The sequence below is a fragment of the Aricia agestis genome, chromosome 2 (genome assembly GCF_905147365.1).
Source record: "Aricia agestis chromosome 2, ilAriAges1.1, whole genome shotgun sequence".
Lineage (NCBI taxonomy): Eukaryota > Metazoa > Arthropoda > Insecta > Lepidoptera > Lycaenidae > Aricia > Aricia agestis.
The window spans coordinates 3,887,917-4,032,095 of NC_056407.1; the positions used below are offsets into that span (position 1 = coordinate 3,887,917).

At 35.0% G+C, this 144,179-nt stretch overlaps 3 protein-coding genes across 8 annotated transcripts; 1 reads left to right on the plus strand and 2 right to left on the minus strand.

The window, feature by feature from the left end:
- Positions 1-16,694: 16,694 nt before the first annotated feature.
- Positions 16,695-100,316, minus strand: LOC121739763 (homeotic protein distal-less). Of its 3 annotated transcripts, none has more exons than XM_042132319.1 (8): positions 99,868-100,316; positions 85,096-85,580; positions 72,301-72,488; positions 22,980-23,109; positions 21,750-21,925; positions 20,805-20,888; positions 19,508-19,638; positions 16,695-18,195 (listed from the first exon to the last, which is right to left on the minus strand). In XM_042132319.1, the coding sequence occupies exons 2-8, from the start codon at positions 85,421-85,423 to the stop codon at positions 18,177-18,179; spliced, it is 1,056 nt and encodes a 351-aa protein (XP_041988253.1). In that variant the 5' UTR covers positions 85,424-85,580; positions 99,868-100,316; the 3' UTR covers positions 16,695-18,176. The 3 variants fall into 3 exon arrangements, with proteins under 3 accessions (XP_041988253.1, XP_041988252.1, XP_041988251.1); XM_042132318.1 differs by lacking the exon at positions 16,695-18,195 and adding an exon at positions 18,497-18,638 and having other exon boundaries at positions 21,759-21,925; XM_042132317.1 differs by lacking the exon at positions 16,695-18,195 and adding an exon at positions 18,497-18,638.
- A 27,220-nt stretch (positions 100,317-127,536) lies between these two features.
- On the plus strand, positions 127,537-131,704 carry LOC121739683 (isochorismatase domain-containing protein 1-like). 3 transcript variants are annotated; one of them, XM_042132214.1, is made up of 5 exons: positions 127,537-127,777; positions 128,206-128,412; positions 128,795-128,911; positions 130,656-130,778; positions 131,372-131,704. In XM_042132214.1, the coding sequence occupies exons 1-5, from the start codon at positions 127,646-127,648 to the stop codon at positions 131,516-131,518; spliced, it is 726 nt and encodes a 241-aa protein (XP_041988148.1). In that variant the 5' UTR covers positions 127,537-127,645; the 3' UTR covers positions 131,519-131,704. The 3 variants fall into 3 exon arrangements, with proteins under 3 accessions (XP_041988148.1, XP_041988147.1, XP_041988146.1); XM_042132213.1 differs by having other exon boundaries at positions 130,656-130,798; positions 131,372-131,458; XM_042132212.1 differs by lacking the exon at positions 130,656-130,778 and having other exon boundaries at positions 131,372-131,698.
- A 200-nt stretch (positions 131,705-131,904) lies between these two features.
- On the minus strand, positions 131,905-136,812 carry LOC121739684 (coatomer subunit zeta-1). 2 transcript variants are annotated; one of them, XM_042132215.1, is made up of 6 exons: positions 136,683-136,812; positions 136,264-136,409; positions 135,996-136,095; positions 135,527-135,660; positions 134,585-134,675; positions 131,905-132,001 (listed from the first exon to the last, which is right to left on the minus strand). In XM_042132215.1, the coding sequence occupies exons 1-6, from the start codon at positions 136,713-136,715 to the stop codon at positions 131,954-131,956; spliced, it is 552 nt and encodes a 183-aa protein (XP_041988149.1). In that variant the 5' UTR covers positions 136,716-136,812; the 3' UTR covers positions 131,905-131,953. The 2 variants fall into 2 exon arrangements, with proteins under 2 accessions (XP_041988149.1, XP_041988150.1); XM_042132216.1 differs by lacking the exon at positions 131,905-132,001 and adding an exon at positions 132,391-132,531.
- Positions 136,813-144,179: the final 7,367 nt, after the last annotated feature.

A 144,179-nucleotide genomic window follows, 5' to 3' on the forward strand; every position in this document is an offset into this window, starting at 1 on the left:
CTGTTGTCTCTTATAGTTGAAAAAATGAAGGCCTATTTTAATCTCTTATAATGTACACTATACAGTCTTAAATTCTATGTCTACAAATTACATACATATATTTTTCCGAGATATATACGTAATATTGTATTTAAAACATATTTATTTCAGGAACACATAAATCCATGGTATTTGCTTCAGAAAACGGTTCTCTGCAAAATACGTTAAGGTATGAAAGCATATTGTAAATAATTATTTTATTTTAGCTAGGAGCCTTTTAATACAAATAAGCACAGAAACAATTTCTTTTTTTCATTCACGTCAATGCTATTAAAATAGCTATTAAGTTTTTGACAGTATCAATCATTGCAACTGTAATTATGTTAATGCTTGGCGCTTTTCTTTCGTCTTCCTACAACAATATCTTTAAAATGGTTTTTTGTTTAGCTTAAACCCAGAGCAAGCAATTACCAAACTCTAATGCTCCTAGTTCCTAACATTAACAACGCTAACCGCTGTCGCTTATGCCCCACACCGCACAGAATGTTCTTTTTGTGGCAACAGCTTTATAATTCGGTGGCACTAATGCCGATGTCCCGCTGTGCTGTATTGACGATAATATATAATCGAATACTCCACACTACACCTACTTACTACAGCTACTTACAAAGGATTATACTACATAACATACACACTGGTTATAATCCTATTGAATGCTACTTAACACTTTTGTGAAACGTTTGACGATGTGCTTATCAAATGATGAAAAATTTGTAGAGATTTATGGAAGTAGAGAAGAGCAGTATCATTATTTTATATCAATTATATTTTTTTGTTTTAAAATATATTTTAGATCTTTGTTGTTATATTATTTACTTAGTTTCTTTAGAATTTTCGTGTAAAATGTAAATGACATCCATAGTAGTTGGGGAGGGGAAGAGGGATTTCAGGAGTAGCTCCAGCATGTCAGATTAAGCTTGTATAGGCTTCCGACATGTGTCTAGTTATCATGGTATAGAAATCAGATTTCTCATGTGGTGGGTTATTATTATTTTTTTTTACATTAAAATGTCATCGGATCTGTCAGATTAAAATACTGGATGTTTAGTATACCCCAAAGAAGCTTCCATATTATAAAGCACTGACGATTCAAGGTTTGGAACCCACCACTAAAATAAAAAACGCTCTTATTATTTTTAATCAGTCTTATCTAATGTACAAAACCTACGTCTCCATGACGCTCGAGTGACTACAAAAATAGCACCCTCCCCTCCTCTACTACAGCATTTTATGCAACATTCTTGTTCATACTCTATGTAGTCGTATTATGTCTAAGTTCTTATTTAAATTTTATTATTTTACCTTCACTTAGCATCACTTTAACATTGAAGCGTAAACGAGCCGAGCACCTGCTTGTAAGTGTCAAAATACCTGTCAAATTGTATTATCAGTTCGGTAATTTAAATTGTTTTATGATACGGAAAAAATGTGCACGGTAATTAAAAATGTTCCGATGTGAGAGCGAGATAGCGCATCGTGTATCCCTGTCAGTCGGTGATTAGTATCGTAATATGTTATTGATTTATTAGTTCGAATTAGCATGTTACATACTTGCTAAAACTAGTAAAAGAAGCCGACTATAATTCTTTCTTCCCTATTGTTTCTGAGTTCACATCAGTAGGGTCTTACCTATAGGATTGACCTTTATTAGGGATGTATTTACGTTAAAAATATACGAATTATTAAGATACATAATATTACATATTATTAACTTTTTCGTATGTCTCATAATTTTCAGATTTTTCAGTACGTATCTTTGTTATAGTACTTAGTCATTTTAATTTTTGCGAACTTTCAAAAAACTGTTCACACTAAACTCAGACCAAAATATTTTTGAAAAGAGGTTACAACAACTAATGAAACAATCTGCTAACGTAAAAATCTTGAATGAAGCAACTAGCAAGTGTCTAAGGGAACATTGTGACTTGTGAGTGTAGCAGCGTGACACATGACACATGATAGCAATACTTTTTTAACCACCACAAAAGGATCTAAGATAAGGAAGAGGCGGGATCTCTCTATAAGGCTTCCTTGGATCATGTTACAGAGATCTACGATCGAAAATACATCGTATTCCATTATGATAAGGTTCAAATTACAAACGAGGGACTATATGCTTTAAATTTAAAAATGATAATCGTTATCATCATTAAGTTGGTTAAAGCAGTAACTAATTAAAAGCATCCATAATGTACGCCAGTAAATTTTTTTATCTGGCACGTTTAAATATGCAGAATGCAGATGCTATTTCAGAAATGATTAAAGTTTGATGTGTGTATAATAAGAAGTAGAATAACTGTAAATTAAAGTAGGTAACACTATTAGATTAATACCTTCGTTTTTAAATAAAAAAAACTTTTACGGCCAATTACCAAATATCAAATAACCTGAACACTTTTATAACGACAAATACAATAGTTTACCGACTTAAGTTACCATTTTATGACCTCAATTAGTGACCTTAATGAGCAAGTACACTAGCTTACGTAACCGAAAAAAGTACGGTCGAAAACATAAACAGTTTAATTTAATACTTTGCGACTCTATCCTTCATAATAAGGCTCAAAAGTAACAAGCCAGATTTACCTTCAACTGTACATAGTCCAAAAACCTTATTAACGGTACACATTTTTCAAAAGACGCAATCAGCCAAGCGCGAATAACGTAACTATAGTTGTAAAATTTAATATTTATGTTGTAATGAATGTAGGAGAATGACATATTACTTAAAGTTCATTAGAAGCTTACAAATCTGAAATAATATACCTTGGTCTATTTAATTATGTTAATTCTTGTGGAAATTAGTTTATGTAATACATAATTGCATGAAAGTAAAAGCTCTACTAAACAACTTTATGTTACAGTCATGGACGTACAAAAAACGTTCTTTTTTGTACGTCTATGGTGACAGTTAAAAAAATTGTTTGTTTTCTCAAAGAGACAAATAGACAAACAAAGAGGCAGCTTTGGCCATGACTTACAATTAGACAATTAAGATTGAACTTTGGTTAATTAACTCTGAACCTTTTGAGATTGAGCTGAAAGTAAAAAATATATCTACAGCCAAATCTAGTACCTATGATTTATGTCTTAACCTAGACACCTAGTAGAACCTCTTCCATTTTTTCTTTCTTTAAGCACAAGTATTTTTAAGCATATTATGTCCTCAAGACATGAGTATGCATTAAGAGTTTTGAAGAACTTCACTCAAAAGTCTATCTATGCGTCGCTTAAAAAATACACCTTGACCATACTATGGGTATTTCAGACCCCATGCGTGCTAAAGCTTTCGCCAGGTTTTGTCCCATGGATAATGGGTCCCTGGGATATTTTTATCCCGCCCCGCCCACCAGGAAGTGGTGTTCTGTTTCTGTATTGTTGCTGTCGGATAATCCCCGAGTTTGTAGCGTGTTGTGTACAATGGCCTTAAGCGTATAATGCAAATAGGAGTAACGTAAGTTTTGGATAACATTCTCATACGTCGATTTGCCTTTTTGTGGATTATTTCGGCAGATTTGTATAAAAATTTACACAAAGATTCAAATGTTTGAATGAAAGTTTTAGATGAATTTCATATTTAGCTCTGGTTTGTCACCTCCTTTAGTGTGAATAATTAAGGATCAGTGATCACATTAGATCCAAAGTTTAAACTTCATGAAATAAAATTAATAATACATAATATTATTATGATTAGTTATCATTACAGTAAATTCAACTTACAATTTTATAATAGTAACAGTATAAACTATGACAGGATATTCAATTGTCGATTTGTTTTAGACTCTACAATTTATTTTAGTTACTACAATAATCATTACTTTATAAATGTACCTGGTATCGTTTTTATAAAGGTGGAGACGAATCAATATGTCATTATATTTTCTCAATGTTGTGAACATTTAGGAGTTGCTACAATATTTTTGAAATAAAATTAACATTATTTAAAGGAGGGATGAACTAAAATTCGCAGTAGGGTATAACAAAGGTAGGCCACCCTACGCTTTGCGCATGTGCCGACACATACCTATATTAGTTGTAACCTTATACGTGGAAATTAAAGTTAACTATAACGGCACGAGCCAAATTCGATACTTAAATTAATGGTTAAAAGGTCCTCTAAATTCCGGTACAGTGTCAGCTGCATAATTTAAGAATTTAAGACGTTAGAATTTTTGGTTGTTACACAAAAATTAGTTAAAAGTGAAATCAAGAACAGACCTAAGAATAATTATTGCAGTGTGATTTGTGAACACACCCATTTTTACGTGGGAGAGCCATGCTTCGGCACGAATGGGCCGGCTCGACCGGAGAAATACCACGTTTTCACAGAAAACCGGCGCGAAACAGCGCTTACGCTGTGCTTCGCCGAGTGAGTGAGTTTACCGGAGACCCAATCCCCTACCCTATTCCCTTCCCTACCCTCCCCTATTTTATTCCCTCTTAAAAGGCCGGCAACGCACCTGCAGCTCTTCTGATGCTGCGAGTGTCCATGGGCGACGGAAGTTGCTTTCCATCAAGTGACCCGTTTGCTCGTTTGCCCCCTTATTTCATTAAAAAAAAAACATAAAAAATTGACATTACAGTAGATCAAATGTGAAGTTTAACGCGAGTCGCAACGTTTATTATGTGTTTATTATGGATGTAGCAAAACAGTAGGAGACGACACTCTCACCTAATGATGCACAGTTCAAAGTGTTTTATTTCAAAAGGTCATAGTATCGTAACCGTGGTTGGCCTTCTGATTTTTTGTCAGGATTTTCCTTGGCTCTTTTCCTGTTAGTTTCCTAGAATTTGGAATATTAATAGCTGTTCTTTATTAACATAATATGCTGCTTGCTCAGCGACTCATGACGGTATTATTTTAAGAATTCTGGACGTCACGTCCATTATCATTTTAAGAAATCAAACGAAATTATTCGATAGTACAGTGTAATTTAGCTTTTACTGTTATACCTACCGTTTTTTTTATTCATTAAGTTAAGAATAAACTTAAAATCTAATTAAATAAAAGTACGCCGACTACTAATAAGTGTTAAGATTAGATTTATTTTTATTGTTTAATACTACTTTAATATCATAATCTCAAGTTTTCCTTTAATACATTCAGTTTTTTTTTTTTTTTAATGAAAGAAGGGGGCAAACGAGCAAACGGGTCACCTGATGGAAAACAACTTCCGTTGCCCATGGACACTCGCAGCATCAGAAGAGGGGAGGGTAGGGATGGGAAGGGAAGGGAATAGGGGAGGATAGGGAAGGGAATTGGGCCTCCGGTAAACTCACTCACTCGGCGAAACACAGCACAAGCGTTGTTTCACGCCGGTTTTCTGTGAGAACGTGGTATTTCTCCGGTCGAGCCGGCCCATTCGTGCCGAAGCATGGCTCTCCCACGTATATCAGTTATAAAATTCATTAAATCCTATATACTTTTAGAAAGTTACTGTATATAAAATTAAAAAGCTAAACGGACCCACAAATAATTGGCAAAGTGAGGTACCGTTTCCACCTTTAAAATATCTGATCGATATTTTTTCTATCACTAACAGCAAGGGTGTAGGGCACGTGCCCGAGATTGTTATTAGTAAATTGACGTAATTCCACCCTACAACCAACCCTTGGGCGCAACACATCGTTTTAAATGATTGCTTCATTTAAAACATTACGTTTCAAACCTAATAAATTAATAAGCCTTGCACGAATCTGGGTTATTACTAATCTATATTAAAGTTAGCTGACCCGGCAAACGTCGTTTTGCCATATAAATTATTAAGGGTGAACAACCCTTATTACTTAGGGGTATGAAAAATAGATGTTGGCCGATTCTCAGACCTACTCAATATGCTCACAAAATTTCATGAGAATCGGTCAAGCCGTTTCGGAGGAGTACGGGAACGAACATTGTGACACGAGAATTTTATATATAAGACATTGATATTTTCCATTATACAGGTTGTTCGGGTGAACACCGTTATCCTTAAAACCATCAAATGAGCCCGTCAAAATGAACAACTTTTTCTATGAGAACAATGCTGGAAACTCAAAAAAATCCATCGTCATACCCGTACGAATTGCCGATCCGGACAATTTGTATGGACATGAGATCAAAACATGATATTTAGTCAAAAGGAAGCATTTTTTCAAGAGAATTTCAACTAGTAAATATAGCTTAAAATTTTTAAGCCCAACACAAGATTGAATATTTACAATTAGATCTCCGATCGAGTCCGGATCCTATCAAACAGAAAATGTTAGGTAGTCTTACATAATATTATAGTACAGGTTCCCTAGATAATTTTTTTTTAATTATTACTTTCAAGCAAATTTTCCGTGAGTAGCTTTATTTTGATAAGACGAACAACAATTTCCTCTCCGAAAATACTCGAAAGTGGTAGCTAACAGCAGTGTCGTAAATAGGGCGGTGCCACCGGTGCACAGGCACAGGGCGCCGACTCTGGGGGGGGGCGCAAGAATGGCCAGACCAGGGAGGCCTGTACATAAAGGTAATGTAGCATTGCTCTGGGCCATCTATATTTAAAAAAATCAAGGGCGCAGTTATAGAAGCTCACACAGGGCGCAAAAAAGGCTATCTACGGCACTGGCTAACAGAGATAGAATATTTCGATTTGATGGTCCTAAAATATGGATTGTTCTATTTGTAGGACAATGTTACTCTTAAAATAAATAACTACTAAGTTATTAGTTAGATTATCAAAATGAAGCTACTCACGAAAAATTAGCTTGATAGTTATAAAAAAAATGTTCTAGGGAACCTGTACTAATACGTTCATCACACGTGAAACCAATCAGAAGAAAATATTCGAATTGGTATAGATTTTCGTAAAACGACCTTTCACCCTTTACTACATTATAGAGTAATGAGCAGATATCAAATGAATGATGATGATGATTAAAAAAATATCCAAGTAGCTATAGTTAGCCAAGTACTTCTTATTTATGAGGGTCCCACAACTTGTCATGATATATTTTATTCACTATTTGGTATGCAGTAAAAAGGCAGATTTTTTGTGGTTGTAAGTCGCGAAACGTAGCATGTCCAGCGGTGGGCCCCTGTGGTGGCGCTTCCTTCATTAATTCCACTTTTTCCACTTCCAGGACCTTGAAATGACGTAAAAAGGCAGTTTTTATGATTAGCGAGAAGAAATCGCTTGACAGATTCTTCGGCCAGTAAGGTGCTACACAAGGACACTAGGAAAGTTTTGAATTTAAAGGCATAATATTATATTCTTATTCACAGAGATAGATAATTCAATAATTTAAAAGTACCTAAATCATAAACTACTGAGTTCACCCTTACATAATATTTGAGTGCAACGCATCATAACTACAAGTCACCTTGTGGTGCCACGTTCAAAGGTGTCCGACTTATCGCCTTTTTCTCTTTAAGCATAATTGTTGTAAAATATCGGTAGTAAACAACAATATAGTTCAGGTGAAATATATCGGTATCGGCGACGGCCTCTAGGAGCGGCAATTTCAGGAGGAGGTACCGTCGCGTAAATATCAGAATAAGTGCAGGGGCGAGCCACGAATTGTGGAGGTGTTTAAAAAAATATATATGGAGTATTGATGCGGTTGCTGCTGCTTCTAGAATGTAGAGACTTGGTAGAGGAATTGTTGAGGTGTGCCGTGTGTATAAAAGCCCGCTAAAATGTACTAAATGTATTTATATGGGGACTGTTACTTTTGTATGTTGAGGTTTGGTAGTGAGATAGACCACCGACTTAACAAGTTGGAATGTCCCTCTACCAAAAGGATTTGTTCCTTCGCGTCTTACTAGTAAATTAGTTATCCAAAAATATGATTTATTTCATCAACAGTGTTGTCAAAACAAGAGACTATTAAACAAAAATCCGTATCTGTCCGTCCGCCTGTTACATCTTACCGCTTGATACTTCATCTATTTTGGAGATTTAACCAAATTCCAGAGCAACAAACTTGCTGGCAAGATCCAGTTCAACTTTTAATATTAGCAGAAACCTGCTCCTCAACGCAAAATTACCTCCTCCATTTAGCGATATTTCGTAGCTCGGCCGTCATTCTGTTGGAAACACGCTTTGTGGTCGCCGCGCAAGTCTTAGTATTTCTCGAGTTTTTTTACACAAAAATAATTCTTTCTTGCGCTGTCGTGTCTCTGGGACAGGCATGCTGCTATTTTGGGGTTCAGCGGACCCGTCGGAAAGGCCACTTTTTGTTTCTAAATTATCTAACGTTCGAACATCGGATGGAAAGTCAGAAGAAGACTTTAGTCTAATGTCTGATGCATGTTTTTCGTCGTTGTCGTTCTTGTGTCTTGACTACTGACTACAACGTCATAGGATCCATATTCTTTGTTTCTTGTTTTTCTTATATAACGTTTTGTTATAGTTTACAAAGCCTTACGTTTCTTGAATTTTATAAGTTCTACTACCATAATCATTGTGTCAAAAATGTAAGTCAATTTTCATACCCTGATACATGGTGCCTAGCTGTCCATTGTCACCAATTACAGATCAGTAGTTGCAGATCTCATTGCAAACAAAATAATATTAATAAAAAAAAATTACCTATACCATCTTTTAAATTCCTATTTAGGTATCATGAGAGAAATTGATTCATAGTCAGATTGTGGGCCTACGTGATTTCGTCGGCTTATTTCAAACCTAGCCGACAGATCACTATTAATTGACACAGCCCGACCAAATAATGTTACTCTACCAGTGTGTATAGCTGTGTGCCTGTGAATAAGCGTCTCTGGTAGTAGTAGGTACTTATTTAAGATATTGCATAGCTTTTATCGCGGGCTTTGATTCAAGAAACTCCGTAACGAAAAAACCTAACACACCCCGCTCCGACTGACTGACAACGCCGTCGTGTCACAACGGCAACGGCACCTGTGCCGGTCGGTGCGGCGTTACCAGACGTATGCGATGCTTTACCACGGCAGTCCTCGAGTGCCTCACGTATTTTTCCTTTACATACGGAACCACGTGTACTCCCCAGCTCGGGGCTACCAGGTGCAGGTCGGGGAATGCCACACGCCATTGTCTCTGACGCGCGACTATGCCGGGAGTTTTGATTGAGAAGCCGCGGCCCTAGGCCCTTTGTGCCCGCCCGATGTACTGAATGCTGATCTTAGATATTGCTGGTATAGTATTATAGCCTTTAGGTGCAAATATATTATATTTTTCATAATCATTTGTAGTATTCGTGACCTACATGAACTTAGGAACAACCTCAATTTTTTCGCTTCCGAGCTTAAAAAAACACATGAACCGCATTATTGTTAAAAATTATAAATGCTTTCTGGCGTTAGATTTTTTGGATTTTCACTTTAAATAACTCCAAAACTAACTCTTATGTCTATAGTGAAGAAAATATAATAACTCAAACAATGTTCTTGAACCATATAATATGTGAACTGGATGTGTCTATTATCGAACCAGCCATTACGGCAAAATATGAAAATGCTTTATATTTTTTATATATTTTAATTTTACTCTGCAAATACTGAAGCACTTGTACCTATCCTTGAGGAGAGTAGTGATTTCAGTTTTATCTTGATTCAAACTTTGGAACCTTATAAAAGGAATTCCAAACATTTCTCTAGTCTCTAGTGCTCAAGATGGCTTCAGACGAACTACAGTAAGTCGGGGTGAGCCAAAATCTTTTCATTTTCGCTTCGTTATAGAATCGCCGATGAAAATGTATGAAATTGACATAAGCGTTCGTTAATATGACGGTGACGTTCGACTCATCTTATGTCAATTCCATACATTTTGATTGGCGATTCTATAACGAAGCGAATACGAAAAAGTTTCGGCTAAATGGCCTGGAATATATCCAGATATTCCAGCCACATCCAGGTGCGTTATATCCGAGCCGAAAACAGATGTCCGGTAAAAAACACCGCTTTTTATTATACCATTGTAAGTAACATTTTATTCTATAAGGGAGTTTATTATTTTTTAAAAGGGTTCCACTGGGCGTACACTTCCGTTGCGCTCAATGGTCGGGGGTTCGAGTCCTGTTTTAGCTTTTTTTAGTAAACGCGACACTTTGGGCGACGGGGGCGTTTTGCGCATATGCTGTTTTTTTGAGCTTGCATATTTGCTGGTCCTTTGTTGCTTCAAGTTCTCCCATGGACGAAGTCTTCCTCATGAGAGTGGTCGGTATCCCTAATTCCATACTAATCTTATCAATGCGAAAAAGTGTCTCCCTTTCTGTCTGCCTGTCTATGTGTCACCTCTTCACGCCCAAACGTAAAACAGTTCAGGATATTACTGAAATTTGGTATAGAGGTATTTTGGGTCATACGATATACGTACATAAGTACATACGATACTTTTTATCCCGGAAAAATGTACAGTTTCCGCGCGATAAATGAATTTTGGCGCAATGTAGATTGGGGGCTAGTAGAGAATATTTTTTGTTTCCTAAATATTCTCATGATTCAAAATATTGCTATAATTATTATTTTCATGTTAGGCTACATTTTGTTTACATTTTCTTGCTATAAGTCGTCCCGCCATACACTTTTTACTAACACGGCTAAGAAACTTATAGATTATTTTGCTGGTATCCAAAAGACACCGAATAAGTATATTATGTAGTTATGTACCGTGTGCAATGTCCATGGATCATTTTAAACGCTTTCCAAATCAGTCATAAATTATGGTAACTCTTAATGTATTAATTATTCCAGTACCGTATCCATCGAGAGCTATCTACAATCTAAACAATCATGTTTTTATCATCCCTAATAGATTGTAAATGAATTCGCATCTCAAGATTAGATCGAGCCATTTGTCTTCTCAACACAACGATATTACGATGAATGTTTGATGATTGTTTTGATGCATTTCATATGCATAATAGTAATTGGTCGGTGTTAGGCATTTGTGTACTAAGTACTAACCCACTTTTTTTTTTAACTCAATACGTATTTTTTTTTGTGGGAAAGTAGACAAACGCGTAACATCGTCCAGTTAAGGCCGCGTTCACATTGAATAGTACCCCGATTCTACTTTAAACAAGTATTCCTGTATTCCTGATTTGTTCGTTAATTTCTGGATAGCTCACTCACTCTTAAGTCTTACTATGATGAAAATCACTTCTTTCGTGGTACCCCCGTACTTAGGCGGGCTTGTCTAATGGAAAAGCTAATAATGATTTTTTATTTTATCTTATTTTTTTTTAATCTTTATCTTTATCTAGCTGACAGGCTCAACACTTGGTTCCTACTCTACATTATGTTGCAATAATTGTAACCATCCTTTATATGCAAAATGAACCATTTTGCAAATGATAATATTATGAAACCGCTTCATAACTTGTTGTATCTTATGAAACAGCTCTGAAATTATGAAACTGTCTCAACGATTGTCGTAAAAGAGATAGTACGTGAGACGGGCAATTAGAACTGTTAATTTTTTCGCACTTTACAAATGTATTGGGGTCTGTTAAATTAATACAAACCAGTTATGAATTGCATCCATAAATATTGTTTGCTTATTGTACACTAAAACTGTGGACTTGAGACTTCCAGTAACAGAATCAAGCTCAGCATTGCAATTTTGCAGAAAGGTATCTTGTTACTTTGTATTGTTATGTAAAGGTAACTTTGTATAAAGGGCTATTTGTGTACTATCAAAGAAGTTAATTCCTAGGCAGATGGCGAAGCTAAGTAATTTGGTCGCGTTAAGTCAAACCCATCCGACCGATCACAGCTAACATTGAATAGGGATGATGACAAGGTCAAAGATTAGCGAATTTTGTTAATAAAATAAAGAAATCACGGTAAAAAATAAGTGTTCCCAAAATTTCAGCTTGATAGCATTAGTATTTTTTTTGTTATGCGCCTTCAAAGTTGGATATTCAAGTCGAATTTTTTTTCAATTAAATTTCATAATATTTGTATACAATTCGATAACTTATGCAATTAAAAGCAACTTTTGTTATGAAACCACTTTCATAAACGCAATATTTAATATACCTGTCGAACAAAGTTGTCTCCCGACGCATACAAACTACGAAAGACTGACGTCAGTCTTTCGTAGCACTTTGTATGGAGCGTTTCGGGCAGGTCTTTTTTATGAGATATCTGAATATCTCATAAAATATCTTGGTGAATTTTTAAGCTATCAGAGTCATTCTTTCAACGATGTTTCTATTTTTTAAAGGTCTTTCAATTACCGATAAGAAAAAAAAAATAGATTCGGCTTATGTCAATGCCTATTGACATAAGCCGAACAAATGACGTAGGTCCGTCAACAGCCCATGAATCAATTTCTTCAATGGTACATTATGTTTTGCATATTAACAATTCATAGTTTGAGTCAGTTTCATAATACAGTCTAGTGCCTATTAAGCGTCATGTATTATTATAATTTAAGTGCTTCAATAATACCTAACCACTTTCAACAATTTCAGCCCATAGCTATTATTTCTATTTAATTAAAGTAGTATTTAGTTAAGTAATAGGTAAAGGATGACTGCATAACCGGTGTGACTGGAAATCTAAGAGCAGGATACGTTTACGGATGTCCTTCAGCTAGTGAAGATTGTCTTTTCGTTTACACTTTTCAGGGTTTGCTCCTTATCAGCAACAATAACGATATACGATTACGTAATAATAATAATTTTTAATAGAAACCAGTTAGGGAAATTGATTTTTTGAATTTAGTAAAATAGATTTTATCAAATTGAACTCCCTTCAACATTTTTAGCTGCTAAAGTTTTAATTTCATCTACCATGCCTTTTTCACGAAGCATCGTATAAAGCTAACCAATAGTTAACAATGATCTAATTATTTTAGTAGCTTGTACTAATGTCTATAAAAGAGTCTTCGAAATTTTGCAACTCGCACACCTCTCTAATGCGTCCGTCGCGTATTTTGCGCAAGTCCGCAGTGTCGGTGATCACAAGTCGCGGGTTCGGCCGGGTACGCCATACTTCTGTGGTACACATAAGGAGATGTTTTACAAAAACAAAAATCCCTTTGCGGTGGTGCCGCGGGGGAAAAAAGGCTTCGCGGGACGATTCAATAAAGCCTCAAATAATTGGCTGCTGCTCGCCATTTTAATTACGCGGCTTTTTCGGAGTCGGGGGTTGGTCGGTTTATTAATTTAACTTCACGCTCTCAAGGTTAATTTTAATTAGTAGATCCGCCATTACGCGTTACTTTGGATGTCATATCTCCACATCCAACGTAACGTCGTCTACTCGCGTCTCACAAGAACTTTGGAAACGTAACTTTTCAGTAACTCAAGCTAAGGTGTGGCAGTGAGATGATTTTGTTGACTGATTAAAATGCATACTATTATCTATAATATTTTAAACGAAAGTGTGTCTGTAGATATAGGTCTTCCTTTGAGTACCAGGAAAGGAGATGAGCCTGAGTTATAAACTTATTTTGGCGCAAGGAAATTGCAGGCGACATCAGCTGATAAATGATAATAATGAACTCCAAAATGTTTTTGTCATGACAATCTCATCCTTCCCAATAAAACTTCCTATATAAATCCATCAACATCATAGTCATCTGGACATAGAACAATCAGCAAAATAACATGGCATACTTACATTGTATCTCAATTTTTTAATCGTTCGCGGGAACCTATGCCTTATGCGTCGCCTTCAGTTCTCGCTACAGCCTCTCGCATTTGCATACCGTGCGATAATTTGTCGAACCCCAGCGCCATCTTGTTAGGGCTAGAGCACACGGGTTAAATGACATTATTTATTAAAATACTAGATGACGCCCGTAACTCCTTTGCGCCAAATTTCGTTTATCGCGTGGGCGGTGGGAACCGTACATTTTATGTCCTTTCCGGGACCAAAAGTATCTCCATACCAAATTTCAGCAAGATTGGTTCAGCGGTTTGGGCATGTAGAGGTAAAGAGGTAGCAGGCAGAAAGACAGACACTTTCTTTCATCTTCTCTATTTTGTAGTTAGTTAAAATGAAGAAAAAAAATAGTGTTTAGGGCAGACGCAGTATTTGGGTTTTTATCTAGACACAATAATATGATTATGAAAAATATGTTTTTATAGATGCTTCAGACAAATTGTAGATTAAATTTTAATGTTATGAAATGTTTTTCAGATTTAGAAAATTAATCTAATGACCGTCTGGCTCAATTTACTAAAAATCATATTTGTTGATATTGTATCCAATATTTTGTAGACATCAAATCTTTTCTGTTTCATATTGCCTATAATATTTTATATTCTACTATAATTCAATATTACAAGCAATATAATAAGGTAATTTTTATCCTCAATAAATAAAAACATGAAAATTATTACGCGTGGAAATCAAAGTGAAGGAACAAATAATTACTTTTTATGGAGTACACAAGTTTTTTACTGTACATCATGTTTTTATCTAATTATACGTCTTGAAATACAAGTCTTATATTTACTTAAGTTTATGAGCTAATAATGATAATATGCCTCTTAAATATAACTTCCATTCAGGCGTAAACTAATAACATGAACCTTGTGCACTCAGCCTTATACTCAAAAGATGTCTTAAGGATTCTTTACCCTTATGGGTTTTTAGATATTTTCCCATAATCTTTCACCATGGACGCCATTTTTCTTGCCCTCCACCATAAATAACACCTTTTTTATCGTATGTAATGAGAATTATGATTGAATTAACCTTTTTCTCTACTTTATGACTCTATAGGCGGCTGCACATGGGTAGAGTTACCTGCAGCTGATAGTATTTGTAGTAGCGTATAGAAGTCTTAGCGCCTGTTTTACCACTTCCTGATAAGTGCCGGATAGGCTTTCCATCACTTTACTTGACAGATTTGGGACCTGTTTCACCACTTCCTGATAAAGTGCCGAATAGGCTATCCACGACTTTTGGACAGATTCTCCGTAGTTCATCTGTCTAGTTAAGTTGTGGATAACCAGGCCAGGCCAGGTTTCACCACTTCCTGATAAGTGCCGAATAGGCTATCCACCACCTAACTTGACAGATGAAGTATGGAGAATCTGTCAAAAAAGTTGTGAATAGCCTATTCGGCACTTTATCAGAAAGTGATGAAACAGGCCCTTAATCTGTCAAGTTAAGTGGTGGATAGCTTATCCGGCCCTTAGTTGACGGCGGCGGTGGACAAACAGCCTTATATTATTACGAACAAAGTACACAGAGTATTATAAGCTACAAGATATCTGCAAATTTGTTGCGATAAAATTCGTTTATCAATTTGTAACTGTACCTTTTCCCGGAAAAAATATGCAATACTAGATGACGCCCCTCCGTTGCGCCAAAATTTGTTTATAGCGTGGACACCGCACATTTTCCGGGCTAAAAGTATCCTATGTCCTTTCCCGGGACTCAAACTATCTCCATACCGAATTTCAGAATAATCAGTTTTGTGGTTTGGGTGTGAAGAGGTAACAGACAAACAGATACACTTTCGCATTTATAATATTAGTCATTAGTATAGATTCTATTCTAGGCTCTAGGCCATTTTATATACCATCACCATAATATACAATGTCATAATAATTTAGTGGCCCCAGACTGACCTACTGTTGCGTTATAACAATACTATGAGGCCTTTTGAAGCCTGGAGAAAACTTATAGTGCTGATTTGTGTGCGCAACACAAGAACTTTTTCAGACATCTCTACCACAAGGTATAGTGGTATAAATGACATTTTTATATGTCCTACAGACGCATGGATCATATTTCTAATGATGATATTATTGTTGCATTGTCCTAAACAACTTGGAAACAACGTTTTCCGAACGCGAGAATCGAACCCACGATTTCAGTCAAAAGCCATGTCTAAGCAATTGGACTACGGAGCTGATGTAAATTTGGATGGACCAAAAAAATTATGGTAGAGACTACTCATAGTTTTTTTCATTAAAGCAAAGTCCCACTTCTAAAACTTACATGTTGTCGTCAAATGGTTGGCCCTGAGTACACTACCATGATAAAAGTAAAAAGAAAAACGTCATCAATTTTATAATTTTTATTTTGACAAAAGAAAATTAATTCACTTTTTTCCGCTTTCCTTATTTTACATTGTAGTTTATAAAGCAATTATACTATCTATACTATATGTATATATTTCATTTATCCTCTCTATATATTACAAAAAATATTTACAAATTCTTCCCGTAAAGACCCATACACACTACAGCTCATCATGATTATGATAATTATGACATTTTGTTTGCGACTAATTCAGAGTATGAATTAGCATTTTGTGAAAAAGATGTTTTACATTAATATGCAAGAATAAGTTAAAGTTTTATTATCTTACCCACGATGTAATAAACTTAAATGTCAGCAATAAAAATTAAATTCAAAGTAAAACTTATTATAGTAGATCTTTGACTTTAGCTAATAGTGAATTTATATTTTTATCAGTAAAATGAGTTAAGCACCACAATAACACGAAAATTATGTTTAATATTAATTGTTTACATTTACAGGCATTGAGGTAGAAGAAAGAAATTATATTTAACACTACAGACTGACTTAATGTGTAATTAAAATATGTTGAGCAAAGCACAATGTAGAGCTAATGCAAAACTCCTTTATATTAGATTCATAATACTACATCATATTTTATTTAATAGTTGCAAGAAAATATGTAGTATTATGAATCTAATTCATAAACTGCATAAACAGGTAGTTATAGTTGTCATAATATTTTCGTATATAAATAAAAATGATGTAACAATGCTGTAATAAAATGGCAAGTATTTAAATTATAATATACCAGTTTGTAATAGTACAAATAATGACAATTGACAACCTGCTAAGTAATTACATTGTTCGATATTAAAAAAATGCACTTTAATGAAGTAAATTAATTAGTATTTACAGTAAGCTTTCGACTTAAAAGTTTATAGCCATAAGACCAGGAGCTGTTATGTTGTGATCGGCGGCCATCTTGGAAAAGCACTTTAGAAGGTGGCCGTAAAGAGCGCACCTGTCAAATGCCACTCATAAAAACAGACATAAAACAAGGTTTACAGTAATTTAATCGATATCTAGATTAGTCGCGTAATATCAAACATCACCTGTCGATAATTGTGCCGCCATTATTTTAACAAAATCTGAGGAAGTTAGATTTTATGTTAGATTAAAATAATAACTTCGCAGGACGTAAATGTTATAAATTATAATCTGTAGAATAATTTGAACTAAACTGTACATAAGTTTTAATTGAATATCGTAAAATGATAAAACATGTGTAGAGCCTATCAGGGATCAAAGAATTGTAATTATACATCACCACAATGAGCTGTAGTTACATTAAATAGTAAGAATGAAATAAAGTAACTTAAATAGACTCACAATCTCTGCATTTACAATCGGCTCAGAACATAAACCTCTGTCACAATACAACTTAAAATTATTTATCACAACAGAACGGATTGTGCCCACTTTGTTTAAAATAAAACTAAATAAATAAAAATATCGTGTTAAAGCTTAAATTTAAATACCTACAGATTTTATTTCAATCTAATTACCTGTCCTCACAATAAATACTTCTGCTTTCGGACAGCCGTTATGCAAATATGTGCAAATATAACAAAATCGTACAATTCCGAGACTTTTGACACTGTTGGCAGTTACATTGAATTACAGAATTCCATTTTCAAAAACAAAATTCTAATTAAAATAATACGAATTGTTCAATTCGAAAATAAAATTCCATTACATTTGAACTAAACATTACAAATGATTGCAATTTTTAATTTGAATAAATTACGATACACATCGAATACAACACAGTCGGTGACCAAACGACAAAAATACATTTTTAAAATAATACAATTATTGCACGTACCTAGTTTATTACAATTCGACGTATATATTATGTACACACTACCGATAGTATACAGACAATTATGTACAGTGTCAGTCGAAATGCAGACATAAGACTGTAATGGCAAACGAGGGTAGATATTATAATATAATAGAGTCGAGGCCACCGAGATGAACACGAATTGTAACGTTATATATGCATTTACAATACAATTACCCTACAATAAATTTACAATTACAGATTAATTTCCTTAGAAATATGTTGGTATGCATTCGCTGTTCCACCATTTAAGCAGAAGTGGCGATTATAATTTTTGTGATACCTCTCTTGTTACACGGCCGGCCAGACCCTGTTGACAAACAATTATTTTTTCATTAATAATTTGTAACAAATTCAATAAAAAGACGTAAAAATCTTTATTAGAACTTAATTTAATGTTTGAAAAAATCAGAGCGTGTGATAACACGTAAGAAAAAAGTAAAAATTAAGTGTTGCTGTTTTTTTATTTATTAATCGTATTTTATTTTGATTTTTATCATGTTGTAACTAACATACTTTCCCAATTTAAGTATACCCTCGCGTATGCCATTATAGTCTTTATTCGATTGGTAAATGACAAATATTACAAAAATAAATGTTGCATAATTATTTTTGTAACATTGTCTGTATTATTTTTATTTAATATTATTACTATGAAACTATTAAAATCTTCAGCTGTCATAGCTCTGTTCATTCGGCCCCAAGAACTGACTTCTTAAACCCATCCGATGGAAAAACGCTAAGCTGTTTTCACTGCAAAAGGAAAGTCTTTGTCAGATATTTTATATCTATGCTAAGAAACTCTTAATAGAGCTGGAATTTAGCTAGTTTTAATGTCTTTAAATATTTAAGGGGCAAAGACAGCCTAAATTATTTGTAGATAGTCTAAAATTAAATACTACAAAATATGTAAAAATATGATATAAATATGTATAGATACGTGATCTCCGTGCTGTGGTTCGGTTCGGTTGACCAAAGTAGAGAAAGAAATATTGTGGTTCCAAGTTCAACTATATGACATACTTACGTAAATACTCAAGTGCCTCACTGCCTTAGTATGTAAGATGGGTGCTGTAAAACGGGTCGGATGCTGAGCTGTGGCTGGATAGGTGCTTCAGCACAATAGACGCTTCCGTTATGCTGCCTTGCATACTCACGTTAGTAGAGCAAATACGACACAGCAACTTGCATGACGCTTCAGATGGGATGCTGCGCTGCAGCAAGAGTTTGAATACTGCTCTACATCAGGCTAGACCCTGCGCAACAGCATACTCTATGCAGCGGCAGCCTTACAATATGACCAGAATGGTATACTTACTTTAGTCTAGATGTTGAGCTAATTCAGGCTAGAATTTGCGCTACTGCGACTGTTTATTCTATGCAGCGGCAGCCTTACGATATAACCAGAATGTTATACTTACTTTAGCTGTCTAATTCAGGCTAGAGTTTGCGCTGCAGCGACTGTTGTACGTACTAAGATAATTCAGGCTATATGATATAATATGATATACTTACTTTAGCAGGCTAGATGCCGATCTAATTCATGCTAAAACTTGCGCTACAGCAGCCTAAATACCTAGGCTAATTCAGGCTATATGCTACTGGTTGATAAGAATACTCACGTCAGCAGCCCCGGGTTGGCGTCGGCCTGGTACCAGGAGTACTGCGGCACGTAGGGCGGGTGCTGCGGCGCTCCCTGGTGCAGAGGGTGCGCGTGCGCGCCCTTCATGTCCCAAGGGCCGGGCGGCGCGCCCTGCAACAATAGGGCGGGTTAGGGGAGGCGGAATATTATAGTGGTATACCTTGGGCTTAGTTGGAATTGAAGGTGATAAATATCATGTTATTTTCGTTATATTTTGTGTTTAGAAAGATAAGGAATAACATATCTTTACAAATGATTGAACAGATGGATGAGACTAACTAAAGTGCAAACTTTGCAAATTCTTAACAAAATACGCTACTTTAGGGAGAGTTAGCTTTGCGTATTATTAAATTATAATAATATATAATATAAAAATAATAATCAAGCGCTTCAGAATATACGCAAATGCGTATATTCTGAAGCGCTTGAGGCTTTAGAAAATAACTCCCTTCACGCATCAAAATATTATGCTTTAGTGGTCATTTCTATAGAATCAAAATAAAGCAATTCATAAAACAATATTTTTAGAAACCATTTTTTATTTCTTTGTCTACAACACATCCTTTTTCAGGTGCGTTGCCCAACTTAATTGAAGTAAAACAATGTAATAAATAAAATTGTCGCCGTTGCGTGACACGGTGTTATTTGGATCTCACGTTAGTATTATATAAGTGTAAAAGGCGCGGCGTCACACCCCACGAGATTAGGGAGGGCAGAAAATGTTTTACGAATGGTTTGAGGAAAGTAAAAAAAAAGTATGTTGATCTGTGGTAAGACATAGAGTTTTAGAAGTAAAGCAATCTCTTGGAATATGTACTTTATAATGTTGTGAACGTTAGCTAGAATTTAAATAAAATTTAAACCTAAGATGGTGATGGATTGCTGATGGTAGAGCGCAAAACTTTACATAGAATTTTGTGGTTATCAAAGACATCAACGAAATTTTTGTCTCAGGAAGACAATATGGACGAAATGATCCTAAGTATCTCAAACTATTCTTGGGATTTCAACCCCTGCAATCTGCAATTCTTTCGGCCTCTTTAGGTCAACATTTACTAAATAAGCGAGTGTTGTACTCAGTATCGCATTTTCACATTTACTTCAAAAATTGAACAAGTAGGTACAGACGAGTTAGACTCTATACATATTCTGTCAGCGAATGTAGTGACAAATAATACGTAGGCCGTTTTTATAAAGGCGACTCCAGAAACTAAGGGAAATTTCTAGTCTAAGCAGTCATATGTCGTGCAAGACCTAATAATAATTTGGTGACTTACATATCCGACCCTCGGGTCCCAGGACTGCTGGTGCGGGGGCTTCACGTCGCACGACGTGCCGTCCGGAGACCGACCCGCTGTTGGCTGGAGACAAACATACAGGTTAGATATGTACTTGTAAAAGAGTAAAACTCTACGTATTTGTGCCATCGAGGAAATTGATTCTTAGGCAGTTGACAGACCCACGTCATTTTTCTTTAATTAAATAAGGGGGCTAACGAGCAAACAGGTCATCTGATGGGAAGCAACTACCATTGCCCATGGACACTCGCAACATCAGAAGAGCTGCAGGTGCGTTGCCGGCCTTTTAAGAGGGAATATGCTCTCTTCTTGAAGATTTCCCTCATTCAGGTCATTTCCCTCATCTGCCTAAGAATCAACTTCTCTGATGGTACAATAAATTGATTAAGTAGGTACCTACCCTCGAGATAATAATAATTAATCATCTCAAGGTTTATAAGAAGAACTTAAATCTAAAGATGCAGACTATACTAATCACGTCCACTTTTAGTATAGCTGCTTGTACTGTTAACTACTCTGTGGTATAGCCAATGAATAGGGTAGTTTCGTAGATTGATGAAAAAAAGTCTGTCTTTATTTCGTCAAAACAAGAGTCCTACCACTTGCGTAGTTAAGCGGTTAAATATTGCGACGACGCAACCGTTTGAACACCTTGGTTATTTATATGTAAAACAACGCAATGGCAGCGCTGCGTCGACGCAACGTTGACGCAACGCGCCGTGTGGACTGGCTCTAAGGTCTATCGTGCAACCCGCTCTCATATGTCGCGATATAGCTGTCATGTGTCACAAATCACAATATAGGTGTCATAATATGTCTATTTGATACAATAAACCCTACGGCTACATAGCTCCATCTAGTAGCATCAGCATCCTTTAAAACATCTAACAATTTAGGAGGTCAATCCCATAAAAGTTCTCTTACATATCCAACCTTTACATCCCAGTTGGGTTGCGGGGGCTGCTTGACGTCCCAGGCGCCCGTCGGTGACAGTCCTGGTGACAGCTCGGAGACGGGGGTAGAACTGGGCGTGGGGGAGTGCTGGGGACCCGCGAACCCGGATGGCGAGTGCTGGGAACCGGAGGAGCTGCCGCCTCCACCTGGGTAACAGAAGATGCATATTTAACACAAGAACTTTAAAAAATAAAAATAAACTAGATGGCGCCTGCAACTCCGTTGCGCCAAAATTCGTTTTTCGCGCGGGAACTATAATTTTTTCCCGGGACTCGGGACCCGGGACCGGGAAAAGTATCTCCATGCCAAACAGCAAAATCGGTACAGTGGTTTGGGCGTGAAGAGGAACAGACAGACAGATACACTTTCGTATTTATAATATTAGTAAGGATTTAAAAAGATACATTTTCCGGCAGTTAGCGAGTTGATTATGATGAATTGTGGAACAAAAAAAAATTAAAACCGTTCCATCCGTTTGGATGGTACGATCCCATGGGCACATACAAACATGTAAACAGACACAACTTGTAACGTCCCACTTTTCCGACGGGATTGAAGAAAATATATTATATCTTCAAACGTCTTTTATAAATATTTTAGCTTTTAAAATATATCTAAGCGTCCATTATGTAGATGAATCAATAATAAATTTTCCGTCCATCAAGCGGATTAATTCAGATATAACGAAAAAAAATGAAAAATTATGATTTGATTCTGATCAAATCATCATTTTTCATTTTTTTTTCGTTAAAATTAACTCAACAGCTAAATTGTGTTCTGACACAATTTAGCTGTTGAGTTAATTTTAACTGACCTCCAAAGAAGCTTCTATGTTCGGCTGTATATATTTTTATTCTTTTCTCTTTTAAAAATTTAATCAAGGGCCTATTTTTCAATCGTCAGATAAGGATCAATACAGACTGAAACACGACACGTAGATGTGTTTCTAAATTTGTATTGAATTGACAGACTTCAATTGCGTGAGACGTCATGCAAATCTGTCAATTAAATAAAAATTTAGAAATGCATCTGCGTTTGTCGCATTGCGGTCTGAATTGACCCTAATTTTGTATTTAAAAGACACTTTGATATTGAGCTCCAGAATTATTGCTCAGGCAAAATTTATCTGAATATACTAAAGTTTAGTATAGAACTAAAATTCTAGTAATAGTCTTTAAATCAAATCAAGTCTTCACTCACCATGCAGCATCTGGTTGTTGTTGGGCGGGCTGCCGGGCGGCATGCCGAGGCTGGGCGGGGGCGCCCCAACCTGCGCCGCCTTCATCATCTTCTTGTATTTACTCCGCCGGTTTTGAAACCAGATTTTCACCTGTCGACAAAAAAAGAAACGTAAGTTTTCGAAAAAAAGAATTGTCGAGTTATGGATAACGCTTCTAAGACGCGCTTGTATTGGCTTTTACCGACGGTTCCTCTCACATTACATTACCAAAGGAACGGTTCACTTTTTCGGTATTAAAGGAGATAATACGGAGGCTAAGAGCTACCAATAAATAATTAAATAACTATATCCAATGTCCATGCATCAATAGATAAACGAGGATGCTCCTACAATGTGCATGTACATAATTTACAGCTAAATAAGAAGGAAATTTATCGGTGATATAATATACACAAAGGGATGAATTTTTTTTTACACTTTACAGTATTACAATAAGTAGCGTTTTAATTGGTTTTGAAGGCCATAAAAAGCGAAAGTGAAACATAAATAATAATGTGTTAAGTTTGTATATTATGATGTTACTATGGCGTAGGCTTTCACATTATCTGTTGTAGTATGTATACTATCTACGTATATAATACAGGGTGGCGCGGGGGCGGCGCCCGAGGGCTGCCGTTACTGCACCGTTATCTATAGGGATGTCCCAGTATCGACAATTCTTATATCGATAAAACTCGATTGACAGTTATTGGATTCCACGTCAAAGAATGGTAATTACTCTGAATTGTTCATAAATTTATTCCATTTTTGAATGTATGTATGACAAATAAATATTTATGAATTTTATTTTACGAGCGTTCGAGTTCATCAGGGGTTGTAAATTGATCGGGATAAGTTTCTTACGAAGCTCAGAAAAATTATTCTATATAAATTATACTAGTAGCCGTACGTAAACTTGATAGCTTAATGTAAAAAAAATTACGACAAAAAAATAAAAAGATAAAAACCGCCGGCGTAACAAACTTGCAAAAAACTTACATATCATACAAACCTAAAACTATAAAATATAGTAATTTAAGATAATAGAGAATAATAAGCGTATTATAAATCAATTTTCACATTCCGTGTTGATTGATTAAAACGATCAATGATCGCATTAACGAGTTTAACAGATAACCTCCATTTCGTTTAACAACCTTTCGCGATAATTCGGTCACTGTCAAGATGGCCATAAATTATCGTTTATGTTGCCTAATAAAGAAAATTGCCAATAATATAATCATTACCGGTCAATTGATACGTTTATAGAGACATAAAAATCATATTTAACCTGTCGCGTGTGTTGAGACCGAGATATATGACATAATCGCTGTTTGTTGACTTCTGTGTTGGGATTGTTTTTTTTTCCTTTTAATCTTGATTTTTGTTTATTTAAGTAGATATTATGTTTCTTCTTTAAATAATATACAGAGTGCAATTAAAATCAAATGCAGAAAACAGAATGTATGTTTTAGGTTAAAATAAAAATAAATAATGTGAAAAATATTTTATATCAATGAGGAAATAAAAATGTGTTTTACATATTTCGATTCAATTTTCGCAACTTACAACACCATTTTCCTGACTTCGTAAGACTTTAATATTTATAGTTTACAATTATTTTATTAAAACAAGAGCTCGAACTAATTTATGTGACAGGAATTTCCTTTAACAAGTACATTACAAATATAATTTATTGCTTTATTCTTTTATATATGCATGGTGAATTTAAGCAATACGTATTAAAAAAAGTGAACTATTTTTGTAACAACTTTATCATCGCGTTGATTACAGAGACACTTCAAACTGTAGAGTAAAACTGTACTTTGCCACTGACGCTATTTACAATTTTACGAGAAAGTATTTTATTAGTCAATTAAATCATATAGTATATCATATAATTTATTTTGTTATTTGTTTAAAAAAACATGATATTTTAACAAACAAGTAACATAAAAGACGTTGTTTAAAAATGTATTTCAAATGTCGATATTTTTTATCGACAATCCGACATCCCCAAGACCCACCTATCCCACCCTACCTCTATTAGCCGGGTTAGAACTGGCTTAACCTCTCTACCTAACTTATTCTATTGGTATTCGGATCAATTGACTCCTTTTAACGGTTAAATCTATTATGACATTTTAACCTTTAATAACTTTAATGTATTTTTATGGTGTAAAGCCTGAGCCACTATTTTATTTTTACGTTCATAAAAAATCATTACCTCAAAATGAAATGTTCTAAATTCAAAAAGCAAGATGGCTGCCGCAGCATATGGCTATTGGCCAACCGCACAATTATTGTCATTGTTATGTATGAATTGTGGTTTGTGTCACACATGGGACAGTAAAAATTGAGAGGCGAACAAAATTGCCTTTTCACACGCCGCAGTATCCGGTGGCGGATGTTTGGTCAGGCAAGAAATCGGACTGAATTTTATTTACAAAAAAAAATCTAGAATATTTCTAGAACCCGTATCGTGAATCAATTTTCAGCAAACAACAATAAAGAAGTAATAAATATTGTAAAAAACATACATTGATAAAAACAATTTTCACTTTAGCAATATGTTTCGGATTTCCCACCGTTTCGTCAGTGGACGGCGGTATGCAAGCATACCTATACGGACGGCATTCATACGGGCGGCGAGTACAAAGAAATATCGGGCATAGACCGCATAGCACCGAGAACTTGGTGCCTCGCGAATACAACTATTCCCCCACTCGCTGGACCGCGTTATGCGAGAGGTGACGTGTGAATAACTATTTATGGCCTTTTATTAAATTAATGTGCTCTTTTTGTTTGTCTCATTAATTGTACGTTTACCTCCTCACTAAAAGAAGTTTACGCAGCGATTTTTAAACTATTAGTGTCTAAACACACTAGGCCGAAAATACGCGGCCGAAGTTCGGCATGATTACGTCTGCAATATATTTTAAATTACCCATGACACACTATGCCAAAATGACGTCGCGTTATATTGTGCCGAACTTCGGCCGCGTATTTTCGGCCTAGGGTGTTTAGACACTTAAAGGTCTTTGTCTCTCGTGTGACATAGCCAATATGACAAAGGCAAGCAGATTTTGTATAGTTATTTGCTGTGTTAATATTTTTATTAGTAAAGATGGAGTATCTTATTATTCATCTGCTTTTGAGGTTTAAAGTAATGCACAGTGTTAATTTTCAAGTTATAATAATTTCATTGCTATTATTTAAAGAAAAAATAACTTTACGCCTATATAATCTAAGTTACCAGAATATTAGCAGCTTTATAATTAAACCTAATCGTATTTTATTATGATGAAAATTAACTTAGTGCTGTAAAATTTTAATTGCTTGTTAGGTAACGAGTCACAGACCACATAAATGATCGTTGGATTAGTTGGATGTGATAAGTTGTATGAAAATGAAAATGTATTGTTTGTGAACTTGAAATGAGATGCAAAAATAAAAAATGAATAAAAATTATATACGGAAATGAAGATTTTTTGTAGCGTTTGTGTATTATCTTAAAGATAAAAAAAAAATGAAAACAGATACAAGTCGAGCATAGAATAATTAGATGCGACACTGCGGTCTACGACATAGTTAAAGTGGTGAATAAGAAAATAAAGAACATTTCAAATGTGAATAACAAGCATATTTTATTAACTAACAAAGGCTAACAATAATATGTAATAAATAACGTCAGGTGGCATTAGATGTTATCATTATCACATTAACTTGATTCTTTCAGTTCACGCAATCCATCCATCTACTTTGTCACACAATTAGTGTATTCGATAACAGAAGATTTGAAGATTTCTGTCGGCCGAGTGACGCGACGCATCAATCACAGTTTTAACGACTTAATTTGTGAATGGCTCACACAGCATATAAATAATTAAAGAGTTATTAATATTAATGCATTGCCCGATCGCGCATGACGCGGTTCCTTGCTTTTTTCACAAAAAAACAGTAGCTACAAAACTGCATACCGACGCCGGACATCGAGCGACGTGGAGACGTTGTGCGTTTATTAAATCTTTTTATGTACTTTTATCATCTTTTTAATTACCCTGATAATGAATATTACGATTTTATAGCCTTTCATTTCCTAACTGCGAAGCAGAAAGGAAATGTGTAGGAAATGCAATATGATATAAAAAGTTTTCTATAGAAAGAATAACAAAAGTGCAGAACAATTAATTAATATATTTATGGGGATCCCAAATAAAAAGCTGAAAAGTTCAACACTTAATGTTTCAATTCATTATAGCAATCAAAAATATGCCTTTAATTATACCTTTGTCTTAATGCTATACATATTTAGTGATGTAAAAATTACAGATATCGATGAAATTGTAATCGCATCTCCACGGATTTCGCTATCTGTTTGGCACAAATACGTCAAGTGGTCATCGCGTCGCGGTCACTACGTTCGCCGCTACCACATGAATTTGTCTTTCGATTACAAAAATAAAAACTAGAGATAAATGATGCTGTTCGAGCTTATATATTTTTACTTCCAAACGCTTTTAAGTTGAGGCGATAATGTCGAGAAGTATGGGCTTAAATTAAATTCTTGAAATATATACTCCTCATATAGCAACTTACCTACCAATATAAATATTGATGTCAAAGACTTTAAGATAATGCGTGCACTATACGATCTTAAAGAGAATTGCAATACCGTTTATAAATTTATGTATTATGTGCTCAATAGGCAATTCATCTTCCACTCACTCGTACGATCAAAAAACATGGTGCTCAGCATTTGCCATTATCATTAAAAACATTTATTCTCCGGGCACCATAAAAACCTATTCCTTAACAATAAAAACCTTGAACACTCTGTCGAGGCCGGCCTTATTTTGAGACAATAAGCGCTGCTTATTCATTGACAAAATTTTCGACACCATTAATATAAATAATGTATCAGCCATTGTAATTGGCGTAAAATAAATTTGTTATAAATTAGTGTCGTCCCGCGTACGGATGCGTGGATGAGACCGCCATTGATTGCTAATCACGTTTATGGAGTATCGATGTCGACAAACGTTTTTTATCGAATTACGACCGTCACTAATGGCTTACGCAATGAGAATTTATAGCTGCACTCGGTAAGTACCTTCGCACAATATTAATAAAAAGTTAAAAACTCTCATTAAGTACGTAAAAATTCGCACAAAATTGAGGGCGGGAAAGGGTCGCTTTGATTCTTCATTACAAATTACTCGAGATATACCTGTTTGATATAAATGTCAACCTTTCACTCGCTTGCTTTAATTTATTGAGCCTTTGACATTTTTTTTTTAAATTACTTCTTGGCGGTAATATAAGTAGATAAACGAGACAGACAGTATCGATATTCAGTGCTACAACTGCACATTGAATACATTCAAAAATAGTTTGTTATTGAAATGGAAGATTAAGTTGAAATGGAAAAGAAAGGCCGTTTAAATTGCATGTTACTCCTTTTGTCACACCGTTCAGTGCAAACTTTTTGCTGTACCTACCAAAGCGGACACCGCATTTCAATCAAAACTCGCAATTTCAAAAGTGAACCGGCGGAATTCGGGTTTTTTAGAATGTACAGTAGCGATAAAAAGCGTGTGTTTTTGTATGTAGGTGAAAGCCCGCTCAGCTCTCGCGAAATGTCTTTATCTTTGCCGACAGTACACGCGGGCACGTCGTTTTAATCGCAAACAGGATTTATCGATATACATGTTGCACATCACTAATTTTTATAATGAGAATAAAAATTTGACAGAACATGGCATGGTACAGACAAAAAGATGTGTTTAATAAAATAAACCTTTAGCATTTTGATCGTCTTTATATTATGTTGGATCTGTTTGCCTTGAAATTGATGTCATTCTTATCATATTTTACTAGGTTTCTAACTGAAAATAATTTCATACTTAAAAATTGACAATATCTTGGGTATAACCAAATATTTTTTTTTCAACAACAGATATTGTGTCGTTTAGTTTCAGTTATGAATTTGGCACGCACCGGTAGAAGAACGTTTAATGTAACTGTTAGGTACAACCAAAGTTAAAACAAACAAACACCGCCTACGTCTAAATATGTAGTAGCCATTTTGACAACAATTATGAGTTATTTTTGTTCGGATATGGCGTAATTGCTTCTAAAAATAGCCGTCGTAAAGTGCAAGGTAAGACAATTTGGCCACTGATTTTTGTTACCACACTTTGGAACTCCGAAGACTTGCTTTCGCCTTTTGGATTTAGGCAGGGTATATCAAATTGGTAAAAGGCATAACTTAATAGTATTTCTATTTACTGTTCTTTTTTGTATATCCGAGTGTATTTTTCCTAGAAGCTTTTGACAAAAGAAAAAAACACGAGTGAAGGTGAGGTACGAGTACATAGAGAAGATCATCAAATTTTTTAATGTGTTGACTTCTGACAGCTCTCATCCCTTGATTCGGAAAAAGCAAATATAATTATATAGCAAGAGAAAGAAATGCTTGTTAGAGCTAATCTAATTTGATTATAAAAATAAACGCTATATATTTTTTACAGCGGAAAGGAAAAATAGGCTATGCATACCGTACATAATTTATGAATAATCTCAACCTTATGTTGAGGAATTTATAGAAAAACCAGTGCAGAATGCAGCATCTAGTATGAAAAAATAGTATAAACTCCATATGCAATATATCTTATTCCTGGCCTTATATGGCAAGGACTCTCAGGTTGCTATGGTAATATGATTTTAAGGCAGGTGCACATTACTTGTAACGTGTGTTAATAAAATATTATTATTGTACTTATTTTTTTTATTATATTTCGGGGAACGCAATACACACCATTTCGTTTAGTTTCTTAAAAATACTTGTACGTAGGTAATGATGTATTGTGCAATTAATTTTTACGCACTTAAAGGGCTTAAAGGGTTGAAATTATGTTAATTAATTTCGAACATTATCTACAATGTTTAATGTATGAGTATGACGGGAAAGCCGAGGCGATCAAAGCCAATATATCTTTTGTGTCACATCTGACAGTTAACTACGGACGATATAATTAATGATTTTATTAAGCCATAAAATGAAGAAGAAATTTGTTTTTGGACAAAACATAGTTTTAATGCTTATTTGTATTTAAACCTGCAAATAATTTCAGTTGTATTATGTATATAATAACTACAACTGAAATTATTTCCAGGTTTAGTTATAAAGAAAGATTTTCGAAAAACTATGAATAATATAATATGCAAAGGGCAACGTCATTAAATTTTTTTTTTAACTAGACGTTAAACACCAACAGTCTCTTGTCTCAATTACTATGATATAATTTTTTAAATTCCAAATTGGTATTGTGCAATGCCCTTTTCATTAAACTTCGAGTCTACAAATTCTACAATGAAGCCTATCACTAATAATTACATTGCTAGATAATGTATACCCTGCTTAACCTATATGAATATGTATGTCGCTAAATCGAATTTAACAGTTCAGTAAGTATAGGACATCTTAATTTTTTCCAACCCATCGCTAGTCGCTACATTACAGAAACGGACACAAATGAATTATTCAAAACCTAGCAACATTCATAGCTTTTACTTGACTGCAATAAAGTGCAACTCTTTAAAATATACAACTACTAGAAAAGTTGTGTCTTTTGTAACTACTACAAAGTACAAGTGATTGTAGTTGTCAATTTTAATCCACGGAGGCGTTCGGCTCTTGACTCGGAGGTCGTGGGTTCGATTCCCGCGTTGGAAACATGTTATTTCCAAGTTTGGTTAGGACAATGCAGGCTGATCACCTGATTGTCTGACAAGTAAGATGATCCATGCGTCGGATGGGCATGTAAAAAGTCGGTCCTGAGCCTGATCTCTCGCCAGTCGTGTCGGTCGTCCGTCCCACTGGGTTATGAGAGTAAAGGAATAGAGAGTGCTCTTGTGTACTGCGCACACACTTGGACACTATAAATTACTCCCTCGTAGCTGGCCTGGTTTCAATGAAACTGGCCACCGTCACCGAAACCGGTGTGGGAGCTATTATTATTAATTTTAATCGATGAGTTAATTCGTTTTTGAGCTGGTTGAGGATATATTTCTCTTCACTGTTTAAAAAAGGTTAAAATGACCTGAGTAAAAGTCTTAAATTATATCCATTTTATTTGGTGTTAATTCTTTAACTAGGTTTTGCATGTTGTTCGCAATTTTATTATTCGAAAATATGTTTATCGCGCGGGAATCGTACTGTATTCCATCATAAGAGCTCTCTTATGTTTCCCGAGATAAAAAATATATCCTCTCTCCATAAAACTTTTAGCGGCTTGAACATGAAGAGATGACAGATAGACACACTTTCGCATTTATTAGTATGGATTAACAAAGCAAAAACATACGCGTGTCGATAAAGATACTTTAAATAACAAATATGATTAAAGGGTCTTTAATTCTAGGGTTGCCGCTAATAGAATACGCCGCTAATTGTAATTGGCATGTTGACTGCAATTTTTGACGGCCCTAAGGGCGTCTCTAGGCGATGGGGGGCAATCCGGTCCCCCAGGGGTCACTAATTGGGCTATAGAATGATGGAATTATGGGCGATTATTTTAATTTAATTCTCTTGAACTTGACTCGATGGTTCATGTTCGAGTTGGTACAATTACAGTTTCTTCTTTAAAGTTGTTTATGAATATAAAATAATTATGATAAAACTTCTTTTCATCATAATTATGTTATATAGTTCACAGTTCAGAGTCTTATAAACTAATATACTGTACTGTAAAATATTTAATTAAAAAATTTGAACGCTCTTTCCGGATGGTGGTGCTGGGACTGCTGGGTGCAGGATTTACCGCTCTCCTTTTATAAAGTGTATCTTCGGTACAAAATTGTACCGACGAAAGAACTGAAAGACGAAAGCCTGTATAAAAAAATGTAAAGTATAGAAAAACGTGAACGGTGTTTTTTTTTTTTTAAGAAAAATAAGTACATCCCTGATCACATTAATTTAATATATTTTATAGCTCTAAGTTTTTTGGTGTTTGGTGTTCTAAGAAGTTGAATGGTGCAAAAAAAGGAATATTGGTCACGACTTACGACCACTCAACTTATTGTCTGTCAAGAAAGTGAAGAAATAAAAAAGTGACAACATCGTAGTGTCATCCCTTTCAAATCAATCTAAGAAAAAGGGACGACACTACGATGTTGCCACTTTTTTATTTCTTCACTTTCTTGACAGACTATACTTCTTCCTCAATATGAGCCGAGAATAAATTAAATCTAAAGTCCAAACCTAATATTTTCCTATCGCATAATGATTTAGACGATAATAAATTGAGAACACAAGAGTCGACTTACACGAGGGCTGCTTCGTTATTTTGTCACCCGAGACCCGCACTAAATAGTCGATATAACTATCTTTATTAAGTTATCCGATAACAAATAACTTCCTAATATTAAGGATTTTGTTTTGTAATATACACGTCAAACGCTAGTGAAGAAAAATTAATACATCGATATCGATAACATGATAAGGATAGTAACTATTTAGTACTTTCTAAGCATAATCGTTTCTAGAAGACGTTTAATATTTGTAGATCAATAAACAAGAATTTTCAACATTAGAATTAAAAAGCTTGACTCACTGCAATTCTTCCAAATAATGAATTTTATCTTTAGAAAAAAACATGACATTCGAAAAAATAAAGATGGCGTGAGAAACGTCACTTTTGTATCGGTTTTACATAACTAAAGCCGCGGTTCTCGGTATTGAAATTTGAACTCTGCATTAGTGGACGAAGGTGTATAATCCCCTATTTAAATTTCAGGCTACTTATATTTTTTTACAGCATTGTTTCTGTGTTGCACGCAACACCGCAATTGTGGTTTTTCTCATAAGACGGAAGCGAGTTCCATAATTATTTTCGAATTAGTCACAATTCTAAGATTTCGGGGTTGTCTGTTTGGGGGGCCGTGAGAAAAAATCGCCGTACCAGAAAATTGTCAAAGGTTCTATTCGTGGCTGTACGCAAGTTATTTGATAATAATTATTATAGGGTAAGATAGATAATAGACAAGGACTTACCCCATCGATCGTGGAATAACGAGACACAATAGCTTTTCCATTGGTATCGCGGCCGGATGCGGCCGCTTAGGTCTTCATGAATTAAATAACTTGTGTTATAAAAATGTTTTGAGGCTTACATTCATTATTATTATTATTATTTAACTCGCATTAATATTTGAATGTTGTAACATCAAAAAAAAGTTTCCATACTATACCTATTTCAAAATTCGAATGCAACATTTTTTATCACGAGCACAAAATAAAACGCAATAGTGTTGTGCTTGTATCCAGGTCATCACGTCAGCCTGTCAACCAACTGTGAGCAGGTGGCCGCGGCTCGAAACTTCGGTGTTGCCATTTTAAATACACTTTTAAAATGGCCTACATTTTTAATTTTTATAGGAAGTGTTACGTTTCATTTCTGTTTTAATAATATTGTTTATAGAAAATAATGCATGTGGTTTTTGTCCTGACGATGATATTTACTGTGAATTTCGACTTTTACACTAATCTTATATACCTAGTAGCTAGATAATGAACACCATTGAGATTCAAGAGGTTTGTCAAAGTTTTAAGAAAATATCCTCCAAAGTACCCTTCTTTTCGAAATCGAATACATAGGAAAATAAATCAGCGTAGAACAATGTTACTGTTTTACCTAGATCTAGTACTTAACGTGAGAAAATCTAGGCAGACCTTGAGCTGTCAGATCAGCTCGTGCAGTCCTTTGCTGCGAGCCGCGAAGCAATGAGACCTTCTCGCACCGTCAGTAAAATCGTGACGGTTGACAAATGATTTAATGTGACCAATCATTTTGTGAGCCATTTATTATCGATGATGGACTGGTACTTTGAGGTTATTCTGATGGAAATAAGGAGTTTTTTGGTGGCATTAAGGACAAAATGTGACGTACGAAATCGGTATTAAAAATAAATCTAAATTTTAAATTACGACAGATTTTTGGGTGACATAGATAATGTGAATCTTCCACACCACTGGGAACATAAAATATAACTTTAACAAAATGGATCCGAGTCTACGAAAATACCGAAGTATTTATAATAAAATATATTAATTGAAATACATGCTTTACAGAATTGTACAACAAGCATAAAGCACTACAATAATTTTTATGTTGTTCGCTACATTGTTCGCATAAAACATAAAATTTTTATCTAGCGCATTATCAATGTGCCAGCGAACATAATTTACATGAGTTTTTATTGTGACCTTCGTGAATCATGCTCGCGTTATGAATCTGCACAATCACGAGAGGAATATTGTACTAGGACTGCAGAAGCGGTGGAGTGAAGTATGTAAGATTCAAGGTGTTTTGTACAACCAAATAATTATACGTGCGACGGTCGTTTTCCTAGTATTTCACGTTTCTACCATTAATAAATAAGCAATATTTTAGTTTGCACCTATGTAACACGAAAATATTATATATTATGTACTTAGTTTATTGTGGAGGTAAAACTAAATTTATTGTTACATAGGTGTATTAGTTATAGAGTTTTTATCGCAACTAATAAATATATAATCATTAAAACAATATAAAGAGCTTCTAGGCGGGATAAAGCCTGCTGAAAATTACTTCAGTTTCACCAATCAAAATTTGAAGAAGGAAAATCAGCCAGAACTTCCAGTGAAATTACTTTAGATGTTGGCCGCAAATTAAAAAAATACAATAAATAATGTTTGTCATCGTGGTGCTCACGTACCGCGGCCTCCGCCGAGATCTGTCATTACCGTGATAACAGCGACGTGCGAGAACCGACGTGCTAGGGATGGACGAATGGCGATACAAAATATCGATATCGATACTTAAGCGATTTAAGATATTGTATGACGTTACGTTAAAAATCGACATTAAAAAAACAATCACTAAAGTTAACAAAATACGAAAAGTTAAAACAAATTTATGTACTTAACAATGTACTTTAACGTTGTTCGTGGCGACCAAAAAGGAAAATCTTCCGACCGAGAGAGATAGCATGCTCGGTCAGGCCGAAGCCCGCTGACGTCATTTCAGACGTTGTATATATCTTGCCGTTCTCCGAAACTTCGATAGCGCGATGCAGGAATGTTAGGCGAATTGTGGGTACCGCCACATCACTCCCCCCCGAAGACCTGTGGTATTCTTCGATGCGCTTGTGTTGTCAGGTGTGGGCCGAAGCTACGCGTGCAATGAACAGGAGAGGGACCCCGTGCTCTGCTTGCTGACCGGTCGTTGTAGCCTATGGCTGCCCCGTTCAAGCCAGACGCGGGTTCGACCGGCGCGGACCTCCAACGCGGCTTATGGTCGAGGCGACCCGGTTATGCTTGATGTCTGCTGACGTGGTGCGGAGGGGCGGGGAGTGTTGATGATGATTGATGTCCAGAAGGATGCGTGTTCTTGTCGGTGGTCACCAATTTAACGTTGTTCGTGGCGACCGAAAAGGAAGATCTTCCGACCGAGAGAGATAGCATGCTCGGTCAGGCCGAAGCCCGCTGACGTCATTTCAGACGTTGTATATATCTTGCCGTTCTCCGAAACTTCGATAGCGCGATGCAGGAATGTTAGGCGAATTGTGGGTACCGCCACAGTACAAAATTTTTTTTTTATTATGTTTGGATAATAAAATGTTATTCTAAAAGTAAATTACGCCGCGTTGTCTTAAGGATAAGTAATAAGAGCAAGATTAAAGTTATTTAATTATTAAAAAGTATTAAATCAGCAGACAAATTATTTAATTGTTATAGGAGATAATTATTTCACTTAATTTTAATTACACACACACACATTATATTAATTACTAAAATATACTCATAACTGTTTTATGTTTATGAAGTTATAGTAATTAATTCACAGTGTTCTAATATTATTGTGGTGTATGAACATTATGATGGTCAGGATAAGAAAAAGCCAGCAGGTGGTATGCAATATTGTATAATATTATATTAATACATTTTTCATTACAATCCGTATTAATTGTTCTGAGGTTATTGAACCGTATGACGTAAGTCCTTAACAAAAAAAAATATAAATTTTGTGATTTAAATACTTTAAACAAAATTTAAAATTTTACAAATTCCTAAGTAAAACATCGATAAATATGCCGACTCTACCTCGACTATACTACACGTAAAGATATACAACGGTGTTTGTAAACATATAATTACCTGGTAGGTCGATGCATATCAGTTTTTTCACTGTGTGCGGAAAACGCGGCTGTGTGCATTCCCGCCTATGTGTGGGTACAAACTAGTTTCTCTGGATATGAGTGATCGTAACGCTTTAATTTTGCGACCACACAACGATTATTAATTAGTTTAATTTTAGAATCGATTCTAACGTGCTATCGATAGAGTACATCTCTATAAAAGTCATTGTAATTCTATTTATGTGGAATATAATATACATCGTGGGCGCAATAGGAAATTAATATAACAAGTTTTTTTGTAAGGTACCTAATACTTATCAATTGTCGACGCCCTGGTATCGTGGCGCCTTTGATATACTTACCAGGAAAAATAAAATCGTCTACTTCAAGCGCAAAGAGTTCAAACTTCACTGTATTGTCTTATATTAGACAATATTGAAAAAAAAAATACAATTATACAAAAAAAAAATCGACAAAAAGTTTACGCTCATTTTAAAACTTTATGTTATTATTTTTCTAGATGGACAACTCGGTTGAGCCAAAATCGGGATAAAAAGTATCCTATGTCCTTTCCTAGGACTCAAAGTATCTCTATACCAAATTTCTGCAAAATTGGTTCAGCAGTTTGGTCAGACACAATTTCGCATTTATCATATAAGTATGGATACATTGAAAGTAAAAGTGTTAGAAATGGGTCAGTCAAATGAATTTACGTTTGCCTGTGTGCTAAATTATCTGGTATTCAAAATGTCTCACGAGTCACAGCTCACAGCTCACGAGTTAACGATGTGCAATTTATCGATATTCGGCACATCACTGACGTTTACGACATCTGCGATGATTTACGATGCGATAAAATAATTATACTGCAATGACATAAAGGAACTATCGAACTAGGGAAAGCTTCGACATATTGTACGTGCTCAAATAAAGAGGGGCTTGAGAGTTCAGACAAATGAAGTGTTTATATTATAAATCGCGGGCTTCAAACCAAAAGAGCGTATAAAAAGGAGTTTTTTTTTAAAGTAAAGTAGATGTAAGTGCCCTATTGTGAGTTTTGGAATAGTTACAAAGATAATTTCACGTAATTAAGAAAGTAAGCACTATCACACACACGTGCAAATTTTCAGCTGTAAAGTTGAAATAAACAAAAACTTATTAAGTTTTTGGTGCTTCCTAAAAAGCAATCGCTTTTACGCCCTTCTGGTTTGAAGCCCACGAAATTAGTATTAGTAGTCGATACTAATATTATTATTATAAACGCGAAAGTGTGTATGTCTGTCTGTTACATCTTCACATCCATACCACTAACGGCCGTTCCCAATATTTGATCTATCTCTGGTTTTGCCCTACTAGAGATAGGAATAGCTCACATTAGACATTAGAGACATATATTTTATGTCAATTGTGAGCTATTCCTATCTCTAGTAGGGCAAAACCAGAGATAGATCAAATATTGGGAATGGCCGTAAAACGATAGCTAAAATTGGTACGGAGATACTTTGAGTCCCCGGGAAAGGATTGGAGGAAAAAAAATCGAAATTCGGTTCACAAACGGCGGAGTAATCGTTGAACATAAAAAAAAAAATAATAAAAAATCTCCACAGCCGAACATATAACCTCCTCCTTTTTGGAAGTCGGTTAAAAATATACAGTTTTCGTGCGATATACTGACGCAACGGAATTGCGGGTGGTTTCTATTAAATTAGCATATTATATGCGAACTTTTATACAAATTATATAAACTTCACTTGTCATAATCCCTAGTTTGTCATTCTTCAATAAGATATTTTAAGATTTTCCACACAGCATCGCTCGCGTTTAAATCTTTTTCTGCGTTTGATTTCTCCTGTATAGGAACATTCTGTTACAATGTTTTTATAGTCTAATCTAGTTTATAAGCTATACCTAAGCCATTTGTTTTTATACTTTCTTACTTAACCTTCATTTTGGTAATGGAACTACATACTTTAGTTTTGAAATTCAATTTTTTTTAAGTGAATTAGTTAAATATTATTATATGACTAGCTGTCCCGGTAAACGTTTTTTTTTGATAATGTAAAGTCAAGCCCAATCCCCCCCAAGCCCCTACCCTTTTCCCTTCCCTACCCTCACCTATTTCCTTCCCTTCTCTCCCCTATTACGCACCTGCAGCTCTTCTGATGTTGCTAGTGTCCATGGGCGACGGAAGTTGCTTTCCATCAGGTGACCCGATTGCTCGTTTGCCCCCTTATTTCATAAAAAAGTACCTACTTCGCCCATATAATTTTATTGAAGTGACTAAATAAGTATGTTACCATAGCAACGTCCATCGCTATCCCGTCGCACAAACAATGGTCGCCGTCAGTCTCGGGTTATAATAATTTACTATTATTTATGCAACAAATGCACTTATCAATATAAAAAGTAACCAGTAGCCGAAGTACTCAGACCCACTGAATATGCATATGAAATTTGGTTAAAATCAGTAAAGCCGTTTCGGAGGAGTACGCGGCCTAACATTGTGACACGAGAATTTTATATTTATGATTAGGTTAAGTAATGAAAGTTTAAAGTTAATAGACATAATATGTATATAGCAAATATGGAATTATAGTAGGTATACTAACTATAATCATCACGTAGCCACAAAAAAAAAAGAAATTTGAATTTAAAATTTAGTGAATCTGTGATATCGTGCCATATTCGGCACAATATTGAGCCACATTCGGCATCATGTGTGATTAGAATCGGGTTTTATTGTGTGTAATTGTCGTAAACTGTCTGTGTTAATGTGTTAAACAATTTTGCATATCTAACGACCCGTGTAATAGATAGGCTTTAATGACATTGTTTGTTTACTTTATTATACACGCCGATTCCCAAACAATGATTTTAGAAAACACAAACACAATTTTTTAAATTTGGAACCTGTTTCTTATTAACATTTCGAGTTAGTAATCTTGTATTGAGAATTTCAACGCAATTCTCAATACAAGATTACTAACAACTTTTTTCATCTTTCTAATGTATATTTTAAGAGCGATGTAGGAACCTAAAAAGTTTTAGGACCTAACTTAAATAAAATAAAACTGTGCCAGTTAAAGAGGCTATACTTTTGTCAATTTTTAGGGTTCCGTACCCAAAGGGTAAAAACGGGACCCTATTACTGACACTTCGATATCTGGTCGTCTGTCTCCAGGCTGTAACTCAAGAACAGTAATAACTAAAGAGTGTGAAATTTTCACAGATTGTATAATTCTATTGCCGCTATAACAACAAATACTAAAAACAACAAACGTGATTTTTTAAACATTTTTTGCTTGTTATTAATGATGACAACAATATGTAGCCACCTGAAATGTTCACAAATTACTCAGTTTTATTTGTACTTTAATTAATATTCATAATAAAATTTAAATAAAATTAATAGCCCGTACACAAACACTCATATTTTACTTATTTTTGCTCTATAGTGGTACGGAACCCTTCGTGCGCGAGTAAAACTCGCACTTAGCCGATTTTTTAACAGTGTAGCAGGGAAGAAAGCTCTCTCTCTCTCTTCAGAGAAGAGCCTAAGCCTTGCACTTAAAGACAGATTCTAGAATGGCGATCTTTGAGATAATATAAGAAGTATGGATAAGAGAAAACTATGGGAATGGAATTACAGGCTACACCACAGCAGTCTAGTGTTTGCGAAATTTTTTGGCGCGAAATCGTGACATTTATTTTGATTTCGCGCCAAATGTTTCTTTTTTTAGCCTCGTTAACCGCCAGCACATGACCTCCGAATACTCGCCCTCGCGTTCCGCGCGCTGCCTTTTAAATTGATGTGCATGCGGCCTTATACAGCGTGTACTTTTAATGCTTTCTTGTCATTCTAATACATCAAAAAGAATAAGCAAAATGGCTTTAGGACTTCAATCACGACGTTTGATTCCTTATACGCAAAACGTTCTAAACGATGGTACATTCCTAAATCATATCGTAATATCAAACACATAAGTAGGAAATAATAAAAAAATAGCTACTTAACATTACATAACAGTTTTTTGTGTGAAAATAGCGGAGTTTTAGTTTCGTTTAGCCGTAACATTACAACATCATCCTGTGCATACTCCGTAGCCAGCGGTGCGTGGATATATTTTGTATGGACAAAACTGTTATTTTAAAATAATAATTGATGTTCAGTCACATTGTCTGTCCGTCCTGTTGTCAATGTTTTTTTTTCTTTTGTGGCGAGCAGACCAACAAACGGATCACTAGGAAATTGTACATTGTGTTATAATGATGGTGACTTCACCATGCTGGATAGATACTAGTTACTGCCTAGAAAATGTCTACATAATAATATAAAAACATACATAAAGAGTACGCACATTATTGAACAAAATTATACAGGTGGTTTAAAACATAGTATATATTAAGTCTATGGTTTAAAATATATATACGTCTTGTTAGTTTCATATGGGGTGTAATAATTTACCACAGAATATAACAACTTTATTAAATTATATTCGTAACAAATTCATGACATTTAATAAGAAAAATGTATTTCGAATTTGGAATGTGCTAGAAACGTTTCTTTACACGCTTCGTGAGTTTGACAAAAGATTTATCTTTTCGAGCTTAAAACATAAATTTTTAAAAACATTAGTATAAAACTTAAACAATTTGTATTTCAAATCATATTTTCCTCGTATTGTAAATAAAATTTCAGTACGCAGTTCCATAATTCATTAAGATTTTCTTATTATTATCAGGCAGTGAAAAACATATTTTTTATAAGACGTATGAAAAAGAGTTCAACGACTTAAAAACGATACATCAATAACTTTACTTTCGTAATGCAACATTAATTTAGCATCTAGCTAGTTTATTTTCTTTCAAGCTATATTTTTCATAATATTATATCAAATCGAAATTAATATTTCGTGAAAATATTGAATAACATAATAATTATGTTATTCAATATTTTCACTTTAATAGGACACAGATTGAACCAAACAAGAAACGAAGCATTAATATTGACTCTATTTAATAACTAGCAAAAAGCCGAGCTTTGTGAGGGCTCGCGGCGTCACACCTTGACTGACTGATGATAACACATCTACATATTAAATAAAAATTAATATGATAAAGCACAAATAAATAGCGTGTGTTTCCGTAAAGTGTATTACAAATCAATGTAAACATTGTGGGATATGCTAGGGCTCGCTTCGCTCGCCCTGACAATTATTATTAAAAAAATTGAAATAGCAATATGAAAAATAGCAAATAGAGTGAAACAAGTAATATAAAGTATTTACCATTAAGCCACTAATGCCATTAATTGTTACTACAAAGTAAGTCGCCAGTTTTAATTGTATTTTTTGTGATTATGTCTTCATAACTTCTGATGAGCTACACCTTGCGCTTAAATAACATTAATAATTGAGATAAAGACTTTAAAACTATTAGACAAGACATAGAACAGTAAGAATTGTATCTGAGGTAACGAGCTACTTTATATTACTAATTTCGACGCGAGAGTGTTTGTTGTAAATGAAAAAATATAAAAAAGTCTGTAGTGCCCAGTCTCTAAAGTTTTTTGACAGGAGTTTATACTTTGTTTATTCAATAGCGCTTTTGATTGGCTTACGTCAAAACATTAACCAATCAAAATACGGTTAAATAACTCTTGTTAATAAAACTCAGAAACTGGGCAAAGACGCAAAAAGTTACATGATTTAATGAGTAAATCGTACTATTATAATGATAGCCACAGGGTGGTCAAATACTGTAAGTACTTTATACTTGATAATTCATCTAAAAATCATCATCTGACAAAAACATAGAAGTTAATTAATTGAAATAGCTCATAATTTACATGAAGTGAATATCTTGGTCAAAAATTTCAGCCATATCTAAAACTGCAGGAGCGTTGTCTAAAACTATTCTACACTCTATGAAGGCCTGTCGATTGCCAGATGTTACCATCTCCCTTTATTTATGCGATTTTAATGACTGACTGACCCTATGACAGCGGACGAAAAAGTGTTGCCAGTTCAAAATCAATATTTGTATAAAATGAGGGTTTTTCAATGCGGGTATCCTTATTAGTCGTTATTGGAAACATATTCAGGTAACTATAAAACTTTATTTGAAGGACTGTTTAAATTTAATTTACAGTTTTATTGGGGTGCTAATGTTCTAGGGATAGCCGCATATTGTTTTTCACATTGCTAATGTAACCTTATTGTTTAATTAATGAATAAGTGTTCGGTAACTTTAGGAGTAAGATAATAAAAAACCGGCCAAGTGCGAGTTGGACCCGCCCATGAAGGGTTCCGCAGCAGCAATAAGGTTTATTTTTATGATATTAAAAAGTTTTTTATTTATTTTTATATTTCAGTTGATTTAATGAAAGTTTATTTAATGTTTACCAATTATGACGTAAAAAAAAATACTTGCTAGATCTCGTTCAAACCAATTTTAGTTGGTAGTTTTTATAGTAATGTACATCACATATTTTTTTTAGATTTATCATACTTTATATGTTACTTTAGTGGTTAGAGGGGGGGCGACACACATTTTACCACTTTGCAAGAGTCTCTCTCGCAAACTATTCAGATTAAAAGAAAATTATATTAGAAACTTCAATATGATTTTTGAAGACCTATCCCTATCTCCACACGCATAGGTTAGATGAAAATTTTTTTTTGTTGGTTTAAGTTTTACTATTTATGACGTATAAAATAGCTACTTGCTAAATCTCGTTCAAACCAATTTTCATTGGTAGTTTATATAATAATATACATCATATATTTTTTTAGACTTATCATGTCCTACTTTAGAAGTTAGAGGGGGTCTCTCTCGCAAACTATTCAGGTTAGAAAAAAATAATATTTGGAACCTCAATATGATTTTCGAAGACCTCTTCATAGATTCACGCATAGGTTAGATGATTTTTTTTTTGTTTCAGTTGTACCTACCACCTCCTAAAAAAATTTATGGGTTTTCAATTTTTACATAAAAATCTTAATGCGGTTCACAGACTATATCTACTTACCAAGTTTCAATAGTATAGCTCTAATAGTTTCGGAGAAAAGTTGCTGTGACATACGGACGGACAGACAGACAGACAGACATGACGAATCTATAAGGGTTCCGTTTTTTGCCATTTGGCTATGGAACCCTAAAAACGGTGTCTTTTGAAAAACAAAGCGAGCTTCCAATAGATATATACATTTTCATACTAAATAGTAACTAGCAAGTTTATTAATGAATGAAAGTGCAGGCATACAAACGAACAGGCTATCATAAATATGTATAAATTAATTGTAACATTGAAATGTCAGTTAAAGTTATGCAATGGCTTCCTTGGCAGTTTTTTTACGGTCAATTTGTTATATAATTAAAAATGTATAATGGTAATAGCTATTTTAGTATTTTCATTTGTATAGTTTGATAAATGAGCTATAAATGTAGAGTCTCAAATGTAAACTAGACGACTCGCGCGGGAACCGTATATTTTTCCGGGACAGAAGTATTCTGTGACTCATAGTATCTCAATACCAAATTTCAGCAAAATTGGTTCAGCGGTTTGGGCGTGAAGAGGTAACAGACAGACAGAGAGAAAGACAGACAAACGCATATAAATCCAGCCTTAGCCGTGTTCTTTTAAAATCAGAATTCCGTAAAATCCACGCCAAGACCCGTAAAATACTCGAGACCCGTAACGCTTCGCTTCCCGTGCAAGTTCAAAAGATCACAGACCTCGTACGCGGATGATATACGATGTACTTCCAAATGTGTGTCATTAGGAAAATAGCTTTGTCCACACTGTGCCTTTTTCTGTTCGTCAAGGGCATGTGTTATAGCGCAGTCAACAGCGAACGTGAGGCATGCCCGCGACGCATGCCCTCTGACTAAAACAAATTGTATCCAAAAGTGCACAATTTAATAAAATATATTATATACCCATTATATAGGTACCTAATACTAGATGACGCCAGATGACGGAGGCGCCAAAATTCGTTTGTCGCGCGGTAACGGTTTTTCCGGGATAAAAAATGTAGACAAAGGCGTGAAGAGATAACAGACAGACAGACAAATATCCCTTTCACATTTACAGTATTAGTATGAAAGTATGTATATGCTAGCACTTAGTTATATGTAGAGAAAAGTGTCGTTATAGCATCGTAGCTCCCAAACTGATTGGCCGATTTTGATACATAGTCTTTACGGTTTACAAGAAGTGTTCTTAGTATCACTGAAACATAATCATTCATATGAAGCTCTTGAACTGAAAATTACATTCGTATGTTCGTAGCTGCGTCGTAGCTCTACGAACGGACGGGCTGATTTTGATTTAGTCTTTAGGTTTTTTACGGAGCGTTTTAGAACGATTCATTATAGCCTAATCACTGTTTGACTATTCGGAGCTTTCGTAAAGAGAGTACTATCTTATAAGTTACTAGCTGTCCCGGCAAACGTTTCTTTGCCATATAAAGTATTTCGCCCGTATTATTTTATTGAAGTGACTAAATAAATGTCACCATGGCAACGTCCATCGCTATCCCGTCGCACAAACAATGGTCGCCGTCAGTCTCGAGTTGTAATAATTTACTATTATTTATTCAACAAATGCACTTATCAATATAATAAGTACCCAAGTATATGCATATAAAATTTGGTTAAAATCAGTAAAGCCGTTTCGGAGGAGTACGCGGCCTAACGTTGTGACACGAGAATTTTATATATAAGGTTATACGAGTATAACTTCTTCGTAGTATGAGCGTAAAATTGTTTTGATAATTATTATAACATGATGCCATATTTTTTACTTCCACACAAATTGAATCGGGTGTAGGCACATTGTGCACGACTCACCAATAACCAGAAACATCGGCGGTGGTCCAATGTTCTTCAGCGAATTCCATTGTACACATTTTTCTTGTACTCAACCATGAACCACGTATGAAGGATAAAAGTATGAAAGCAATATCAGCTACAGATTTAAACCTAGTTCATAAAGCAATAAAGTTGTGATTCCAACGTCGTTAAATTGGACTCCAAGTACAAAACAGCATTTTAGCGTTCGCTCTATGCTTGTCCATACTTTGAGTATTTTTACTAAAACTTACATAATCCCAACTACCAGGCAATCATAGAATCGAAGGAGGTTCAGAATCGAGTCGGGGAAAAACCTTAGCGTGTGGAAACTTAAGGCCAAGTTCGCACACGGATGCACCTAAGGCCGATGCCACACTTAAGATAAAACCGCCATTAGCGTGTGTGTCGCCCGTGACGCCGCCATCTTGTCTATTAACTACGCTGGGAAACGATGGTATAACAGCAAAATTGGTTTCCCATTTTTACATGATTCTATTTTTCCGTTTTCGGCGTGTTTTGTTATGACAGGATGTATTTAAAGGTTGCGTCGATAGAAATCTGTCATTGTTAGATGAGTATGTGTGTTTTGGGGCTATTTTCAAATTTAATGCTCAAGTAGCTCAATTATTAGTAGTAGTAGGTAAACCTGTGAAAAAATTGTATCAACTAATTGTTAAAAACAGGAACGTTATCCGAATCTGCATGAAACTTGTAACCGTCGCCAGACCGAGATTTTGACCATTGGCCTATAGCTGCTTCTCTCTCTGAATGCCTATGAAATGTTGGTAAGAGTCTGGCTCCTATAGCGCATGCGTTGAAATAAGATACTAATCTCTTTTGGGTGCGAATTTCTCTCTGTCCTGCGATCGTAGTATACCTAGTAGAGCTAGACCTAATCTACTCTATCATGTATAATTGCATTAAATTTAATTCATGTAAATCGAATTTTACGTAAAATATGATACACCGTATTTTATTCAAATTCCGCAGTAAGCAGCGATAATATTTGAACCGTAACGTGAACGCGCGAATTTTTACAACGCGAAGTATTCAATGTTATAAAAATTCACCACATATTTGCAACTTCTGGGAATTGTAGCGTTCATTTGCATTTTAATCAAATAATATATGAGCATAAAGAAACTTAACATATATTTATTTCTGAAATACTTACGATTCCTCATAAGTAATTATTTATGTGTGGAAATACCTGCAACAAATTAAAATAGATTAGCTCGGTGAGCACTGAGCGAACTAATAAAAAGCGTAATGACCGAGTTACGGACTGACATTCGGCGGCAAAATAGACGCCGGCCATCATAAATTTTAGTCCAATAAAAAAGCAATTTAAAAAACATTCAAATTCGAAAAGAGAACAACTTAAATCGTTCTCCGATGGCCACCGGTGCTGGGCCGGCGCGGACGGTAAAACAGTTCTTATCGTGGGGGAATAGGGAGCAGCGTCGGAAGCCGGTGGTCGCTCCTATTTCGGTGGTGGGAGCCAGCGAGCGTGACGTCATCGTTCGGTGCCCACGCCCGATGCACAAATGTTATAACTTCACTATCACGAGATTATCAATACTGTACTTTCATTTCGCGTATAAAACTCTTATCAAACGTTTCGGAATCTCTGTTGTGACCGGAGATTGGCATCGCCTTCGCATTGTTGAATGTTACATTGTAAAACATTGTATGATTACTTCATTATGGGCTTATTTAATTCTTGAGGGGTTCTTTTTTCAATTTTACCTATCTATGCTTGCTTTGATAGTAGAGCCTTAGCTCGCCGTTTGTGGACATCATTTAAAGCTCTGTAACTCAAAAGTTCTTATCAACTATGAGTTAAATTTTCCTACTTCACTTAATTTTAGTTGTATTTGTAAAGCAGCAGGCCTAAATTGACCCCAGCAGAAATGCGAAAGAATAAAAACAATTACTGATTTTAGAGACAAACTGACATAATATTATTTCCTTCAACAAAGGATTTCGTTTAGTGACAGTCTGTCACAAAAAGAAATCCTTTCTATGATGGCACATCACAGGGCACTGCAGTAGAATTATTTTAATATAACTTGTATCTAACAGTTTCGTTTCTTCCAAGGAATGCCCAAAACCGTCCAAACATACATTATAGATGTAGATAACGCGCTATGGTGTCAGTACGTTGATTCAAAATCCATTTTTCACGCGGCCCGCGGCGCATGACGCCTCTGACATTTCCGGCTCCAAACCCGACAGATGTTTGGAAATCTTGAACTTTACATAAATCAGTACGAGGTAAGCTAGTTATTGATATTAATTTATTGTGAATTTAAATTGGATTATTGTGTATACATTAAGTACATTATACTTTACACACAATATATTTTTCTTAGCTGTGTGCTAATGCCGTTTGAGTCAAGATTTAAAAGTAGTTATTTAGTTATATGACAGCTATAAAAATATATGAAATCCTAAAAAAGGTTGTTTGTTCCCTATAGAAAATGTAATCTTTTTAAGTTCACTAAGTTCGTTCTGAACAACCAAGCACAACAACAGCCCGGTCCGCAACATCAAATGGAGGACTTTACAGTTATAATCTATAAAGATCAGTGTTATTGTTGAACGCCATATAAAACGGTAATAAACTACAAAACCAAGTGGAATAAGTCGTAAAACAGCTTTTTACTTTTTCTTAATGAAAATATTGCAAACGTCCGTACTTAAGCGTAACACGCATTAACAATTAAATTGCTATATATTAATAAGCTTTTCATAGGTTTTTAATGATCTTTTGAGACACCGACAGCTGTCTCCGTTTTTATATAGTTTTTTAACGTACTAATTGCCTTTGTAAATTAACGTTTGACATGCAAATAAATCGCCACGGCTGAGTAGTGAAACGTAGTAGCCTAGTATCGTTAATAAAAAAAAAAAACAAAAGGCTATATTCAAATTTCGAATCATGAGTGGCGGTTCCATTATTATTCATATCACATTTTTTCCAAATAGAGAATGATTGATAGATACGTTGATGTCTTTTTTGTGCGTTGCGTCATTAGTGGTTAATTAGTTGTGAACTCGATCATTTGTAACCTTGGTACAGTGGGTCACAGAGCTCCAGGCCATTCTGACCCCTATGTCACTCGATATAAGAACACCAGCGGTTTCAGTGCTGCCACCCGTATATTGTTAACGGGAGTCAGGAAAAAAGTGACGTTTTTTTTAAATTTATAATCTAGGTAGTGGCTAGAAAATAAGTGTTCGTTATAACATAACCTTTGTCGTGCAAATAATTTTCTAGCTTGTATAAGAGAAGTAAAATAACATATTTTTAAGCTATAGTTAAATTTATTTATTTAAAATCTATTCCAAAACTCATGTTAAAGTAACTAGGGTACAAATATAAAACGACATAGATTGTATATTTCTACCTGAATTTCATTTTATAAAAAGTACTATAAAGTTGTAGAGACACTTTAAAAATAATTTTTATTTTGTCTATTATATTACTCTACTAATATTACTCTATTTTCTGTTTACTTTTATTTTAATCTCAAATTATAACTAATGGTTGCAAAGTCTTAAACAAGAGCAAACATAAATCGTTAACAAAAAGATGACCGATATTTCCCAAAGTTCAACCTGTTAGCACATACTAATGTGAGTTACTTAGCTTTGATTAATGGCAACATTAAAACAATCTTTTCGTTTCGCTCCACCTTAATTACAATACCATCAATTATTTCAGTGTTGCCAGTTTTTACAACACCAATACAAGCTTGATGTTTCAATGTTATAATGTATTTTTGATTAATTACTTATTAGTTATTAGTTGCCTATGTACTGGTCGTTGCTTTGTTTTATCGTAGAGAGAACTTTTTTCTTCGATTGCATCTTCTTAGGCCTACTGAACGACATCTCTCACTACTTAAAGGACTGCACCTAATTAAACGTCTCTAGTTCTCTTTATGAAACTCCTATTTCAGGAGATTTGTTTTTGAAGATGATCCTCTTAGAAATAGTATTTAAACATTATTTTATTTGATATTTAAGTTATATTTTAAAAATTCAAAGGATATAATTTCAAGAACGCTGTTTGAAATAAAGTAACAACAAATATTACGAGTATTTTACAAGTAACGATATTTTAGCTCTATAAGTATTCAACTGGGAAAATCATGAAAACCAAGGCTAAGTACACCGTCCGCGATCAGATAACGGATTACGAGGCAGTTGTTTATTATAGCAATACAACATAAAATTACACAACTTTCTCCAAAACGAAATAGTTCATCGATGCAGCTGCACCGTAGAAAACTATTTTCAAGCTGTTTTTATTTATGGCTCGAGCCTGCACGCGACGAATTCCGGCGATCAGACACACAGAGATACCGCGGCCTCGGGGAAACCTCGCGCGAAGGCCGGCGCTTCGACGCAAAGTTGCAAAACCGACAAACACTATACCTACGAACTCTAGAAGTAACACGGCAACCGTCTTGGGCAAGCATCCGGCGATCAATCGAGCCAATATACCGGCTAGATTAGCTGGACCCCTCGTGTGCCGGCCCGGCGAGGCTCAGGATACGCCGGCCGCTCAGAGACACCGCCACCTTCATCGCCGAATACGCTGACCCCTGGCTCGCCCCCGGGGGAAGGTGAGCGGGCGGCGGGGGAGGCCCCGTGTCGCTGGTGCCGGTTCAACGACGGGAGGAACGTCACTTGAGCACATTACGAGTTTAATCGGGACTTCCTACTTAGGTCCGAGCGTCCCGCACCGAGATTTGTTCCAATTTCGAACGAGTACGTTCGATCTCCGAGCGTCGCAGCTGGAAGGACCCCCGATAATTGGCGCCAATTAAAACGGCTCCTATTGTGTGCTAATATTTTATTAAAAGAAATTAGTTGCATAAATCAATATTTATGTGTATTTTTTCCGCTCGTGACATTTTAACTTACTCCGATGCGATAACTGGGAGCGACGGCGGTTACGCGACGATTTAAATGTCGAAAAGCTCGAATCGGGATTGACATAATCTCGTACTCGTATATCATTCGATTGGTTTTTGTGTGTGAATCGTCTAGGCTGGCTCAGTCATTGTTAGATAAAGTTGCATTGTCTCATTTGAGCTTTTTCGATTGCGATGAAGTCGTTTGATGTGAGAAAATCAATCACATTACAAATACGTTGCATACTCGGGTCGAGTTCTTTACGTAGATCGGTGCTCATAATATAATTAGCCTATCGCATTGTATTATCGCATTCTGCATACGAAATGAATATTCACATGCTAACCCTATATAAAGTCTCTACATCAGAGAATTGTAGAGTCTTCCAGACGCAGTTTTTGAAAAAGTATTCGAAAATTTGAAGGTCATCAGGCTAAATCAGACTCACCAGTCTTAATATTACAATTTACACATAATATCTCCCTTGTATAACATTAAAGCCCGTCACAGACTTAAGCTATAATATATATTAATATATTTATATCTAGACATATTTTCTATACTAAATCCACATGCCACAGAAATATATATTATAGCTGAGTGTGTGGTCACGCGAAATTAGTATAGAAAATATATATTAATATGCCGAGCTATAAATATATTAATATATATTATAGCTAAGTCTGTGACGGGCTTAAAATGTTATTAAACAGTAGAAGCGAGACAGAAAAGCAATTAAAAGAGACGTATGTATGCAAGTTTCTTGCAATTGTAACAAGTTGGTTACGTAACATTTCATGTTTCGCTTATTTATAGAACGGCTATTTTTGTAATATGATGTTTAATATATTTATAGCATAAATAATATTTTTTTTTGTAATAAAACGAGAATTTTAATCTCTTAATTATTTTTTGCATCAAAACGAAAGTTTTGGTCTTCAAAAATGTTCAGGCTTGTCAGACGTAACATTTTTTACTTAAATTATCTTACTCAATCTATTTAAGTTTTACTTAACGAAACTTTTTTATACCTATTTTTCAATTGACGTACCTACTTTGGCACCATGTTAAAAAAAATGGATGATCTTCAACGAAGCACCATTAGTTTTTTACGATCAATAAAAACTAGTGACATTTTCATATGTAGTGACATGAAAAGCCTAACACAAATTCTAGCCCTCACATCGAGTTGATTAAAAAGCAATAATGTCATTATAGGCTAACAAAAAACAACATTAAAGACGTATTATAAGAAAATACAGCCTTAATGCAGAGGTCTAGGATTGAGAATCGCATGCGACCGATGGACAGATGCAGTAGATACGGTATATAATAATAAACATAATAATTTAATAGACTGTAATAAAATTTCTCATGTGGGCATTAAGGCTGCATTTTCCTTTGCGTAAAATCTTAACGCAATTATAGTTTGGCAATTGATACGTCTTAGATATCAAAGAAAATTTATACACTAAAATCTACTGAGCAAGAGAAAACCAAGACGTATAAAATTCTTAACAGGAAAAACGACACTAAACGGCGCTGTGAAGTTTCGATCACATTGTATCTACTTAGGAATTGAAATCAGCTGTATTTATTAGGTTTTTTGGCCCTTTGGACCGAGTAAAAGTATTTAGGTCTAGACTAGTCTGCAAATAGACGTCTATTAAAATCCTATAAAAACCCAGCGGAGTTGTAAAGGCAAACCATGAATAAATATGTTTACTTGGAAGCCCGCATCGCACACACGTGGTGGTGGCGTGTTTTTGTTCACCAACATCATCATCATCATCATTGTCAGCACTGTTATTGTCATCACCATTAACATCATCATTATCAACGTTATCATCATGAGTACCACCCACAGTGTTATCAGGGATAACTTATCACTATCGTTTCAAAAATTATCATCTCTGTACCATATTATTGTGTTAGTTGCAGAATCAAGGGTCAATTCAGACCGCGATGCGACGCGTAGATGCATTTTTAAATTTGTATTAAATTGACAGATTTTTTTTTATGAAATAAGGGGGCAAACGAGCAAACGGGTCACATGATGGAAAGCAACTTCCGTCGCCCATGGACACTCGCAGAATCAGAAGAGCTGCAAGTGCGTTGCCGGCCTTTTAAGAGGGTATAGGGTAATAGGGGAGGGTAGGAATGGGAAGGGAATAGGGGAGGGTAGGAAAGGGAATAGGGTAGGGGATTGGGCCTCCGGTAAACTCACTCACTCAGCGTGAAACAGCGCTTGCGCTGTTTCACGCTGAGTGAGTGGTCGAACGAGCAAACGGGTCACCTGATGGAAAGCAACTTCCGTCGCCCATGGACACTCGCAGCATCAGAAGAGCTGCAGGTGCGTTGCCGGCCTTTTAAGAGGGAATAGGGTAATAGGGGAGGGTAGGGATGGGAAGGGAATTGGGGAGGGTAGGGAAGGGAATAGGGTAGGGGATTGGGCCTCCGGTAAACTCACTCACTCGGCGAAACACAGCGCTAGCGCTGTTTCACGCCAGTTTTCTGTGAGAACGTGGTATTTCTCCGGTCGAGCCGACCCATTCGTGCCGAAGCATGGCTCTCCCACGTATGAATCGTCATTTGTCGTAAATTGTCGTGTAAACTATCTAAGAAAATGTACGGTTACCGGCGATTGACGAAATGCAACAAAATTGGAAACATCTACCATTAGGTAGTAGTGCTGTCTATAACTATTGTCATTTGCCACTAAACGACTTACAACGTATTGTAAATCAATAGTCTGACTGTCGTGTATCATGAGTGCGAGCCTATCCTTTTTTTCCTTTTACTTTTACCATGAAATACGAATCAGAAATACTGTCTGAAGTGTACACCAGTTGGAACTTGTTCTCATAACTGTACCAGTCATATCGAGGCCATACAGCACGCCCTCTATTCATATTACTATGATGTAAATTCCGCTGGAAATTAATGAGCAATCAGTGTTTGTAGAGTCGCCATCATTGATGACGTCAGCGTTGCACAGATGCAACTGCCAGTGAGGGACAAAGTTGACAACTTTGTGTATGAACAATGAACATATTGACTGTCACTTAGGGTCAATTCAGACCGCAAAGCGACGTGTAGATGCATTTCTAAATTTCTATGGATATGACAGACTTCACGCGTGAGACGTCATGCAAGTCTGTCAATTACAAATATAATATCAAATACAAATTTAGAAATGCATCTACGCGTCGTGTTGAGGTCTGAATTGACCCATAGGGTTGATTCAGACCGCAACGCGACGCGTAGATGCATTTCTAAATGTATATGGAATTGACAGATTCGCAAGAAGTCTCACGCAATTGAAATCTGTCAAATCCATACAAATTAATACCGCGCCGCGCCTCGCTTCGCCTCGTCGCGTTGAAGTCTGAATTAATATATGCCTTGATGTCACGTTCAAAATCCATTATTGACGTTTAATCTTACAAGGATTTCGTGGTATATACTTGGATGATATTGTCATAGGAGCTTTTGAGCTTTGTATGCTATTTCTGTCGATAAAGACTAAAGTGACACTAAAGGCGTATTAGTTTCAAAAGTCACCACGCATCAAAAGAACCTTCTTAGAGACGTATCTGTCAGTGAAATGGACGCTGTTAAGCATTCGTGTACTAACCCACACAAAAATTACGTATTGAGTTATGAATGCAGTTATGTTCTTTAGACGATTTAGAACAAGACTGCATTAAAAATTTAACGACAAAAAAAATTGTGGGTTAGGACACTAATGCTTTACAGCGACCAAATATAAGTAGTAACTATACAGTACAGTAGCCCCATCTTATAAACGCTAGCTTACTGATTCCTGGTGGTCGGACGCTGATTGATAGCGGCAGCGACGTAGCAAATTATATTGACAGGACTTCTGATGGCAACTTGATTGACAGCGATGTGCAACGTAGTCTTTACAATTACGACAAAACGCGCACAGATTTAAGATGGGCAGGTAGCGTGCGTATAAACTAGTCAACGTCGGTGAGCTTTTACCCGACTGCTTCAGAAATATAAATATTTTGTGATTAATCATTATAGTATGGAAATTAGCTTTTTTAAGTATATAAAAAGTTCGATACGTACGATTTAAGAGTGTGTAGCGTGAACATTATTCTGTCTTTGGACCACTTAGCACCAAGTAAATTGCTTTTTAATGATTTGGTCTAATTATTTGCTAGTGAAGCTATATCTATTGCTCAGTTAGCTTGCTCTACCGTATACAATATAGTTTTTAAGGAAGCAAGAACCAACGGCAACTTTTACGATTAGATATTTGAAAGTAAAATGTACGGCTCCAAACAAGTTATAGCACTAGTAAAAGCAATGTTTTTCCAAGGTTTTTATAGCAACAACAATAAAATTTGTGAAGCATGTCTTGAGGTAAAACCTCGTTTATGTTGTTTTACCTTTCCGAGAAGTTTCCGCCAAACTACCTTATCTACCTTTAGATTAATAAAAGGAAAAACTTGCTCATATTGAATGGGCTGAATGAGTTTCAGAAACTACAGGACCTACTTTGGTGGCCACATATACAAAGGACAGTAGGCTATAGACATCGACAAAGATTTAAATGACACGGAGTCACACATTTTTACGGAGTCTTAAAATACTCTTTACTATTTATTACCAGGAGAACATAAGGACGAGAAGGAAATACCTCTCCCCAGCCTGTCGAGACAGGACGCAGATTATTACACCGTTAGACACAGGAAGAATAAGTACTCATTGCATAAATTATGATTTTAACAACGGGAAGTATTACCTGGGACCCGTTTAGTGAAAGTCGGCGCCAATATATTATCTTGTTATATTGAAAATTTTCATTTGAATATTAAACGCGGTGATGTGATAAGGATCTGGCGTGGCCGCTCGAGAGGAACAACGGAACAAGGTACGAGCTGATAGCTGGTATGGAAGCGAGGATTGAGACGTTGTGAGAGGGACTTGAAAGGTGCTCTAGGACAAGGTAGCCTGAAAAAAAGATCGTGAAACATTAGAAGAAAATATAGAGATACATAACTTTGGACAAGATAGTTCTGAAAAAAAAAAACTTGGAATATTAGAAGAAAAGATAGATGAAACAGGTGAAACTAGGAGCCGATGTGAAAGAGTTAAATGGACTTGGAGGGACAGGCTTCAAGACCAGCCAGGCTGCCTTCTTCAAGCAGCTATACAAGAGAGATTAAAATTAGAGAGTGCTTTACTGAAAACCATAAAAGAGACGAAAAATATTTCAATATGATGTACCTCACCGACTCTAAGATTAACAGAACGTACAGAATAACAAGTTAGTATTTCGCCTTTCCCTAACCGTTCCTAATTATATCGCATGAGTCGTACACAGCACAGCGACGTAATGCGCGCGCGGACCGTAACACTTTTTGTCGGCGAAATTTTTATTAATTGCATAAGTTTTTGTCCTCTCCTCACTATATTAAACTTGTGTAACGCTTTATATAAGGATTTTTCAAATCATTATTTATTTGATTGCTTTAATTCCGTTTGATTTAAGACCTTTTATAGATGTAATTGCTTTTACGCCAGGCGCCATCTTAATTACTTTGAATTTAGATTTTTTTTTGGTTTCACACTTTTGTTGTCGATTAGCTTAGGTTTTATATTATGGAATATTGTTCTCATCTCTGGGCAGGGGCGCCAAAATACCAACTGCTCCCTCTGGATCGTATCCAACGAAGGGCCGCTCGAATTGTTGACTGCCATAGTGTTTCAAACAGATTGGACCCCTTGGAATTACGCCGAGATGTAGGTTCACTCTGCATCCTCTTTCGGTTGTATCACAGGGAGTGCTCTGAGGAATTGTTCGGAATCATACCACCTGCAACTTTTCGCCATCGTTCCACACGAAACATAATATACCATCCTCATCACCTTGATGACAGTCTTCCACCGTGCGTTTCTCGCGTAACTTTCTGCCGCAGACTGTGTATCTCTGGTACAAACTGTCACCGGCAGTATTTTCGGACCTATACAACCTGCAAACCTTCAAGAAAAGAGCGTATTTCCTCTTAAAAGGCCGGCAACGCACCTGCAGCTCTTCTGATGTTGCGAGTGTCCATGGGCGACGGTAGTTGCTTTCCATCAGGCGACCCGTTCGCTCCTTTGCCCCCTTATTTCATAAAAAAATCTTTGCCAAGTAATATTTACAGATACTTAGCAAAGTAAAGCTAAAAAAATACTGGATGAAGCCTCATAAAAAGCTTTTATATGCAACCGAAAATTTCCTTTGGCGTTAAAAATCGTGTTTTTTTTATCAATGTCAATTAAAAGTCATCGGAGCAGGTACCCCACATAAACCTTACTTTCTCTACAACTGACATTTCAAAAACTTATGAGGTCAAAGTATAAAACTGATGAAGGCATTGCAAGTGTCAAAACTTATTTCAATATACGTATGAAGGCTCGCTGCACGGTGAAGGTTGTTTTTTACGTTTTGGTTATGACATGTCTGACTTTATTGATCTTTGGCGAAATTTGTGTAGTGATAGGTAACTTAACATAATTTTATTTTCTTAGGTAATGTTTTCAATGGTAATGAAGTTGCACTTCTTTTTTGTCAAGACACTATTTGGTTTTTTGTTTTGCTTTTAGTTACAAAATCCTACAAATACTATGTCGTCATTCGTCAGTTTTTACGTCATATTTTGCAAATATCTCCACTAATTATATCTCAAATCAAATCTCTCGTCTTTCTTGTCTTCATTATGAAAAACAATTGGTATCTTAATATTTTATAATCAAACACAATTTTTGTGAGCAATAAATCGAGTTGGGGGGCGGGCAAGTTATTATTTATTAATTTTCGCATCTCATGAACACTTACACACATATTCACACCCGAGCACCACAGGACGCATTTACACCGAAGTGTAACAAACGGAAAATGCGAAGTTGCCGCACTCAGAGACATTAATAATTAATGATGACTTAATTAATCTTCCTATGTCAAAATCTTCATTTAATATCAGTTAAGTATTCATCTCTGAGTATGGCAGTAAGGCATTTAATTTTGTCTTTATTAGAGTTATTTTACTACTTATAAAACTGTTACGCTCACAATATAAGAATCACTCTCTTAGGTTAATCCAACGATCCGAGGAAAATAATTAAAAAGCCAAATTTGTCTCTTTAGTACAGAGTTTAATCTTAAAAATTTTGTCTTTTCATGGAGGTGTTAACTGTATATTTTCATGTTTTGAATAATGGGGCTACAAGTGCAAAATTATCTAGACGTTTTATTATAATATTACTAAAGTGTTTATTAGTAACGTGTGTATCAAAGCAACAGCCTTCTTATTTTTATGCTATTCAAATTTTACTAATGAATTATCTTAATACCATTGCCCGCTAAGCACGATAAAACAAATAAAAAAAACAATAGTTAACGGTGTAACAGGTATCCGATAACAACCTTGGGTGTGGTCGCCATATTTATTAAAATCTCTTCATTCTTGAAATTAACTTTCCTTATATTCATCGAAGCGAAGGTGAAAAGTTTTTTACGGACATAGTTGAAACGTGTTTAACAGTGATGGATGGTGGTTTTAGTTTTGGCATTATAAGAGGCGAAATAATATAACGTCAACATGAGACGAGGCACGAAACTCTATACTGACACACAAAATTTTTGTAAAATCACGCTGTCACACGATTTTCGCGATGAAAAACTCACACGAACATTGAGTAAATCATGAGGAAGGCTTCTTTTCTCGTCGCAAAATGCACGGTTCCCGCATGTTTCCCATGAGATATATGAAGTCTCGAAAAATTAGAATAAATCAAAATGTAAAGTAGTAAATCTATCTCCAGTAGCTATCATTAGAACTAGCTAAGACTAACAATATTTCAGCTACGAATTCATGTAAAGCTTCAGGTATAACAGAGATGGAACATAGCTTCTACTCTTTCTATTGCTGAATTTATTTCAGGCATTTTACCAAAAGAAAGTCATATTAGATGTTTCTATGAAGATAACAGTCTGTAATAAATTCTCCACAACATAGTATTGCGAATGGAAAACGCGAGCTAAGTAAACGTTGCTTGCCTTGAAGCTGCACTGCGTACGGTCGCGGGCATAACCTGTTTACGAGATATCAACCTTATGCATATAGTCATAAGGTTCAAATATGATACATCGAGTTTGTCCGCGACTCTACGTCTGTCTCTCTCGCACGCTGCAATTCACGTATGTCGGTCTCTCTCTAGCAAGTGTTACGCAAACAAGGCGTATTATAAAGAATGCTGAACTGTAGATTGACGGCCGATGTTTTCTAACGAGATTCTACACTAATAAATTTTGTGTTAGACTCATAAATAATAAAATAATTAATAAAAATTGCATTAAAACGCAAAACTTATGATGTGAAGGTCGTAAAATAGAAAAAATATTAGGAAAAGCGCCATTAGGTAGGGTAGTAGTGGTAGTACGAACCATAATGGTAAATTTTGTATTCACTTTAATTATTAAATTATAAAGTTTGTTTTCATTTAGGTCTATTTTTATGTCATATATTATTTTCTAAAGGGTGAGTCACACCAAGACGATTTAATCGCACCTTATTTTTAACGCTTCATTGCAAGAGCGCAGATTATCAAGTGGGAAATTTAAGCTTTTGCAATGAAAAGTGTACCTTTTGGTGTCATAAAAACGTTCAATTTTGAATAATTAAAATTTGCAGTGAGGAGACGCGACGCATTGCGGATTACTGTATCCCAGTCAAAAAATTATGTGACTTTTTGCGGTTTGATGAAAAACGGAGTGGACAGATTAAAGTACGACAATGCATTACATAAAGTAATGATCTATAGTGAGGCGTAAATGATACATTTATGACTAATTGTCAATAAAAGTCATCAATGACTCAATGAAATCCGCCTCTATCATGTTCCATCAGCATCGTAAAGTTCACGCATATTGTAATGTAACAACTACGTGCGAACTTCACAGCTGTTATATGACACCTCATGTGAAACATCTAAATTCTAATATGGGTCAGCCTAAGGGACAGTTTACATTGCAATGTGACGACTTACGAGGCTGAAACTGACCTTAATAATACCCCCCGCGTTCCATTTGATGTTAAAAAGGATCAAAAAGCTCAAAATAAAATACATTCTGAGCGTTTTGATCGTTATGAACATCAAATGGAACGCGGGGTACATAAGAAGATAATACGACATTGAACTGACAGCTACTTAACATCCGCTGTATCGGGCTGCCTATTCCGACTGGCTCATATTTAAAAAATGCGTCGAAAACGCTTCGTCTATGTTAATTGTGAACTGACCCTAAGAGTACTTAGTCAACTTGCATTCGATAGCATTGTACGATGCCTTCGTCATCTCGTCTTGGCTAAGAGCTCAGTTATTACTTGACGCGTCTTTACTCACAAATGACAATTCTGTAGTATAACAAATGATATTTTGTTCATTTCATATGAATGTTACATTCAATACCCACTTAAATTTTTGCGTAATTAAAATTCCACTGTGGAAATTAGGGTACATTTCCAAGAAAATGAGTCAAAGCTCTATATTGGGGTTGCCATTCTAAACTGCCCAGGCAAAAAATGTTCTAAAAACCAAGGCAGCAAGCCAAGCGTACGCCTTTTACTGAACATAAAAAACTAAAACATTTAGTTATGACATATTCTGTACGCATGCGTAAAATAAGAAAACTTATTTATTATGTTGTTTTAATTACAGGAAACACACAAACACACACATACACGAGGAGATCGCACGATAACTCACTGTTCAAGTATGTAGCGATAGCAGAAACATTTGAATAAAAACAACTTTTCTTTGTAAATATTTGGAGGTTCACATTTTTCATTTTCAACTGAAAAAAATATGGAAAATTTTGGAAACTATACCCAAAATCATTTTTCAATAAAACAATTAAAGTAAGGTATAGTAGTAATTAGTAAAATTAATTATAGATTGTTCAAAGTCATGTTCATATTTAATATTTAATTATAATATTAAATTGGCATAGTATATTATACAAGTTTAAATTTAAATGTTGGTTCATTTCAATTTGCATCATATGGATATAATTTAAGCTTTTTTACCGGTTACCAAATTACAGATTATTTGATTTTGTTACAAAATAATATTTTTTTAAGTTAATAATTTAATTGAATTTAATTAATGTAATAATTATTTTCTTGCGGACTTTTTTGTTATCTCTACGTTGTTTTCCATACATAATGAAATATCAAGATTTGAGTTTAAGTCGGCGCATGCGTCACTATGATGAAGCTATAAATTAGTATTATAATTCTCACAAATGTATCACACTCGGTATCTTTAGTGTAACAAGTATATAAAACTATATGATATTAAAGGACAAGACAGGTGAAATAGTGAGAATAACTTTATAATATTATGTTAATTTTAACCAGACAAGTTATTTTCAACAAGCGACACATTGGGTTACAAAACATTTTTTTATGTTTCCAAAAGAAAAGCTATGTCTTTTTTGTTCTTCAAGAGCATGCGTTATAGCGCAGTCAACGCTTTGAACGTATCCAAAACTTTTGCATTCAACATTGTTGGCGTTGCGTTTGTTGACGCATTCAATTACTGAATGCGTTATGCGCCAAAATGAAAGTTTAATGAAGGAAGATGACGAATATTGAAGATGAAAGTGCATAGTGTGGACATAGCTATAGAGTATTAAAATCTCGGTTTCCTACAAGAATCGAATGATGTCACTTTGGGTTTCTTCTTTTTGATACTTTCTAGAGCTCTACCTAGTTAGTACTCTACTATTATCACAATAGACATAACTACCAGTAGTTCGACTGCAAAGAGACGGACAGGTTTCAATATCTGTCAAATTCGTCGGGTTTCACTAGGATTATGAACGGAATGTGCCTCGCGCTGGCTGATATAATTTATTTTTAAATATTTAAAATAAAGATTTCAAAATTGGATTCTGACAATTTTAATCGCAATTGCCAAAACACAAACAACAATACTACCAAAGAGGAACACGTCCAGCGAATATGTCATAGTTTTAAATTCGTAGGTTGAATTTAACAACCCCAGCGACGATTTTCGTCATAAAACGTCAAATTTAAAAATTTCAACATCAGTTCTAAGTCGGTGTACTCTATCATTCTGTCTACTCTGCTATTATAGTGATACACTACACAAATGGTTTATCCTTGTGTAGGACATGTAAGAGCAAAATATTATATTATTATAGAGTACAAAATGACGCCCGTAACACCGCCAAAATAAGTTTATCACGCGGGTACCGTACAATTTTCCGGGATAAAAAGTATCCTATATCCTTTCCGGGGACTAAAAGTATCTCTATACCAAATTTCAGCAAAATCGTTTCAATGGTTTGGGCGTGAAGAGGAAACAGACAGACACACTTTCGCAATATTAGTATGGAAGTATGGATTCATTGGGTAACTATTTTAATTACTTAGTGGGTTCGAATACGGTAGCTCAAATGGTAGAGAGGGGGTGATGATGATGTAGTCCCCACGCTCGCTATCAGCGGAGGAAATGTCGGCGTGGGCAAAAAATTTTCCAGCCCGGTGCGTGTGAGTCAAAACAATACACCGTACGCAGTATGCACAGTGCACACATCATAACTGACTGACGAGTGACGGGGGACTAATAAAAAAAATATAAAATACTAGCTGTCCCGGTGAACTTCGTGTCACAGGTCACTTTAAAACCTTCCCTGGACTTCTACGAATACTTTAAGACTAAAATTAGCCCAATCCGTTCAGCCATTTTCAAGTTTTAGCGTTACTAACACAATTTAAAATCCATTTATATAATATAATATATAGATATAAAATGTCTAGTCAATGGTTTTATATCAAAATAATTAAAAATATTTTATGTATTTTTAAGCTACTGTATATGCTTTTATCGCGGGCTTTGAGCGCATCCAATCAAGAATTTCCGTAACGAATAAAACCTAACACCCCCTCCGACCGGCACGAATAGCTTTGCCGCGGCATTACCGTGTGCCACACCAGCCACACGTATACTTCTTAATTTTTGTTTTACCTCCTAACTGATACTGATAACTGTAAGTTCAAAAGGAATCAAATTTCTTTTTACCACTATTTTACTACAATTTTCGCAATCCCAACACCAAAGCAGGTGGCTTTACGCTTAACCTCTCACATACGCTATATTTCCGGATACTTTTGACCTTCTTTACCTTTTGATCTTTTAAAAAAATGCAAATTATTTTTTTATTCACCCTATCGATGAGTGATCAAAGTTCACGAATGTTTTTCCTTGGCACGGCGGACCTACCGCTTTTTGTAGGGCTTCCTACCTACTAAATCACCCAGCGAAACGATTGCGCTGACCACACTTTTGCATAATCAAGGATATTTAATTATTATTAATGTTTTAAACCCTCTATTTATATTTTGGCACGGTTCAAGGTTTACAGACTCGTTCTGTCGTGTGACTTATCTAATGTGTGAGACAAAGATAAGAGGATTTTACATGGTTATTTATACATTGTTTAATTTTTTTATTATTATTAATGTTAGATTTTACGTACACGATGTACTGGCTGTACTATTTTTTTTACTTTTTATTCAACAACTTTCAAACAAATTAGCCAAAAACATTGTATTGACTATATTGTGTATTCATTATACAAATATTTAGTTACAGTAGGTGGATAATATTATACAAGTCACGAAAATAATAATTGTAAGTTGTAACACTATGTAGTTTTAAATCAAATTTATTCATTGTCTTAAACAAGACAAAAACATCACCGGCATACATTAAAATGTTAATTTATAAGCAGAGAACTTAATTTTATTTAAGTTGTACACATTTTTTCTATCAACTTATTAATAATTCATTTGGATTGCGAGTACTGTTTTAAATAAATTGGAATTAAAAGTAATTCGCGTTTATACATAAACAATTACAAGTCTGGCTGGCGGATGATTGACGTGCATATTTATTTTGTATATCGTGCTTCTTTCTGTTAGTTTTGCAAATTATATTAATTAGGTCACATGGCTTGGCAAGCACCGTCATATTATGCACCAAAGTAATTGCTTATTGGGGTGACAAATAGATTTATTACGGTATATGACTATAATAATACAATTTTTGAGATTTAGCCTGTCAACATAATATTGTAAAATTAGGTAAGCCTGTCAACATATTATTATTATTGTTAATTAAGATGCAAGCATTTATCGTGTATTCAATTATTATTAGGTTACAAACGTAAAAAAAATAAAAAAAATATATAGTAATTGCGAGTTTGACCCATAGTTTTTTTCAAATGTTTTGAGAAATTCTTAATCAATTTTTTCTCGGTAAGCCATAGAAATGTCTAAGACAAAGTCCAGCATCTATAAAACTGATGGTCACTCGGCACCTCTATCTCAGGATTAGCATACAATAGAGCCGTCCTTGACTCGCGCTATCAGCCTCAACTGTGGCAACACCATCGACCTGACAACGCTGGGGTGACCAGCTCATGAGCTGTAGATGTGACAGACAGCAAGGGGCTCAGCCAAGACGTTTTCTTGACGATAATAATATAAAGTCGACATTCTACTAATGTCATGTCAATTCCATACATTTGATCGGCGATTATATAAAGAAGCGATAAAGAAAACTTGCACGCTAAACTCAAACTCAATTTTTTTTATTGAGAATAATTTTTTGCAAATCTTCTCTGAAAGTCTACATGATGCCTACCACCGGTTCGGGAACCACCTAGGTATTAAGTAAATTAGTCATTCACTATCGAATCTAGCGAATGCAATATGGCTAAGTACTCAGTGTCAAAGTCTATTTATAAAAAAACATGGAAATTGACTTTTGACTATACTACAGGCATATAACTGCATATACCTCTGGATACTTAACAATATTTTAGTAACAACATGTAAGTATCTGAAATGACTTTGATGGAGATTAATCCATACTAATATTATAAATGCGAATGTGTGTCTGTCTGTCCGTTCGTCAGTCCGTCCGTATGTCTGTCTGTCTGTCTGTCTGTTACCTCTTCACGCTCACACCGCTGAACCGATTATGCCGAAATTTGGCATGGAGATACTTTGAGTCCCGGGAAAGGACATAGGATAGTTTTTATCCCTGAAAAATGTACAGTTCCCGCACGATAAACGAATTTTGGCCATCTAGTATTAAATATTTATAGAGTTTTGCAGCTCTAGACATTGCATAATATTTATCAACCTACACATGTACTGTTATGATTTAAATTCCAGATAATTAGATCAAACCTAGCCAATCTAAAATGAACTCTAGAACGTTCAAAATAAAGTACATAATATAGATATTTGTTGCCAAGATTCAGAATATCTATGATCTGACACTTAGCATCTTGAGTGGGAAAAATCGCCATTTAAAATTAAGATTTTATCCTTTCCGTAATAAGTTAGTAGGATAAGAAGTGATAACTGATAAGTGATAACTATTAAAAAACTTTAGAGGTGTCAAGGGACACCCGAATGGAATGAAGTTATTTCTTATGTTCAAAAAACCTGTAAGTATATACATATATTATACAATTTACACTCAAAAAATATAAAAAAACGCCATCTATTGACGGAATACTAGCAACGCTGCGCTGTTTATACTCAAAACGAACGAAACAAACGCCATCTAGTTGACGCACAGGAATACTATCAATGCCCTCTGCCCTTACCATGCAGGAACTAAGTAATAAAAAAGTGTCCAGGCTAAATATTATGTCTAGCCCCCTTTACGCCGTACGCGCGATAAGGAACTTCGTTCCAATAATCGTGATTGATCCGTGTTTGAAATAATCATAAAGGCTACCGCATGGTCTATTAGAAAATGATTATATTTTTCAGTGCTATGTGTTTGTTTTGAGAGCAAGGGGATTATAGAGTTTTGCATTTATTCAATGGTAATTGTATTCGCTCATTGGGTTCAGTGTTCAAACCCTATGGGGTTAAAAGATTCCATTTTTTTTTTTATGAAATAAGGGGGCAAACGAGCAAACGGGTCACCTGATGGAAAGCAACTTCCGTCGCCCATGGACACTCGCAGCATCAGAAGAGCTGCATGTGCGTTGCCGGCCTTTTAAGAGGGAATAGGGTAATAGGGGAGGGTATGGAAGGGAAGGGAATAGGGGAGGGTAGGAAAGGGAATAGGGTAGGGGATTGGGCCTCCGGTAAACTCACTCACTCGGCGAAACACAGCGCAAGCGCTGTTTCACGCCGGTTTTCTGTGAGAACGTGGTATTTATCCGGTCGAGCCGGCCCATTCGTGCCGAAGCATGTCTCTCCCACGTATAAATTATTAATTTAACGAAGTAACGTAGAAAGTTGGTATAGACATTTCTAAGCCAACTTTTTTGTAAGATTTGAAAGTTTGTATAAAATTCAAGGGTTGAAGTTTAAACTTGAAACATATGCGAGCGTAGTTTTCTGTATTTTAAAACTAAGAAAAAGGTATATTGTAATTTCTACATAACGTTATGTACGCAGTACGACCTATAAATATCTACTATTTACCTGAAAGAAAGTTAAAATTAAATTTGAATACGAGGGTTCAAGTAATTAAAAGTTAGTAGTTGTGACAGTTTTAATTACTGTATGGTTTAAACTTTAGTAATTGGATGTAAGATAATTGTTCAAGTTTTCTGTAACTTTCAGTTGCTGTGATTTCAAAGATTCAAAAGTGCTTTAATAAATAGTTCATGAACATTTTGTAGAACTTTTTGATTTTAATTTTTAACGGTCTGTTACAATTAACACCGAACAGCCGTCTTGATAAAATATTATATCGGTGCGCATAAGAGAATTAATAGACAGTTAAGTTTGTTACAATATACAATAGAATGAGAAAAACAAACATACACCGAAAGAAAATCCACCATATTATGTCATAGTGATGCGTTATTTTAAATTATACAGAAATTATCGAATGCATCTTGACTAAAGCCTGTTTCTGGAGTCAGCAAAATAAACAAACGTGAGAGAGCCATGCTTCGGCACGAATGGGCCGGCTCGAAATACCACGTTCTCACAGAAAACCAGCGTGAAATAGCGCTTGCGCTGTGTTTCGCCGAGTGAGTGAGTTTACCGGAGGCCCAATCCCCTACCCGGGGAGGGTAGGGGATTGGGCCTCCGGTAAACTCACTATTCCCTTCCCTTTCCATCCCTATCCTCCACTATTACCCTATTCCCTCTTAAAAGGCCGGCAACGCACCTGCAGCTCTTCTGATGCTGCGAGTGAGTGATGCTGCAGGCGACGGAAGTTGCTTTACATAAAGTGACCCGTTTGCTCGTTTGCCCCCTTATTTCATAAAAAAAACACTGATGACTGAACCTATCGAATCCTCTGTGAGTTGTCACAGTCTCACTATTCGAACAATTGTAATAAATGGATCAATTACACTTAATTGTTTACAATTGGAAACAATTTTCCAATTCCCCCGTTTTATTTCACCACTTTTTAAATAAAAAGATCTCCGATAACATTCTTTCAGCTTAAGTGAAATAGAACACTGTTCTTCCGTGCTATCTATCTCGACTTGCGTGCTACTGGAGCAGTTTTATTACATAGAGAAGATAGCTTGGTTTCGTTAAAAATATACTGTAAATAGTTTAGATTTTGGAACATAACCAGTACAATATGAATGCTTGTTCTCAACTTCCAAGGCAGTAACTTTTATTGAACACCAATTTTGTTTTAATATAAAAATTGTTAATGAACCAAATGTGTCATAATTAATTGGTGGGAAAAAAATTGAGTGTCGAAAACAGAATATAAAGTCATTGCATCCTATTGTGAGTCGGTTTCTTTTATGTCCCGACCGTCAGGCCGAAAGCCTCAATCAGTCTTTGCCACTTTAACAGAAGCTGTTGTTTTTTTATTTCTAATCTGTGCACCGTCATGACATTTGACGAGCGGCCATTGGTCGGACGTTACTCTTTGACAGCCAATCATGGAGCATTCGATTTTTGAAAGTCATCTGTTCTAACATTTGAAGTCGTGACTTGCGTTATTTGGGGACATTTTTATTGGTTACGACATATTTTATGTATTTTGTGATAAAGTTCTAGGTAAATAGCCAAGTTTTAGGGGAAAGCGGCCTTTTAACGTTTTGTCGGCATGCAAACTTTGCTTGTGAACTGTAACTCAACGTGCCGAAATAAATATCTATAATCTAGGCAACTTGATTTCGCTACGGCTAGCTAGCTAGGACGTAGCTAATTTTATTACTTTCTAACTAATGAACCAACACATTTCTTATAAATCGAATACCTGCAAAAAGTTTTTGAGAATTATCTTAGGCTATTTTACCACAACAGAGCCAATATATTAAGTATTTAAAATTCTAAGGGCAAAAACTTGGATTTTGCCGTCCTGAATTTTCAGTACTCGGGCATTGACCAATAGGCTCTGCTTATCAATTTTACACGCACATTACAACATTTTCAATTGTTTTTGTACTTTATAAAGACTTTACTGTACTAAACTTTTTTAACCGACTGCATGCTTATAATTTTTGCCTAAGTAAAAGTTCATCTTCTGTTCAAATGTCATGCCTTTTCTTTCAATGTTTACAGAATCAAGCACTAACTTTTTCAGAGGTTCTTTGAGACAGAGCGTCTAACTTTGAGGAACTTGCCGAGGCTTTCCGAACAGCTTTTTTAGTTTCCTTCAAGCTAGTATTAAACCAGAGTGTCTAACTTTGAGAGACATGGCTAAGGTTTACCGAATATCTTTTTTAGCTTCCTTCGATCTCGTATTAAACGTATGAGAGTCAATTTAAATCGTATTCCATTCCACAAAACAGTGGTCCGCTCCGTTTCGTCACAGGCTATAATTCAAATTACGGTAGCCAACCATCTATCATCATTTGGCTCAGACACCTTCCGACAAATGACTGACTTTTTTTGACACTTGACTCGAGTGTGCGGTCGCCTTTAAAGTTCACTGACACAGGCTTTTGTTGTCGAAAGTACGCGTGAAAAATATGATTGATGGTACTGGGAACTTTCGGCTGAAATCTGGGCTAAGCCGTTCAGAGAATATATAGAGATGTAGAGTACGAGATCAGGCCTGTTTCACCACTTCTTGATAAAAGCTGGATAGGCTTTCCACCACTTAACAGATAGAATATGGGGAATTTGTCAAAAAGGTTATGGTTAGCCTATTCGGCACTTTATCAGGAAGTGGTGAAAAAGGGCCTTAGGGTCTTATTGGTAAGGACGACGGCTCTTAAAAGACAGTTACAATGTTAGTTTACGTCGTTACATTAAAATTTTAAAGCTATGTACCTCAAATACGAGTAACTCAAATTTATAAAGGGAAAATAAAACATATTCTTATGATATTACCTCCTAGCAGATATAATAAAAACTAAGGTTACAATATTATTAAGTTGATTTATATGAAACTTAGTCGACAGTTTTTAAGGCTGCTAATGAGAAATACTTTATACAATTTATAATTACCTATTATAACTATAAATAATCCGCATAGCCTCAAAGTTTTTCTAAATGGCAACACCAAAAAACTATTGGGAAACACATATAACTGTAACAATAGACAATAAACATCACCTAGACAAATGCAATGATTTATTATCTGTGACAAAAACCGACAGGTGATTTCGACGCCTTATTGCAAGGTGATAGAGTTCGATGTTGCACAACGTTTCCATCAAGAATGCTTCTATAACGATTTGATTATCTGTATGGAAGAAAGAGACGGCTAAATGAATTCTGCTTTTTTAGCTTATAATAAGGAATCGAATCAAGTTATAGGAAATAGAGTTACAAAGTAGGGTGGGACCTAGAAATTGTCGATAAAAATAAAAAAATTCAATTGGAACAATATGCTCAGCTGTGTCATAGTTTTTAGTGGGATTATGATAAAGGTAAATTATTGTAGGTCACATCAAAAAAATATTGTTAAAAAGCCGTTTTGCATATACAGGTAAACTTGCATGCATATCATCACGATAACATTATCAGCTATAAAGCAATTAACTATTGTAAACGTGTGAATATTTTATATAAAAACGGACGTCTCTAACGAATTAATTAATTGCTAAAAATACAATATTTTATCGCGAGATTATATTTATTAGATGCGGGAACACGCCAAGTCGCATTATACATGAAACCGATAAAAACAGAAATATCGATAGGGCGATAACTACTCCGCGCATGTTGTATCGATATCGACGTTATTAATCGAGCATGCCCCTCACTAGATATCTCAGCGGGCTCTTCAAAGCCACAGACGATATCTGAGAAATATTAAATTATAATAAAATTAACTCGATACAGTTTTTATAACGAAGGAAACGAAATTAGAAGTGTTAGAGTTCCCTTTTAACTCTTTCTCACACTGATCTTTGGAGGTGCTTCTATACTAACATATTGTATTGTACATGCAAAATTGAGTCAACTTGTTCTCTTGGTGCTTAAACTACAAGCCGATGCTTAAGAAATTTAATATGGAGATTGGAGGTACTTTGAGTCCTAAAAATGGCACAGGACAGTTACTTTTGTCCTGGAAACATTTTTGGGTCTTGCACGATAAATGTCTAGAATTAATTTTAATAAAATTTATAAAACTTAAGGCCTTTTAAGAGGGAATAGGGTAATAGGGAGGGTAGGGAAGGGAAGGGAATAGGGGAGGGTAGGGAAAGGAATAGGGTAGGGGATTGGGCCTCCGGTAAACTCACTCACTCGGCGAAATACAGCGCAAGCGCTGTTTCACGCCGGCTTTCTGTGAGAACGTGGTATTTCTCCGGTCGAGCCGGCCCATTCGTGCCGAAGCATGGCTCTCCCACGTTTGTTTTACTTTATATTTTATAGCAAGAATATTTCAACATGCAGGTTGTAACTGTTAAATAATTGCCTCAAAAAACGGCTTAATATTAATAATTATCATTTTTTTTTGTTGAAATTTCTATAATCTATTAGCTATATCAGCATTAATACATAAATAAAAAGTTAAAACAAATTTTTCTATATCTCTATCTAATTTTAATTTAGTTCCATATCAATCCGTTAATTATTATGTTGTGACATATCGATAAAAAATATTAGAAAAAATCGATTATGCCCATCTCTATTGTGAGTCGGAACGTATGTGATAACGATTACTCATTCTACACGGTGACACATGACGAATCAATCGGTCACGACTCCAATCGTTCACAACCTGTTCTGCGCGGCGATTTTAATTTTCGAATGTGGAATTGTTTTTTTTTTCATGGGAAAGGATGCATCTAGGGAAAGAAAATATTGGATGTTGATAACATAGAGTAGAATAGGACTGATAAACTTTTTTTGGTATAGCGCAAAGATGATGCCCAAACAAATTTTGAATTTAGAAATGTTTCTCAAAAAGTCAGCCAAGTGCAAGTCGGACTCGCGCACGAAGGGTTCGGTACCGATACAGAGCAAAAATAGGCTAAAAATTGTGTTTTCATATGGGGGCCCCTCTTAAATTTTTATTTTATTTTAATATTATTATTAAGTACACATAATAACTATAACAAAATAATGTATAAAAAATTTAAGCCCACCTTTTGTCATTATTGATATAGAGCGAAAAAGGCCTAAATAATCACATATTTTGTTGTCATAGTCTTTGTTTGTTGTATGGGAGCCCCCTTAAATATTCATTCTATTTTAAGTATTTGTTGTTATAGTGGCAACAGATATACACAATTTGTGAAAATTTCAGAAGTCTAGCTATAGCGGTTCTTGAGATAAGCCTGAAGACAGACAGACGGACAGACAACGAAGTCTTAGTAGGGTCCCGTTTTTACCCTTTGGGTACGGTACTCACAGTCTAGTCGGGTAAAAATTAAAATAATTGACTGACATAGAGTAATTAGATTCTGAGCGTATACAAAATTTAACACTTTTAATATATTTTATTATAATATGGTAAATTAAGTTGTTACTACCGTTAATTTTAACGACATGAAACAATTAAAGTAAACATAAACAAAATTACTTAAAAACAATTTAATAATCGCTAATTAAATAAATAATTCTTAATTAAGCAACAAAGTTTTAGGGGCTAATTTAAGTATGTGTCCACGAAATAAGTACTAATTACATACACTATCGTTTTACTACAATATTGTTGAAGAAAAATACCTATTTAAAATGATAAAAAACTAAATTTCTACTAAACGACACTCCTTAGATTAGATAGGTAAAAAATTCTTCACTTTAATTATACCTTACGTTTCAACGTGACGGTCTAATGAGAATGGCACTATTCCTTCAGTCGTAAGGTTCATTTTTACTTGATTCAATGAAAACTAGAAAAATCCAAGAGAACGCACACTTGTTTAATTATTGGTTGACAAAATTACTTTCCGAAGACTTTAGAATTAAATGAAACAAAAAAATGTATTTGTATTGAATACTAATTAGGAAGGCGACACGATTTGTATTTTTGTAAGAAAAAATTAAAAATACACTTTTAAAATCTTCGGAAAATTAGAAAATGAGATCTATTTTGGTCTCAACTGAATAGGTTTAACGTAAGGTTTTACGAAATTAGGTATACGTAGGTACTTTCATTAAAGTTTTTCGTTGCGCTGATTTTTACACCCTACTTCGCTCGCGTTGAAATCTTTTTGTCTATAGAAATATTTGAATGACAAAATTTCAAAAGATGAACCGTGAACACCTTGTTATTATCTTTTACTGTCTTATAATATATTTTTAAAAGATTGAAGAAGAAGAAATTCGAATGAAAACCGTTTGAATATGTAGCACTTTTTTATAGATGTGTCAGGCCCAATTCAGGGCCAGGGCCAAGGGTTGTTTAGGGCTTTGATATAATGTTTACTAACTTTAATAGCGTAAACTCTTGTATTTATTCAGTTTTATTCGTCGAACATTTAAAACCTTCTCGTTCTACTAAGTACAACATATTTATGGTTCCCAGGAGTACCAGGGGCTCCCAAACTTATTTTGTCTACCACCTACTTTGAGAAAAAAAAAATTTTTGCGTCCCCTTTGTTTCACCTACTTTTAAATTAAAGCCTCTTCACAACTCCCCCAATTCTTTGTCTGGATCCCATACCGCCCCCCTTTAGGCCTTCAGCGCCCACAATGGGGCGTTATCGCCCACTCTGGGTAACGCTAGTCTGTACCTAGGGTACAGTCCTATGACACTGGCGTATTATATAAAAAATAAAGTGTGAAAAAATGTACGGATTTAGAGAATGTACAGTCCACTGGTGTTTTTTTTCACCACTCCACCACCAGAATCGACCCAACTTACCTGCGTCTGCGTGAGGCCCAAGCTAGCGGCCAGCTCCGCTCGCTCCGGGAGCGCCAGGTACTGCGTCCTCTGGAACCGCCTGTTGAGCTGCTGCAGCTGGAGGCTGGAGTAGATGGTGCGGGGCTTCCTCATCTTCTTGCCCTTCCCGTTCACCCGGAGGCCGGGGTCGTCGGAGAGACCACATTTTTCTGGAAAAGAGGTTTTCTGTGAGACCGACTTTTTTTTAAAAGAAAGTTATCAATTCTACCCGTATGTACGTACATTTCCATATATGTTAGTCTATATCGGCTTCTGAACAAATGTGCCAAATTTTAAAAGTGTATATATGTATGGATGTGTGTACTGTGTATGTATGTATGTACATATGTGTGTTTTTATGTTTGTTTTCGTATGTGTATATCTCCGGAACTACAAGTCCGATTTCAGTGATTCTTTTTTTTTGTACAAGGTATTGTTCAACTTAGGGAATACAGCAAGTTTCTTCAAAATAGGATAGGTAGTTTTTTAAATAGGGAATTTAAATTCTTATTTACGTACACTTTTGAAGTCGGTTATATCTTTTTAAAATACTATTATTGTTGTTAATACTAATTGTACCCACTTTGTTCACGATAAAGATACTCATCTTGGCGGGGGCACTACCGTGCCCCCAGATTTCCTTTCATTGTCAAATAACTTCATTTTATCTGTTGTTTCTGAACGCAAAGTGACTTCAAGTTAAAATTATTGCCTACTTATTGAGAAAATAAGATAAATATCGGACCATAAAATTAGCCTAAACACACCAAAAATACGTTTATATTGATGTGACATAATATCAGTTGTTGCAATCTAATTAGAACATTCGAAAACTTTGTCAATACAAAACGATATTAACACATGCCAACAAAAGCTGATGTTTTAAAACAAAAAATTACCATACGTTCACTAAAGCTATATTGCTTTATATTATAAAATGAATAATCTATTAAGGCTCAAGTATCCGAAATTTAATAACATATTGCGGCGCGCTAAATCACCGTATGTAAAGCAGCTATAAATTAACAATATCTGCGTAGACGGCTCGCCATCCGTTTTGTGAAATATGAAAGGTTCTCGCTACTTGATAATAGTCAGTGGTAACTTGTAATTACTGTATCTGATCAGACCAGCGCCAATATGTCGAGCCAGGGGCCTTATTCTTGTGAATCGAATGTCGTTTGGAACGCTGGGTGCCTTACTTGCCAACATACGGATGCACTCTGAGAACTTTACTGCTGATTTAACCGAATGAAATGTTTGACAGGTTATGTATGGGGCTTATAACAAAATTTTTATATAAAAGGAGTTAAGTTATTAATATTCGTCTTTGACCGCCGTTCTCAGAGACATTTAATTACGATTAACCTTCAATTTAATGAAGAGTTTAACAGATAATGTATGGGGCTTATGTCAAAATTTTGAATTAATTACAATTAAGTAATTAATGTTTCACTCTGAGTGCGGCAGTAAGTGCGGCAAATAGTGCGATAGATGCGATAGAAACGACTTTCGAATCACAAGAATAGGGTCCCGTGGTAAAAATCTGAGATTTATTTTTAACACAGCAACACTTGGATTGGTTATTCTCTGTACAGTGTACATGTCAATTTAGTTATAGATCTGTAAAGGGCCCCCGAGACGATAAAACGGTTTGATTCAAACACGTAAATTTTGGTTTGACCCAAACCATTTTGATCGTTTACAAAGCTTATTTGAACGGTTTGTGAAACATTTACGTGTTTGAAGCTTGTTTGATGCAATTTCATATTTTTGTTGTGTTTGACACACCGTTTGATCGTGTTCCGACGCATTTGATCAAACTCCTAGCGATCCTTCAAGAGCAGCTATCCCCAACCAGCGGCCCGTCGGACTTTATATTTTGTGGCCCGCGTAATGTTAAACCATTTTGAAATTCACGTCCACCGGCAAAATAATGTAAAGTCGACGTGAAAGTGGTGATTTTTTTTTCTATTTTTAAATCGTTAATTTTGAAACACATTATGTTTTAAGCGTAAAAAATTTTTATTGCGGCCCGCGATAGCAAGACCAAAATATGTTTGTGGCCCGCATGAAAAAAAGGTTGAGGACCACTGTTCTAGAGCATCTTATCCACATTACAAGACGTGCACTCGACAACGCGTATTGAATTAAACTGCGCAGTTTCCTTTGACAAACCGTTCGAACCGACATCAAACGGTTGCATCAAAGACGTAAGGTTTGATTCAAACCGTTTGACCGTCTCGGGAGCCCTTTAGGATGTAGAACTTGGATTTCATTAAAAAAGACAGCAGCTATAGTTTAGCGGCCACATGGAAATGATAATTGGATGACAGCTGTAGGTGAAAACTTCTTTATTGTGACAGTACACAAAATGGCGTCATTAATTTTGGTCACACACCAAACCATCCTTGTAGAATCTGATGGCAAATTTTAGACGGCAGATTTTCAAAAAATATCCTTGATCATTGGATAAATTGTACCTATCTATAGTAAAACATGTTTCACACGCAGAATAAGCCGCTACAAGGAAAAAAAGGATCAAAATGTTTTATTCCAGTTACCTACCCCGGTATTGCTAGAGTCAATTTAATTTCTCACTTTTTGCCATCAGATTCTGGTAGACCTATAGTAAGATTCCAATTTTAATATAAAATTTTCAAGCACATTTTAATATTATTTTGCGTTAAAAATGCCCGGCGCGTACGATATTTGAATATGACATATTGCCTGCGTTGTAATATGCTTTTTATCGTCGTTAATTATTTAAAAGGTGGATACTGCAATATTTACCGGTATGATAAATGCCTTCGACTTAATTTTGCATGCATTTCATATTTCTATACCTTAAAAGTCGATACAAGATGTGTTGTGTGAAATGTGAGCTACACGAAATTCAAACTTTTAAGAGTCTTTTGTGCAGTGAAATATTTTATTTCACTAAATAAAAATTAAAATCCTTTCTCGAATCTTTCCCTGCAAATGTATATACAAAAGCCGACAGACAGACGGACAAAACAATACGGCCCGGGGTTCGGACACACCCACTAGGGATGTGCCAAGTTTCATCGACGTTAGTGATGCTCTACAATTTTTATCGTATTTAAAACGTCTAATTAAAATTATGCAAATTGCGTTTATGAAGTTTAAAGCCAGATAAAATCTGTTTAAATTTTATATTATACATATATATGTACATAATTGTATGTTAATTTTTAAATGCTGCAATATTTTAATCAGATTAATAATAATAATTGGCTACAATGTACGCAATATGATTTGTACAACATTACATTTTTCCATAAAAACTTAACCCATAAATCAACAAAAAAATTGAGAAGTTTTTTGACGCTTGTAATAAGCATACTTATTACAAGCGTCGATTAACTTAGATAATTTCTTCCGGTAGGCTGCTATACTTCAGAATCTTATAACTTTGTATCTGACTGTGCTTTGTTTTTGAGGTGTTTTGTAACAATGTTGAATAGATAACTCCTGCCAAATAACTTCAGAAATAGTACTTTTAGAAAGGACATAGCTTAGCAATATTTGCATGAATAAAAAATACTACACTCCCCTCTTTGCAGTCGGTAAAACGATGTTGAAATCAAAAAGCTACAATACCGTCTTGCACCCCGCCCACCGCGCCGCCTACCGAAATCCGACGCGCACTAAAAAACAATACACCTTTTTAACAAAAATTAAGCATCGCCCAAAAGCATTATGAATGTGAGCACAGCAGACGAGCGACTTCGCTGCGACTTTTGGTCGCATTTGGCTGTTTATGGAATACTGTAATTGAGTTGCATCGATAAATAAAAAGACTTTAAAATAGAGAGTTTTAAGAGTATGTGCGTCTAAAGCACTGTGTCAGGACCTTGACCGTGACATTTCAGTATTGTAAAGGTACGTAAGATAGAGTAGATGTTAACATGCTACAGTTCTAAAAGATTTCTTTTCGTGGTATTTGTAACATATTTTTTTCAAACGGTAGCTAGTACGGCAAACAAGAATAGCCAATACTTAGCCACGCTTGCTATCAAATGATATTAAATTATTTTAATATGAAAAAGTACATATTATATCTCTTTCTATCTGTCGGCTCCTCGTCTCTCTCCGTATAGAGTTTACTTTGAGTGGATTATTTTAGTTTGTATGCGACTTGAGATATTGGTAAAAATAAGAAACAAAAGTCGCAGGTCTGCTGATGTTCCATAAGTAATATGGCCACAAAAAGGTCGTGTAGAGCGTGGTTTAACACGACTAACAGAAATCTGATGAGAATCTAATTATAATTTTTAATAACTCTCTCCGTTTCACTTTCGCCGCATAGCTGAAACGTTGGCTGCATGCTTAACATAACCAAGACCTGAAAGATAGTTCTTGTATCTTTTAGCTTAAAAACAATGTTTCTGTCAAGGAATTTAGCTTTGAACCAATATTTAGGCTTAGTTTCACGCTAAATATGTTTACGGTGTCAACAAATAGGCCCTTTGTAAGTTTTTGGTGCATGGTATAGTCAAAAGCTAGACGCGATATGAGACTTTATTGTGTCATGTGTATCACTATGTATGGTTATAATGAGTTATCTAATAAGCGAACTATGCATTTAATCCTAAAAGTAATACCATGAAATTTTTCGTTTTTAAGTATAAAAATCATCAAAAATGTGCTAGACGCAAATTCTACAATAGAGATTAGAGCGTACCCTCTCGTGTTGCTTATTTTTCTACCTAAACGTAACTTAAGAGGGAACGCGGGTGCAGTAGAAATTTAACGAAGAAACTATTGCCATCACGCTTCACCCTGTGCCGGCACGTGTATTGTGATAGAGACAGATAGAGTAAATCGAGGTAACGTAGTCCTCTGATTCCATCTTCAAATTCTATTTTTTTAATATTTTCAGGAAGAGTGAGTCGATACCTCTACGTTTTTATTTTATCTTAAAGATCTTTCAGTTTCATGGTCGGTGGATTGGCGGGGTACGGGGTATTAATTTTTTGCGATTTTTGAAGGATCATATTTTTTTTAATTATAAGTAAATTTACAAAAAGTCGAACGTAGAGGCATAGCTTTAACAGATCCCAATATTGTATAAAAAAACAAATTGTTTAGACGCCTTGTCCAGGGAGTAAAATGGGGAATACGTTTGTATGGAAAAACAGTGTTAGCGTTTCCTCTTAAGGCCATCATAATATTGTGTCCAAAGTATCTATAGTTGCTTTTCAAACACCTTCCTTTGCTCGGGTGTTTTTCGGTGAAAAAGTCGTTGATAGTTTATCTGGCTTCACCTTCACCTAATATTGCGAGTGTCCGTCAGAGTTAGATAACTGATAAGGAGGAGGGCCGGCGCCCGCGGTCATCTCTGCTCGTTGGGGATCCGGTACAAGCGAGAACAAAAGCGGTTCAAGTTTTTTTTCCAGCTCAGTACGGCAATAGAAATGTAATAGACAAAAAATTTATATCTGCAAAATTTCCGACTCGTAGAAGATTAGTTTTTTTAAGTAATTTATTTATTTACCAATACAAATAATTTAAAAAATATACAGTGTGTAACAAGTAATAATACATGTAACTGCCGGTGTTATAAGATGGCTCTATAAGCGCTATTATGACTGACACATGAGTATTGGAGAAAACAATATTTTATTGACCAGAAAATAGTAACTACAAACGATGCACTTTGAATAAAGAAGCCATATCAATTATTTAACCCTTTGTAATAGAATTGTTAGGTAAACATTTAAATAAAGTTAAACATGAAAGCTGCACACACTAGTAAACAGATTATCAATTCAAATTGTACTCATTATAGTCGAAGCGATGATAAATTATAAGTAGCTATCGTTCATCGCTCAATATGTTAATAAAATGTTAGCCTTTTATGTATTTTTTTAGCTTTTCCGTCGTAAGAAGCTATGTGCATGTAGGCAATAATAACTTAGTAGTTAGTAGCCATACAACTGACGGATAACAACACCTTTTTATCTAGATCGAACAAATATATCTAGATAAGAATACAAAGTTTGTATTTTATTACTTTTATTTTAAATTTCTTGGTCAAATTATACGTCCGTTTGTTATTTTTATTGCTCCTAAATGTTCCTTTATTTCAAATACCTATCATATTTAACATTAATATTCTCTGCGTTTTTGTTCTGTTAAAAACAAAAAATATTACATATTTATTGTTAACATAAATTAAATTCTTTGTTAACAAACGATTCGATTAAACTTTATGTAGGTTATTCATCCTCTGTATCTTACAGACCAAATAATTATTTTACTTTACGCTTATAATCAAAAAAAATTGTTTATCTGTCAAAACGTGGGACGTGGGAGAGCCATGCTTCGGCACGAACGGGCCGGCTCGACCGGAGAAATGCCACGTCCTCACAGAAAACGGGCGTGAAACAGCGCTTGCGCTGTGTTTCGCCGAGTGAGTGAGTTTACCGGAGGCCAATCCCCTACCCTAATCCCTTCCCTACCCTCCCCTTTTCCCTTCCCTTCCCATCCCTACCCTCCCCTATTACCCTATTCCCTCTTAAAAGGCCGGCAACGCACCTGCAGCTCTTCTGATGCTGCGTCCATGGGCGGCGGAAGTTGCTTTCCATCAGGTGACCCGTTTGCTCGTTTGCCCACTTATTTCATTAAAAAAAAACGTTCCAAACCGCTTGTGTAGGGAATAGTACCGGTGTGACGCTGCGGGCAAAAGTTTTCCGAGATATTTACTCCATAGTAATATAATATACTGTAAAGTAACAATTAAAATAGTCTAAGGTGTTATTAAGTAATGACGCCTGCGGGAAAACAGATGGGGACCGGGACAAGAGAAGTGGGAGTGTTTTTGGAAATCCGTCATCTGTTTTTTATAATCCGACATTATCTGATTTTTTGAATATAAAACTTTTACTACAGCAAAAACAATAAAACTCGTTATTCGTTTGGATTTCCAAATACATATCATCTTACTATTTCCATATTCAAAGAAAAAGTGCTGGAAGAAGCAGAATAAGTGTACCAACCAAAAAATTTTTCAGGAATTATATTAGTTCTTGTCAGTAAAGACTGTAATAATATCATAGAGACCACGCTATCGAGTTTTTTTTTTTTACAGATAAGTACCTGACGACTTTCTGATGAGTCAAATTTGGCTTCTGGCAGAAGAAACTCAAAAAAAACGCCATTGACTTAAATTTATTTATCCTAATTCCTATTACAAGAATGATAGGATAAATAATTTATGCCTAGTACTAGCGGTCCCGGCAAACGTTTCTTTGCCATATAAAGTATTTAGCCCGTATTATTTTATTGAAGTGACTAAATAAGTATATCACCATGGCAACGTCCATCGCTATCCCGTCGCACAAACAATGGTCGCCGTCAGTCTCGAGTTGTAATAATTTACTATTATTTATTCAACAAATGCACTTATCAATATAAAAAGTACCCAGTAGCCGATTCTCAGACCCGCTGAATATGCATATAAAATTTGGTAAAAATCAGTAAAGTCGTTTCGGAGGAGTACGCGGCCTTTAACATTGTGACACGAGAATTTTATATATAAGATTATGATATTTGTATCAATTTCTCAGGTGTTTAAGCGATTCAACGTAATAGACGCATCTAAATGCCTTCATCTAATCCAATATGTCTTATTACAATAGGAGTAGAGTTCAATATCGTTTAGACAACACTATCATAAATCTTAATTCTTGATTATTATATAATTGGTGGTGTCTGTTTGTTTGTTGAATAAATAACATGTAATACGGGTACTATTAAAATATTTTTGTGGCGTTTGTGTAATTGTATTAGTACGGTTAACGTTTTTATGTAACTGTATACGGGAGTATAGCAAATGTAAGGGGCGTTCACAAATTACGTCAGCCGGTAACAATTCTTATTTTCTCGTTGACTTGGCTTAGTATCTTACTAGGGGTAGTCTGAAATGCATTGCGGAAGGAAAGCCAGAAGTTAGAAGGTTGGAACTTGGGTGTCTACACTTGACAGTCGTTTTTTCTTTTTTTTGAGATTCCATAAAAATGTTTCCAAATTTCATTAATTATCTAGTGATAAGTGGTATCATTTTGCTATTATGCTCTGTTATATTATGTACGATTTGCGTTGGGAAGAGTCTTCAGTACATAGCCTTTTCACATTGAGAAGAGAGTCCCTAAGTTGTGACCAACATGCTTAAAGCCCTTTCTCATATTTTTATAGTTGATATTACCCTGATAGCACCTTAGTCTTAACGCAAATATTAGGACCCTAGAGCATTTGAATCTGCAGCTCGAGAGTATAACGATTTCAAAAAGACAGGCAGTGGATGGATGAGAGCTGCCCAAGACGGGATGCCCTGTCAAGTGTCAGAGGTCCACGTTTAGCAGTGGATGACAATAGCCTGATGATGATGAAGGCATCTGAAGGTTACGAGCCCTCAGGGCAACCACCGACCCACTCTGTGCAAGGCCAATTAATCATTTTAATGTGAACATGACATAAAATATGGTTTTGATTTATGTTTATGAATTTTACGGTGTGTGCCCATGTGGAGCGCCATGGTGGCTGGTTCACGAGCTATATCGTTCCTAGAGAACTTGGATACATGAAAAATGTAGAGAATGTAAACTATAGATTGTAGAAGTGACATTTTAAAATACCTTTTTTTTTAAATGTCTGTGCTAGTTTTAATCGAATCATAACGTCCGCAACTCCTTTGCGCCAAAATTCGTTTGTAGCAGGAAAACCATACAATTTACCGGGATGTAAAGTATACCATGTCCTTTTCCGAGACTCAAAGTATTTTCATACCAAATTTCAGCAAAATCGGTTCAGCGGTTTTGGCGTTAAGAGGTGGCAGACAGACAGACACCCTTTCGCATTTATAATATTAGTATAGATGCATACATCAAAACTTTTCTAGCGAATAAAAACTAAAGAATGTACTAGTTACATATTAAGTGTTTACTGTTTAAAGTCTTTAGTAATATGTATGTTAACTATAATATGGTAGCTGTACTAGTAAGGTTTTGAAACTGCTGTATCTCCTGTGTCGCCAGGATCGACAGCGGTATCCAACCACGAAAACCATTTGATATGATCTCAGGGATCTCAGGGAGCCCGAGGGACATGCTAATCTAGTAATAATAATTACATTACAGCAAAACAGAACCTCTTAACAAAGGATAATAATTATTCGTTTTGTCTTTGTTTTAATTAATAATTATTATTTATGTTAAATATTATTAGATAATAGTCTACAACCTTGGCAACGAGAAAGCGATTCATTTGGGGAAAACATGCATTGGAAAATCGACCTTGGCGCTCGGACCGGTTACGTGGAAAACGTATATCGGAAGGTAATAATTTACAGCTGAATTTCCTTTGCGCGTTTTTGTAACCTCGACCCATCTCCGGTCATTGGCCAGAGTGAGATTTTAGGATTTTAGATTTAAATCTAAAAATCGATTAAATAAGTAGATTTTTTTTAAGTGGGAGGAAGTTTGAATATTCTACTAGTTGTTATAGGTACAACACTAGTGTAAATAAAAATCAATAACAGCGAATCGTCGTTGCTTAGGAATGCTTCAGCACGAATTGACTGGCTGGGCCAGCGTGATAATACGGTCACTTAGAAATCTGACTTGAAAATTACGCCTGCCCTTTCGCCAAAGTCATATTCATAGACCATAGTCCATAGTAAGCTATTCCAAATTAAGCTATAGTAGGTATCTAATAGACCAAGCATCCAGCTCTTCTGGTGTTGTAATTATCATTGAGCAATCCGATATTACATATCTGCAGTTGTAAATGTCGCCGTGTGTAAAAGTCTCACGGTGTAGGTGGGACTCTATACGCCCGTTACTAATTCACGACAATAACCCGCCTGTCGTCTGTGTTTTGACGTGACTACCGTGTACTATCATGTAGGTACTACCTTTTATAATGCACGATATGTCGTATCTAGTACAGGATATAAATATCGTATCTTTTTAGAACGTTGTGAAACTCAACATACTGTATCTACTATCTTGTCCGGAGCGTTTTTATAACGCACGATATAATATCGTATCACGTTCAGGTAGCTTAGCATCTGCCTTACACGGTACAGGCTACAGTTTTATGAAAAAAGTATTTCTAGTATTTCTTGACAATAAACCAGAATTATCTATTAAAATATATATAAATAGAGAAAAAATGATTTGGCTTTTGACTTTGTAGTATGTTCCGAGGGTTACAAAATCTTTTTTTTGATATATATAACTTAAAAGTAATTCTACATTGGGTACGTTGCAGCTATAGGAAAATCTAGTCATTTATCATTGGAAGTCTCTATAATATATTCATTGCAATAAAAACCAGCGCACAGTCACGCATTTGTTTAAATTGGTTTAAAACACTTCATTATTAACACCTTCGCATCATTGCATTCACTATTTACACCACACGATATTTTAATTAAAAAAATAATTTATTTAAATAGGTGTTCTACACGAAAGCTTGTCGATTAGTTTTTTTGAGTTTGAGTATGCAGATTTAAATATTATTTTATTAATATTGTGATTGTAATGCTTTCAATAAGTAAAGAGTCAGTAGGTGTAGGAAGTGAACTTACAGTCTTATTCATTTATTTCTCTACCTAACTGGCGTTTTTTTGATAATATTAAATTTAATTTTAGATTACAAAAAAAAGACGCTCATCTGGCCTCAGGCCGGACACTATAGCTATGTTTCGTATTGCGTTGACTGTTAAACTAAACATCTAAAGGCCTTCATCATTACTTGCCAGTTCCGATACACTATCTTTATTCAGTTTTTCTGATATGTTTATTTTAACCACCTTACTAATAAATATAGTAACTATTCAAGGTTCTCTATCTTTGCTCGTCAAATGACTTTTCGAATTTATCAGACAAAGATAAGTAGACTTTGTACACTGTGTCTATCTTTATAAGTAAAAGGGTAAGAGTTAAGACATTAATTCATTTCATGAGCCCTTGTAGAGCCTCTACAGGACGAAACATTGTAACTTGACGTATTACAGTAGCATTTCGTATGCGAAAGCTGCACATGCAAATCGCGATTGTATTCAATATTTGAACCGTGAAATATATTCAACGGCTTAAACATTTTATTGTTATTCAGAAAAATACCTTAGTTTGCGCTTACTAGTAGTAGATCATTCGCGCTATAGCATAGATCAAAGTAAATTGAGCTATAATTTAAATTAATGTAAACTATAAACACCTGTACAATGTAGAGGTACATAATATACATAATATTAGATAGTAATAATGATCCACCCTCTGTATGCAGACGTTTTAGTCATACAATCTTTGTCCTTATCTGAAACCCTAAAAATAAAAAAGAGACTTTCACAAAAAAAAAAGAGTGCAAGCGAGGTTATTAGCTAAATTAAATTAGCAGACGTTTGACGTTAGTTCCTTCCTTTTTAAAAGCTTTTATTCTTATTCTCTGAGAGTAATTAGAAATTGAATTTTTTTCTAAAATGGCGTGACAATATTAGGACGATAATTTTCAATTATTATATTCTGCTATCATGTCTCACTGCTTTTTGTTTAATATTATGATAGATATTTTATTACACATTTAATTTATTATCGTTGATTAAAAAGTTTGTGTTAATTACAAGTGACGTCATGCAGCAGGTGTCGATCGACATCAGTGTAAAATCGCTTCCATACTAAAGGTTATAGTCATGACTCAATATAATAATATATTTGTACTATAGTATAGTAGTTTGACTATATTCATAATGCCGACTTAGCATAGCGATCTTAATTCTTAAGTATATTCGTCAAATAAATAGACTGAACATAGATATGCATAGATAGAAAGATAATAGCTTAGAAAGAAAGAGAATCGAAAAAATATTGCTTTAATTTGCCATTCTAAGCCAGCAGCTGGTGTCTTGTATGTTCTGTTGCACAATGTACACTGTGTCTAGTCATGATTTGTTTTGGATCAAGAAACACAAACGATTTAAGATACCAGCTGCTACTAGCTGTATTTCTAATGAAGAAATGGAATAATATACGAGTACATTGTAGTTATATTTTGTTAAAAAAAACCCATAAAACAGAGTTATCTTACGAAAATGTAAAATATTTTTCTATTTCCAACTTATATTCTGTTGTAAGAAAATGCCGTGTCGCTTGTAGTGGTTATCAATTATTCTATCCTTGACATTTATTCTTTTTTTTTCCAAGTAAAGCCGCAACAGTGAATTTTGTAATCCTCACCATACGAACACGGTAATTTCGAGCGATCGTAACACTTAACTCAAAACTTCGAAAAAATAAATGTTTGACAAAAAATTATAGCGTTTATGGTAAATTGTATACTTGGAGGTGACATAATTGGACGAGAAGTTGTAAAATTGTATACTATTTGTCTTACACTCAATGCCTAATAAAGTGTTTTTCGTATTCTCTTGTAAAAGTTATAACTCAAGTTTCAAAGAAGTCGATCTACTGTAGAATAAAACGCCCGTAAAAAGTGAATCCTTTGTCTCTCGCAATAATAACAATTGAATTCTTTGAAACGTTGCAATGCTAATTTTCCTCGTTGAAGTCGAACTCCGCAATTTATTTTTAAAATCTTAATCCGGCGTGCTCAAAGTTCAGATTGTTTGCGTCAAAATTGATTGTATTAATAAAAATAAAATTTGATGATTCATAATTATTTTATCATACAAAAATGCGAACCAAATTGTAAAGTTATTATGAGTGAAATCATTTTCTGATGACTTACCATCTTTAGGCGGACTCGCGCACTGGGGTGCATAGGAACCTAAGTGATAACCGTATGTGTTTTGGTGCATGGGAGGGAAGGGGTAACCTAGCGACCTCGGGCTGGGGAACCCCGACGCCTCGTGGGGGTTTTGCTGACCCCCCGGGCTGCCGAAGTGGTGGGGGTGCTGGTAGCCCCCCTTAAACCCGTACCCATGCTGCTGGAGCTCTATGAAGGCGGACTTGGAGGAGACGTTGGTCGGGGTGGAGTTATTGGAGTTGGAGATGTCGTGGGGGGTCTGGGAGCCCCCGAGGTGGTGGTGGTGGTCCAGCGCCTCCTGGGTGGTCATGGCGGGCTGCGGGGTGGATGGGCCCCCTCCGTCCGTGGACTGAGGAGGCCCGAAGGGATCTGAGAAACTCAGGGTGCCGGGTTTGCTACCGGGGGATTGAATTCGGGTAATTTTGAGGGATTTCGGTGGCTCGCTGGGGACACTCCCGCCGGTCAGCCTGCAATGGAAAAAAGGAGGTTAGTCATTTGCTTGGTAATTGATTGCTAAGGCGCGTATTGATGGCAATAATAACTAAGACGTCACCGACAGTCTATACAACTCGGAAGTTTGATGAGAATACCTTTGTAGTGATGTATTAAGAAATAATCCGGAATCTTTTTCCTTTCAGCAGAGTCTCCGGTCGAGCAAGGGTAAGCCTTTGCTTGAAGGAGTTAAATAGGTAGATTCCCTGACATTTCCAAAGCCTTTGGTTTACTTTTATTTTGAGGAAGTCTCTCACTCCTCACTTTTTAACATTTTGACGATCATTTCTCACGTTCCGAAAATTTTGGTGTGTCCTAACGAAGCGGAACTGCACTACACCCACATTCGAAAACAATAATTTCAAGTCACGCACTATTGAGTTTTCTCAGATATATTCGATCTTATCAGCCACAATAGCTTATGCACCTGATAAATAGCTTCTCAAGCTAAGAGCTTCTTAAATCCCAGAAGAGACTACATTTGACTTCAGAGATTTTTATTCTGTTATCTTAAACTTTGGTTCTGGAGAACAGAGATCAATGCAGGAACAAGCGTCAATGGTGTATCTAGGCTTAGGCCTGAAAGTACAATTGTGTAATAAACAAAGGTACCTAGAAGTTTTGAAGCTACTTTATGCTAATCAGATAGATAAAACTTCTGAATAAGCCTTTGGTAATCTATCAGGTTAAAGTACAGTTTACTATTGCTAATAATATATCTTGTTGATTCCATGTCAAATGAAAACCACATAAAATTGTATGTCGTATAAGAAAACGTCGGTGGTCCCGACAAAACCTCAAATACGTATCGAGCGCCATACAAGGTTAGTTTTTTGTTAGAAAACTAATTGGGTCTCGCCTTAACTGAGTGGCCCGTTCACAGAACAATCTCTCACAAACCCAACGCGAGAAATTATCAAATAAGGCCATTAACGCATGGCGCGAAATTTTCTTAACGTTACGAAATTTTTAACGCATTTTGGTTGTTACTAAGTTATGACATGACAGTCTTAAAATAGACGAGGGCCGTAGAAACACATAAGATGCGCACGCTTGAAATAACTATTTGGTATTGCAGAGCCTCCCTCTTACACATTCTGTGATAACACAAATAATATGGGCAATTTTACGCACATAATATCCTTATGACATACTAACAGATAATGGGTATGCAACGCACCTAAATTCCTAGCATACAAATATTTGAAATATTTTATGCTTACTAAGAAATCAGTTATATATCTTACATACCTCCGTTGTACATAACTGAGGATGTATTACACGATGGAAAATGTGTGACTCAGAACGCGCGTTGTAAAAAAATTGAATATTAATTACCACGTGTAAGGTAACTCGCATATTCCAACAAAAACATTAATATTACAAGTATTTTTCTTATTCTCGAAAGTGTGACATGGGTCGCTGATTTATGAGATTTGATGTTTATTTGCAAAGTAATTTTTAATTAATTTCTTTTTAAATATTGCAGGTAGCAATATTTAATGAATGAGAAGAAGAAGAATGAAACTTTATTTGGTAAAACAATACATCAAATATTACAAAGAAATAAAAATACATATTATATCAAAACTGTATTTACCAAATAGGTGCTTACTCAGCATGTGTTGCGACCGTATAGTCGCAACCACAGATAGTCGCAACGCTGATTTTCAGTAAGCGTCTTGAAATAATATTAAAACCATTAAAATCAAACATATTATTAAGTAATGCAGTTTTAACATGTGTGTTTTCACTCACAACTTATAGTACTATGTTACTAGTTATAACGGTTATAAATATAAAGTCTTTAAATATACGGTCACTATATCCATTAAGTATAAAATCCACATCATATACTTTGAATCCCAATCATTTATGTATTCAATAGTATCATTAGTAACGCTTTTTCAATACATATAAACCATCATTAGTTAAACATTTACTCCGTAAACTGAGTTTATATGCTAACCTTCATAGATTAAACCATAAAGAGAATTTATTGATTATATAATTGATATTATAGCATTTCGGCGCACCTTCAGAAAGTGGCCTTAAACTTGTGACCCGTCTTCGAACTCTTTCGGCTAGCTTTGACTTAATCAAAGCGTTCCCTCTCGCTCTATCATCAATCATTACCCATAAGTGCTTCTCCCTCAAAGGTCAGGTCAGAGCGTTTTGTTTTTTCGTCTGTTTGTTTGTGTTGATTGCTTGTATAATAACAATGTTTAGGGTTTGTTAATTGGTGTAAAATTTTATTGTATCTCGTGGAATAGATGTCGTTATTTTTAATTTTTGCCTTTTTTCACCTACTAAACCTTTTTCAGCCTAATGGCGATAATTAACTACTTTTGCTAATAGAAAAAAAAGATGAGATCAGCGGACACACTCAAAAAGATTTTATGATTAAGTACTTTAATTAAATGCAAGTTTTGATATAATCTCCATAAATTTTTTATCAAACTATGAAATTAAATTGAAGTTAAGTAATTATACTTCTCGTATTGCGGCTGTAAGACATTATTAGGTAGGTGTTAATATTTTTATTTGTATAGTGGGTGAAAAAATATAAACCCAAAAGTAAGGATTTGATAAATCTCACTTTAGAAAATGTTTAATCTTAAAAGGAACGTAACACTACTTAGTATGTTCTTCTTCAAACCAATTAAGTGATGAAGCTATATTTACTTATTCGAATGGCTATAGTGATGGTACTTTTGTAATTAGCTTATATCTAAGCTTATATTCTTTGTATTTAGTTCGTAATGACCGGATGGAAAATGTCAGAAGCCTCGAGTAGGGGTGGGTAAGGTTAAGGGACTATTGACTGGGTCAAAACTATTGTTCTTTGTTTTGTGCACATTTTTTCTGAAGAAGACAAACATTTTTTGTTTTTAGTCTTTCGTTTGTCTTTCAGCTGTTATCTATTAATTAGGCATTATGTTTAATAATTAAAAATGACGTGTAAGAAAAGTTTTTAATAGCCTTTATCCTATTTTAATAGTACTTAACTAACTATGTTAATTACAAGAAACCTGTTTTTTTTTTACATAAAAGGTTCGGGTAGGGTCTAGAATCTAGATCCTAGAATAAGAATCGAATAAGATGAATGAAAGGTATTATAATAATTATTCTGATAAAACCTTTTGTTCGTCTTATTTGCACGATGTAGCTATATGAATTGAACTAGTACCTAAGTAGTAAGAAGCAAGTTTTTTATTTATACTTGACTACGGATACTTGGCGGAAAATATGTACTAGGAGAGCCGACTGTACGTAAAGTGGGAAAGAGCTAAGAAGAAGAAAATTTTGACCATAGATACAAGAAGCAGCGACTTCGCTTGCCAGCATAAAAATCGTAGTAAGAAAATAGAGCCGGTATCAAATCCATGATCAGGTAATAAATAAACCGACTCACGTATCACCGTCCAAGCGAAACGAAGGGTCAATGGGAAAATGAAAATTCTATATAAATTAAAAAAGAAACTGGCACAGAATACCATCAAATACACATTTAACTTCACGCGCCATTGGCTGCCGGATTTCAAAAACGGGACGCGAATTCTCCGCTTAAAATGTTGGAAATTCAAAAATGGAACAAGAACACTAGAGCACTCGCGACGCCTACAGACAAAATTACTTCTTGCCGCGAATAATTTTAGATTAACGCAAAATACGAGTGGAAATTTTACAGCAGATTGTTCTTTTAAATACTGAATAATATTACTTAGAGAACGTTTAGGAGACAAGTAGACAAATGCATATTCCGTAGGGGAATATTTTCCAGTAAGTACATATTATAAAGTAGATCTTATCATATTATATTTTCGACAGTCTCCGCAGCAAATTTACTCAATGTATAAAAACTCTTAAATATAAGATCTTCATGTTGATGACTGTAGTTGATAAGTAGAAATCCTAGTAGAAAAACATACCTATTTAGTAACGCGCTATTTGTCACAATATGTCAATTATAATGTACACTATGGAGTATGGTTCAGTACATAATAAAGATTTATTTATTAGTACAGTTTTATTAGTTTGATATTGTTAGCCTATAACCGGATCACCTTGTACTATATAGCTCGTCTTATCTTGTTAGTCATGATTTACAAAATCACGACATTTAGACAATCATTACTGAATACTGAGCGGAACGGAATGCAGAATATTACACTAGATTATATTATAAAGTATTATAATATACGTAAATAGTACAGCCAATAAAGGCAAATTTGGCTACATTAACCTCCGATTTCGTTGAACCTCTATAGATTAGGAGTTCGGGATGAGTATTTTTTACTTCAGAGGTGACATAATCTTGCGCTTTGTGCACTTTGGGGGTGAAATTCATGTCTTTTAATAAAAATAGGAATAATTTCAGGACCTATAAGTACCTTATGTACTGGTGGTTTACAAGAGCGGTTGCATTTATACAGTGAGCCTCTCTTGTTGCATTCGAGGTGCCGTTGATAAAGTGACTGTCATGCAACCGCCGCGATCTCAAACCGCCAGTATGCTAAGGTCATTTTAATGGGAAAATGTTTTGTGCATCCCTGGCGGATCGGGGATACCGGCCGGGGTATGTGGGACTCTCCGTAGGACCTACCCACCAAAACTCCATTGTGCTCCACTCTTTGATTAGACATAATTACGGGCACGATCAACCCACCTCAACTCTACCAGTGGTTCTCCGCTGGTTCTCATCATAGTGTAAAGGCTTTACCAAGTGTGTTAAGGTCCTAATACCACAGCTTAACAGAATGCAGTATGTCAGTAGGTGGACACTGCCCTCTGGAATGGTAGAGCTGTAATTAGGTACATTAGTAAGCCCAATATCTATTATCATAACGCTAATTAATAGATCAATTCTTTACGAAAAAAACTCCTGAAACCTTCTCTATATAAATCTTTGCAACATGTCTCAGTTATCTTAAATATGGTACTAATATATTCATTGATTACAAATTGTTCATGTTTAATACATCAAGTTGTAATAATTAGACACTAACTGGTCGAATATTTGAATAAAACTATGAACTTACCGCACGCGTAGTTGTCAATACAGTTTTTATTTTTGGTTTTAAATTGATATTACGTACTGAAAACCGGCGGAGTGAGTGAGTTTACCGGAGGCCCAATCCCCTACCCTATTCCCTTTTCTACCCTCCCTTATTCCGTTCCCTTTCCATCCCTGCCTTCCCCTATTACCCTATTCCCTCTTAAAAGGCCGGCAACGCACCTGCAGCTCTTCTGATGCTGCGAGTGTCCATGGGCGACGGAAGTTGCTTTCCATCAGGTGACCCGTTTGCTCGTTTGCCCCCTTATTTAATAAAAAAAAAAAAACTGTGATGTAAGTTTGTCGAATTGGAATGGATATCACATCCGCTTTTGCACGAATTATGTGAAATTTTGTTTGAAATCTTTGATATTTCATAATTAAATAAATGCTAAAATCACTACCATTTTTGAACAAAATGTAATTTAATAAATCCAACATTCGTGATTCGACATTCTTCAAAAATAGAACACGAGAAATTTTCGATCCGAAAAAGGAAATATAAAAACAATCAATACCATATTCGAATATTCTAGAGAATTTGTATGAAACGTGTTATAAAGTATAAAAAACATCAAAAACACCGCGTTCTAGCGGTACAGCCGATATCCACATAGCTTAGCATTTATGAGCCTAATGTTTATAGTGATAAGGTCGTCGAGTGGTACACCGACGTTGACTGTGCCGGCAACAGATAGAAACCGTGTCCAATCCACTATTTTCGATCGTAAACCAGCCGCACGCGATCACCTGATTATTCAAAAACTTTTATTGTCTTTTATAATTAAAACGATTCTTTTGATAGATCATGCGATTTAATGTCACGAGAGATGACTTAGCCATCTCTTGAGATGCACTTCTGAGAAGAATAATGTCGCATTCAGGCTATAACTCAAACATTTAAGCAATCGATTTTCCAGCATTTGCGCATTGGCTCGCATGCACCAAACCATTTTGTAATTTAATAAATCTTTTCTCAGTGAACAAAAAAAAATACTAAACAAAAGATAATCGTAAAACATAAAGCAAATGACTAAAATATCTACTAGATAACGCCCGCAACTCTGTTGCGTCAAAATTCGTTTACCGCGCGGGAACTGTATATTATTCGAGATAGGAATTATCCTAGTTATATTATCCTCTCCCGAGGCTCAAAGTATCTTCATACCAAACAGTAAAATCGTTCCGCGGTTTGGACATAAAGAGGTAACAGACAGACGGACAGTTATGGAAAAGTTATTAAGTGCCAAGTTCCGGCTGGTTCTTCTCGCCGGGTTAGATCCTGAACCGGTGGTAGCCACCTTAGTATCGACGTTCGGAAATATTTTTGTAAAAAAATTACTCTAAATAAAAAAAGGGAGCTGTCAAGTTTATATAAAAACTTGTCATTAAACTTGATAGATACAAAAGAGTTGGATTTTAAAGTTGGTTATATTATGCCCAAGTGTTTGCTTGCTTTCAGCCCTAATTTATAACAAGGTGCAAACAGTAACTTCATACCGTAATTTTTTCCACTTTCACACAAGTTAGCCATTTTCTTGTTACACGTCGTTATTAAAATCCAACTTCTCATAATAACGTCGAATACAATCACTAGAATTAGCATAAATAGACTCCCTAGGCACTGCAACTTGGCAATAACCTATAATTTCATTACAATTTTATTCTAAAGCATATAATTACAAATTGTCGCAGAGTATTAGTAAACACTTCAATATCGCGTGTCGATGGCAGCCATTTTGAATTAGTTGTCATGTCTATTGACAGTTGACAGCTACGACGGCGGCTACTTGTTGAGCGCGGGAAATGTCATAATACCAATTTTAGTTTTGGAAAAATCGAAAGTTTTGTGTCTCACCTGAGGATTTGCTAAGTTTTATTTAAACTTTGGTATAAATTATCATAAATCAATGTTAGTTCAACACTTCAAGTTGCGCCATGATGAATTAAATATGATTGCCACCATGATTGCCCATCTATATGCACAATTGTGGGTAGCACAGTCACAATAGCTCCTCAAGGGTCGCAGTGACATCAGGGCTACTATGATCTGTGTTCAGGAGAAAAAAAAGGGTAACTAACAGACCAATATGCTGTACGCTTTTCAATCGCTTCTTTTTGTAGAACATATTAGAATTGTTAGAATTTATGTAGTAAGAAGAAAGATATCTACAACATTACGTCGAAGAAGCCCCTGACTAGATAGAAATTGCGTTTTCCAAGTATCAAAACAGCCTAAGTCTACCCCGAATGTTCAACTGTTTTTAATTTAGACCTTCGTGCGGGAGCAGATACGTATCAACTAATAAACTCTTTAGATTATCTTGCATTGCGTGAGATAGACATCAGAAATGTACAAACAGACAAAAAGTATATTTCTTTCTTATTACTGTATATTACACCGAGTGCTTCTATATGTCGCAGTCAACTTAAAAGGTTACAATAAATTTCACGTTCATTACCGTCATCGGTGGTTTTATGTGCCATTTGATACCTTTTTTTGTCATCAAAATAAACCGACAGTGAGCTTATTTTTGCTGAAAGATTAATATCTAAAGTCTATATATTATGATAGCCCTACATTTTTTTTATGAAATAAGGGGACAAACGAGCAAATAGGTCACCTGATGGAAAGCAACTTCCGTCGCCCATGGACACTCGCAGCATGGCTCTCCCACGTCAAGAATAATAATATGTAGGTTACTACTTACTAGTAATAAGTGTAAGTCCCTTTGAACAAAACTAATAAATCAAATTTATCGCCTAGATAATAGAGATGTTACCGAACGTTTCAAAATTGCAAAAGACCAATTTAAATGAACGAATTCAACAGTAATGTACATTTTAGTGCAATTTTCAGATTATAAAGTAGGTATCGAGAATTTTTTTGGACTAAGCGATTCAAGCAAATACATACTTATTAGCAAAACCTTAGCTACTGACAGGAACACTATACGTTTTTGTAATGAAATGTAGTCTACATGTTAATTCAGAACTATACTAATACCATGCCAATTGCAATGCTAGATGATCAATTCATGATCAGAAGGTCCCGTTATTATTTAATCGCAAAGAAGTACCTGTCATGGCAATTTAAATCTTTCAATTGCCATGATACCCATGATTAAATTTAATGCTCATAGCTTTTACGTCAAGTCTCATTTGCCATGGCGCCTTCATGGCATCGAAACCAAGCCAGCAATAATCATTTATGATGCTCTCTCTGTTTCTTTATTTTCGGATAAAATAGATATACCGAAGCAGCGAGAAATTTAAAGGCTTATTCAACACTTGCATTATTTTTCTTGCCAGACAATCTAGCCTACACTATAAGCGCGAATTCAACCCAATTCAGCCCCCCAATGAAGCCCACGTCGATACAGTCGACAGAGCTCTAAGCCACTAGACCAGTGACCACGGAGGCTTTTTATAAATAGATGACAATTAACATTATTGTGTAAATGCAATATAAGTACTTAACGTTTTCATTAATGCTCGATACATTAATAATATATTATAACTATAAATTTTATAAGCCATATAAGCAGTCGATAATCTAATGCAAAAAGCAGACTTTAGACAAATTAATAACAAAGTCGCCTAGTACAAAAACTTCATCCGCTTACATTAATGTACAGGTAATTTTCATCGCAAGAAAAAATCACACACCTCCATATTTTTTATTATCTGTGACAAAAAGTAAAATGGCGCAAGTTATGACATTTACAGTGGCGGCCATTAATCATCTGTCAAACGGGCCGCCATCTTATATTAACCTTACATGGAAGGTAGTTCTGTAATTACGTCTAGGCTAGATGCAATTTGCCGTGTGCATCCTATTGTTTCCGATTGAGATGTCTCATTTATAAAGAAATCATTATAATTTTTATCGGCCATACTTTATTGAAATTATTAACGGTCTAATTTCTACAATTTTCCTCTAAATTAGACACTGATTGTGCGTTATTCATTCACCGATTTTTTAAATTAGGAGATTAGAGCTAAATGGTTGTATAATTTCAGCATGAGAGGAGTTGTCAGCAGATTAAAAAGAAGTTGGTTTACGGATATTTTTACTACATGTCCTCACAAAAAGTAAATAATAATTTAAAAATGACAGCGGCATTCATTCACATCTTGTTCAGTTCGCGGCAAAAAAGGATTAAACATTTTAAAGATAAATACACCTTCCACCTGCTTTAAGATCTGTTTCCGATAAATCTAGAATTAGTGCTCATAATTAGGTCCAGAATAATGGTGGAATTAGACGTAAAAGACCGGTAAATGTTTCTCCAATTCTGACAACATTTTCACGAGAAGCCCAGGTGGGTTTTTTACAAGAATTTCGTTTGGCAACAGCCGGCAGTTGCAAATTCTACAACCATCCGTTTTTGCATACTGAGAATTGAGTTTATTACAAGTTTATTCGATTACCCACCCATGTTGATCGACATTTGACATGGTTTTCGAAGTTTTATTTTTGAGATCACGTTTCTGATAGGCACTTTGCTCAAGGAATATTTTATTTAAAAGATGTGATTTTAGGATATTAAATTTTTCGTAGCCTTAATATTAGGCAACAGGAGTTTACCTACTCTGTTGAAAAGATAGCAAGTCAAAAGTGGTAGGGAACAGATAATCTCCGGTAAAAAACCTCAAAAACGGAGCATTAGGAAGGTTAGGGGTACCTAAGTGTCGGGGTAGGTGTATCAAAGTAGACCTTATAATATGAAAAAAAATTCGTTTCGTTGGTTTTACAATCAACAATAGAAAATCTCAACTTCAATAAAGTATACAAAGTAAAATAAAAAGATCGCACATACGTCTTCCAACACAGATAAATTACACTATTTAAATACTTGAACTTTAAACGATTAATTTATTGGCCACGACGATAATTGTATTTTAAGAAGTATTAAATTTTACGATTGTTTCATTGTAGGTGGCGACTAGCCACATTACTGATCATTTAAATATTTTAAACCTTAAGGTAGCCTTTCGATGCGAGCGTCTGACGCCGCGTTAGTGCCGCTGTGCTCGAATGACGTTCTCTACTGGATAGAACATCACTCATCAGCTATCTGACGCGGCGGTACAGTCGAGATGTCACTGACGTTATAGACCTGCAGCTATACTCAACCTACCGCCGCGTGAAGCTAAACCATTTTGAGATTCACGGCCACAGGCAAAATAGAGCAAAGTCGTCGTGAAAGTCATGAACATTTTTCCACTTAGTTTTAAATCGCGAATTATTTTGAAGAACGTTATTTTTAGCCCTATTTTGGTAGCGGCTCGCGACACAGAGACCATAATGTGTTTGGGGTCCGTATATAAAAAAAATTGAGTACCACTGTTATAGACGCTCGCTTTGAGAGGCAACCTTTAAGGTTGCCTCTGTACCGCTTGCACTCTTGCAGTCTTGCAGTCTTGGTCAATGTTAATCGTGGATAATCAGGTTAACTCTGCCGCTTTTTGTATATTTTATGAAAGGCATGATATTTTGACAAACGATAAGTGGTAGTTCAGACTATAGCAAAGGACTCAGGCTATACTGAAATTGGAATAGGAAAGAAATAGGTACGGTACGTATGAAAAGTGGAAATAATAAGGCATAATATTAAGAGTCTGATGCGTCAAGAAAGTAAAATAAATAAAGTCATTCTTTGTACAGAAATTAAAATATTACAACATCTATTTCTACCTAAACAAAAACATGTTTAAAATTGCGAATCCCGCTCAAAGTCATAACATTAGACGAAATTGTTGGATTACCCAGAAAGTAGAGTCAATGTGCTATTATGATTTTAAGTAGAAGTTTTGGCACTTGTTTATTTGAACTCTGTTTTAAAGTATTAAGTACTGAACTACTTAAAAAAAAACTACTTAAAAAAATTTTACGGATTAATATCGCTTTTAGATTTTTTGTACTGCCTTTTATCTAAGCTTACCTACATATTGCAATCCATCCATTCTAATATTATTTAAAACTAGCTGTCCCGGTGAACTTCGTGTCACTTTAAAACCTTCCCTGGACATCTACGAATATTTTAAGACTAAAATTAGCCCAATCCGTTCAGCCGTTTTCGAGTTTTAGCGTTACTAACACAATTGAAAATCCATTTTTATATATAAAAGTGTTGTTTTTAGACTTTTTCAGGAATTTTTTTTTTTCTCTTCGTAAGAACCATCCTCGTACTTCAAGGAATATTTTAAAAAAAGAATTAGCAAAATCGGTCCAACCGTTCTCGAGTTTTGCGCTTAGCAACACATTCAGCGACTCATTTTTATATTATAGATGTGAAAGTGTTTCTGTCTGTTACCTCTTCATGCCCAAACCGCTGAACCGATTTTGTTGACATTTGGTATAGAGGTACTTTGAGTCTCGGGAAAGGACATAGGATACTTTTTATCCCGGAAAAATGTGCGGTTCCCACGCGTTTAATGTATTTTGGTGCAACGGAGTTGGTGGCGTCTAGTATGTTATAAACTTATAACTTTTAGGGCATGTTTCACAATCGCCAATTTATGTCACGAATAGCTTATCCAGAATTTTTGTTACATTGTATTTATTTATAATATGTACTAGATGACGCCCGCAACTCCGTTGCCCCAAAATTCGTTTATCGCGTGGGAACCGTACGTTTTTTCTGGATAAAAAGTATCCTATGTCCTTTCCCAGGACTCAAACTATCTCCATACCAAATTTCAGCAAAATCGGTTTAGCGGTTTAAGCGTGAAGAGGTAACAGACAGAAAGACAGACAGACAGACGGACAGACAGACAGATAGACACACTTTCGCATTTATAATATTAATATGGATAATTTTAATATAATTTGCCACTTAATAGCCGATGGTGAAAGAAACCCTAACTTCAAAATTTTAATGTGAAATAATACAGAAACATAAAAGAGGATATTGATGAAATAAAAATATAAACCATTCGTATCGACGGGGTGAAGTGTACCTAAAATATGAATGATACATCAAAGCGGTCGCATGCATGTTTGATGAGTATTGATCTGTACTGGGCTCATCCAAATTGGTGTTTCACGTAATAATTACAACAATAAAATCACCAAGTTGTTGTTCGAAAACTCTTGTTTATATTATTAGTTTGCTTTGATTATTGTTTATCTGAGTACTTAGCGTTTGAGACAGCGCTTTAATTTTTAGCAAGTATGTTTTTGTTCAAACTATGCTCGACTTTACAAACTTAACACCGGTTACTACAGTCCAAATAAAGAGGCTAGTCACAAAAAATCTAGTAATGAAACAATGAACAAAAATGATAATTGATTCTTAATCTTTGAAATATCTATTTTTTTTTATTTCTAATCAACACCACATTGGTTTGGAGTTTAGACTGTGACAAAATGTAGGACAACGATCATAGGATTAAGTTATCAACATGCTATTTAATGCTATTGAAAATACAAGACATTAAAACCTTATTATATTTACTTAGGCCTAGTTAAGAAAACTAGAGATCGCCCAATGGTCGAAATTCGACCTCAGATAAAAAATAAATTATAAGTGAAAATTGAGTTATATTACAACAACGCTTTTCTATTGATATTCTATTGTCAAAAATATGTTTTAGACATAATTTCTGCGACAATCTCAGATTAATAATGTCAAATTATCACATGGCCAGTCTGGCCATGTGATAATTGTCTAACAGTATTTAAGATTCAATAAAAAACTAAACCTATTTTCAATTTAACAACAGACTTCAACCATAAATAAGAGTACAATTCGTATGTATAGGTGTGTGTGTTGTAGAGTTTGTAATGATTTATTTGTTAAAAAAATGTATGATAAAAGCATATTTTCAAAGTAATATTAGCTCGATGCACTCCTTCATCGTTTACCCATTTTGCGTAAAAAGGGTTACAAAATTTTTCGCTCGCGTATTAATATTATGATGATGTAGAGTTTGACAAAATATGTGTCTGTCTTATGTGCTCTACATTTTCTTCTACTCTAGTAGAATAGAAAAAAACACCTTCAGAGAAATGAAGCTGTTTTTAAATCAAAAAAATACTAAAAAAATTAACATAGACATAATATTTTTTTTTAATTTCGCAAGGCTATTGTGCCATAGACTAAGTTGTTAAAGGTTTCATTTTATTTATTATTATTTTGAACTTGAACCGTTCTTGAGAGAATATTTAAACTAAATACAAAATTCAGATCAGTCTGAAATGCGAGTCTGACATTCTAATTTCTAACATGATGGTTTTATGTTTGATGAGTGTAAGGCAATTTGAAAGATTCATCATAACGTTGGTTTTCTGAGAGATCGCTGTATCTACTGGCCCACTCTGGCCTTACTCGTAGCAAAACTGTCTTAGCTTCAAATGGTACTTTTAAGCAAATTCTTAGGTAAATTAGAGATATCATGCAAGTTCGTGGTATAGTGGAAAAAATCGGCCAAGTGCGAGTTGGACTCGCGCACGAAGGGTTCCGTACCGGTATAGAGTGAAAGTAGACGGATAGACAGACAGACATCGAAGTCTCAGTAACAGGGTCCCGTTTTTACCCTTTGGGTACGGAACTCTAAAAATAACGAAATTTGGTAGTTATCTATTTTTTAATTGTATCTATTCTAGTAGATAAACATATATTTCTTAATCTTTATCTTAGAGTGCCTTAGCAAGAATATCTGGATGATCTTATAAGAATCCTACTAAACTCTACTATTGTCACAGAACTCTACCACGGAATAGTTTTATTATAAATCATACTAAAACATAATTCGCAATTACAAGTCTGAATACTTAAAAATACTTGAATTACAAATTTAGAAGGAAAACCCATTGTTTTAAATAAAATATAAAGCAACATTTTATTCCGCTTAATATTAAACTATGAATAAATTATCATAGTCAAGTAATAAAATTGCAAGTTAATGTAACAATATATTGCTAAATATAGTTTGTTAAATATATTTTGTGGCAGGTTACCCACGCAACCGGCGTTTTGCAATGAAAACGTTATATTTTTCCTCATTAACAACATTAGTTAAAATGTAGAGCTAAGTTAATAACAGAAATGTTGCTTTGTAGATGATAAACCATATAAGTCAAACCAAGTCAACTTTGGTTTGCGAACTCTACCTAGGTAGAGACGGTATAGCTGTCAAACAAAATTGCAACTCTTTCAATTTTAGTTTTAAAGTAACTATATCAAATATAAACTTACGGAGACGTAGAAAATCACAGTAACTGCAGCATCACTTCACAATATATTACACAGAGTCACACAAATTATGTCCGGAAAATCACTCGGCTTCGGTGACGTAGAGCGGAGGAAAGCGGCGAGATAGCGGGACAGGTAGACGATTTAGTATTAGAGAAACGAAGAAACGAATCAAAGAACGAAATCAACGAGAACACGTGGTAACATTAGCAAAATCACGTCACTGATGTCATTTTTGTCACATAAATTGCACAGTCTCAGACTATCACGATTATCGGCCGATCAGAGCGCGGTCGCGACTGATAACAGTCATCAGATTCGAAAAAACCGAGTCGTCATCGAGAAAAAAAACACTGAGGCACACGAGCACAAAATTCTGTCCAATTAAAGATAATGTTTGTGGATATTTTAATAGCGTTCCCCTCCGACGTAACCCGACACAACCAACTCCCGTTGAATTTAAACACTTAATGATCGGTTGAAGGAAATTGTCCGAGAAACGACCGGCCCAACGTGTCGCCCTCTCGCTCTAATTAGTACGGATCGCCGCCGCTCGTATGGGAGTCGCGGCGCTAGTGTGCCGCATTGGGCGGGGCCAGCTCGGGGGTGGAGCGTCGAGTGGGCAGGGCCCACACGGGATTGGTGGTCAGGAATGGCGCGATTTTTTTCGTTTGTACGTGCCCGGCGCTCGGGTTGGTAATGCCACATCGATCGTCGGCGCCTAGTTGCCATTATATTTTTTCATGGGTATTTTTTGGCGGTGCTCGGTGCTTTAGTAACCTGTTATGGAGGCCCCGCCCAGCCGGCTCGTGGAAACGTGCAGAGAGACAGCGGCTATCAATCCATACCCCGGCCGTAGGCTTTTTCGAGTTTTTTTTTCGTCGGTGTGTGTTTTTTTCTCGCGACGACGGTGTCTTTGATTTGTGTGTAGTGTCAGTTACGAGGTTTTATTTCTGTTGACTCTCCGCGTCTCACAATACACCGAGTTCGCACCGGCCACCGTGCTGCTGATGTATGGGATGCTTTGTAGATTGAGATTCGTCATGGTAGAGTATTGTCAACAAATCGTAAAATAAGTGGCTTACGTTACTTGTAGAAGGCTGTAGGTACGAATGATAACTTAAATGGCTGGTTTGTGATTATAAGTTAAAAAGAACGATAGAAAGCATATAACAATTGAACCGATGTGGAGCGAGTGGAGTGATACAAAAAGGTGCAGCAAAAATACCTATTACAAAAATCTCAAAAGCTCATAAATGTTAAAATAGTACGTTTATTTAACAAACATTGTATTTTTTCACTTGACACAACTAAATTTATCGTTATTTTACCTACTTGAAAAAAATATAAGAATATCAAAAACATAGATGTTAGGTGTGCCTACCTTTATATGGGTATAGTTAGTACTACTTAATACTTTGTTTCTTTTACAAAATAGTCATATCGTCACCTTTTAGATAGGTAAATTATTTTTAAATGATAAATCTTCAAACTCTACATTTTATACAAATTGTAGTTTTTAGCTATTTTTTTTATATAAATTGTAGCTTTTACTATATGTGTATTGATGACCGTGACAAAAAACAAGTTATTTAGAGTTTTGTATTTTGTTTGCACATTATAATAATTGTACCTATGAGAATTCAGACAAAAGTAGAGAAATTTTATACACTGTATTTATACAAATTACTAATATTTTTTATGTACTTATTATAAAAAAATCAACTAAATAATGTAGAGTTCTATACAAAGAAAATGCCACAAACCTTAGCTATGTCTCGTACGTTACGAGAATCATAATTATTACGAATATGATTCTCGTAAACAGGGGACTATTTTTTGTACCATCGAGGAAATTGATTCCTAGGCAGTTGACAGACCTACGTCGTTTGGTCGGCTTATGTCAATTCAATGTTAGCTGTAATCGGTCGGATGAGTTTGACTTAACGCGTCCAAATTACTTAGGTCCGCCATCTGCATGGGAATCAACTTCTCTGATAGTACTTTAAATTGATAGTACTTTAAATTGATAGTACTTTAAATTGATAGTACTTTAAATTGATAGTACTTTAAATTGATATTACTTTAAATTGATAGTACTTTAAATTGATATTACTTTAAATTGATAGTACTTTAAATTGATAGTACTTTAAATTGATATTACTTTTAACTTTTTACTATTATTTTGAAGATAATGCGTTATAAGTAGCCTCAATGAAGCATTGTGCTAACTGCTAAGGATGCTACATTTTTCTAAAGAGATTATAATATAATAATTTAGGAAAATCCTTGTAAAAATATTTTTTTCACTGCTCTTTTTTTCTTTAATTTTCAAGTGTGCACTATTATTTTATGCTATTTTTTGTCTGCAAGGTTTCTGATGTTCTATGTGAAGACTGAAGAGTTTTATTCATTAGCGCTTTTGATTATATTGGTTTATATGCTCAAGAATGTTTACAAATTACAGGGCGAGATTCTCTTGTAAAAGAGATAGATATAGAGACTCCAAAAGAGATAGACATAAAAAATCCTCAGAAATCGGGCATAACTGTACAATAAGCAGTGCCCCGTAAACGATCAAATTGTTTGTCAAATGTTACGTGTTTGTCAAACAATTTGATGGTGTACAGTTTTGTTTGGAGCGTTTGTCATAAAATCTACAATGAAAACGTGAATTTTATCATAAAAGTTTATCAAAATTTGATCGTTTGCAGGGCACAGCAATTGTCATAAATAATGAATTTACTTATGACAACTGTAAGCTTAATTGAATTGAAAAAAAGTAACAGGAAAATAGATGGTGAAATCTATTCAAATTTTATTATTATTTATTTCATAGTCTGCCTGTATCTTACCACTTTCCCCTGTTACTGCTGAACTGCGTTTCATGTTTGTATGATGTTCTATCACAGAAGTTGATTCCTAGGCAGTTGACAGACCAACGTCATTTGTTCGGATCATGTCAATTCAATGTTAATTGTGATCTTTCGGCTGGGTGTGACGTAACGCGACCAAACTACGTAGGTCTCCCATCCAGAGCCGTAAATAGGGCGGTGCCACCGGTGCCTAGTCACGGGGCGTAGATTCTGGGGGGGCGCAAGAATGGTCAGACCAGAGAGGGCTATACATAGCATCGCTCTGTCTACCTATAACATATAAAAAAGGGCGCAGTTATAGAAGCTCGCACAGGGCGCAAAAAAGGCTATTTACGACACTGCTCCCATCTGCCTAGGAATCAACTTCTCTAATACATCATTATTCTTTACTTTGAGCCCCGAGAAGGCATTGAAAGAACATAGTAAAACGGCAAAATGTCCGGTTTCCAAGTAATATAGGAATATCTGCCATGAAATGTCTTAGCTACTGGCATAATTTTGATCTGATTTGGCACATAAATACCTACATTGAGCCCCGGGAAAGGACATAGGCTAATTTTTATCCCGAAAAATATTACGGTTCCCGCGTGATAAACGAGGTTCGTAGCAAAGGAGTTGCTGGCGTCCTCTAGTTATAATAATATAATCAGTATGAATAATATTATATTGAATTTTGACGACCTCTGTGGCTCAGTGGTGAGCGCGTCGGTAGCTCAAGCCGGAGGTCGCGGGTTCGAATCCCGCCGACGGAACAAAAAGTTTTCAATGTTCCCGGGTCTGGATGTATATTAAATATGTGTATGATATAATAAAAATCTTAAATATATGTATAGTATAAAAGTATTATATATATTTTCGTTGTCTGGTACCTGTAACACAAGTCCTTTAGGTACTTAGCACGGGGCCAGACTGACGTGGTGTGAAGCGTCCATAGATATAATAATAATAATTATATTGAATAAAGAATGAATCTGCCCTACAGGCTACATTGTAACCAAGTATACCTATGGGAATAACATCCTAGCAACAAGGCAGCAACAGAGCATGACGATACTATCTCGGGAATCACACAGTGTACCATTTTAATATTACTTGCATTATCTATGCTTACAATGCGTAATACAAATAATACAGGGAACGCGGCACAATGACAAATAATATAGAGTCGGGCTTGTATGATCCAAACCACGGGAAATTTTTATGAAATATTATTCGGACCACATAGACAGATATCCCGTTAATCGTACGATTTCCGCAGGGTTAAATTTTCTTGTTATTATTAAAATTTATAACCAAGGTTTTTAACATCATTAATTATCTTTTTATCATTTCATCTTTTAATCTAAGTAGGTTTAGGTTAAATAATTGTCGAGGAAGCCATCGGGAAGTTGATTCCTATGCAATTGACAGACCAACGTCATTTGGTCAAATATGTCAATTCAATGTTAATTGTGATCTGTCAGCTGGGTTTGACGTAACGCAACCAAACTACTTAGGTCCCCGATTTGCATAGGAATCAACTTCTCTGATAGTACAAATTAATATAGAAGGCGAGAAACACTGTGTTACACAAATTGTATTGCAACATAATATAACTTAATTAAAGTATTAAATAACATTTAAAATTGTAGGGGGAAAGGTAGTATTGTATTTTGGCTGAATCCGAAGCTGAAACTTTGGTTGAATCTTAATATCACCGCATAGTATAAAATATTAGGTGTCAGCTCCATCAGACTTCTGAGTGTCATCTACACAAGGTGTAACAAATCAAAGGTATAATACTTTAGGGAGTGTATAATAACATCCTTTATACTCTATATAGAATCTTCTTTAAAAGTAGCAGCCTTAAAAGAGTTTATATATTGTTTCTATTAAAAATTCCCATGAATTTGCCCGTACCATAATTGAAAAAGTAACTCTTTCAGCGCTGCTACCTTCACAGTGAACTCTATATTATAAGAGACATAATATAATAATATTATGCCTAGATCTTTAAAACTTCGTAACGGACTTCGGGGCGTTTTTTCGATGGATAGAGTGATTCCAGAGGAAAAATTGAAAGTTAATACTATGTTACATTTACACGCATAATATTATATGGCATATAATATATGGCAAACTGTAACATATAATATATGGCAAAACAATATTTGCCGGGTCAGTTGGTGAATAAACAAAACTCAGAGCCAGCGCCTGTTTATACTAAAAGTTACTATGAATAAAACTTTCAGGATGCAGATAAACACATGAGTGGATGAAATGAGTGACTAACATTTTACAATAAAACAGCAATTACATACTCATTTTTTTCTTATTGCAACAAACTGTGTAACTTACCTACTTCATCATCTAGGTCAGGGATTCTCAAACTGTGCGCCGCGGAAAGGCAAGAGGGGCGCCGTGAGTCCATCCTTCGTCACTATCCGAAACCACCAAAAACCACAAATATTATAAATTTAAATTATAATATTAATTATGTAAAGCAAGTAGATTGTGGCGGTACCCACAATTCGCCTAACATTCCTGCATCGCGCTATCGAAGTTTCGGAGAACGGCAAGATATATACAACGTCTGAAACGACGTCAGTGGGCTTCGGCCTGACCGAATATGCTATCTCGCTCGGTCGGAAGATCTTCCTTTTCGGCCGCCACGAACAACGTTAAAAGATGATTAAATATTTGCTTATTACTGCTTAATACCTGCTTAACCTAACTATATAATCATTATAGGTATTTATTAATGTATATTGTATGTATAAGTGCACCGCAGGCTGAAAAAGATTGGGAACGTTTTTAAGGTAATATTTTTAGTTTTTCTGATTTCAAATCATTTCTCCGGCCCTAAGGCCTCAATTCATGCAAAGAAACATCAATTTTCAAATTGTTACTCACCTTATCCACTCTTGTCTTCAAATATAGGATAGTAGGTACAGCAACCCTAGGGGTAGTATAGGGGTAGTAATGATCTTTCACCCCTATAGAAGGGGGCAATCAGGGTTGCTCGACTAATTGTCGACCTTTGTCTTACTTTTTATCGATTTCTTCTCGTACATGATGCAACAGCTGACTGTATAGTTGTATACTGGGATTGATTTTATTTACTGTTTGTATTTTTTTTTATTTGTAAAATTCATATCTAGTAATATATAAAAATAAGTCGGGTTTTCCTTCCTGACGCTATAACTCCAGAACGCACGAACCGATTTCCACGGTTTTGCATTCGTTGGAAAGGTCTCGGGCTCCGTGAGGTCTATAGAAAAAAAATCATGAAAAACTTCAAGAGAAAAGCATGAAAACAGGGAAAATCATTTTATGGCAAAACAACGTTTGCCGGAAGAGCTAGTAATCTATAATATAAAAATGAGTCGCTAAATGTGTTGCTAAGCGCAAAACTCGAGAACGGTTGGACCGATTTCGCTAATTCTTTTTTTAAATATTCCTTGAAGTACGAGGATGGTTGTTACGGAGAGAAAAATTCTAAAAAAAAATTTAAATTTCCTGAAAAAGTCTAAAAACAACACTTTTCTCCTTCAACTCCCATACAAAAGATTTGTGATAATACTTAAAAGTCAAATATATAAAAATGGATTTTCATTTATGTTAGTAACGCTAAAACTTGAAAATGGCTGAACGGGATGGGCTAATTTTAGTTTTAAAATATTCGTAGAAGTCCAGGGAAGGTTTTAAAGTGACACGAAGTTCACCGGGACAGCTAGTTGATAATAAATATTGATAATTGATGAATACAAGCGACAGGCTGCATTTAGAGACGTTTAATAAAAACTTACATTCATTGATGAGTTTGGGCCAACCTTACCTCAATAAGAAATATACTTATAAGTATTTTAAAGGCTAGAAAAGATAAAGACTGTGTAAAGATAAAGTGCTTACTCTTTTCAGAAACCAAGGTGTTCGCAGTTAGCATAATATATTATAATAGATTTAAAAGCATCAAACACGTTTTATTTTCTATTGCCTAGAAAAGAAAACACCTCATTAAGGCATGCAGATTTTCTGAGTTCCTGACAAAAGAAAAAGTATAATTTTTCATGTACAACTTATAAATATGAGCATGCTACATTGTATGAAATATGGCTGTTGGTAAGTAATTTCTGTTTTCCAGGCTACATAATATCTATTTACAACCGTAATAATAATACCTAATCTGGGAAAATTAAGGAATTCAGACCAAATAATTCATGTTGCTTTGAAAGTTGCTACAGTTATTCCTAAAGGTGTCCAGATGAATATACTAATGGAGTCTCTTTTTCAAGGTTTTTGCTTGTGACTCGAAAATTATTTATAATATCACTTTAGTGACTCCCACATTAATTATCTATATTAAATTTCCTATAAATTACGTCTAAACTTTTTTACTGCAGGTACGATCCAAGTACGGCTCGTGTCCCTCCCTCGGGGACTCTTAGTATATTTATCTAGACACCTTTAGGAATAACTGTAGCAACTTTCAAAACTACATGAATTATTTGGTCTGATCGACGATTTTGAAATCTGAATCTGAAGAAAATGATTAATCCCACCAAAAACATTTCATGTAAAATGTTGCCAAGGCGACAACACAAGGTTTGACCTGTGAAAAATATATGAGAGCACACATTTAAGATTGTAGAGCCAAGCTCCTGAATCTACGCGGCCTAACTCTACCGACCCTAACTTCAACGAATTGTACATATCAGTAAATTTATTATTATTATGAACCAGGCACATAGTATAGTAGAGATTTAACAGGTATCTAATATAGTCTAATAGGTACAGTGCTGTGACTTACAATTTTCCATAAGTAGACTATCGCTAAAAGTAGAGCATAATATGAAGACGTCTGCCCGTTTACTACATTATGAATACGTTAAAGTACAATAATTATAACTCGGTAAGAAGTAAGAACTAAGGACATCCTTGGCTCTATGGCCCAATACAATGCTAACAGTTCAAATAGATGTTGCGAATACATTATCTACCTATTAAAAGTAAGTGAGACCGAGGATAGTTGACTATATAGAGGTAGGCTGACTAAGGGCCTGTTTCACCACTTCCTGATAAAGTGCCGGATAAACTATCCACAACTTGATAGATTCTCCATACGACCTCTGTGGCTCAATAATTGGTGGGCTGTTGGTAGCTCAAGCCGGGGTTTACGGGTTCGAATCCCGCCGACGGAACTAAAAGTTTTCAAAGTTCCTGGGTTATCGATGTGTATAAAATATGTGTATCATGCAATAAAAATCTTAAATATATGTATAATATAAAAGTATTAAATAAATTTCCGTTGTCTGGTACCCATAATACAAGTCCTTTACGTACTTAGCACCGGGCCAAACTGACGTGGTGTGAACTGTGAAAAGTCCATAGATATTACCTACTAGATGTTCCGCGTGGCTTCGCCCGCGTAAATTAGATATTTCACAGACAAATTAGTCCACAAAAAATAACCTATACTTCTTCACGTGGTCTATTTCTTATCTGTGCCAAATAACAGAAAAATTCCAGTAGTTCGTTAGATGAGCCCTTTTCCTCCACATTTTTTCTATTTCTTCGCTCTTATTAGTCTTAGCGTGATAAAATATAGCCTATAGCCTTCCTCGATAAATGGACTATGTAACACTGAAAGAATTTTTAAAATCGGACCAGTAGTTCTTGAGAATATTATAGCGCGTTCAAACTAACAAACAAACTCTTCCGCTTTATAATATTATTTGTATAGTATAGAAGTATAGATTATAATATACTCTATCTGTCAAATTAAGTAGTGGATAGCCTATCCGGCACTTATCAGGAAGTGGCGAAACAGGCCCTAATTGACAGAAATTCAACCTATTTGAAAGTGTTACACTACTTTACTGAACTTGAAGAACAGTTTTCGGGGTCTGAGTGATAAAAAGTGAGTTATTAGCTTATTAACGTATTTTTAGCGCCAAGGGAAGTGTAACACGTCTTAATAATTTGAATGTTTAACTACTAGTCAACTATCTCCAGTCTCCACAAAATATTAAGATTACATACCATTTTTATACCGAGAAATGCAGCCATTCCGCGGAGGACATCAGGGGACTCCAACCGTGGATATGTACTATGTAGGACTCGCTGCGCCCGAAGAGATGGTCGCAGACCCACTAAAACTCTGCAGTACTCCAAAAGCACCGACCTTGCCGAAGCTACAGGAACATCAAGACTTTGGCGACAGGATAATATACCTAGAACTATATTTAGAGACAGGAGACCATAATAAAAGACATGAGTGAATGAAGCAGTGAGTAACAATTTGAAAAGGACCAGGATAATGATTTGAAAGCAAATAAATATATATAGCTAGATATATAAGCCAGATGATGAAGTAGATAAGTTATAAGATTTGTTCAAATTATTAGGGAAAACATGAGTTACTTCCATGGGCGTACACAGGTAAGGGCAGTATCAATCAATATTCAATATTCCTGGCAAGTGGGAATTAAAATCGTGTTGACCTACTCTGCGCAAAATGAAGTACTTATTGGAAACAATTAACTTAATAATTATCTTTTCTATCAGATTAATAAAAGTAAATTTTCATGATTTTTTGTTTAAATGTAACAAAACCGAACATCTTCTCTAAACAGGTATGCTGCCGCCCCTTGCCCCCACTAGCTAAAATCCTGGGTACGCCCATGGTTACTTCTCTTATGTGGTAAAATGTTAGTTACCAACTTACCACTCATGTCTTCAATAATTAGGAACTCACAAACAAAATATACTATTACAAGTCAGAGCTGGTATAACTCCTTACTCTTCCTGTCTCTCTCTCTTTCCTCTTCTCTCTTGTAAACATTTATCATAAACTTTAACACATTTTTCTATTACTGTAACCGTAAACCAAATATAAACTCGTCACGACGTAATCGATTAAAAGCCGCACCATCTATCCCTTTGCCATAAACGGACAAAAAAACAAAAAAATTCCATTTGACACGCGACCGAAAGTTAATTCGATTTAAAGGTGAAAAAATGTTAGTTTTAGCAATCGATAATAACTTTAATTGGCCATAACAATATTTAGAGATGTTTAAAATTTCGTCACAGCGACGTGTATGTAACTTTGGTTTTTATGCCGGCCGTTTTTGGTATAAAATTTAGTAGCTGAAAAACGATCAATTTTGGCGCCAAAACAATTTTAGTGTTAGCAACACTGACGCATTTAATTAAGTGTCAGTTGCATTAGCTATGGACTACCTTCTATTGCACGCGAGAATTTTGTTAGAATGTTAATAAAATTAAATATTTCATGCCCAACTCTCATTTCCCTTCCAATATGGCTGCCGCGGTAAGTAATTGGTAGCTTTTAAGGACTTTTCCGACTGTATAAACAAAGGAATACATAAATCTGTAAAGCATAAAGTCCGAAGTCAATTATAGGCAGGATACACAGAAGTTACTTTTACTTCATTACTGTTGGAGTAAGATAGGTAGTAGTGGCTTAAGAGGATACACCAGAGGCTAGAGAAATGAAAAAAGTACGTGTAATATCTAAAGCTGTCTCCCTTACCTCAAGCCTATACCGCAGAACGCGATAGAGACAATTGCAGAAAATCGTTGTCCCCTGATTCCTTCTCCAAAACTTAACAGATTTAAGTACTTTTTTCATTAAAGATTAAATAAATGCTTGAGCTGTGTTCCTATGTTTTTTTTTGTATAATCTAGCCAAATCTGTTTTATGGATGTTTGAACACAGCGGAAAATCTGGCCTTTTTTGGCCTTTTTTGGGGTTTTGATATCTTATTTAATAATTAAATTATGAAAAAAAAAGAAAACATAGGGACATTGTATTAGTGGCCGTAGATATTCAGGAAAAAAATTATAACTCTACTAGCATTATCCAGGGAGGAAACAGGGGAGAACGTTTGTATGGAAAAAAGGGCGGTGTGGACTCCTCTTAAGTCTTAACCTTAAGAGGATACACCAGGGGCTAGAGAAATGAATAAAAAGTCCGTGTAATATCTATAGATGTCTCCCTTACCTCAAGCCTATATCGCAGAACGCGATAGAGACAACTGCAGAAAATCAACGATTCGTTGTCTCCTGATTCCTTCTCCAAAACTTAACAGATTTAGTACGTTTTTCATTAAAGATTAAAGAAATGCTTGAGCTGTGTTCCTATGTTTTTTTTTTTTGTATAATCTAGCCAAATCTGTTTTATGGATGTTTGAACACAGCGGAAAATCTGGCCTTTTTTTTGGGTTTTGAACGTTCATATCTTAAGTATTTAATAATTAAATTATGAAAAAAAGAAAACATAGGGACATTGTATTAGTGGCCGTAGATATTCAGGAAAAAAATTATAACTCTACTAGCATTATCCAGGGAGGAAATAGGGGATAACGTTTGTATGGAAAAAAGGGCGGTGTGGACTCCTCTTAAGTCTTAACCTTAACAGCCGTTCCGAATATTCAATCTATCTCTGGTTTGACATACCTACAACCGATCGAGGCTAACATTGAATGTTCCATGGTTTGTCTTCTTTTATTAGATGGAGATACGGTATTATGACAACAATTTTTCATAAATATTAAATACGCATAAATACGCAGAGAAAGAAACATTTATAAATAAGTACATAAAATCGGCTTGGTTGGGCAATGGGCAGCAGCGAGGTGGCACTTGGCACTTCTACCGATTTCCAGTTCTCTGCGAATTATTCCCTAGGTTAAATTTTTTTTTTCAAAAACATATATAGTGACCGCTATACAAAGAACTTTGCTAGAGGTAAAGTTTTATGTTATAAAAAATTACTAGTAATTTTGTAAAATCTAACTGTATCTTAATTTAAGTCAATTAAAAAATCGAATATTCCAAATTCAAAAATCGAACATTCAATATTCAACTGATCTGTTGACTGTTACGAAAAAAGCCTTTTTTCTTATTTTTTTAAATTCATCAAAACCAAATGATTTAACTCATTAAAAGTTTGCGTTTTACCACTAAACTGGCCCACAGAACAGTTTACGACGGCTGTAAACTACGAGCTGAGCGGCAGCTCTGAAATCTTCCTAGAAACTTTAATAGGGATTTTGCCTATACTATAACACGTTTACTGTTTATTTGTTCTACGTGGAACTGAGGTTTGATTATTGCATCAATAAGATGTTATTAGTGTTTTATTCGTTGAAAATGCACAATTAACTAATCGAATCGACATAGCTTGAAAGGTGTTTCTTCAAATTTGGTGCACTACTTACATTTCGGAATTCAAGCGAATCTGTTTTGACCTAAGATGAAATAGGCGTTATAGCACTATAAAATGATAATATTTTTGAACTTTTATGCTATTATTATTTTATAGTAAGTATTAAGTAATTTTAATAGAACTTTGAATTCTATAAAAGCCAATAATATAACAAATTAACCCTCCGAATTGCAGTCCGGTCCAAGTGACCCAATATAAATCGAACGTAACGAAACCTCACAAATCACAGGTAAATCTGCAAATCGAGGGTCCGTTCACGCCTCATAAAATAGATAAGGTTCTATTCAGGAACGACCAACAAACAATAAATGTCACAGATTATAAATAAACGAGAAAAAAACTCGTAAAACACGACCGAACTTCATTAACTACCGGACAAACGGAACGCTTTGTGCTAACGAAAATAAATTGAGTTCTACTCAACGACAGGTAGCTGGTTTTTTTGCAGGTCAAAAACTATATTGTATCATTAATTTCTTGATTATTAAGTTTTGTTTTCTTTTATTATTCTCACAAAAGTTTGAACTTAATGCAATTTTTTTGTTTATTTATCTAATCTAAACTAATTAATTAAAATATGTAGTCAGTGTAGGTAATTATAGGTATCTATTTTTTTTCATTTGTCAAACAACAAAATGAACAAAATATGCCGATTTATAAAAATTACGATCCAAATTAAATGACAGTCCGAACATCCCATTATTTGCAAATCAAATCCATCGATATTTTGCATTTCTTTTCATTTGAAGCGCCATGCGCCATCAAAGAAGCCTAGATGTCAACCTTCAAGAGCGGTTCCTTTGGCGTTTTACTCGAGCATTATTCTATCACAAACGACAATCGGCTTTGCTAATTTTTTGCCAACATAACAACCCTATTCATCCTTTGTTATGGGGGGTCTATTAGACCCTCATTGCACATTTTTTGTGCACAGGTGGAGTGAGGGTTAGAAGGGGTTCCTTTCACGTATTGTTGCATTTCACCGTCGAATAAACCAATATTGTGTCGTTGTTCTATTATTACAATGTTTTGATATTATCCATTGTTAAATGGATGATTAAAATTATTTTATAATAAAAATAAAAGAACATAATACTAACCAAAACAATAAAAATACAGCTCAATTATTTTGATATTGTTTTATAATATATAAAAATTACAGACTTAATTGATTATAATTATAGGTATGCAATAACTTTTTCGGATATGAAAAACGTATATATATCCAAGGCAAATTTTTCATGTAGCTTAATAAATAAAAGGAGGAAAACTGAAGCTCAAAGATAATAAATTCGTATGTGCGTGCGCAGGTCGCATGCTCTGCAAATGGCTACAAATGGATGTAATACGTCTGAATAGATTAATGGCGATATTATTCACCAGTTCGCCACAATTACGGGAAATTCAATGGAAACATGACTTTTTGCTGAATTGCTCTCTGGATGCTTAATCCGACGTTTTGTGACACGCGACTCGCGACAGAGATGAAATAAAATTTATTATAAAAAAAATTGTGCAGTATGTGCTGTTGCCTTCTTATTTGATTTAACAGTGATATTTGATGCAGAGAAGTAGATTACTCCTAACTAACGCGGTACTTTCTCGCTGCGGAGCTCTAATACTTTTTTTTTTTCAGTGCATAATGTCTGTCAGGAAAAGACGACAATCAAGTAATTTTTTGTATAACAAATAGGTAATTAGCAAACTAATAGAGTATTAGCGCCATATATTTGGGTGGTCACTCGTAAAGAAACAAAACGACCGGAAACGTCCGAATATTTATAATTTGAAAAAGATCCAACACCGGCGCTAACATGCCATTTCACAAATTATACAAATGAAAAAATATAAAGGGACCGCTACACAAAGAACGCCGGTAAAAAAATAAATTAACACTGCCTTTAAAATAATTAAAATCGATCTTGTTAGTCGTTTACGACTCGAGTCGCCTACCTGCGTGCCGCTCTTATGATTTGACGTGTAGAGTTTAAATTTCGAATGTTCTATTTTAATGGCGCACTAAAATGCGTTCACTTTTATTGTTTATTTAATTATGAAGTGGAAATATTGGATGTGATTGTAGATGATAAATAATCTTGCGACGCTCGCGCGTAAATTAGATCATTAAATAATTATTACGAAACTATGGATTTTAATATCTACTTATCGTAAAATAAATGAGCGATAAAAATAAAAATATTGACTTTTAGTTCTTAACGAGTGCAAAAAATTAAGGTGAACAAAGAAATATCGTAATTCGTAATGGTAAAAATTAAAAAATTAAAATCGTTATTAGTGAATGTAGAGGCGATCGGTGATAGAGCCCGTAGAGGGCCAGAGCCTAAGAAGCCTTAAATGCTTATAAGCGAAGTTTTTAATAATGAATAAGAATTATTAACAAAGAATTCTACAAAGACCTTTATCGCAAATCAAAACTATACTTATCTTGCACAAAGTGTAAGTATCTTAAATTAAACAATTATTTAAATCTTAAAGTTTTGGTTGTATCGATCGAGCTTTATACATAAAAAAACAGAACGAAATTACAATTATTAATAATATGAAACGATTAACTACAAGCATCTACATCCTAACTGTGGTTGCAAAGCTGTATATTATCTATTTAACTATTATAGCACGCACTAGCTTGTAAGATTTTCTACAAGACAAGAATAATAAATCAAAAGGTGACATTGTTTTGACGTATTTCTAAAGTAAGTCATCAGGCTACCGGATCCATTTGTTGGTGGATGACGCTGGATGACGCGACACAAACTAGTGACGATTGGATTTGACAGCTAGCCTTTTTAACTGAGATGCATTAGTGAATGATGACATGCATTTCTTGGCCATTTTGGCAAGGAGACGACTTAAAAAAATATTCAGACGGCCCATGTTTACTTTATTTCTCACGAGTCATGAGTCATTACTTCACCATAATTTAGGATTGCCTAGACTTATCTTGGTAAGTAACTCTTCATTGTTATTAGGATATACACATATAATAGATAATGTTTTTCTGTTATATTATGATTTCCAGTAAAAATTACCTAATGATCAAAAAAACTCCCGCCTTAATAAAAAAATTGCCTAGATTTTTTTTATAAAGTGCCAAGCCCAAGTTCAAAAATGGAACGGTAATTTTGAAATGGCTATTTTTTTTTTAATTTAGGAATAGGAACGGCATTCGCGACGGTGTCGGTGCGCTTTCTCTGAGAGAAATGGTTTGAACTCCTGTCGAGACCGACAATACGAGATGATTGATGTGCAGAATCACAATGTAAGGTTGCTCAATATTAAAAATTGTAAAAGAAATTCCAAGTTTGAAAAAAGAAACTGGCTGCGTGTGATATTTACGCCAATGCGTGACATTTGTAAAGAAATTTCGAACGCATTTTTTTTCAATATTTTTGTGCAACTGCTACCTTACACACTTAGAAGTTAATATAATAAAGAAAATATTATAAACTTTATTATTATTATACCTAATAAACCTAAGTAAATAGGTTACAACAGGCTATGTGATTTGAAAGTAGTTACCCAATAACAAAATGTACAGTTACATTTTATTTGCAAATATTCAAAGTACAATAGGATTATCTGAAACGGTAAAGGTAGTTGCATCAAATGAAGCGAATAAAATGGCGCTCCTTTTCAATGTTACTACTTTATAAGGCTTCAATGATTTTCAATACACGGCAAAAAATAAAAGAGAAGCGGGTAAAAAACCTGTTCATAGCGTTATTATTTTATACAGTGTAGGCAGTCAGATAAATTCATAATTTTCTATTTTCATATTAAGTATATGACTAATGAACGGACTCTCGTGAATGTAGAGCACAAAGTTCGAAAGAAATACAGCTAATAAATAAATAATTTAATTCAGAATATTGTTTTTTTAAAGAATTGGCATAATACTAAATACTGTTGCAACTTGCACCTTGCAACAAAAAAAATCTAACGTCAAATTCAAAAATGGAACCGGCCGGCAGCCATTCCGTTCTCAAACCACAGCAAACAGAGAATACAAAAAGCGTTGCGTGCAGGTACATAGCCGGTGTATAATTGTATATAATGTGTATGTATCACGTGTAACGTAATTTGCGTCTGCGCCGCTCCGCGTATAATGACAGGGCGCGTAGCACGCATGCGCGGGACACACTGGTTGGCTTTATAGACAAAACTGAGCAAAAGCTTCTGAAAACAAAATTTAAAAAATATTTTTGAATAAAAATTATTTGATTTGATTTGAGGTATTTCGGCTGAAATTTCATCTCCTTATCACCCGTTCCAGTAGTGCCCGGTTTCTGAGGTTGTTCGACTGGTGTTTATCTATTCACTAGCGCGTTTGCTTGGCTAATTTCAAAAGTTTAATCTACAACGCTGTTGAAAAGAAAATAAAAATGTAATCACCTGTCAAAAAAACGGGCATTAAAATTTGAGTTTTCTTAGATGATATTTTAAGGTTTTTTTTTTGTAAATACCCTCGAAATTTGGTAGCTGCCTCTTTAAAGTAAAAGTAAAGAATGAAAAGTTCAGCACCAACAGCTTGCGTCGGCGACACGGAACACCAAGCAGTTCTTCAGCAGCGGCAGTAGCATTGGTAGCGTCTTAAAAGTAAACAGACTCTCAGACTCTTATTACCCTGTTCAAAGAGGAGGTATGAGGATAGTTCATACAAGTTTTGGTAACTTAATATCATTTCATATGTACTATTTTGGCAGCTTTTGGATAAATTCAGGAGGTGCTACATTATTACCACAACTTTATGGGGTACTTGTTACTACCAAAGAATCCATTGGACTGCTTAAATACACTGGAAACTTTTACAGCCTAGTTCGCAAAAATATGCACTTCAAATTGTCACATAACATTACAACGCTTTTAATTTTTTTAAAGCCTTAAAAACTGAATCATCCAAAATTTTCTCTACGTCTTATAAGCAAGCGTATAGTCTGTTAAGAAAGTGAAGAAATTAAAAAGTAGCAACATCGTAGTGTCATTCCTTTCAAATCAATCTAAGACACTACGATACAGCCACTTTTTAATTTCTTCGCTTTTTTTGACAGACTATAAATATGTGTTTTTCATAAAAAATATAAAAATCAGCCAAGTGCGAGTTAGACTCGCGCACGAAGGGTTCCGTACTACAATAAAGCAAAAATAGGCTGAAAATTGTATTATTTGTATATATTGTATTATTTGTATATTAATTATTTATTTTATTATTTATTATTAAAATACAAATACAACTGAGTATTTCGTGAATATTTCAAGTGCATATGTGTTGCCGTTATTGAAATCGAGAAAAAATAGCAAAAAAACACGTTTGTTGTATGGGAGTCCCCCTTAAATAGACTGACAGACAGACGGACAGACTTCGAAGTCTTAGTAATAGGGTCCCGTTTTTACCATTTGGGTACGGAATGTTTATTTATATCTCACACTTCGTCGGAATAAACAAAATAGAAACCCACCCACTGTGTCACCGTCAGTCGTCGAAGACGTAAAAACAATCGCGTTTCCTCCGCCAGACGTGATTGAAGCCGTCTATTTTTGTACACTCCGATTAAAAAAGCACTAGCCCTCGAAAAGGTTTTATATTAATGCATCAAAAATGTGCAGTGTACATTTCGAAAGGGTTTAATACCGATGCAGAAAAAAAATGCATACATACGAAGTGCATGAAATACCAACCGTATTTTTTTTCTGATGATATTTTATGCACAACCGCGATCTCAATGTTTTTCGGTAATGATCGTTTCACAATAATTATTCACACAATATTAGCAATTTCTTTAATAATGCCACAAGAAGGAGCCCTGCATAATTCAAAGTGTCAGAAATTGTAATATTATTGTTACCATAGACATGGCAAATCAAAACAAATGTGTGGTCAAACAAAAGGCTTCACATTGGTGTAGTTTGAGGCCATTTTGTCTTTCTCTTCTACGAATATTTTCCACTTATATTTTAACGCTTTTACTGTATAATTTTAAACCTAATTTCCTCGATAACTGTACAAACGAATACATTCAACTTCAACGGCCATACTATGTTCTCTCGTTCACACACTTTGGCCGTCTCTTGCTTTAACACTTTCGCTTTATTCCTACGACGAGGTTTTCAGGAAACTTTTCTAATGATATGGGTTTTTTCAGCATAATATAATATTATAATACCCACTGCGATAATATTTTTATTGGTGTTTTATTATACGCGTATACTCGTCTATGATTGCACATGATCGTCGTTGATTGTGCATTCTTTAGACTGCTTTGCAATCATGGTTTAAAACTTATATTAATAAATAATAATCAATTTAAGTGCCAAAATCTATTTAATTCAGTGCCTAGCTTCAAAGTTCGCACCATAGTCTACGCCCCAGTTGAAATCGACAGGTCTTTACAAATGGTATGATACCTTTTAATTAAATGCGGTTCCAAGTACAGGCTGAATCATCGAGATAAAATCTAAGCTATAAAATTATACAACCTTTCGGTAGCGTTTGATAGATTTTTTGGCGGGATAAAATTTGTCAGTTTTTTTTTCTGACAACGCAAAAAGTTTTAAGCTAGGGTTACACCTGTGTTTTACTCACAAAGTTGCACATATATCAGAATAATTTTCTGTTATCTTGTATGTAGAATGTAGATTCTAGTCTACGCTCTACGTAGAGCATTGCTGTTGATCATTTTATAATTTATTTATTTAGTATATAATAATAAGATTCTATTGATATTTTTTTTATTCCTTAAAAAAGGTAAAACTGCAAAGAGTCCAAACTTTAAATTCGACATTTAAAGTTTCCACGATATTACCTCTACTCGACTCAACATCAATCGTCAAAAAATATGACGTTATGTTGAGCAAATAACAGGTATGAAGTTTAGGGCCTGTTTCTCCACTTCCTGATAAGTGTCGGATAGACTATCCGCAACTTATCTTACATAAAGAGTATGGAGTATCTATCAGATAAGTTTTGGATAGCCTATCCGACACTTATCACAATTCGGGCGTGAATCCTATACTTACGCCATTTTATTTTAAACTCAACATCGGAGTAAACTTATCATTTTTTATAAGGAGTCTGAGCCCAAGAGCTCCATCCTTACACAGCTTCTAATCCAATGATACCCACGCAATGCTATAAAAGTACTGAGTGCGTGGGCACTGGGCCTGCTTTATAAGCATAGATAAGAATTAATTCGAATATCTTATAGATATTCCATTGAAAGAGAACGCCATATAACCATTTCTCGGCGCCGAGGGCGGGGCAGATCTACAAAAGCGAAGTGTCAGTGGCGCCGAGGCTTTCCGCTTTGACGTTTTATTTTTTTATTCCTTCTAACGCCCGCGGCAAAGGAACAAAAGGGATAATTTAATTAAGTAATGGATTTTAGCGATATAAATTCGGGTAAGTGGTGCGGCTAAGGTAATTCTGGTTGTGGTAGGTTAATACTCTTATACTCACAATAATATAAGTACCTACTGTCTTATACTTGGGAGAATTATTATTATCATTGACGATTTATGGCATGTAACTTTAAATTATATTCAATTATTTTTAACAACTCGTCAGCGAAGTTCTCAGTAAAAGCTCTTTTACGAAGGATGGAAGGTTCACGCTCACTATTGTCACTACGTAGGTCGCATTGATCTGTGGTAGTATTTTCATAAAAATCTGCGATCGCCATAGACTAATATGGAAAAATATACCTAAAGTAAAAAAAAAGTAAGTAATTATTACAAAATAATATTTTGTATTTTGTAGAGCATCAATATTAATTATCCAACTCTATCCAATAGATTAGGATTAAGAAGACCCTAATCTATTGGATAGAGTTGGATAAAGACCCAAGCAAGTCGCGATCATCCATATTAATTAAACATTAAAATAAAATTAATGCCATAATATTTTATAACCTAAAAGCCATAAAGATTTCCCGCTAAAACCGAGCCAGTGGCGCCATCTTACCGCGCCCGCGGCACGGCCCGTGCTTTGACGTTGTTTTTTTTTTAAATAAAATCGCTTATAATTACAGTCATTAGATGCTTTACGTATTCCAGAGGGCCCGCTTTAATTGTTGGCGGCAGCATTTTTATATTAAAATATGGCGAAGAAGTCATAAAATGCTAAGATGGGATGCTCTTTACACGCGTATATGTAAATATTTTATTAATATACCTATTAATTTCACAAAAGGTACTCAAAGTCAATAGAGAGTGTTGTAATATTTTAATATTGTCATGATTAAGCTAAGGTCAGCTAATACAGAAACGAGGCGCGATTTGGCGATGCATAAAAATAATACAATTAATTCATCAGTAATTCTCGCGACATCTAGTTTCGTTTCAGTGTGAAACAACCCTAAGTTATTTCTACAACTATATCAGTGGAGTTCCTCGCAAAAAACCGCCAAAAATATTACGATTCTTGTTTCTACTTACCTGCGTCACTTTTCTCCATATTATGAAGGCCTCATATTATAATTAGAGTTACGTGATCAATGTCGGTGAAACCTGCATTAAAAACAACATACATCCATTATAGTAATGCGAAAGTGTGTCTGTCTGTCCGTTACCTCTTATGGCCGGTTTACATGTATTAAGTTGATAAGTAGTTAACTAAATTTTAAGTTGTTAATTGCATGTAAACACAAAATTTAGTAGCTAGGAGCAAGTTAAAATTTAGTAAATACTAAACTAGATGACAATTAGAATTTAGTTAAGTAGTATCTACTTAATACGTGTAAACCAGCCATTAACGCCTAAATCACTGAACGGATTTGAGTCCCAGGAGAGGACATAATATTATGGGATACTTTTTATTACGGCGCGGTAAACGAATTTTGGCGCAACGCAGTTGCGGGCATGATCTTGTAATGTTTTCATTTCGGTTTTCTGAAGCATTGTTGGGTCTATGCAGTTGTAAAAACAACTCGAAAAAATTTAAGAACTGTCAACTATGCGCTTACTTACTTATAAAGGGTTTTGCAGTTGTGGGTTAAATAGGGTTAAATGTTATAATTTTATCACTATCGATCTTCATATTGCATGCAGCAAGTGAGGTAGCATTAAGAGGAAACGACGTTTTTCCATACAAACGTATTCCCCAATTTACTTCCTGGACTATGCGTCTAGACAAATGATTTTTATACAATAATAGGATCTGTTAAATCTATGCCTCTACGTTCGATTTTTTTTTTAATAAATAAAAAAGGACCCTTCTAAAATCGCAAAAATGAATGTCCCGTACCCCGATAATCCACCGACCTGCATAAAACAAATTTGAAATATCTTTAAGATAAAATAAATACGGAACCCTAAAACATAGAGGTATAGACTCACTGTTCCTGAAGATAATTAAATATATAATAATTAGATAGGCTCTACTTTGAAAGAGGAATCAGAGGAATCCGGAGGCCTAATCCACTACCCTCCCCTATTTCCTTCCCAACCCTCCCCTATTTCCTTCCCTACCCTCCCCTATTACCCTATTCTATCTTAAAAGGCCGGCTACGCACCTGCAGCTCTTTTCATGCTGCGAGTGTCCATGGGCGACGGAATCAGGTGACCCGTTTGCTCGTTTGCCTTTTATTTCATTAAAAAAAGGACTCGATTTACTGTATCTATCTGTCTCTATCACAATACACGTGCCGGCGCAGGGTGAAGCGTGATGGCAATAGTTTCTTCGTTAAAATTCTACTGCACCCGCGCTCCCTCTTAATTTATCCCACGGTTAACATTAACCCAGATCTCCGCAACGGAGAGTAAAACAGCTTAAGTCCTATTATTTTAGTTCATAAATCTATTAGTACCAATCAAGAGCGCGCAAATTCGCAACAGGTACCTAGTAGATCCTAAATATCCAGCCTGGGGGTATAATTTGAAGGCTATCTGTAAAAAAACCACCTTCTTCCGAAAAGTCGGGAGTACCAGACGTATGATTACAGTGCGCACGCCATTTCTCTAAGGTTCCTCTTCGGATCTCTAATTTAGGAAAAAAACTATATCATTCACAACCAACGATGTTGTACCATAGATTCTGATAGCTAATTTTTTGTTTATCTCATAGATACTATGAGTTCGTGAGCGCAAAAAATGGTGTTTGTGAAAATCGTACATATTTGGCCTGAAATACTTAGTAGTTTATGTCATATCCCGTGATTAAATCTGTATAGGTGATTCGGTAGGTAAGTACTAAGTAGATATATTTAAATTGGTGGCATTGTCGTCTCAATGACTTAACGCAGTCCCCGCGACGCCCCTGTACATATCCCGCCTGCACTGGTATATTATGGAGGTGGAGGACGTCGTGGACTACATCCAGAAGACGACACTGCGCCTGAGGGTCGAGCGTCTGCAGTCTCGCCACAAGGTTAACTTTAGCTCCTTTGTGGTGAGAGTACCGACGAATCTTCTTTCGACCTTTGAGGCGCCGGAGTTCTGGCCGATGGATGTGGTCTACCGGAGGTTTCGGGGGAGACTCCGGAACGAAGCGAGTCACGTGATAGACAAAACGTGACAGTGTTAGTTTTAAGGATACTTACCTTTATATAAAATATCATGTATGTTAGTTTTAGGCTGGCCTCACACAGCTGGAATGTTACTCTGAATTCATAATTTATTATTGATTCATAAAGACCGGAATACCATACAACATCAGTATGCTCCACACACATTCTGATTTTTTCAGATTATGAATTTCTCAGATCGATCCACATTTCTGTGGATCGATCTGTAAGAATGATACTGACGATACCGACGACGATAAAGGATGAACGTATGTATTTGCGTTTGCGTTTCTTTTTTTTAGTATATAGAGCCAAAAGCAATGCGATTAGTATTAATTCTTCGTCCATAACTTAGACGTTTATTATGTGCGGGGAATCACTAGACTACTGATCAATCTGAATTTTTAAGATGTGAGGCAAGGTGCCGAAATTCAGATTATGAATAATTTCTGATTATTAATTCAGAGAGACATGATCCAGCTTCGTGAGGCCAGCCTAAAGGTATTTGTTATATTATGGGCCTCTGATGCCCGAAATAAATGATTTGATTTGATTTCATATAATATGTTAAGAGGATACACCAGGGGCTAGAGAAATGAAAAAAAGTACATGTAATATCTATAGCTGTCTCCCTTACCTCAAGCCTATATACCACAGAACGCGATAGAGACAACTGCAGAAAATCAACGATTCGTTGTCCCCTGATTCCTTCTCCAAAACTTAACCGATTTAAGTACTTTTTTCATTAAAGATTAAAGAAAGGCTTGAGCTGTGTTCCTATGTTTTTTTAGGGTTCCGTACCTCAAAAGGAAAAAACGGAACCCTTATAGGATCACTTTGTTGTCCGTCTGTCCGTCCGTCCGTCTGTCAAGACCCTTTTTCTCAGGAACGCGTGGAGGTATGAAGCTGAAATTTATATCAATTACTCAGGTCTACTGTCCCTTGAAGCTGTGAAAAAATCAAACTTCTAAGCCAACGCAATCAAAAGATACAGCCGTTTATGCCGCAAATTTTCGACACTTGCAAGGGAATCAAAACCTACAGGGTGCTTCCCGTGAACTCAGAATCTTGAAATTTGGTACGAAGCAACGTCTTATAGCATAGATAAAGGAAAAATTACGAAAACCATAAATTTTTTGTTACATCACATAATATATATTTTTTTAATAATTTTAAACTTACTACCCATTTCCTCATAAACGCGTAGAGGTATTAAATTGAAATTCATACCAAATACTCAGGTCTATAATACCTTTAAGCTGTAACAAAATCAAACTTCTATGTCAACGCAATCAAAAGAAACAGCAATTTAAGCTGCATATTTTGAAACTCGCAAGTACTCGCAAGGGAATCAAAACCTAAAGGGTACTTCCAGTCGACCTAGAATCTTGAAATTTGGCATGAAGCAACGTTTTATAGCACACATAAAGGAAAAATTCCGAAAACCTTAAATTTTTAGTTACATTACAAAATATATATTTTTTAATAAAATATATAAACTTATTACTTTTTTCCTCATGAACGCGTAGAGCTATCAAGTTGAAATTCATATCGAATACTTAGATCTAATTGCCTTTAACCCGTGAAAAAAAAAAATTCTAAGTCAACGCAAAAACGCAAAACGCAAAAGTACAACCATTGATACCGCATATTTTGAAACTCGCAACTACACGCAAGGGAATTAAAACCTAAAGACCACTTCCCGTTGACATAGAATCTCGAAATTTGGTAAGAAGCAATAGCTTACAGCACAGGTAACAGAAAAATTCCGAAAAGCTTAAAATTTTAAGTAGTTACTTTGTAAACCTTGCAGGTTTGTACGGAACCCTCGGTGCGCGAGTCCGACTCGCACTTGGCCGGTTTTTTTTTTTATAATCTAGCCAAATCTGTTTTCTGGATGTTTGAACACAGCGGAAAATCTGGCCATTTTTTTGGGTTTTTGAACGTTCATATCTTATTTAATAATTAAATTATGAAAAAAAAAGAAAACATAGGGACATTGAATTAGTGGCCGTAGATATTCAGGAAAAAAATTATAACTCTATTAGCATTATCCAGAGAGGAAACACGGGACAACGTTTGTATGGAAAAAAGGGCGGTGTAGACTCCTCTTAAGATGGCACCTCCCCAATCCTATCAGATTCCATCGATGACCCATGATCCATTTTCATGGTCTACCACATAGATAAAGTATTATAGTATATCTCAATGGTCTACCAGGTGGATTTTATTCAAGTAACCTACACTTATAGAGAGTAGAGATTATCATAGATGATCAACCGTAGTTTGTATTGGGACCTTGTAAGTTGTATACAATTGGATCAAGATTAATCTGAAGTGTATACCGAATTATAGATAAAATCTTTGCCACCCGCTTACTACATCAATGCTCACGACCCTTTTACATTTTTTTAAGATCGTTTCCGAACGCGTGACTTTTGACTGACTGTTTGGCCCGCGGCGGTCTTCTATCCTAAACACGACCGCAGAAAAAAAGAAAAAAAGCATGGCGCCCTGACAACAGTCGTGCGCCGGGCGGGAAGGTCTTTTACAAAAACACCTTTTACCTGTACGACGGCTCACGGCACATAAGACAATAATAACGGAGAAATGGATAGAAAATTGGGCTATAATTATTTTTATTGGTCGCGAATTTGAGCGATAAAAAAAAGCTGGCCGAATCATAGAAAACTTATAAAAGATCGTTATTAATTATATTCTTCTTCTGGTAAACTTTTTTTAAGACAGTAGCCTTAGAAAAAGTTTACCGTGATAGACGCGACACAAAATTAGAGTTTACGTCCTCCTAGTTAGAACTTAGAAGTGCCATAAAGTCACACATTTCAGACGGCCACGCTAATAATGAGCCCGTCACTGAATATAACCGCAATGAAAACATTTTAAAAAACGAAAAAATGGGTCTAAATTCTAAAAGTCTAATCAGTTATTTTCAGGCATAATTGCAAACTGCTCGTTTTGTAGTCAGAGATCAGTAAGCTTTTACATTGCCATCTAGTGGCAAGTAGTAGAATTAAAGCAGTTATTGTTCATTTAATTATACTAGATAATGATAGATGGCGTTATACATTCTAGTTGAAGACCGTAAACATAGATGGCGCTTTTGCAATTTATGTTACATAAAATAGCGATAGACGGCGTGCAACTTGGAAAAAACGATGCTGAGAATTTTGTTTTATTTATTAAGGCTTCTTCATTGTAACGCCCATAACCCAAATCCCACGCGGTTTTTGAAAGCACGCGTTGTGTTTTTAGCCCCCGAGCCCGACACAAAAAGAGCGGTGTTATAAGTTTGACATGTCTGTCTGTGGCATCATAGCTCCCGAACGGAAGAACCGATTAACCGATTTCAATTTAGTTTTTTTTTTCTATTATAACGTGACTTACGTGGGAGTAAAATCTGTTGAGCCGTTTTGAAGTAGTACGGTAGGTGGTTAAAGTGGGAAAGAATTACCGAATGTCTGCAATAATTAAACTCGCGTTTATTGCAGACATTTCTAGCCTTAATAATATTTTGCATACTTCCATACAGCTTCATACTGACTTCATACTTACTCTTAAGCTGAACCAAACTATCGGCCGATAGAAAGTCTGCAGTCTGCGGGGCACAGGGGCCCTATTATGAGCTCTTAAATCCATTTAAAGAGAATGGATTTAAGAGCTCATGATAGAGGCCCAGAACACTTTTCTGCGGGGGCTCTTAAACGCAATTAGTAACATAGAATATCATTGCTTAAACGAAAGCGCATCATGTGCATATTATTGTTACAAAACCACAACCAAATTATGTAAGTAAATTTAACTAGTATGTCCTATCTGAGTAGGTAGTTGATTCCTAGGTACATATTTCCTAGGTATCATTTTAAGAATTAGATCCGTAGTTTCAAGTTTGGTTACGTTACGTAAAACCCATCCAGAGAGAAACATAATGGAATTGACATGATCCGACCAAATGACGTTGGTCTGTCAACTGTCTATGAATCAATTTCCTCGATGGTTAAAAAGTATAAAATAAAAAATTGAATTAAAAATTTTTAAAACCCCCGACATAAAACTTAAATTCCCTTTAAAAAGTAAAAAAAATAATAAAATAAATTTTGTAATCTTGAAGAAAATTTTGTTTCCCAATAGCTATGTCCACACTGTGCACTTTCATCTGCAATTTTCGTCATCAACTTTCATATCGGCGCATATAATAATTGAATGCGTCAAGGAACGCAACGTCAATATTGTCATTTTTGATGTTTTGGATAGGTACAGCCATAGGGCATGCGTCGTGGGCATGCCTCACGTTGCTGTTGACTGCGCTATAACGCATGCCCTTGACGAACAAAAAAAGGCACAGTGTGGACAAAGCTATTGGTTTCCCACCATTTTACTTGACACTGGCAATCAATGGTTAAAAAGCCGACAGCCATATTGAAAAAAAAAAACGCCCAAGCGCCGTATTAAAAATATCTAAATCCGTCGGCCAAGTGCGAGTCGGACTCCCGCACGAAGGGTTCCGTACTATTAAAGAGCAAAATTAGGCCAAAAATTGATTTTTTGTATGGGAATGGGGAGCTCCCCTTAATTTTTTATGTTATATTTTAAATATTACTTTCAAATATATTAAAGTACGGTACCTACTTAGTTTTTGTATTAACATTTTCTGAAAATTGTGTTAACTGGGATTTTAATGTGAAATATTGGTAGGATATTAACCACCCATTAGATATTCGTTAACGTGCACAAGACGTGTTATGTAGGAAAGTAATTGTGTTCCCTCCAAAACTCCATCGAAAGTTTCATTAAAGCCTCTTTTACTGAATCGACCGACTTGTAGACTTTGACTAGATTTTAGACCTGACAATATATTAGAAAAATAATGCTAAAATTTTTTTTATAGAATATTGTTTTCCCGCCAATATACTCGACACTGGCCATGGTTAAATAGCCGAAGTGCCATATTAAGATAAGTAAAAAAAAACAGTTATCAAATGTCATATTTATCAACTTGTCAAAGTCAAAAAATCAGCTGAGCTAGTGATAGTGAGCAAAGTTCAATTTGTTTGTATTTTCCGGTGTAGGTAGGTATTTCGTATATTTCTACGATTATTTTTGTGATATAATAGTATTAAACTTAAAATTCAGTAATGGCTCGTAATATTCTGAAGCTTGGTGCCTTAGATGCACACAAAACTGCCTTTCTACTTTGTGATTTGCAAGAAACATTTAGACCGCACATAAAACACTTTGGAGAAATTGTAAAAGTAGCAAACAAAATGGTGAGTGCAAAAATATTTTGTAAAGTAAAATAAAAAAAGTTTAGTTTGATCAGCTGCGTTATAGTTTCGACTTTTGAATAACTTTTATTCTGAGACAGAATGTTTTATAATTTATTAAATACTTTTAATAAACTCGGTTTCCGTTTCAATCTATTTAAATCTGTGTGTACAATGTAGATATAAAAAAGAGCGTCAAAAGTGTTTAACTCAACCATATTAATGTGTGGTTGCATTTTTGTAATGTGCGGTTAAAACTTTGAAATACAACAAGCAACATTTTTCTGCATCCATAGCACAAACGAGGTAACTTCGTTTACTTCAGACCCTCTGCAGTCTGCATGTTATTATAACTATCCACTCTGAATTTTGTTTACTTATGAATCAAAATAAAATATTAATATGTATAACTTTTGAAACTTATATTCCAGATTGAGGCAGCCAAGGCATTCAACATCCCTTTATATGTGTCTGAACAATATCCTAAAGGGCTTGGTCACACAATTAAAGAGATTGACATCAAAGATGCGAAACTGGTGTATCCAAAAACCAAGTTTTCCATGTTCACTCCAGAACTGCAAGAGAAACTGAAAGCTGACTTACCTGACCTAAAGTCTGTTGTTCTCTTTGGCATTGAGGTAATTAAAAAAAATATATTGCTTTGTAATATAGGTTTCATAAAAAAATTATTTCTTGAACCTACAAAGTTACACGGCTTATAGAAACTATGTTGTCTCCAAATTTTTCATGCTTATAGCATAATATGATTTTAGCTTCTATTGCTTGCTAAAATGATGATAAAATTTTAAGATTTAGAAGTTGCTCCACAGCTCCATTGCTAATTCATAATAATTTGAAACTGTTAAGCTTCTGTTATTATAAAGGTATGGTTTTTGACTTTGAAGCAGAAATGTTTTTATAAAATTTGTAAGTATTCATAACTCCATTCAATAACATACATACCTCATTTGATTGTGTATTCATTATTAATTTCATATTATTGTTTTGTGTATGTTTCAGGCTCATGTGTGCATTGAGCAAACCGTAATAGACTTCCTGAATGAAGATATAACCGTACATGTCTTGGCTGATGGGGTCTCATCCCGCTCACTCATGGACCGCAGCTTGGCCTTGCAGGTAAAACACTTAATATTATAAAATATGACAATTCATGTTGTTGGTTTTGTGGTCTTGTGGAGAAACTTGGTGTGTAGCTTGACTAGGTTGATTATCCCATCAAAACTATGGTGTTTGAACATTTGACATGGTTGTTTGTGTGTCTTAACCCATTCTAGTGCGGAGCCCATCGGTGGGAGGAAGTTCTGTAACTGACACACCGAGGCCGCCGATGGGCGAGTGTACATCATGCTAGGGGCAGCCCTGGATTTATCAAGTATAGGCCATGGCCTATAGGCGGCAGCGTCCTATGGCGTCCTAGGGCGGCAGGCAGAGTTCGTTCACAGGGGTGTCAAAATTAATGTGGCCTATACTCATAAAAAATATAAATCCAGCGTTGCGTATTGTCTTTAGTACTTTTTAACACGTCTGACCTGGCAGAATTCTTACCTCATAACATATTAATATCTAACGCAAATTCTAAAGAATATTTCTATTTATGCATTACCATTAAAACCTATTGTGTATCTGTTGTGTGTGTGTGTGTGTGTATATCATTATGTAAACTTTATTTTGATGAAACCTTTAAAAACATTAATGAAACCCACTTTGGAAATGTTAATCCGGGTCCTGATGAGTGTAATGTGTAATGGAATTCACCGTGTAATGTAATACGAATTCTACATGTGGATGGCACTACGAGCATTACATGTAACGCTCGGGGTTTATCCATCGGCTGTCGGTTTTCGTGCGAGCACAAAGGCTCGTTTGGACAATTCGCTTTAAGTTCGTGTGCCGTCCACACTGTTGACGCTAAATTACACATAATCTTACATTACACTCGTCTGGACCCGGCTTTATAATGTAAGGTCACATCACACATATCAACTCGGAAAGGGATCGTCATTCGCTACTGTATCGCCTTTCGCCACGCCCGCCGTCAACCAGACGTCAACCTAACATATGCACGTATTACCAAAGCGTATCCTGTACGTCAATTCGGCTACTTAGTTCTGGCCGCGCATTTTGTTTAGACCAGAATACCTGATGTCCAAATAGCGAAATCAGTTCAGCAGTTTGGGTGTGAAGAGGTAACAGACAACATTAGTGAGTAAACCTGAAATACAGGGTATCCTAGCTTAGGCTCCAGTTCACACGTTTTAATATCTTTGTAATAATTATCTGTACCATTTAATCAGTAAGTTGTGTGAAAATAAACCTTTTTATTATTTATTATTATTTAAACCAATACCCCTAGTATTATTTCCATGTCTATGATAGATATCATTATATTTACCCTATTTAGATCAAAGTTTCGTAATCTTGTACTTCCTTGATATTGTTATTGATGTGACAAGGCCTATAACCTTTTGGCTATCGATAAAAATATGCAGTTACAGAGTGGCTTTTCCTGCAATTTATGGTCGTGTGTGTGGAGGTCTTATATTGCATTTCATATTTTAAAGATTTTTTGTCCAAACAACTCTGATATAAGTATATACTTAATACTTTATGGCTGGTTTTATCGTTAAGGGTTTCGCAGCGCCGTTGGAGCGCGCGCGCGCGAGTTTGATTCTGTAACAAACGTATGGACGAACGGCGCTGCTCAAGCGCGCGACTTTAAAACGCTACTACTACCCTCATACCTACTCTGCCCATACATCTTTAAACGCTTAACGATAAAACCAGCCTATAATGTATATCTGTAATACTTTAACTTCTTACCATACTGTCTAGTGCCTACTAACAAGTGTTAATATTTCAGCGCTTGCAGTCTTTAGGCTGCATCCTCACAACCTCTGAGAATGTCCTCTTCAAACTCCTAAGAGACAAGCAGCATCCATCTTTCAAAGCGATTTCCAAACTCATGAAAGAGCCATCTAGTGATGTGTTTTCGAAACTTTAAGAGTACTGTTTTATCTTTTTTGGTGATGGTTTCAAATTGGTCTTCTAGCTTTTTTATTGCTTTATTTGGTTTTGCCTCAATTTTAATTTATTATCGTAGTTATCTGAGAAAAAAGGGTATTTTAATTTTAAGATCTATACTAAAACCCCATGAGTTGTCTTCGTCTGATACTTTAAAAACCACTAGACAGACAATGATACTCACATAGCATATTATCGTAAATATTAAGCGGTCCTGTTAGGACATAACGCTCTAACCTGTAACATGTAAACTTGCAAAAAATTAGTTTAAAACTTTTTAGCTCAAAGCACATCTTAGGGGACAGCGAAATGTAATAATATCGAATATTTTGGTCGAAAACTTGTCCTGAATTTTGTGGGTTTAGTCAATACAAAGCTTACATCAAGTAGATTAATTTAAACTATATTATTACAAAACGGTGTAACCTGGGTTGCATTGTTTTGTTGTAACAGGGTCGCAAGTACCATCATAATTTTTGCAAGTGGTTCAAATCATATATTATAATAAATAATAATAATAAATTAAATGAATGAAATTTTATTTTCTTATTTCAGCGCCTCAATTCAATCGGCTGTTTTGTGGGCACTTCTGAGAATGTGTTATTCAAGTTATTAAGAGACAAGAACAATCCAGTTTTCAAACCTATCTCCAAACTAAATATGCAACCCACCCCTGACGAATTCGGACAGGGAAATTGTTAAATATTTTTTAATGAATGTACAATATTATAAATTCTGATAGCTGCAAAGTTCAATACCTCTTGGCATATTTTATATATGTTAATAATAATATTGTGCATAATAATAATAATTTTATATAATTACAAGCCAGCTTGGCTAGCTCTAAAATGCCGTATTGTGATAATATAATATAATATTGATATAACCAAAAGTATGTTAAATCATATTTAATAAAATAAATGTTATATTTTGTTTATGTTATGACTTAATTCCATATCTTACGAACAATAATTTTCATAGTGCGTGAGATATATTATTTTCTTTCTGTAATTTACTTTGGAATGATAACTATTTTTTGTAAGACAATCAGCTAAGTATATGTTTTTATATCTAAGAAAATAAATAGGAATCAGTGTAAATACATATTGGTAATATAAATGCTTATTATTCTAGGACTTATTTCAACAGTGACCATTTTAGTTGTTCCTTTGCAGATTGCAGTACCTGTAATAGATATTAATATTATTAATTACATGAGCGTAAGCTTATAATGTCGTCATTTTTAGACATTATTTTATTATTATTAACAACATACAAAATGTATAAAATTTAAGAATATTAATTATTTTATAATTATTAATTTTCACTACAAAATGCTACATCTATGGTCAGAACTCAGAAGCAGGGCCCCCGCTACCATATGTGCAATGTGCAAAAGGGGTTGCCAAAATCCTTTTTTGCACACAGGCGCCAGCAGCCCTTATGGGGGCCCTGCTCAGAAGTACTTGCGAGTAGTTTTGGCGTTAAATAGAATATTGTTACAAATATGATAAATTAAAAATAAGCATTAGTATAAGCTTTTGCAATAGAGGAGTTAAATTAAATAAATTGAAATCAATAAAATATATTTAATAGCCAACAAAAAAACATTATAGACTACACAATTATGCTATTTTCAACTAGTTATTTGGCAACACTGAAGATTTGAAGTGGCAACACTACAAAATATGGTCATTTAGTATCTGGTGAAGGACCTGGAAAGTTTTAAATCTCCTTTTAAATGTTACCCAAGTTAAAACCAGCCCAAAGTTTTTAAATATGTTTTCCACCAATTCAAATAGTCAATATAATTTAAATTTAAGTAAATCTTAATAAAAATGGTTTACATATCATTTTTATAATTTTATAAATACTAGGAACTTGTGTAAATCTCATATCAAAATGACGAAAATAAGTGATAGGCATATAAAATATATAAGTCAAAAGAGTTTAACCTCTTTAAAAATATAAACAAACATATTATGGAACTTAGAAATTACTTTTTAACCGACTTCCAAAAAGGAGGAGGTTATTATTAGTGTGATTCAGCTAACAACAAGTGCAATTCAAAACAAACTACTTATGATACCAACTACCATGCGTAATAGGGGTTATGCTAGGTATTGTAGGTCAGAGCAGAGGGCGCCTCCTGCACACATACAGTAAAACATATCTGACATGCTGCACATGTCATATCAGAATTCAGATTATTGACAGAAACATTGTCAATCGTCGTACAAAACTTTTGTTTACCGTCTATGCTGGTGCTGCCCCTAGCGTGAAAACATTGCAGTAATGTATTTTATAAATTTATCATATTTTATAAATGTAAAACATCACAAAATACTTTTAATTCATCAAGGTGAGGTAGATTGGTTTACATTTATTTTACATCAAAAAGCAAATGTTTTGTGGTTAAAGAAATGACTTAAAATATTGGTACAAATAAAATAAACCCTTTTTACGTACTTAATATACTTAGAAGGAAAAAGGAGAAGATAATGTGCATCCTCAGTAAGTAGATGAAATGAAAAATATTATGTATTATAATATTATGTTTAAAATATGTTGAGACTCGTCTGGTATATCATAATATGATGTTTAAAATATGTTGAGACTCGTCTGGTATATCATAATATGGCCACATCGCATCATAATCAAATCGAGTCTCAAGATATTTTGGCCAGGTTCTACTAGAATCTTTATGAAGAACTAATTAAGCCATTCATTTGATAAATACATGCAGTACATTTCAACTAAATACAAACATGCATTTTCTTAAAGCTTAAGATGTTTATTTAATACTATAGCTAACTAAAATAAAAATACCAGTTTTCTAATACTTTGTGCATGTGTTTGACCATTTAGTAAAACACGCACCATTGATAACTATAGTTTTAATAACAGTCTGTGTTAATTTACGTAGCTACAGTAGAGGGCGCAAATATTATTGGAATATACTGCTGGAAATGCACTACATACATTGTAGGAATAACAAGGCAAGTCCAAAAGAAAGATATTCCAAACAAGCAATGCTTGATCAGGCCAAAGTCTGTAGTAGTCATTTCAGAATTTTTATATTATATTAATACTAGACGTCCCGCGCGGCTTCGCCCGCGTAAATTAGATATTATTAATTCACAGACAAATTAGTACACAAAAATTAGCCTATGATCCTTCAAATAACATAAAAATTGCGCCAGTAGTTCGTGAGATAAGCTCTTTCAAATAATATCCTCCGTTTTTTTCCACATTTTCCTCTATTTCTTAGCTCCTATTAATTTTAGCGTGATAAAATATAGCCTATAGCCTTCCTCGATAAATGGGCTATCTAACACTAAAAGAATTTTTTAAATCGGACCAGTAGTTCCTGAGATTAGCGCGTTCAAACAAACGAACGCTTTATAATATTAGCATACATTATATCTACACCCAGCAGTATATAATTTGAATCCAGTACAAAATACAAGCAAGCATCTCCTGCACTACACTGTATCAATGTAAAACAACACTAATAGGCCACACACAACTTTAATAGTGCTCGGAAAGTGTTCAATATCTACCAATAACAACCCTCTGATCGCTGATCTAGTAACAACGTGTTCCACTCCCCCACTACAAATCAAATGCTGCTCTTTGCAAAACTGAAAGGTTTGCTAAGCAATCTTAAAATTATGCGCGACCTTTACCTATACCCTACTTGACAATGCATGCCAATTAGTTTTAACCACTTTAGAAGTTAATATACTTATTCAACTGATCCATTACCTGGGCAACAGTCTGTTCGCCAAGTGGCACATCTTCTGTCCTCAAGGCTGCCCTGCCAACTATGGACGTGGGATCGGAATCTAGGATCACCCTGAAAATTTATAAGGAGGCACTTTAGAGATATGAATTTTACCTTTAAAAACATACGGTCTTACTACAAAAGATTTAAACACCCGTTGAACAGTTGATTAGAGAAAAATTCAGTACAAAATAACTGTTCAACAGTTAACATGTTTAATCCTTTGTGGTAAGACCGTCAATGTTTAGGATTCTGCTTCATGAGATTAGAATTAATTAATTTTTAAGTTAAGGGCATTTATTTTACTTGAGATGTTAGATGTTTCTTACAACTTCGTTGCGCCAAAACTCGTGTATCGCTCGTTAATACTAAATTGCACTAAAATTGGTAAATATTTCTAAGATAAAACTATTCTGTCTTTTCCTAAGGTTCCAAGTATCTTCATAACATATTTATCCCTTATAAATATTTTCTTACACATAAAAAGCTCATCATTGTAACATCTGGTGTAACCTGGCCTTGTACCATGAAACTGTTTTGAGACTCAAATAATCGGACGAAAATGTTGCATGCAAGTCTAACAAACGTGAAATGACGTTGTTGGAGCCGGACGCAGCATTCTCGTCCGATTGTTTGAGTATCAAAACAGTATCGTAGTAGGCCTACAGGGGCCGTACCACGAAACCGTTTTGAGGCCAAATCGAACAAATCAAATTGCCGGTCCTACTCTAACAAACGAGAAATGTCTTTGTTAGAGCAGGTCATGCCATTCTCATTTGATACAGCGTCAACAATCGAGACAAACCACAAAAAACCCTGACATAATCTGAGGAGCGCCCAAAAGACAAGCAAAATCTTTCTCCATCTGTGGTATGAAAATGAAACCACTTATACATTGGGGTTCAATAGTTATTTCAACTTACCCTCCATCACAGATCTCGTCAAATGCCAGCATTACAGAGTCCAGGTTCTCCAGCAACACTCGTCTCTCCACATTGCGCCGTAGCAGTATACTGACTGACTCGTAAAGTGCGTTCAGAACTGATTGCAGGATCAACTGCAATTTTGTTGCACATAATGTGAAAAATAGGCGCAAAATATTCCTAAATCTACAATCCACGCAGAGTTGGTTTTAAGAGGAATTAACTAAAAAATATCATCATCCATGTATTTTTTGTTAGTATTGTCATAATTATCTCACAATAGAATTTGGGCATTTTAATATTTATTAAAGGCATTTTGTCTAGAAACTATAGAAGCAAAATATAAATAAATTTCTTTATTCCTTTTAGTTTTGTGTTAAGTCATCAACATAGTATTAAAGCCCCTTTATGGTTTCTGATGATAACAATGTATGCTCTATAGTCTATAACGTTTAAAAAAATATAATACCTCATTTTCATGTGAGCTGCCCATTACATAGAAGAAAAGGTCCACATTACTCTTGTACACGCAGGTCAGCCCATCCAACATTATGATTTCTGCATTTGCTCTGGTAATTAAAAGTTTCATGTCTTAACTTATTAATTAAATTTAGTTTTTAAGTTATTTCTATCTTTTGCCATCAGGCATACTCAATTAAAAGACAGTATCCAATCTCAGTACTTTTTATTTACTAATGAGGTTGGTTTATCAATACACAAACTCCATAATTAATTACCTGTGGGTTTTGTTGAACAAGTTTTTCTCGAATGCTTTCTGTTCCTTTGCAGTAGGCAGGGTGTTTTTGTCGTAGTATTTGGCCAGGATTCTGTTGCCATCATTGTCCAATATGCACATGCCTTTAACAATGTATAATGTTGGCTCCTGTAAGTATATACGGAAACAAATTATTGAGTAGGTACCTAAGGTGATAGAATAGTAAAAAGGTAGGAGTTATAGAAACTTTTCGCCCTTAAAACCAATTATGACCTGGTTAACTAATTTATTATTGTGTAAATTATACCTAATAAATTAGGCATTAGCATTTTAAACACAATTTTATCTTGGTTATAAACGGAGTGACTGAATATTAACATCATACAAACAATTAGAGCTGATTCAGTTTGTGATGTTCTTAATATAATCGATTCTACTTACAAATAAAGATCCTTCCATTGTTGAGTGCACCATTTTTATGTTCTAATAATAATTGCAATTTATTGATAATTTAAATTAAATCACAATTTCACAGGATTTTGGAATTCGCCTTTTGCGTTGACGTGTTCAAATGTCAATCGTCAGACATGTTTTGTCAACGTCAAGTTGACATTTTTTTTTCCTTATACAGACAATTGAAAAAAAAAACAATCGATTGTTCCATTATTCGATTTCGATGTTACAACACTACTCTCCAACCGTCTTACGGTTTTTCGATCAGCACGAGAATCTGACGCGAGTTTCACAGTTTTTACCCATCCCACAAAAGTGCTCAACGCCGCTAAAGAAGTTTTCACTTCAATAATTAAATAAGAATGCTAATACCGATGAAATGTTATTCTGTTGCATTTTTAAGTGTTACTGGAAATTGGAATAAATTTTGCAGTATCACCCATGACAACTAGGCATTTTTGTGTTTTTTTTTGTTTTTAATTTTGATTGTTGTACGTCTGGTGCGCCGCGCGCAGAAAAGCTCGCGGGCGACATAATATGTATTATCTATGCGGGCGACTAAGTGCGCTGCGGCGCGCACGCCACAGCTGAATGGGTTATGGCCTATGGGCTATGGGACAAAGCATTGCGTTGCGGACTTGCGGTGTCAACTCTAGTAGCATGTCTTATATTTCAATGCAATTATAGACACAATTTAATAATATTAAAATAATATACTAAAGTTCGAATAGGTCTACTTTTAGAACACTAAAATAGCGCTGTGAGTAGACAGTTTTATTTAACACCTGACTAGTATAACTTTACATAATATTATAGTACCTATACTGTACTCGGTGAAACATGGCGGTAGCGGTCATTGACTCCTTGTCAAAAACTTGTCATTTTCTCTAAAAACCGCGATTGACAGTGACGTACATCAGATGTTGTCAATCGCGGCTTTGTATAGAAAATGACAAGTTTTTGACAGGGACACAGTATGTACCATAAACTTAATATATGTATACTGTCTTATAGACCGCCTGACAACCCGAAAATGCGTGACCATTTTCGATCTGTCAATGTGTGCGTGTGCTAGTGATGTATATTTTACTATCGATAGTATAGTATTTTGCTATCGATAGTATAGTCCGTTCGAGTTATTTTACCTGAGTTTCTATTTATGAAATAAATAATATGCAATTTTGACAGATTTGTATTTCAAATTAGGTATCACACATTTTCTTTTGGAATGTTTTTTTAATTGTCATATATGTTATGACACGAGGTTCTTATAGTGGTAAATAATATACACATACGAGTAACACATTATAAAGTTACTTATTTATTACTCAGGTAAAATCTATCTGGTAAATCAGCCCTTACATTGAAAGTAAACGTTGAAAGTAAACAACACACCTAATATATTATATTTTATTCTTAAATTAAATACATATCATAAAATATCATAATATTTTTTATTACAATTATTTTTAACCGACTTCCAAACGTTCGGCTGTGGATATATTTTTTATGTATGTTCAACGATTACTCCGCCGTTTATGAACCGATTTTCAAATTTTTTCTTTTGTTGTACATTGTATTGTTCCGAGCAGGTATCATGTTCACAAAAGTGGTGGTCTGGTGATCGAAACCATGAGAAATCGAGGTGACTCCTTGATATTAAAATGGGAACATATGGTCCCAGAAATCATTCAAAATATTTCGATTAATAAATTTAAAAAAGTAGTCAAAGAACGTTTTGTGCCAAAGCCAAAATGATTTCATAAACGATGGCATATTTTGGGAGTAGAATGCTGAATGACTGCTTGCAAGACTACTTCTACATGACTTACAATTATTATGTACTAGCTGTTGCCCGCGACTTCGTCCGCGTGGACTTCAGTTTATAGCGCGCGATGTCAACAAAATTGGTGTCAAAAGCTTTTACAAAAAAAACCCTGGTACCTCTTAAATCAATACAGCTGTGTAGTGTGCACACAATAAGTACTTAATTTTTTATATTAAACTTTATATTTTATGCCAAATTTCAAAGCATATTTAGCCCCCCAATTACACAACTTTACCCATAAACTATTTATCATTGATAGGTTTAGCCCCAATTTCACCAACGTCTGTTAGTGTTAACAGCTTGTTAAAATGTCCTGTCTTCTCTTTCATTCATATGAAAAACGAAACAGCTAACGTGATACTAATTCGATCATTAACTTTAACAGTCGTTGGTGAAATTTGGTCTTAAGGTTACGTCACTGCCTGCACAGATAAAGTATTGAGTTATTTAGTACCGTAGAATAGATATAACAATCGAAAAAAATCGAGACTTAAATGTAAGATGATACCACCTCTTATAGAAAGACTTTTGAGCAAGCGTCAGCGCGATGTAGAAGACGCACGGCGCCATCTATTATGAATTTTTTGAACAAATTTACGACCCTTACAACCCTTTTTTCCAGTAAAAAAGTAGCCTATGTCCTTTCTCAGGCTTTAGACTATCTGTATACAAAATTTCATTACAATCGGTTCGGTAGTTTTGGCGTTTGGCGTGAAAGCGAGACTGACAGACAGACAGAGATACTTTCGCATTTATAATATTAGTATAGATTATGTGCACACTGCACAGCTGTTTTTGGGTATTTTGATTAATTAAGGGCCGCGCTACACCGGAATGGCAGCACTTTCAGCGCTGCCATTCCGGTGTAGCGCGGCCCTAAGAGGGGTACCACTTACCAGGGTTTTAAAAAGTTTTTAAATTTGACACAAATTTTGTTGACACCGCGCACTATAAACTAAAGTCCACGCGGACGAAGTCGCGGGCAACAGCTAGAATATATATATAATATTATTAAACATCATATTCTAACGTATTAAAAACTATTAACAAAAACATACTAACTAATAAGTATGATTAGTTCTATGTTACAATAAAGTAAAAAATAAAACGCCATCTGTTGAATCGTATTAGAACTAAAATGTTCATTCCATCGATATATTTCTGGATTTTTTATAATATTATACATAAAATATGTTTAAGATTTTTGAAATTTTATTTTAATACACATCCAAGACCCAGGAAAATTGAAAACTTTTTGTTCCGCCTGCGGGACTCGAACCCAGGACCCCCGGGATGAGCGCTGGCCACGCGCAATGCGAATTCATTTTCATCGAAATTTTCATGGAAATAAGATATTTTCCCACATCAAAATGTAGCCTATGTCCTTTCTCAGACTCTAGAATAACTGTATACAAAATTTCATTGCAATCGGTTCAGTAGTTTTGGCGTGAAAGCAAGACAGACAGACAGACAGAGATACTTTCGCATTTATAATATTAGTATGGATTATAATATTATTAAACATCATATTCTAACGTATTAAAAACTATAAACAAAAACATACTAACTAATAAGTATGATTAGATCTATGTTACAATAAAGTAAAAAATAAAACGCCATCTGTTGAATAGTATTAGAACTAAAATGTTCATTCCATTGATATATTTCTGGATTTTTTATAATATTATACATAAAATATGTTTAAGATTTTTGAAATTTTATTTTAATACACATCCAAGACCCAGGAAAATTGAAAACTTTTTGTTCCGCCTGCGGGGCTCGAACCCAGGACCCCCGGGATGAGCGCTGGCCACGCGCAATGCGAATTCATTTTCATCGAAATTTTCATGGAAATAAGATATTTTCCCACATCAAAATGTAGCCTATGTCCTTTCTCAGACTCTAAAATAACTGTATACAAAATTTCATTGCAATCGGTTCAGTAGTTTTGGCGTGAAAGCAAGACAGACAGACAGACAGACAGACAGAGATACTTTCGCATTTATAATATTAGTATGGATTATAATATTATTAAACATCATATTCTAACGTATTAAAAACTATAAACAAAAACATACTAACTAATAAGTATGATTAGTTCTATGTTACAATAAAGTAAAAAATAAAACGCCATCTGTTGAATCGTATTAGAACTAAAATGTTCATTCCATTGATATATTTCTGGATTTTTTATAATATTATACATAAAATATGTTTAAGATTTTTGAAATTTTATTTTAATACACATCCAAGACCCAGGAAAATTGAAAACTTTTTGTTCCGCCTGCGGGACTCGAACCCAGGACCCCCGGGATGAGCGCTGGCCACGCGCAATGCGAATTCATTTTCATCGAAATTTTCATGGAAATAAGATATTTTTCCACATCAAAATGTAGCCTATGTCCTTTCTCAGACTCTAGAATAACTGAATACAAAATTTCATTGCAATCGGTTCAGTAGTTTTGGCGTGAAAGCAAGACAGACAGACAGACAGAGATACTTTCGCATTTATAATATTAGTATGGATCTATCTATGTTTACATTGTATAATTTTTAGTTACAGCATTGTAAATATTTTACTTTTTTTCACTTTTTTTGGTAAAAACGGGGCCCCCGTGCGAGTTTCTTATGCCGGTTCTTCTCGTCGGCTTAGTTCCCGAACCGGTGGTAGGCACCATGTATTCTGAAAATATATTTTATTTTAGATTTGTTCAGAAATAAAGCAATTTTGATTTTGATTTATTAAAACACCAACTGTTAGTATAGAAAACCTTAAGGACAGCTAAAAAGAGTAAAATTATTATTTTTAAGCAAAAAATTAAAACCGACTTCCAAGGTGATGACAATTGTAATATTATACTTAAATGAACTAAAAAGTATTAAATAATTCTTATTCTGTACTCAGTATTAATTCTGTTCTCAATCTTCATTATTTTGCAATCGGTACCAGCTAACCTAATCGCCAGTACTCTGACAGAATAGGTATAACTGCAACTTATATACTTAGGACTGGTACCGACTTCAAAATTATGAAGATTGAGTACAGAATAAGGATTACCTATTTAATACTTTTTAGTTACTTTTTAATTTAAGTATAATCTTAAATAAACTAAAAAGCAATAATTGCTTATAAATAAGCAATTTTTAATAATTGCTTCAGTAACAAGTGCAACAGTATGTCAAACTTACTGGTACAAATAAAGTTGGAACAGCTCCTTTAACCAAAATAGTATTTATCCTACTTTTTCTTTAAAAATTTACAATGAAATGTTTGCTACACATTGTTGGATTTTTCTTGGGATTCCAACCAACACGCCCAATTAATTTCAGCCATTTTCCTCTTATTAGAGGATCTTGAGGGAATCTGTAAAACAAATGATTATGATATATAAATATAAAGATTCCTCTAGTTTTAGAGTCACTCTATATTATATTATATTAGCTATTATATTAGCTATATTAGTTAAAATAAGATAATATGTCCTTTTTAGTCCACCCGCACATTGTCCGAATTTCTGATCACAAAAATTCGGACGCCCCGCCCCGCTCATACATTTTGACACGTCAGAAATTCTTTTAGTATGATGGGTCTACAACAAAATGTATGAACAGAGTGCGTTCCGCCGGGCGTCCGAATTTTTCTGATCAGAAATTTCGGATAATGTGCGGCCGGGCTTAAGGTGATAAATATAAAGGTAAGTGATTTTTATTTTAGTTTTATGTTATTGTGAAATATCGGTAAGCATATCGATAAATTTGATTCAAGCACTAGCACATTTGACGTGGGAGAGCCATGCTTCGGCACGAATGGGCCGGCTCGACCGGAGAAATACCACGTCCTCACAGAAAACCGGCGTGAAACAGCGCTTGCGCTGTGTTTCGCCGAGTGAGTGAGTTTACCGGAGGCCCAATCCCCTACCCTTTTCCCTTCCCTACCCTCCCCTATTTCCTTGCTCACCCTCCCCTTTAATTCCCTTCCCTACCCTCCCCTGTTACCCCTTAAAAGGCCGGCAACGCACCTGCAGCTCAGCTGATGCTGCGAGTGTCCATGGGCGACGGAAGTTGCTTTCCATCAGGTGACCCGTTTGCTCGTTTGCCCCCTTATTTCATAAGAAAAAAAAAACTAGCGTATATGTCATAGACATAATATATACTGTCGTATATATTATGTCTATGGTATATGTAAAAAATTTGATGAAAAAATTTTCTTTAAAATTTGTGTAATTTAAGAACAATAGTACCTTTAGTTACGCAAAATATGAAAGTAAAAGGGAGGATTCACAATATTTTATTTGAAATAGGGAACTAAAGACAGAATATAGCAAAAATAAACACATCGTAGGCAATTAGGACATGAAGATTAATTACCTGTGAAATGTATATTTTTCAGGATTATTCTTATTATTTACACTGCAAATTTTGAGAACTCAAAGCTTTTCCTTTCGAGTATAACCTGTAGAACCCGTGATTTGTGAACCTGTAAAAAAAAACGAGCGTGTTAATACATAGACATAATATAATGCTAAAGACCAACAAAGAGTGCGAGAGAGAAGAAAATCCTTTATGGAATTATAACAAGATGAAAAGAGAGAGGCAGTCTAATGAAAATTGTAACAACTTTTATTTGACAGGTCGTCAAAAGTCGTCAATCGTTTTTATGCCCTTTCGGTATTTGCAATTTATTATTTAAATCGTATGTTATTTTCAACAAATACTATTATATATAACAATAATAACTTGTGCTGTGAGTGATTGCAGTGTAAATCATAGGAATAATCCTGAAAAATATACATTTCACCCGTAATTAATCTTCATGTCCTAATTGCTACGATGTGTTTATTTTTGCTATATTCTGGTCTTTAGTTCTCTATTTCAAATAAAATATTGTGAATCCTCCCTTTTACTTTCATATTTTGCGTAACTAAAGGTACTATTGTTCCTATATTACACAAATTTTGAAGAAAAATTTTTCATCAAAATTTCTTACATATACGCTAGTGCTTGAATCAAATTTATCGATATGCTTATCGATATTTTACAATAACATAAATCTAAAATAAAAATCATTTACCTTTATATTTATCACCTTAAGCCCGGCCGCACATTATCCGAAATTTCTGATCAGAAAAATTCGGACACCCGGCGGAACGCACTCTGTTCATACATTTTGTTGTAGACCCATCATACTAAAAGAATTTCTGACGTGTCAAAATGTATGAGCGGGGCGGGGCGTCCGAATTTTTGTGATCAGAAATTCGGAAAATGTGCGGCCGGACTAAAAAGGATATATTATCTTATTTTAACTAATATAGTATAGTATAATATAGCTAATATAATATAACTACTATAATATAGAGTGACTCTAAAACTAGAGGAAGGTTTATATTTATATATCATAATCATATTTTGTTTTACAGATTCCCTCAAGATCCTCTAATAAGAGGAAAATGGCTGAAATTAATTGGGCGTGTTGGTTGGAATCCCAAGAAAAATTCAACAATATGTAGGCAAACATTTCATTGAAAATTTTAAAGAAAAATTAGAATAAATACTATTTTGGTTAAAGGAGCTATCCCAACTTTATTTGTGCCAGTAAGTTTGACATACTGTTGCACTTGTTACTGAAGCAATTATTAAAAATAAGCAATTAATGCTTT

What these genes read in the sequence shown, in the direction of transcription:
- LOC121739763 (XM_042132317.1), bottom strand. Translation starts at nt 85,423, where the DNA reads ATGACCACCCAGGAGGCGCTGGACCACCACCACCACCTCGGGGGCTCC. An exon ending in CGCGAGTCCGCCTAAAGATG is followed by an intron (nt 72,489 to 85,095) that starts GTAAGTCATCAG and finishes CCTCTTTTCCAG; the next exon opens with AAAAATGTGGTCTCTCCGAC. An exon ending in GGGATGTAAAGGTTGGATAT is followed by an intron (nt 20,889 to 21,749) that starts GTAAGAGAACTT and finishes GTTTGTCTCCAG; the next exon opens with CCAACAGCGGGTCGGTCTCC.
- LOC121739683 (XM_042132214.1), top strand. Translation starts at nt 127,646, where the DNA reads ATGGCTCGTAATATTCTGAAGCTTGGTGCCTTAGATGCACACAAAACT. An exon ending in ACCGCAGCTTGGCCTTGCAG is followed by an intron (nt 128,912 to 130,655) that starts GTAAAACACTTA and finishes TTAATATTTCAG; the next exon opens with CGCTTGCAGTCTTTAGGCTG. An exon ending in TGAAAGAGCCATCTAGTGAT is followed by an intron (nt 130,779 to 131,371) that starts GTGTTTTCGAAA and finishes TTCTTATTTCAG; the next exon opens with CGCCTCAATTCAATCGGCTG.
- LOC121739684 (XM_042132215.1), bottom strand. Translation starts at nt 136,715, where the DNA reads ATGGTGCACTCAACAATGGAAGGATCTTTATTT. An exon ending in CAATGGAAGGATCTTTATTT is followed by an intron (nt 136,410 to 136,682) that starts GTAAGTAGAATC and finishes ATATACTTACAG; the next exon opens with GAGCCAACATTATACATTGT. An exon ending in GACGAGATCTGTGATGGAGG is followed by an intron (nt 134,676 to 135,526) that starts GTAAGTTGAAAT and finishes ATAAATTTTCAG; the next exon opens with GGTGATCCTAGATTCCGATC.